Below are 144,179 nucleotides of genomic sequence, written 5' to 3' on the forward strand. Positions count from 1 at the left end.
CAAGCAGAATGAGTTAACTCTGACCTGAAAATGTCTGTTTTTATTTACAGCATTTGAAAGCAGACAATTCAGTCAATATTCTCTGATTTCAGAGAACTGCCTATACAATTCCTGTTAATGAGATATTGACTAAGGGAGACAAATTTAATGTAATCAGGGAAAGTACACTGAAAGGTCATTTGCACCAAACAGAGAAGTGAGAAAGAGCACAATTTGAAATAGAGGTTGATGAAAAATATAGCAGTTTTAGAGTGAAAACTGATAGTAATAATAAAATGTATATGTGTAATGAACTCTTGAGTGACCAAAATAATGGAGAAAGAACCACAGATTACCCAATTTAATCATAACAGATTAATGCAATATATACTTAAATTCTGCACAAAATTTAACTCAAAGGATCATTGAGCTAAACATGAAACAAAAACATAAAATACAAGAAAATACATGAAATAACTAGGTGAAACATGATTGGAAATATGCATTTTTTTGGCTTTTTGTTAATTTAAATTTTTAATTAGATAAGTAGGTTGTCAGAAAAATCATGTAACAAATACAGTCTTCCCTTATACCCCCTCTATTATTAGCACATTGCATTAGTGTGGTGCTTTGTTACAATTGATAGAAGATTATTATAACTGTAGTATTAACAATAGTCCATATTTTATATTAGAGTGTATTTTTTTTCCAGTATATCACCCTCTTATTAACACCTTGCATTTGGGTGTATATGTATATGCCACATTTTGTTTATCCATACATTGGTTGATAAACAGTTGATTGATAGCATCTTCTGGCAATTGTGAACACACTAGTGTGAACATATCGGTAAGAGTTACTGCTTTCAATACTGTTGCATATATGCCTATTGGAGGGATTGCTGAGTCATATTGTAATTCTGTACTTAAAAACTGATAAGCACCAGACACTAAGAGATTCATTTGTTTCCCTCCCCCCCCCCAACACCCTCCACTGGGCTCAGTGAAAGTGGTTGCTTTTTGTGAGCAATCTCAGTAAGTATTCTATTGATTGGTGAACTCTGTTTTAAAGGATATAAATTGTAGGTCATTTGTAAATGGCATGTCTAGGTAACAATTACAGTGTCCATTTATCCACTATAATCTTAGGTAGTATAGCAGTTTGATATTGTTTATGAATTCCAAAAATAGATATTGGATTATATTTGTGAACTTGTCTGTTTCTCTGGGCATATTAGATTGGATTGGATTCAGAGGTTTTACTGTTACTTAAGTAATAATTAAGGCTTTGATTGTCAGTACAACATTGATTCCCACCCTCTTGGTGGGTAGGGACTCACAGAGAAAATGACATGGCAGAAGAGAAAGTTGGAGTTTTGAGCTGGACCCTGGGAAGTAAGCACACAGAGGAATAGAGCAGCTGAGCCCAGAGAGAAATAAGCCCAGGAAGAGAGGAACCCAGGAAGCCTGAACCCTGGCAGATGTCAGCAGCCTTCTTGCTCCAACATGTGGGAATAGACTTTGGTGAGAGAAGTAACTTATGCTGACAATTCCTAAAATGCTCAGTCAGTACCACCTATATTCTCCCATTGAGGAAGCTGACACAACAGGATGAAGAGGTTTCAAAATCAGTGGAACTAACATCTGAATCCTAAAATTATCTCCTAGTATTTGGTTTAATGTTGTAGAAATTCCTGAACAAATGCAATGTCAGAAGGTCCGGGAAGGCATGCAAGGACAGAATCTTAAGCACCAGGGCTCCCTGAAGGACCCTTTCCAATTTGAAATACTGATTCTTCTCCCGGCATTAATTTTTAGGCCAGTAAAAAGAATTTATTGGGAGATTGGGGGAAAGAACAGAACTTGCTGAGAAATGGGAGAGAAGGACTGAAACACATCAAGCTTTGGTGTGGGCTCCTCTAGGAAGAGAGCCTCCTGGACTTTTGAGGAAGCCTGCCCTCTCCTTCTCCATGGGGCTGAGTAGCTGCACACTGAGGAGCACCACACACCCATGAAGAAATGGAAGCCCTTGTAATCCTGTCACCTCAGCATATGAAAACTCACCCATATGTGCACCTGGCTGCCTGCCCAGAGAGCACAGAAACATCCTTGGGCTCAGGGTCTCCTGTACCACTATGAGGAGCAACTCAAAGTGATGCATTCAGGAGGCACTGAGGAGCAAACTGAAACCTGACTGCCTGCATTCAAGTCCCAGCTCCTACACCCACTAGCCATGTGACCTTGAATGACTTACAACTCCTGTGCCTCAATTTCCTCATCCACAAAGTGACAAGAGTAGAGTAAGCACACAGTAAATGATGGATAGCTACTATTGTTGTTGCTGTTGTTCAGAAAGTTTTGTCCAATCCAGGGCACTTCTCCTTCTCACAATGTCCTTACATTACAGTGTGTATGAGAGTATTCTCCTCCTTTACTCCAATTATAAAACTATGCTTTCAACCAAGCTCATAAAAATAAAAATAAGAAACTAGACTTCTCAACCAAAGGACTTATATTAACTATTTCCTAACATGACGATAGGAGCAAAAACCAATAAGCTCTCACAGAATTAACTCATGAATAGGAGGAAGCTAATTTAAATAAGAAGTTTAAATGAACTCATTTCCACAAAAAAAAAAGTATTCTTATTGTTTGACATAAGCATGGTAAACATTCTCCCAACTATAAGATAGGCATGGGTTTCACTTTTTAAAGATATAATTTATGCATTTCCACTGATTAGTTTCATAATATTTCAGATTAGTTTTACTGTCAAAAAACATCCCATTTAAAATATCAATTCAACTTTTAAATCATTAGGGAGCAAAGTATCATTGATTTAAATATACATTCATGATTTAGGAATAACATTTTCACCAAATTTTTTAGAGACAGAGAATATTAGCAATAGGGATAGCTAATATTTATTACACACCAATTAAGTATTTAAGAAGCTAGATGCTATTTTTATATGCTAGCTCATCCATTTAATCCTTTGATGGAGGTTGTTAGAGAAAAAATGGAGCTCACTGAGACATGGAGACTGACAGGATTGCCGGAAGGAAGTTGATTGGGAAGCTCTCCCAATGGAGGGGACTGGAGAGAGACTTCAGTCCACATTTGGCAGAGGGTGTCATGAATCTATGCAGTCCATCTATAGGCAGGAACATGCTTAGCCAACGGCAGGGGTGGGGCTTGGGTAAGACCAAGGGCCAATAGGGATGGCCAGGGGGGTGGTCTGCTAGTGGTAGTGAATTCTAGGAGTGTGGGAGGGGTTGGTGGTGTCACGTGGCTCCTTTGTCTATTCTGGTGGGTAAATTAACTGTATCTGAACACGTAGGCTCTGGATGGGGGCTGTTCTAGGTCAAAGGAATTCAAGTCACTGTTAACCATTGTAAACAGTGTGATCAGTTCATTATTAAACACCTTGAAAGGGAGAAACTTCTAACAGGTTCAGGCCCCTTTTATACAAAAATCTCAGCCTTGAGGTGGATTATTAAATGCTTCTGAGTGCTGATGGATAGCACCCATGTGAGGTTTTTAGCTCAAAAACATAGAGGACTGTACTTCTCAAACTTTAGTATGCATGTGAATCATGTAGGGGTCCCTGAAGTAATGTGTGGGGCTCAAGCCACGTTGTGAGGGAGGATCAATGTGTGCAGAGAGGTGGGAGTGTGGTCAAACATGTCTGTACCTGCAAGTAAGCAGAAAGGAACTGATATTTAGGATTAGAATTAGAAATATTCCTATTTCTTGTTGGGATTCTGAAATATATAACACCATAGAACTATTTTATAGCACCCTCTTGTTTCCTTTATCAGTTCAAATTTAGAATCCAATTTCTTGCTGTTTTCCTGGGGTGGGGTGTGTCCCCTAAAGCCCCTGATTTTTATCAAGGCTGAAAGGCCAAGTACATGCTGCCATACCCTCATACAGGGCCCTTCTCTTCTCTCACGCATGCATAACAGCTCACTTTTAAAGTTCTAGAGATTAGACAACTGGCAGAGTCAGGCTGTATCTAAGGAGCTGGGCCTAGAAGTTCTCCCAGATGAAAGGCAAGCTCTACAACAAAACAGTACCTTCCCAAAAGGCAAGAATAAAACCACTGGCTTCCATCCCTGACCTTAGGTGACACACTCCCAGCAATAAGATGATAACATTTGTTTGTACAATATTTTGCATGATAGTTTAGTTCAACTTTGCCAGTGCCAGGTTCAATTTACTTTAAAAGGCCACTGGCTAAACAAAGCAAGTTTACTGAAGGACCTGTGGTCCACCTGGGCCCCTCACCCCCATTCTTTTTGCTAACAGCAACACCTAACTACCAAAGGAATGCATAGTTGAGAGCATTCCAACTTATTGTAAAGGGTCAGTTAAAAATTTACACCTGCCCTTTTGTCTTTCCTCAGAGTCTTTCAAAGCTACTCTCCAGTCACCAGCAGAACAAGCCTTTCACCCAGGAAAGAGATAAAACAGTCTCTGATTCTGCAAGCTACAAATTCTGAGACCTTTATTTAAAAGATGTTGGTGCATTACATTATTCCCAAGGATTGTTCATTTGTGCACTCACATCAGCTGTTGATGGCCTACCTGTGAGTTGGAACATAGGGGCACTTTTTTTTTTAAGGTTAAGGTAGGTATTCATCACAATTCATTTGAAGATTCCTCTTTAGATGTGGCAAAATGGAGTCAGGCTGGCCCTTAAGCCACAAGACTGGAGTCCTTACAAGCAAAGGAAACTCAGACACAGAAAATCAGTAGAAGCCCCAAATCAGGGAAGCCAGAAGTCACAAAAGAGAAAAGGTGGAACCATGTGATAGAGGCAGAGATTCCAGATAAGGAACCCCACGTACTGCAGCAAGCAGCAGCAGAATATTGCAATGTCAGGGACAAGGTGTGTTCTGTTGAGATCTTTATTTTGGAATTCTAGCTTCCAAACCTGAGGCAATAAGTTTCCAATCCTTAAAACAACCAGCTTTGAAGTATTTATAGTATCAGCCTTGGCGTATTTGATACCAGCAAGTGCTGTGCCTTTGTTACAGATACCTATAACTGTGGAAGTTATTAGGAATTCAGTAATTGATAGATCCTGAATTTTTCACAAGTTGTGGGTTTATAGAACCATCATGAATAAAAGAAAGGATTCCCCATTCTGTGTTCCCTTATTCTAATTATTTCATATTAGTGAGATCATATAAGAGTTGTCCACCTGTTTCTGGCTTAATTCTCTCAACATGCTGTCTTCAAGTTTCTCTCTACTGTCACATGAATCAGGACTTCTTTTTCTTTTTATGATGGAATAAATATCCATTTGATGTTTTCTTTTTTTTTAAATTTGTTTCTCTCTCCTTCCCTCCCCCCCCCCAGTTGTCTGTTCTCTGTGTCTATTTGCTGCATGTTCTTCATCTGCTTCTGTTGTTGTCAGTGGCATGGGAATCTGTGTCTCTTTTTGTTGTGTCATCTTGCTGCATCAGTTCTCCATGTGTGTGCAGTGCCATTTCTGAGCAGGCTGCACTTTCTTTCATGCTGGGCAGCTCTCCTTACAAGGCACACTCCTTGCACATGGGGTGCACTCCTTGTGCATGGGGCTCCCCTACATGGGGGGGGCACCCCTGCATGGCAGGGCACTGCATGTGGGCCAGCTCCACATGGGTCAAGAAGGCCCAGGGTTTGAACTGCTGACCTCCCATGTGGTAGTCGGACACCCTATCCATTGGGCCAAGTCTGCTTCCCTATATTCAACTTCTTTAGGAACTGCCAAGCAGTCCTCCACAGTGACTGTACCACTCTGTATTCCCACTGATGAATAAGTGTTCCTATCTCCACATCCTCTCCATGACATTAGTTCTCTGTCTTTTTAATACTGGCCATTCTGATAGGTGTGAAATGATACCTTATTGTAGGTTTGAGTTGCATTTTCCTAATTATTAGTGGTGTTGAGCATTTTTTCATGTGTTTTTTTTTTTTACCATTTGTATTTCTTCTTTGGACACATGTCAATTCAAATCTTTTGCCCATTTTTTAATTGGGTCATTTGTCTTTTAATTGTTGAGTTGTAACCTCTCTTTATATATCCTGGAGATTAAATGCTTATCAGACATAAGATTTCCAAATATTTTCTCCCATTAAGTCAGATGCCTTTTCACCCTTTTGACAAAGTTCTTTGAGGTGCAAAAGTGTTTAATGTTGAGGAGGTCCTACTTATCTATGATTTCTTTTGTTGTGTGTGCTTTGGATGTAAGGTCCAAGAAACTACCACTGATCACTAGGTCTTGAAGATGTTTCCTTACATTTTCTTCTAGTAGTTTTATTGCCTGTCTTTTATATTTAGGTCATTAATCCATTTTGAGTTGATTCTTGTATAGGGGAGTGAGATAGGGTTCCTCTTTCATTCTTTTGATTATAGATTTCCAGTTCTCCCAACACCATTTGTTGCTGAGATTTTTTTGTTTCATTAACATGGATTTGGTAGGTTTGTCAAAAACCATTTGGCCATAGAGACGATGGTTTATTTCTGGACTTTCAATTCTCTTCCACTGATTGATATGTCTACCTGTATGCCAGTATCATGCTGTTTGACAACTGTAGCTTTGTAATGTTTCAAGGTCAGGCAGAGTAATTCCTCCCTGTCTCTCTTCTTTTTTAGAATGCTTTTGGTTTCTCACATATACTTTCCCTTCCAATTGAATTAGGTAATTGCCTTTTCTAGTTCTGTAAAGTAGGCTGTTGGAATGTTGATTGGTATTGAATGAACAATGGACTAAAATAGACTCATTATTATTCTACTAAGACTTATTATTCTCACAATTGAAGAGCTCTTTTCATTGATGTAAAGGCAGTAGCCACCAAAGGTTCTGGAGATGAGAGAGGGAAAAATAGGTGGAATTTGGGGGCATTTTTGGGAGATTGATATTGTCCTACATAGCATTGCAGTGATGAATACAGGCCATTGTATATTTTGTCATAACCTACAAAATTATGCAGGACAAAGTGTAAGCTATATTGTAAACTTTAGTACATGGTTAGCAGCAATTCTTCAGTATGAGTTCATCAACTTTAACAAATGTACCACACTAGTGAAGGATGCTGTTAATGTGGGAAAATATGGGAGGTGAACAGAGTGAGGCATATTGGAATTCCTTATATTTTTATGTAACATTCATGTAATCTAAAGCTTCTTTAAAAATTAAAAAAAAAATTATAAAAAAAATAGTCCCTGTGCATAAAAAATGTTTCAGATTTCTGTGGAATTAGGGACATCTCACTAACAGAATAATTGAATAATGTTGACGATGACCTGAACTGAGTCTGAAAACACCGCTAAGATATACTGAAAACCGCTGTGTTTTGTCACGTGACAATGAATATGGGGAAGTAGGTCAAAACTTTTTCTCCTTTCTTCTCTGTTCACATAGTCATTTTACCATGTAACACTCTTTATCCAAAATCTATGCTAATCAGCACTGCTTCTGAAACACAATTGGTTCCATCTGAGTTAGGGCTTCAGTATGGCTTATGGCTCCTTGGTTTTATGGCTGCACATGTGACAATCTGAGGCAGTGTAGTAAAACAGGGAATTGATAGTGGATCTGGAACCTGGAAGAAAGCCGTTACCATTAAACACGTGTCCTTCGGTGCCCCCAAAATGACTGCTGGAAGACCCTTGCTAGAAACTCCCATTCAGAATGAGATTTCCTCTGGAAGCCAGGAGAAGCCCCAGATATTCACCTCTTTGGCTGACTAATACAGCGGGTATGTGCATGCTTAAAGAAAGTACCAAGAAGGACCGTGGGCAATGGTGTGAACATACATCTGCACACTTATATTCATAGAGGCATTATCCAAACTTGCCAGAAGGTGGAAACAAACCCAGTATCTATCTACCTATGAATGGATAAAGAAACTGTGGTATATACACACGATGGAATATTATGCAGCTGCAAGGAGAAACGAAGTTATAAAATATTTGACAACATGGAGGAACCTGGAGGACATGTTGAGTGTAGCATGCCAGACACAAAAGGACAAATACTGTATGATTGCATTACTATGAACCAAATACATTGTGTAACATATTATATGATAAGAAAAAAATTTATATGTATTCAGTACATTTGAGAAATGTATGCTTTTATTCAAATGTACTTTCTTTTAATTATTTATTGTTTATATTTTCAATTATTAAATGTACAAAATAAAGGTAAAAAGATATTTCATGATTCCATTGATATAAAATGTAAATATAAATCAATTTATAAAGGTGACTTTTGATTAGTGGTTATGGATGGCTAGGGAAGGTATGCTAAGGGGTGTGGAGTAATGAAATAATTCTAAAAGTTTTTGTGATGATGAATGCACAACATTGGGATTATACTAAAAGCCACTTACTCTACACTTAAGATAGATGTTATGGTATGTGAGTATGTCTGAATAAAACGACTAAATAAATAAATAATTGTGCTAGAATGGCCAGAAATAGCAGCTCTGTAAGGCAGGGGAACAGAGAGAGTGAGGGGTGAAGAAGTCTGTTTCTTTTTAGCTTATTCTTATTATTGATATAATGATAATGCACTCCCAATGATGAAATGATGCCCGCACAACTCTGATATACCAAATACCGTTGCTTGTATTCTTTGGATGTATTGTATGATTTATTAACATGTACGAATAAAATAAACGTGGGAAATAAATTCTCCCCAGAACGCAGGCCAGGGGCCAGCACTCCTCAGGCTCCTCAGAGGAGCCAGCCCCCAGCTCCAGGAGAAAGGAGCAGGGACGACAGCCTCGCTCGGGGCCGGGCTCGGCTGCGCCGGGCCAGAGGCCCCTCACACCGCGCTTCCAGCAGCTCCAAGCAGCCGGCCTCGGTGACCTACGCCCGGGCCCAGGCCGCCTCTGGTGCACTGTGGGTGGGGACACCCCCACTTGCGGGGAACCCCTGCCCACCAGTCAGGAGCCGCCCTCACCGCGTAGGGGGAGCTCGCCCTCCTTAGCGCCAGCCCGACCGCGCGTCCACTGGCTGCTGGGCGCTGTCCGCCAGGCAGATGGCCACGCCCCCTCGGGGCGGAGTCGGGGAACCGGTCCAGACCTGATTGGCCCTTGGGCTCTCCGGCCCTCAAGTCCCGCCGGCCCCCGCGCGGCGGCCCCTTTAACAGCTGGCGGCGGTTGGGCGCGCGCCCCGCGGACCTGCTGCGCGCTCCCGCGGCACCCCTGCGAGCCCGAGGGCAGGAGGGACGCGGTGTCGGGGCGCACGGGGCGCTGCGGGGAGCGCTCGCCCGCCCTTGGGAACCCCGTGTCCCGCCTGTGCAGCAGTAAGTCTGGGCCCCACGTGGCGTCGGGCGGGCGCAGGCGGGCCCGTAGGCGCAGACGAGGGCGAGCGAGCCCCCTTGCAGCGTGAGGGGCGCCCGTCCCGCGCCCACGGAGGTCCTGCTGCCTCGCCTGCGGGGGGCGGGGTCCTTCGGGGCCGGGGGGGACCAGGCAGGGCGGGCCCTGTGGGGGCTGCTTCCGCGGGCGGCGCGGGCCGGGCGGGGGCCTTTCGGGGGTCCAGGCCCAGCGCGGTGGGCCTGGGGGGGGGGTCCCGAGTCAGAATAAGGGAGGGCGGCCCACACTCCCCACGGTCGCTCCTTCCCCATTTTCCCTACCCCCCCTACTTTCCCTACCCCCATGGTCCCTCCACCCCACCATTCCTCCCCAGGGGCCCTCTGCCCCCATGGTCCTTCCCCCCCACTGTTCCTCCCCTCAGGGGCCCTCTGCCCTCCACAGTCCCTTCCTGCCACCGTCCCTCCTCCGCATGGTCCCTCCTTCCCCGCATGGCCCCTCCTCCCCCAGTACCCCTACCTCCACGGTTCCTCCTCCCCCCAAACTGACCTGTCCCCAGTCTTGGTCCCTTCCCACCCCCCACAATCCCCCAACACGTTTCCTCCTCCTCTTTACAATTTACGCCCCCACTGTCCCTCCTCCCCCATCCTTTGCCCCAGGGTCCCTCCCCCCACAGACCCTCCTTCCCTCCTTGGTCCCTCCCCCATGGCCCCTCCCCCTCCTCCGTCTCTCTCCTCCCCCTCCTCAGTCCCTTTCTTCCCCATCCCTCTTCCCCCCATGGCCCCTCCTCTGCCCACAGCCCCCCTCCCTCCCCACATGCCCCCTGTTTGCCCATGGTCCAACCTGCAGCCCTGCCCCCTGCCCTCCCTGCCTACCCTCCCAGGTTCCTGGGGGCCTCCCCTTTCAGCGCTCCCTTCCCAGGCCCTCCACTTCACATTTGCCTCCAGGCCCAGGCTGCTTCTCTTTCTTCTCCTCCCCTGGATAGGGCCTGCTGGTGCCTCCCCACAGCGTGGCTTTTACAGGGGAACTGATCTGCTCCCTGGGGAGGGGCCCTGGGAAGGCCCGGGGGGAGCAGGGCTGACACCCGGTGTGTGCCCTCAGGGAGCACAAGGAATGGGGCCCTCTCCTGGGAGGGGCCTGGAGGCAGGTTTCTGCCCAGCCCAGGAGTTTTGCAGGAACCTCAACAGTTTACAACTAAAAATGTGTATCCAACCCAGAGGTCTGCGGGTGGCGCTCTTCCTCATCGTGGGCATTTGCATTCTTTGGATCCAAGCCCTGGTGAGCCACTTGAGACTTTCATTTTCTCTCTTCCTCCCGTTTTACTCCTTTCTGCTTTCCGGGAGTACACGCGGCAGGCGAGGTCTGTGGTCTAGGAGCCGGCTCCCATCGCACCCCTCCTGGCTGTGCTGCCCTGGACGCCCTGAGACAGCCTGAGCCAGGGCCTTCCTCAGAGCTCCCCATGGCCCCAGGGAGGCTTTTCCTTTTGGTAGTGGTTAAAGCTTTTCTTAAAACTTTGATTTGTTGGAGTAATGCTGGGTGGAAATGGTTTGTGTGTCTTGCTAAGATGCTAGCTTGTGAGGGCCGGAGGAGGTTGGCTGGCCAACAGGGGCCACCGGATTTGGGTGCCTGCTAGGGTGCACTGCACAGAGTGGGAAAGGGCACCTACTAGGGGCTGCTGAGGGAGCCCAGGGCTGTGCTGAGCATTTCAGGAGCTCCAGGGCACCTCTGCTTGGCAGAGGGAGTGACCCAGGTGCCTTGGGGACACCGTTCTAGCCCTGCTGTGTCTGCCAAGGGCCATCACCCAGCTGACCTTAAAGGAGCCGGCTGCAGAGGAAGCCTCTGCGCTTACTGTTCTCAGCCTCTTAGAAGAGTTGGTCCCATTCCAGGGAAGCAGTTCAGAGCTGGGGAGCAGCTGCTCTAGTTAAGACAGATGTGCTGGACCTCCTCACCCCCACCCCCTTCTTTTGATCCCTGCGCTTCCCCCTGAGCTTCTGGAGGTGGTTTTCACACGATTGCCACCCCGGAACGGGGAAAGCCAGGCAGAGCTGCTGGGGCCCCTGTCACTTCCACACAGATGACTGCCATTCTCCTAATACACCATCACTCAGCTGATCCTAAGTGTGACAGGAGGAATACAATGTTGCTCAGTGGAAAAATCTGGGGAGGTTTATACCAAAACCTTAACAATGAAATCTTTGGATGAGGATTAGAAGTGTTTTTCTTTTTAAAAAAAAATAATAATGTTATTGATACATGCTTATATGTTTTTAACAAATCAACTTTATTGGTATACATTAATAAAACAGCAATTCATTTAAAGTGTAAAACCAAAAAAAAGTGCACAACCAGTGGTGTTTGGTATAATTACATAGTTGTGTATTCATTACCTCAACCAGCATTAGAACATTTTCATTATTTGAATAATAATAAATAAAAATAAATTAATAAGGAAATTCATCACCCCTTGATCTTTGTTTCCCCTGCTGAACCACTGCTCTTCTTTTGTGCTGTTCTTACACAATTATCTACTTATTAAGTTTTACTGAGATATATTCATATACCATACAATCTATCTGAAGTGTATAATCAGTGACTTTTAATATTATCACAGTATTATGCATTCCTCACCATCAAAAATTTTAGAACATTTTCAGTACTCTAGAAAAAACGCACACCCCTTAGCAGTCCTCCCTAGCCCTATATAACTACTAATTGAACTTCAATTTTATAAATTGACTTGCATTTACCTTTTATATAAATGGGATCACACAATATGTAGTACTTTGTGTCAGGCTTCTTCACTTAGCATAAGTGATATTATGTTACCATCTTTTGTTCAATTTCAAAGAAAACAGGTATATATGCAACTTTATCCATATTCATATATTTTACACATGGTTTAATATGCTAAAAAAAGCTTGTTTTCTTTATCTCTTTTTTTGGTACTTATTTTTCTTGAGTAAAGGATCACATTTTAAAGTCTCTGATTTTCAACTCTTCAGTGTAACCTCACTTTTTAAAAAACATTTTGTACATTTAATAATTGAATATGTAAACAATAATTTAAAAAGAAAAAGAAAACACTGTTGGATAAAGATACCATTTCTCAAATAAATGTACTGGATACATATAAATTTTTTTGAATCAAACAATATGTTACACAATATATTTGGTTCATAGTCACACAATCATACAGTATTTGTCCTTTTGTGTCTGGCTTGCTTCACTCAACATAATGTCCTCTAGATTCTTGCTTGTCATATGCTTTATGATTTCACTTCTTACAGCTATGTAATATTCCATTATGTGAATACACCACAATTTATTTACCCATTCATCAGTTGATGGACGCTTGGGTTTTTTCCAACTTTTGGAATCGTGAATACTGCTGTAGTGAACTTTGGTGTGCAGATGTCTGTTGGTGTTAGTGCTCTTAGTTTTTCTGGATATATACCTAGTAGTGATATTGCAGGGTCATGTAGAAAGTTTATATTCAACTTCTTTAGGAACTGCCAAATGGTCCTCCATAGGGGCTGTACCATTCTGCACTCCCACCAACAGTGAATAACTAACTGTTCATTTCTCTCTACATCCCGTCCACATCCTGTCCAGCAGTTGTGGTTTTCTATCTGTGGCAGGGGGTGATCATTTGTATGGGGTGTCAGTGATGGGGAATAAATAGGAGGAAGCTCACGTGGGCATATGTAAAAGGCATATAAATGTGTTCAGATGTTCATGGGGCATTGCCATGGTGGGTGGAGACTCATAACTGAAGGAATACCCAATTCCCATCCTGGGGAGCACTGCCACATTCTCTAGTAGGACAGCAAGAATCCCCCAAATACAGGGGCAATGACTAGTGAAGGAGGATGGTCTACTTATGGGTCTTTGATATTGATGACTATAAGAACCTTTATTCTTTTTCTTTTTTTTAAAGATTTATTTATTTATTTTTCTCCCCTCCCCTCCCCCCCCACCCCACCCCAGTTGTCTCTTTTCTGTGTCTGTTTACTGCGTCTTGTTTCTCTGTCCACTTCTGTTGTTGTCAGTGGCACGGGAATCGTGTCTCTTTTTGTTGTGTCATCTTGTTGTGTCAGCTCTCTGTGAAGGTGGTGCCATTCTTAGGCAGACTGCACTTTCTTTCGTGCTGGGTGGCTCTCACTACGTGGGGGGACACCCTTGTGTGGCACAGCGCTCCTTGCTCACATCAGCACTGCTCATGGGCCAGCTCCACGTGGGTTAAGGAGGCCTGGGGTTTGAACCGTGAACCTCCCTTGTGGTAGATGGATGCCCTAACCACTGGGCCAAGTCTGTTTCCCAGAACCTTTACTCTTGAAATTGAAACCTAGCCTAGTATTATAGGGCGCTAAGAGTTGCCTTCTCAGAGGTTCCTTTTTCCTTAAATGTGGTCTCTCTCTAAGCCAAACTCAGTGTATAAATACATTATTTTCCCCCAGTGAAGGACATAAATCCTTCACTGTCTGGCACCAAGGGGGATGAGTCTGTCTGGCACCAAGGGATTATAACCAAGCACCAACTAGCAATGCAGCTGGAAAAAGCCCTTGACCAAAAGGGGGGAAAGGTCAAGACAAATGAGTTTATAAAGCTAAGAAACTTCAAAGTGAGTTTCTGCACATCTCAGCAGGATCTTACTGACTGCCAAAGTAGGTACTATCCCAAATATCAGGGCTCCTGAGCATTCTGGAGATATCCAGACACTATAGTCATCACTAGAGCATTTTCATTATCTCAGTGATAATAATAAAAAACAAACAAAAAATTCCACCACCCCTCAATCTTTCTGTGCTTTCTTTATTGTCCACAGCTCCCCTTTCTGACTTATTTTGCACAAATACTTTTTTCTTTCATCTATAAATTGATTTCTATTTACATTTTATATAAATGGAATCATACATTATATTACACAATGCATTTGGTTCATTGTAATGCAATTTTCCTGTATTTGTCCTTTTCTGTCTGGCTTGCTTCACTCAACGTACTGTCCTCCAGGTTCATCAATGTTGTCAATGTTATGACTTCATTTCTTCTTACAGATGCATAATGTTCCATTGTGTGAATATACCACAGTTCTATTATCCATTTTTCAGTTGATGGACACCTTGGTTGTTTCCAGCTTCTGGCAATTGTGTATAATGCCACTATGAACATAGATGTGCAGATGCCTCTTCATGTCACTGCTCTCACAGCTCTCAGTTCTTCTGGATATATACCCCATAGTGGTATTGCAATGTCATGTGGGAAATCTATATTCAACTTCTTTAGGAGCTGCTGAACTCCACAGTGGCTCTACATTCTGCATTACCAACCACAGTGAATAAGTGTTCCTATCCACATTCTTTCCAACATTTAGTTCTCTAACATTGAATACTTTTTCATATGTTTTTTGCCATTTGTATTTCTTCTTTGGGCAAATGTCTATTCATGTCTTTGGCCCATTTTTAATTGGGTCTTTTGTCTTTATATTGTTGAATTGTAATATCTCTTTATATATCATAGATATTAAACGCTTATCGGATATGTGATTTCTGATTATTTTCTCCCATTGAGTTGGCTGCCTTTTGACAAAGTCTTGTGAGAAGCAAAAGTATTTAATTTTGAGGAGTTCCAAATTATCTGTTTTTTCTTTTGTTGTGTGTACTTTGCATGTAAGGTCCAAGAAATCACATGAACCATGAAGTCTTTAAGATATTTCCCTACATTTTCTTCTAGTAGTTTTATGGTCCTGCCTTTTATATTTAGGTCTTTGATCCATTTTGAGTTGATTCTTGTATAGGGAATGAGATAGGGGTCCCCTTTCATTCTTTTGGTTATAGATATGCAGCTCTCCCTGTACAATTTGTTGAAGAAACTGTTTTTTCCTGTTAACATGGACTTGGTTGATATGTCAAAAACTAGTTGATCATAGAGGTAAGGGTTTATTTCTAGGCTTTCAATTCTATTCCACTGTTCAATGTGTCTCTCTTTATGCCAGTACCATGTTGTTTTGACCCCTGAAGCTTTGTAATATGTTTGAAGATCAGACAGTGAAATTCCTCCTATATTATGCTATAGTATAGCATACTATGCTTTTTTAGAATACTTTTGGCTATTCAGGGGTACTTTCCCTTCTAAGTGAATTTGGTAATTGCCTTTTCTATTAATGTGAATTAATTTTGATTGGTATTGTGTTGGATCTTTAAATCAGTTGGGTTAGGATTGACATCTTCACAATAGTCTTCCAGTTCATGAACATGGAATATCTTTCCATTTGTTTAAATCTTTCTAACATTTCTTTTAGTGTTGTTTTGTAGTTTTCTGCTTATAGGTTCTGTACTTCTTTGGTTAAATTGATTCCTAGGTGTTTTAGTCATTTTGTTGCTATTGTTAGTGGAATTCCCCCCCCTGATTTCCTCTTCAGATTATGCAGTACTAATGTACAAAAACATTATGGATTTCTGCATATTGATCTTGTATCCTGCCACTTTGCTGAATCATTTATTAGCTCAAGTAGCTTTGTTTTGTAGACATTTCTGAATTTTCTAAAAATAGGATCATGTTATCCACAAATAGAGTTTTCCTTCCTATTTATCCTATTTGGATGCCTTTGCTGTTTTCTTTTTCTTGCTCTAAATAGAGCTAGTACAATGTTAAATAAAAAGGTTGCTAGTGAGCATCCTTGTCTTGTTCCTGATCTTATAGGGAAAGCTTTCAACCCTTCCCCACTAACTAAGATAGCTGTGTGATTTTCATATATACTTTTTATCATATTGAGGAATTTTACTCCTATTCATATCTTTTGAAATGTTTTTATCAAGAAAGGATGCTGGATTTTGTCAGATGCTTTTTCTGATTTTTTTCTGATTTTTTTGATTGAGATGATGTGTTTTGTTTTGTTTTGTTTTTCAGTTTGGTAATGTTGTTCATTTTCTTATGTTGAATGAGCCTTGCCTACCAGGAATAAATCCCACTTGGTCATAATGTACAAGTCTATTGAGATGCTCCTGCATTTAATTTACAAATACTTTGTTGAGAATTCTTGCATCTATGTTTAATAGAGAAATTGGTCTATAATTTTCTTTCCTGGTGGTGTCTTTATATGGCTTTGATTTTACAGTGGTATTGGTTTCATAAAAAGTGTTGGGTAATTTTCCCTCTTCAATTTTTTGAAAGAATGAACAGGATGGGTGTTAATTCTTTTTTAAATGTTTGGTAGAATTCACCTGTAAAGCCATTTGGTTCTAGACTTTTTTTTTTTTTTTGATGGGAAGTTTTTGATGATGGATTCAATGTCTTTAAGTGTGAGTGGTTTGTTAAGTTCTTGCATTTCTTATAGTGTCAGTGTAAGTTGTTTGTGCATTTCTAGGAATTTGCCCATTTCATCTAGGTTGTCTAGTTTGTTGACATACAGTTTCTCATAATATCCTCTCAGGATCCTTTTTATTTCTGCGGGATCAGTCATAGTTCTTCCCTTTTTTTCAGATTATATTTATTTGCCCCTTTTTTTTCTCTGTTAATCTTAGTAGGGGTTTGTAAATTTTACCTATCTTCTCAAAGAATCAGCTTTTGATTTTGATTTTCTCTAAAGTTCTTTTTTCTTTTCAATTTCATTTATTACTATTTCAATCTTTGTTATTTCTTCTGCTTGCTTTGAAGATTGGTTTGTTGTTCTTTTTCTAGTTTCTCTTGTCGCTCAGTTAAATCTTTGCATTTAGCTCTTTTTTCTCTTTTAATATAAGTGTTTAGGGTTATAAATTTCCCTCTCAAGACTGCCTTTGCTGTATCTCATAAGTTTTTTTTGTGTGTGACATGGATCACAATGCTTATTGCAGACTTATTGGCAGTGATCAGAAACAGAAACAAGGCAAATGTCCAACAGAAGACTTGATACACAAAGTATGCTATAATTGTACAGCAGAATGTATGAAAGCAAAATAAACAAAATACAGCTCTAGCAACAACTCAGATTTAAAGTTCCAAAATAGGCAAAACTACATTACACAGTGCTGTATATTTTAATTATTTTAAGTCAACCTAGTTATTATTGATATTGGAGAGGGATTATTAGACACAAGAGTCATTGGATGTGAGGGTACTCTTTGGAAAATCGCTATTTCTTTTTTATTTTTCTTTTGGTGAAGCATATGGCTGACTTTAGTTTATTTTTTTAATATTAACTTAATTTTGTCTCTTTTTTTTAATGTTACATTCAAAAAATATGAGGTCCCCATATACCCTCATCCCCCTCACCCCACTCCTTGCCCCATAACAACAACCTCCTCCATCATCATGAGACATTCATTGCACTTGGTGAATACATCTCTGAACAACACTGCACCTCATGGTCAGTGGTCCACCCCATAGCCCACACTCTCCCACAGTCCACCCAGGGGGCCACAGGAGGACATACAATGTCCAGTAACTGCCCCACTGCACCTCATGGTCAGTGGTCCACACCATAGCCCATGCTATCCCACAGTCCATCCAGTGGGCCACAGGAGGACATACAATGTCCAGTAACTGTCCCAGCAGCACCACCCAGGACAACTCCAAGTCCCCAAAATGCCCCATATCACATCTCTTCCTCACACTCCCTACTCCCAGCAGGCACCATGGCCACTTTCTCCACACCAATGCCACATTTTCTTTGATTATTAGTCACAATAGTTCATGAGTAGAATATCGGTAAATCCACTCTAATCCATACTCTATTCCTCCATCCTGTGGGCCCTGGAATGGTTATGTCCTCTCCCCCTCTATATTGAGAAAGGGCTTAAATTCCACATGAATGATGGATGCAATTCTCCTGCATGTAGTTGTAGGCACTCTTGGCTTCCTGGTGTGGTTGTTGACCTTCTTCACCTCCTTGTTAGCTGAGTGGGGTAAGTCCAATAAACCAGATTGTAGAAATTGCAAGTCTTTTGTGGCTCAGGGCCTGGCTGTCACATAAGCAGTCCAGAGATTCAGGTACCCTGAGTACAACTGAACCCCAATGCCAACCACAGGTCCAGTAAAAGTAATAGGAGAGCCTTTTGAACCAAGACCACACCTCAGTCCAGCTCCATCACACAGAAACACAAATTCCAAAGTAGGGCCAACTGACATGGCACTGAGCTCCATCTGCCATGACCATAGAACCTGTGGGTCTCTGTTGCCCTCTGAAGAACCAATACCTGGGGTTGTAGCCACTTTATCTGTCTCTGGGACTCTGCTGAGGTGTGCATAAGAGTGACTCCTCTGATAACCTCCTGGCTCTTTTTTGGAGACTCATAGCCATATAAACTCATTTATCCTTTCCATTTCCCCCTTGATTCAGGTCAAAAAGCATTTTTAACTCCTGGTATTATATGTAGACTGAGATATTCTGCTGGTCCAAGTTGACCCGTGTATTCAGGGTCATTTTCTAGTTACATCATCAGCTGGTAGTTGGTAGTAATCCCTCGGTACCAGGGAGGCTCATCCCCAGGAGTCATGTCCCACACTGAGGGGAAGGCAATGTATTTACATGCTGAGTTTGGCTTCGAGACTGGCCATCTTTGAACAACACAGAGGCTCTCAGGAGGTAGCCCTTAGGCACCCTGCAGCTCTAGACCTTGTTCTTATTTCAGGTGCACATGCTCATAAGCATATTCATTAGTATCAAGGGCTAATTGTTGGACCTTCCTTCTTTTTTGGTCTTTGCCGTTCACTTGGGGGATTGTTGCTGTTCCTTTAGGGACTGTGATAGAGTTCCCCTGGCTAGGAACTCAGCACTCCCTCAGTTGTTTTTAATTGTATCCACTATGAAAATATCCAGACATTTTTGTGTACCCTGGCTATATGCCCTCTAGAACTCCCTGCCAGCTATGTGTCCCTTGTCAATAACATCGCACACCAGTATTCCTCCACTGCCAATGTTGAACCTCTCTGTGATCCAAAAATTCCTGAAAAATGAAGCCCAATATATTGCCAGGTTCCCTTATAAGTAAAATGGAATATAGCGATGAGTTTAAAGGTTAGATATAGAATACATATTAATTTAGAAAAATTAAGGTAAAAATAAATTGGGGTATCAAAAAATTTAAAAATGCAAAAGCTTTGTTTTTGATGTTTTGCCTTCCATCACTGCAATAAGTGTTGCCCTGTATGCAACTTGGCAAGGCAAATACTTCTGTCTTTTCCTCAGTGTCTATGTCCTATCTTTTCTTTTCTGTTTTCTAATTATTAAGCTTATCATCACAAGAGTTTTAGATCACAGTAATTCATATATACCATATACAGTATTCCCACATATCCAACATAAAACCTTTTCCCTTCCACAGCAATAATCTTTTTACATATTCATACTATATATACTTAACCTGATGTACAGATATTGAGATAATAGCTTTCAAAGAAGGTAACATTTGTGCTGACATTGTGGTTTATATTTTATTCTATACAATTCTCTAAATTTTAAGTTATCTTATGTTTTACATTATTGTTTACATTTTAGCCTATCAGCCCCTATACATTTTTGGTGTAATTTTACATGTCTTATATCCATCCTTGGGTACTGTTGTGAAACACTTCTATTGCCCTCACCATTACATTGGTTCCATCTATTCAATACATCTTTCCCCATCCCCTTAAGGCCCACGGTGACAGACAATCTTCATTGCTTGAAGGGCCATGTTCAGAGATACTTGCAACACTGCTGAGGGCTTGACATGCTCAACTGTCCTAAGCCCTGGGAGCCACCATTTCTCTTGAGAGATACAGTTCCTTCTATTTGATGGCATCAGTCCTCTCCAGGATGTGAGTATACCTTCACTCTCATTATATGGGACTCTATCCAATGATATAACCCACTATAGCAAAATGAGCATTCACATATTCCCTAGGAGCCTGTCCTGCATCAGATTATCCCCTTTAAGCAACTTAAACAGATAACTTTCCTTATTATATTTTTGAAAAGTTTTTCTTAGCATTATACTCTCAACCAAATACCTGACAATCTCCTATGTTCGTATGTTGCTAGACCCTCCCCCCAATTCCTTGGGCAATATTACCCATCCTCCAATCCCTAGCCCCCCTTAAACCTGCAAAGCCCCACCCAAAGGTAACCCTATGCCCCCATTTTATCCCTTCCTAGTACAAATACTTACCTCCAGCTTATCATAGAGTTCACCCATATAGGTGTCAGCTTACATCCTTCCTCTACCCCCCGATTTCCTGTAAGCCTATCATCCAGTCTCTACTTCTCTGAGGCAGCTTGCTTTACTTATTTCATATCATTGAGGTCATGTAGTATTTGTCCTTTGATGCCTGGTTTGCTTCACTCAACATAAGGTTCTCAAGATTCATCCATGTTATCACGTGTGTTTGTAGTGTATTTGTTCATAAAGCCGAGTAGTATTCCATTGTATATACCACATTTTATTTATCCATTCATCTCTTGATGTACATTTGGGTTGATTCCAACTGTGGCAATGGTGAACAATGCTACTATGAACATTGGTGTGCATATATCAGTTTGTGTCCTTGTTTTCAGTTCTACTGGATATATACCCAGCAGTGGAATTGCTGGGTTATATGGCAAATCTATGGTTAATTTTTTGAGAAAACACCAAACTGTCCTCCAGAATGGTTGGATCCTTCTGCATTCCCACCAGCAATGGATGAGTGTTCCCATTCCTCCACATCCTCTCCAGCATTTGTAGTCTTCTGTTTTATTCATAGCTGCCAATCTTATGGGAGTAAGATGGCATCTCATTGTAGTTTTGATTTGCATTTCCTGATAGCTAGACATTTGGAGCATTTTTTCATGTGCTTTTTAGCCATTTATATTTCTTCTTTGGAAAAGTATCTGTTTAAATCTTTTTCACATTTTTAAAATGTGTTGTTTATCTTTATCTTTTCAAGATATAGGAGTTCTTTATATATACAAGTTAGGGATGTACTAATTGAGATAAACACCTGAAAATAAGTCATAAACCAGAAATATATCATCTCCCCTCATGACCTACAGTCAAGAAATTCTGTAGACATTAACCTGGGGTATCCATCCCCTAGCCCTCCATATCTAAATGGTGCAAAACAGCCAAATGTGTCTCCAAGAGGAAGCCACTCACATGAGAAAGCAGGAAAGAGCTTCGGCATCAGGACTTAGGTGAATGTGCCTCCGGGTCAGGGACTTGAAGCACTGCCAACATCGGAAGTTCTGGTAAACACTCTTGGGCTTACAGGAGTCATCCTTGGACTGGGTGGAGGGAGGACCTCTCTCCATGGAGGCCCCCTGTGGCCTGAAGAAAGCATTCCCTGGAGGAATCCTGGGGGCCAACTGGGCAGCTGGTAGTGGAGCCTGAGGAGGAAGGCCTGGGGTCCAACCTCCCTCAGCAGACTGGGTGCACCCCACAGCTGAGGCTGGGATCAAGGGCTCCAGAGCAGAGGCCCTCAAGATCCCAGGAGGGGCATGCTGAGCAGCCCCACAGAGGATCCTTGGGTCACTTGAAATGTGGGGCATCTGAAGAAGGACAAAAGACTGAGTAGGAGGGGGCTCTGCTGGTCCCCCTAGTTTTATGATTTGAAGAATGATCTTCTCACCTCCAGTCCCACTGGGGACAAGGCCCCCCTTTCCTGTCACCAACTGTGGCCTGGGGAATGCAGGCAGCAGCAGAGAGCTGCCAGTAAGAAAAGATTAGGGTAGGTGCTGCCCCCAGGGAGGTGGGGGCGGTGGGCCAGGAATGGGTGAAGGGATTAGCAGGGCAGTGCCAGGATACAGGGAGACTCCAGAGTTCATGGTCTTGTCTGGTCCCAGCACTGGAGATGCTGTAGAGACAAGGAAATGGGTGGATTTAGAGGCCACAAAGGCAACACTCTTGAGGCTCTCAGGAACTGTCCTTTACTCATTAGGAAATTGAGAGCTGGAAAAAGTGATTATTAAAAATTTCTTCACCTACACAGCTCTGGATCTACCCAGGCATAACTAAGATGGTTTTCTCTTAATCCAATCTTAATAGTTACTCTTTGTTCTTAGCTCCCAAAAGGACATCAACCAGACCTTCCCAGTTCTGCTTACAGGAATAAGAATAATAAAATATCAACTGAAGGCAAAACCAGAGAATAGCATCAGAAGCACCAATATCAGAATCTAAACTGTCACTGATAAATCACTGAAACTGGAACAACAGTTATGAGTTTAACATGCTTGAGACAACACAGGACTGGGAAATTGCAGGTACCCTCCTCACAAGACCCCTGGAAGGTCTAAAGTCATCACTTGTTTCTTGTTTTGGACTTGCTTTTCTTTTCATCTCTCCCCTGGGTTTTCCCTGTACAAATTCAAGTTCCCATTCTCATTTTGAACTGATTTGGGAAGATTCTCCCAGTTCCTTGCTTGTGCATTTGCAATAAATCGCCTCTTCACTGAGAGATGTGTTTCTCCTTTGTGGTGCTGGAACAGGCATGCCATTCAGTTGGAATTGCCATACATACATCAAGAGAATCAGAGCTATGAATTTCAAAAAGTGAGCAGGCACCTAGGTGGAGGAAATTCAGAATAGCACCTGTCCCTCTAGTGATTTTAGTTCTAGAACTCCAGATCAGGATTTTCCCATAAGAGAACTTGATCCCACTCAGTGAGGGTCCCAGACCTCTGAGTGCTAAGGAGAAAAAAGCACGTGCTATCAGGACAGCCCCTCTCTGAGAAAATCACTACCAGAAATTCAGCCAGACTCAATATTTGGTGAAGGCTTTCAGTCAGCCTCTTGACCAAAGAGCTGGTGTCAAGGAATTCTTTGGAAAAAATACCCCTCAGCATGCTCACGAGCAGACAAGGAATGTTCTTTTGGGTAAGTTCTAGGGAGCACAAGGGCGTCATGAAGGTGGTAAATTCTTAAGATTATGTTCTGCATCATCTCTTCAGACTGTTACCAATACTACTATTAATGCTAGTACTATTAGTGATAGAGTAACATATACCTAATTGTATATCTTCTCCTTCCCCTCTTCAGAAAGAAGCTACCCTTCATTGAGTGTTTTACTGAAAACAAATAGCAGCCACTATCTATTCCATGACCGTAAAGTATTCATGGACTATGAGCAACATCTTCACCTCAACTTTAAAATGAAGAGCTGAGGGTTCACCATGAGGAATTAGAAAAGATGAATTGGTTGAACATCTGAGTTTACACAGTTTAAGAAAAAGTCATAAAATCCAGGTAAACCCAATCTCTAAAACTAGCTGAAGTTACCACAAGTGCCCTGGAAACATTGAATCAAAGAAAACATTTGCCAGGAGTGAAAGTGAAAGGCCTCTGGGCTCGAAAGAGCTTAGAGATTCTGGGCTGGGACCGTTAGAGTAACTTCCAGGCTGCCTCACAAACAGGATATTTCAGTGCTGATGTGACCATGATGAACTCTACCGAAAAGTGTTTTTACGTGAGACCATTGATTCTAACTGCCCCCATAGAATCTCATTTACTCCAGGTCATATTCTTCCAGTAAAACCATAAGTTCCCAGGTGCCTGAAATAATGACAAAGGGTGGAGACTACACTACCACACAACATAAACCCTCTACCATTTAATACACTTGCTATGTGGCTTTTTTCTAGAGAGAAACTCTTCCTGCATCCAAACTTTCTCATACCTATTGTAGCCCTCTTACATATCTAAGGAGACCCCTTCCTCAACTCTAAGTCTTAGCTTTCCAACCTACCCCACCAATTTCCAGGGAAGAGGTTCTTGGTGGAGTCCAGTGATTTCTCCTTCCTCGAGATTCATCTCAAATCTTGTTCCAAGAAGTTGGGTCAACTGTGAATTTCTATGGATTTGAAGGATATCAGGGACCCTGATAACACAACACCTTATCCTAAGTGCTTACCTTTTGAAGTCACCTCAGTACACTTGGACACTGACCACCACTCCCTGACAACCTCTAGCAAAGATTCAATTCTACGCCCTGAGAGTGAACTGCTGCCAACAGATCCTCAGGAATCCACGGAAAGGGTGGAGAAGTTTGAATCTCAACAGGACTAGAATGGAGCACTCAGACATTCTACAGGGGGGAGGGGCAGAGGGCAGGTTGGCTTGAAGTGGGGGAGGGTAGAACTTCATCCAGGACTCTGACAGGGGAAGTTGCAGATGGTCCCTTCAAAGTATAATGGGACAGCACAAGTATTAGGGACTTTGTTAGAGCAATTTATTGATTCTTCCTAATTCATAGCACAAAGACTTCTTCCTAGGTTCTATACTTAAATTATTTATAAATAAACATTGGTTTGTGCTGGAAAGCCCCTCCACATCAAAGAACTCCAGGCTTATAGGCTTACAGGAAAAATCGATGCTTTTTTCTCATTAATTGGTTGTTAAGTATTTAAAATTTACATTTCAATGATTTTGATTGCTTTTAACAGGTAAACTTTGCATGGTGTGAAAGTCAAATTTTGCACAATGAAAAATGTAGTGAGATGTCTTCCACCCACCCACTTCCCCTGGCATCCCAGTCCACATCAGCAGAGGACACTAATGTTTTTGCTCCTTTTGCATCTTTCCAGGAAAGATATCATGCAACTAAAAGCAAACATGATATAAATTCATTATAAACATTTTATGTTTATTTCTGATTATAAACAGTTTATACAAGAGTATATATTTGTTATCTACTGTCAGTTTTACTGCAATTACTGTCTTTCGGCTGGTAGCTTGTTTTCAACTCTTCTTTCCTTAGCATACGCTACAAGGAGAAGTTCTTCAATTAATAAAACCTTTAAAATATCCCTAAGAATAATATTCCCAGTTTTAGCAAATAAAAAAATAATCCCCAAAATATTGAAGTTCAGTAAACAATTATATTCTAGCATAAGTATGTCTCAAATTGTATATGACATATATGCTCATACACATTGTTTTCATGAGATTTAAGTTTACTTTAGGTGTCCTCTATTTCATCTGGCAATGCTACATAAGAAGTGTAACCCATTATGTTTTTAATGGTTACCCTATAAAGAAAAAGAAAGCACTGAACCTACAGTAAAGACAACTGAATTTGTATCTATGCTCCACCCAAACACGTGATTTTTACATTTCTACTGAATCAGAAAACAGTCACAGGAAGTATTACAAAGTCTGGATTTTTGTTCTACTTCATTGCTAAGAAGCCTGCTAAGAATTTTGCCTCAAGTTTAAGGACACAAGAAAGTCATGAACTAGTTTCTGGACTCAGATCATCAAATGTCCTGATGAAAGGTATAAAAAAAATAACATTCAAACAAAATCTTACTGAGTCCACATTTACTGTACATGATAAGTAAACTCACTAAAAAAATATTCTAATATGAGGAAAGTCCTAGGATTCAACCAGCAATGGAGTTCAGAGAAAGCATACCTTGAAGGAGTTTCCAGATCCCAAATACTTTGCCAGGATGGTTCTATAAGGAACCCTGCCTCTGAATAGGAAATAAGGCATATTCTTTGAAAGGCCATGAGCTAGAAGAAAACAAATGCAGACAAGGCATGCATAAAAAATCCTTCCAATCTGAGGACACGACCCTAGGTTAGACCTCTTCTAAAACACTTCACAGAGGACCCTATCTCAGTGCACGGGACTGTCCTCCACATCTGTGAGTCTAAAAATCATGAGTGGTCCTTTCCCACATGCCTTCTCCTAGAACTAGGGATGGCTGCTCAGATTCCTGGAGAGGAGGCATGGCCTGAACACACCTCACAGAGCCTTATAAGGCTCCACCTCCTGCCTCTCCTCCATGCCCCTCCCAGGACCTGGTCCCTGCAGGACCTGGAAGCTTGGGGCTTGCACAATTGGCTGTGGGGTTGGGGCTCTGTCACGTGTTCTCTGGTCCTCCAACCACTTCTGATGTCAGTTGGGAACCGGTTCCAGAAGGGAAATGCATGTGCACAGGGAGGAGGGCAAGTCCATAACTGTGAACCCCAGGGTCTTGGGGGGAGGGGTTGTCCCATCACCCTAGTCCCATCACTTCCACCTGCTTTTCTATGTCAGTTGTAAAAAAAATTAAGGTGAAGAGTACATCAACTCATGACTTCCTAGTGGTGTCTCTGGGCTCAGGACTGTGTTTGCTCCTGTGAATCAGGAGCTGCTCCCTAAGGCTGTGGCTCTGCCCTCACTTGTCCCTTCCCCTGTGGGGGGAGCATCTGTACTGCAAGAGGGAGGAGCACTGCAGGCCAGACCGGTTGCATTTGTTCAACTAGATGGTAAAGAGTTAAATTAAATTGTTAATAATGTGATCTAAGTCTATATCTGTTACATTGTGATAATACAAAAAATGAGGGAAAATATTTCAGTATATAAAATACCTTCTATTGGGGAAAGAGGGAACACTAAACATGAAGTGCAAATTCAGCATATCTTGGAAATTTTGCTATATTACTTTTTAAGGAAGAAATATTAACCAGTGTTCATGATGAAACCATTATTTTATCACAAATGGGAGAGTCTTTGCTTCATGGAATAATAAACAGTTTTTCAAGGTCTGGTGTCAATTGTGATGGATTTTCAAGCACAGGTTATATATAAAAGATATAAGATTTGTGCAAAAATGGACAAAAGTATGTCCGAGTCAATTGACCAAATGCAATTTACAAAAGATAATGTATATTTTCTAACTATTTGTAAAATTTGTGCTGCACATGCCGTATGCTATGCAATGACTGAAATGTATTCTCTATGTTTACATATATACACACACAGAATTATTTTGGAAAGAGTTGGTTCACAGTGTTAAACCTGGCTACATACCACTACGTTCATAACTGGGGCTTTAACTACTTTTATGATTGTATCCAGGAGCTGAGTTCCTCTGGGTGGAAGTGTGTTTTGTGGGGTTGTTAGCAGGTCAGTTAGTGTATCTGAGGATAGATGGATGTTTTGTACCTGATTGTGGGTATGCAGAGAAGAGGTTGATTGTGTATCTGAAAATGTGATATTCTATACATGTATTGGTTGGCCTCTTATGGACTGTAGAAATTCAGGGTGTGTGAGCTCTATTGTGCATGTCTTTTGGAACTGTGTTCACATGAATTGAAAGTTTGACACTCATATTTGCATTTCATAGGTTGGTTGGAATATGATGGATACCTTGAAATCTGTGAATCAGTGGTGTCTGTGTGGATATTTGGGGTTAAGTGAAGGACCTGACTATTTTTTCAGTGAGCCTGAGGCTTTGGATTCTCAGATCCTGTGAGATGCAGTGCATGTATATCAAGGAATTGGTGTTATGTATTTGCAGTTTGAGGCTATGGAAACATTATATGCTGTGTGTGCTTTCCCCATGATTCTCTGGGAATTTTGTGTGTTTAAGTTTGGAAAAGCCTCTGCATATGCATATGGGCAATGCTAGGGAACATGTCAGTATATTAGTCAGTAGGGACTGTATATCTTCTGTATATTGGTTGGATGTGTGGGATCATTGAAATGTACTCAGGGTACATTGAGTGGTGATGTATGTTTGGGTGGTGTTCAGGAGTTGTGCATAGGTATTTTGGTGTTGAAGGGAAACTGTATAATAATGTATGAAGCTGACAGATGTATATGTTCAGATGGAAGGATTGTGTTTCATGTGCCTATTCTGGAAAATGCTGGAGATGTATGTTGATGATCATTAGCAAGTGTAGGGACTAAGTAAATGTGGGAGCTGTATTTGTATTTGGTGATACAGGGTGGTATTTTTTCATATTTGTATTGTATAGGGGAATTGTGTGTAAAATTGAGGCATGTGGTACATTTTATGTGTAATGAGTGTGTACTCTGGGTCACAGTGATTTGGATGTACATTTCCTAGTAGTATGTTATTGAAGCTTTCAGTAGAGAGTTATTAATATGTCTTGTGGGCTCTTAGTATGTGTATATATATCTCATTGAATGGTGGGGTTGTGTGTTTATACATGGAAGTGAACATCTTAGTGTGCTTGAGCTGATCTCACAAATCCCACACCATGGTTTTGCTTAAACAGCATATGTTGGTGTCTCATTTGAGACTGGAAGTCCAGGTCAAAGTGTGGGGAAAACTTGCTTCCTCTGAAAGCCTGTAACATTCTGGTGCATCTTCTGGGAATCCTTGTAGTTCCTTGGATTGTTTCTCAGCCTCTGGTCAGTTGGTGATATCCTTTCCTTCCTAGCTTCTGTGACTTCTTGCTTCTCTTCCTCAGGCCTACAGCCATGTGGAGCAGGACCCACCCACAACTTTAGAGGGCCATGCATGACCTGAAAATGAAAACCAGAGGAAATCCTGTTAACACTGGGTTGACAGCCACAGGAAAGTGGATTAAGGTTAAACACAGGTCTAAATTGCAGGACCTAATTCAATCTACCACAGTGGGATGATTGTATTGGAAGTATGTCTACAAGTTCGAGTTGTGGGAGTGGGGGTATCTAAAACCCCACATAAAAACCACAAAGACACAATGTGGGGAGAGACAGAGGGTGTGCCTTGACCTGGGAGGATGGAGCGTGGTCTGAGGGCTGCAGACCCCAGGCTGGCATTGCTGCCCCCATATTGGATGTGAAGATTGAGACCTGGAGGCAACAGCCCTCAACCTGGGGGCAGGACATGTCTTACCCTCCTCTTCCCATCTCAGGTCTTCACTGAGTGGCCTTTATGGCCAGGCTCCCTGATGCCCCAGACTCTTCTACTCTCCAAAGGGTTACAGGCCCTTTTCCCTTCAAATTCTGCACCAGGGCATGGGGTCACATGGGCCCTGCCGTAACACACTGGTAAGGTTTGAGGAGACTCTGAAGGTTATTCTGCCACCACTGGCAAACTGCTCCTAAAAGGAAGTCTTTCTGATTTCTGCTGCAGGAATGTGGGACTGAAGGTGGAGGGTGTGTTACAAGAGCCAAGGAAGGAGGCCGAGGACCTGCAGATGTGGAAAGCAGAGCACACTGCATGGAGCCCAGACAAGGCCTGACAGAGGCCAGGCATCAGGGGTGAGGTCAGAACAAGGTTTGGCTCTGCAGCAGCAGGTGGAGAGAGCATGTGAGGGATAAGACCCCCAACCCCAACCCTAACCTTAACACCCACACCTCCCCTTTTCCCAGACTCACCTTCTGGCTGCTGCTTCCTCAAGCAGGAAGCCCTGTGGTATCATCAGCCCAGAGCTTACCAGTCTAGGTTCTGGCTGTGGGCCAAGTTCCCTGCTTACCCATCCTTCCATCAGTAAATATGTCTTAATAGGATGGCCCCAGATGAGAAATGGGTATTAAAGCAAACCCAGTATCTCATCATTGGGCATCTAGAAACCATAAAGTTGAGAAACCTGCTGAAACATTGGGACAGATGTGGCTGGAGGCAGCCCTAGCATGAGCTAGCCATGGCAGCAGGGGAAGCAGCAGTGGGAGAAGAGAGTATCCTCTGGGTGAGGAAACTGCTGCCCCTGTTGAGAGGGGTCACCTGGAAAAGGCCTTGATGGAGAGGTCCTGACCTTGGAGGGCCAGCATTGTTGGAGGTAGCTCCATCCCAGGGAGGTACCTGAGCTGTCCTTCCTGTAGTGGGTGCCTTCCCTGCATTCTGCCCTTCCCCAGCTTCAGGGAACACAATCAAGAGGGAGCCTGGGGTCAGGGCTAGAGCAGAACCTCTGCTTTTAGAAAGCCTGGCTCAAATTTGGTTCACCCATGTTGATTCCATGCCCTTTGTGACTGTTTCAATAGTCTTCCCCCTCTGAGCCAGGTCTCACTTATTTGTGAAATGAGGATAACACTGCTAGCTCTGTAGAGCTGTAAATATTGTAGTTAGTACATTCGATTTATAGGAGCTGTGATTGGCATATTCTGAGTTCTCATAAAAATGTTCCTTCTTATTTTTACTAGGTAGAACACATCTGCCAAGTCCCCTAATGCACTCCACTCTGATTCCAAACAAAATCAATTACAAAACTCTCTATGTGATTTCGATCCTCTAGCACTGGGACCTGATCCATTCAGCTCTGAATTCTGCACGGCAGCCTTCACAGTGCTTGCACAAAGGACACCACAAAGAAATGTTTGCTGAATAAGGATTAGATGACCTGAGCATGTGTTTTTAGCTGCCTCCCAGGGTCAGAGTGCAGTAACATGCAGTAACAGTCTCTTCTAAACTTGGTGAGTTAGAAGTCACAGCTACCTGTGGCAGAAGGCAAAATGACAGAGTGCTTCCCTCCAGGTCTCCTTGCCCTTCCCCTTGTCACACCACAGTGCCTCCCGCTCTGCCTCTGGGACCTGGTTCTGGGCCTTCCCCTTGCACATCAGCCAGTGACAGGTGCATGTGCTCATGCTCTCCTTCTGAGACTGAGATGTGGGCCAGACTGCTTTTCGTTAGTCTACCCTGACATGTGAAGGAGACTAGATCATAGGAGAACTTCCAGAAGAGCCAAGCTGCAAACCCCCACCCTCAGACACCTGAGGGAAATCTACACCTATGGCTGTAATCAGCTGAGCTTTGCAGTAGATTGTTTATCTGCACTATTGTGGCAATGGATTAATGGTGTACCTGGAAAATATCTTGAATCTCATTGCCCAGATACAGATATCCCAGGAAGAGGATTCCAGTGTAAGGTAACTATTTTTATGTGAGGAAATTGACTCTCCCCTTGAGCATTCAATTCTTCTCTTACATTTTCAATCACGGTTTTTTGTTAACACTCAACCTTATTTTCATTCCCCAGTTTCTATCTGCGGAGTCCACTAGGATTATAGCACTAAATCTCATTGCTGAGTGTACATTTCAGAAATTCAGTTTGCATGTGAGTCCAGGCTAGAGATATTTGTTTATAGCTGGGTTCCTTCACTATAATGTAAGACCTGCATGAGGCACCTTTACCATGACATTGATGCTCCATAAATAATTGTCGAATGAAGAAATGGGTTATATCTGTTTGAATCTCTAAAATGCAATCTGGATTTCAGAGGTTATTGAGCAAGATGGTTAGTAAAGAATCTCTATAAAAAGATAGGTAAATGGGTATGGGCAGAGGGAGCAGTCGAGTTGTCACATAGACCCCAAAACTCTCAGCTGGCCAGGTGGACGGTGGCTCTAGAAAGTCTGTCATTTCCTCAGTTGAACTGAGTTATCCAGACGTTTCTCACATGCTTCCATCAGGCAATGGATTATGAGCCTCCTGGGAAAGGGCGAGGCCTGCAGAAAGGGGCTCCCTGTCCTGACAATCTCTGCAGGTGCTGCCATCTAGGCTGTCTCCCACCTACATTCCCATCTACTAGAGACTGGAGGCCTTCGTGCAGATGCAGAGAGATCTGTGGCCCTTGAAACTCTCCACAAAACTCATCCCGTTTTAGGCTTGGAGCCATTGCTTTATAGGCATTATTTTTTTTATTGTATTTTCTTAAAGATACATATATTATGAATAATATCACATTAAAAAATATAAGAGGTTCTCATTTACACCAGCCCACCCCTCCATGCATTCTGAATGTGTGTGTGTGCTCCAGCTTGTGTGAGATGTCAGTGTGTTTATGGAGATGGGAGTTTCTGTGTATATAACTGCAGTAGTATATGTGAATTCAAAAGGTGGGGACCATGGGTGTGTCACAGTGAAGTTTAGATGGTAAATACATGGGTGGGGTGGTGTTGGAGGTTTCTATATATACATGAAGACTTGTGGGCTGGGTGTCCTAGGGCTGTGGACAATTTATGTGAAAATTCAGGGAGTTTGTAGGTAGATTCTACAGGTTTGGAGAGTGTAGGGAGCTCAGGCGAACTCTGGAGTGTGTGTTAATTCACAAGGCTATGTTTACTCTTCTAATGCATGCATTGGAGGATGGGCCATTAGTAATTTGTGGGTATTCATGGAACAAAGCAAGTCAAGTGGCCACCTCTGGGTTCAACAGGGAGGAGATTGTAGTATTTTCTCATCAAAAACACTGCAGAAAGGAACAGCAAATATTCTGCCTAGCAACACAGTGGACCACTTTGGAAACTTTTGCATATGTGTGTTTTGGGGTGGCTCTGTTTGTTTTGAGGGAGTAAAGTGAGATATCGTATGTGTCTCTTTGTGAGGTGTGAATTGGGTGTGTGTCTACTCAATGCATTGGCATTAAATACGTGCTCACACTGCCTGGGTGGGAGTTCAGGGCATTTGTTTTTGGTGTGGACCAAATTTGGAGAGGAGTGACTGGATTTTGTGGGGGGCTGGGTTTGTGAAGGTGAACATATTATCGGGGCCTATGGGCACATTCTGTTCATAGTTTCTCAAGATGGAGGCTTGTGTGAGTTTGTATTTGGGGTGTGAGGTGATTGTGTCCATTTGGGTGAAAGAGGGGGTGTCATGTGTGCGATTTAGGAGAATGTGGAAAAGTTGCTCTTTGTCTTCAGGTTCTTCGGCATCGTACCTAGGTGTGTGTTCACAGGGTTTGGGGGATTGACTGTTCCTTAAGTACTTGGTAATATCTGAGTTTATCTTGAATGCCTTTGGTTGTTGTCAGAGTCTATGGGATTGATTTGGGGGTTTTGTGAATTTTGGTGTATTTTTTATGGAATGCGAGGATATGTTTACTACTAAGTGCTTGTTTGTCCATGGATGTTTAGAGATTGTGTTTTTGTACTAAAGGTTAATTTTTACTGGGAATTGTGGGATTTACATAAATATATTTTTAAAGTTACATTAAAAAAATATGGGGTCTCCATATAGTGCCCACCCCCTCACCCCATTCCTCCCACATCAACAACCTCTTTCATCATCATGGCACATTCACTGCACTTGGTGAATACATTGTGGAGCACTGCTGCACCACATGGACAGTGGTTTACATAGTAGTTTACACTCTAACCCAGTCCATCCAGTGGGCCATGGCAGGACCTACAGTGTCCAGCAACTGTCCCTGCAGTACCACCAAGCACAACTCCAAGTTGTGAACCTGTCCACACAGCATACCTCTTCTTCCCTCTCCCTACCCTCAGCAGCTACCAGGGCCACATCCTCCACATTAATGCTACATTTTCCTCCATTACTAATCACAACAGTTCCAGAATAGAATATCAGTAAGTCCAGTCTAATGCATACTCTATTCCTCCATCCTGTGGACCCTGGGATGGTTATGCCCACTCCACCTCTATATCGAGAGGGGGCTTAGATTCCACATGGATGATGGATGCAATTCTCCTGCTTGCAGTTGTAGGCCCTCTTGGCTCCCTGGTGTGGTGCTTCACCTTCTTCATGTCCCTGTTTACTGGCTGGAGCAAGTTCATTAAAATAGAGGGTGGGAGCTGCCAGTCTGTTGAGGCTCAGGGCCTGGCTATCACATGGACAGTCCAGAGATTCAGGGCCTCTGAGCATACTCCAAACCCCAGTGCCAACCACAGATCCAGTAAAAGTAACAGGATTGGCTTCTGAAAAAAGATCACATCTGAGTTCGACTCCATCCCACTCAGGAACACCAACTCCAAAGTAGGGCCAAGAGACCTGGCACTGAACTCCATCTGCCATGACCCTAGAACCTTGAGGTCTCTGGAGCCCTCAGAAGAACCAATACCTGGGGTTGTATCTACTTTGGCTGTCTCTGGGACCCTGCTGAGGCATGCATAAGAGTGACCCCTCTGGGGAAACAGACTTTGGCCCAGTGGTTAGGGCATCCATCTACCATATGGGAGGTCCGCGGTTCAAACCCCGGGTCTCCTTGACCCATGTGGAGCTGGCCCATGTGCAGTGCTGATGCGCGCAAGGAGTGCCGTGCCACGCAAGGGTGTCCCCCGCGTGAGGGAGCCCCACACGCAAGGAGTGCACCCGTGAGGAAAGCTGCCCAGCATGAAAAGAGGGAGCAGCCTGCCCAGGAATGGCACCGCCCACACTTCCCGTGCCACTGACGACAACAGAAGCGGACAAAGAAACAAGACGCAGCAAATAGACACCAAGAACAGACAACCAGGGGAGGGGGGGAAATTAAATAAATAATAAATAAATCTTTAAAAAAAAAAAAAAAAGAGTGACCCCTCTGATGGTCTCCTGACTCTGCTTTGGAGACTCATAACCATATAGTTCAGATTTTTGGTACAAGGGACTCTGAGTGTACAGTGGAAAGTCTGGCAAATATATAATTAGTGTCAGAGGTTCTTCAGTCTTCCGTGCATTTGTGTGATTGTTACCATGTATATCCATTAGCCAAGGGAATGTCTTGCATGTGTCTGGTTGTTGTGGGACTGTGGTTTGTGTGTCAGCAGATTGTGGGTAGACGGTTGCTATGTACTTGTTGGCTCAGGGTGTCTTTTTTGTTTAATATTTTTACTATGGAAATAATGGAAATGCTCTAATAATGATCGAAGTGATGAATGTACAATACCAAATATCACTGATTGTAAGTTTTGGATTAATTTAATGATTTGTTAATATGTATTAATACAATTGACTCATTTTAAAAATAAGTATTATCCATGTACGATTCCCTGCTATATAAATAGAAGTGAAATACATTTTTCTGAAAACTGCTTTAATATGAGTTGAGTGCATGTGGAGGAAAGGGATCCCTCATTAGCTGATGGTGTGAGTGGAGAATGGTGGAGCCCTTGTGGAGGACAGTTTGGCATTTCCTCAGCAAGCTAATGACAGAACTGCCATTTGATCCAGCAATCCCACTTCTGGATATATAACAGGAAGAATTGAAAGCAGGGACATGAACAGATCTGTGAACACCAATATTCATAGCAGCATTATTTGCTATTGTCAAAAGATGGAAGCAACCCAAGTGCACATGAATAGAAGGATGGATAAGCAAACAGTGGTGTATACATACCATGGAACATTACTGAGGTGTAAGAAGCAAATCAGTATTAACACACAGGATAACCTGGATGAATCTTGAAGACCTCATGTGAAGTGAATGAAGTGGGCCAGGCACTGAAGGGCAAATATTGCATCACCTCACTGATATGAATTAAGCAGTTTGAGCAGTCTCATGGAGCTAGTGTCTCCAGGGGACACAGAGGGAACAGGGGTTGTGAGCCTATGCCCATATGGGCAGTAACTAGGATAAGGTGGAAGGGTGTCGTTGTGCAGTTCATGAGGATGACAGTGGTGTGGTGATGATATTGAGATCAGCAGTGCTGGTCTGTGATTGGGTAGAGTGGGGGTTTGGACTATCCATGGGTTGGGAGGAGGGTCGAGGGAAGGAACAGATGAACTCTGGGGATTTGCAGATCTGTGCTTAAAACTACAAGGTTGGGAATATTCTTTTAGCAAATATGGCAGGGGAAGATTATTGGTGTAGGTATTGAATGGGAGTGGCATACAGGAGAGGTTGTACCTGGGGCTGGTTTCTCTAGAATATGTAAGTGCTCATCTTGTCATTATGTGTTATCTCAGTGGGTGGAGACCCACACAATAAGCAAGAAAATATTAAATCCCAATCCGTGGGAGTCATGCTATCTTCTCAAATAGAGGGGCAAGAGTCTTTTGAGAGCATAGGCAGTGTCTAATGAAAGAAAAGAGACAATTATGCCAAGTACTCAATATTATTGCAAGTAATTATGAGTCATACTCTTCAGAGAGTGAAACAGTGGGTACCATAGATGCTGGGCGTGGGGGAACACAGGACAGTTTTAGGGCATTAGAATTGCTCTGCCTGATCTTTTGTAAGGGGAAACTCTGGAAATTTAGGGTACTACATAGTAGAAGATATTAGAAAAAAAAAAAAAACCTTATTATTGTGCTTTGAATTTTGATTCACGATACGAAGAACATTGAATGAATTTGAGTACATTTTGGTCAAAATATGCCAAAACCCAGAGGCTAAATCACAGAAATATCCCATACACTGAAATATCCTCATACTAAATTACTTTTTGTGCATGCAAAGGATTTTGGTTGATTGATGTTTTTAGAGACAGACTTACCCCCTCATTGATTCTCATAATTCAGTGGGAGATTCGGGTTTCTTTAGCTATGTGATGATTGTGCACATGATTTCCAAGCTTTAAAACACATTTCTTTTTTTAACTTTTTAATTGCACTTGTAAAGACCTGTATTGCACTGTCGAATAGAAATGGTAATGACTGCTCTTCTTTGTCTTTTTCCTAATGTTAGGGATATGGTGCTAGCATGCCACTGGTACTTGTAATGTTTGCTGTAATTTCTGTTGGATGTATTTCTTTTAGGTTGTGGAAGGTCTATTGATAATAAGTGGAAACTGTTACCACAGGCTATTTTCATCTGTTTATGTTTTCATAAACATTTTGTGTTTGATAAGTGTTCTGTAGGGATATTTTTAAACTTAAAAGTATAAGGGATTTGCATATAACCCACCCCTCCCTCTCCCACAAGTTTCCCTCTAAGTAGCATCTTACAATTGTGTGGTACATTTATTAAAATTGATGAATAAAACATTAAAGCATTACTACTAACTAAGGTCAATAGTTTACACTGCAGTTTACACTTAATTCCAATGCCTTAAAAATGCCCTATTTTCTACATAGTATTCTCAGCCCCTCCCCTCAGAACCTCTGCTAAGCACTATCTTTGCATCAATGTTACATGTTCTTCCATTGTTAAAATATTAACATTTACTTTGTCCATGGTTGCTGACCACCTTAAGTTGGTTCTTTCCTAAACCATACATTTTTTTGGGTTTTGATGCCCACTCTGTCTCAGATTCAGAGGTGGTTTAGATCTTATGGGGCAGATGAAAAGGGCTGTTTTGCTTGCAGTTGTAAATACTCTGTTTCAGATGACAGTTGTCCGTCATCATCATTTTGTCCGGTGTCTTTGGCAGACCCCTATAGGTGAATCACAACACTGACCTTAGGATTTTGGAGCAAAACTCTGCCATCCTCTGTAGATAATGACTCCCCTTTTGAGAAACAGCTTTTGTCCTGCTGCTGGGCCTTAGTAGAGACTGAATGGTTAACTATGGGCTTAACTAGTTACCATGAGGCCTGACTTGCCTAAGATGAGCTGGGTATTTGACCCACCAAGCCATAAATTCGGGAGGGCATAGTAGCTCTCCATAATAAAGTGGAAGTGGTATATATGAGAAGGGCTTGAGTGCATTGTGAAGGCATGAGAAAGTTACATGGAGAAGTAGCCCAAATGGCCATGATCACCACCACTGCCACATGACTTTCTCCTTCCCAGCCCACAGCTTTGGGCTCTTGGGGAGTCCCTTACCATCATTTGATTGAGGAAGAGAAAACTCAGGCCAGGTTTACAGATGGTCCTGCACGATATGCAGGTACCACCCAAAAGTGGACAGCTCTAGCATTGCAGCCCCTTTCTGGGACATCGCTGAAGGACAGAGGTGAGACAGATCCTCTCAGTGGGCAGAACTTTGAGCAGTGCACCTGGTTGTTCATTTTGCTTGGAAGCAGAAATGGCCAGAGGTGCATTTGTACACTGATTCATGAACTGTTGCCAATGGCTTGGCTAGATGGTGAGGGACTTGGAAGAAACATGATTGGAAAATTGATGAGATGGAGGTCTGGGGAAGAGTTATGTGAATTGACCTTTTTCAGTGGGCAAAGCACATGAAAATTTTTTGTCCCATGTAAATGCTCACCAGAGGGTAACTTCAGCAGAGGAAGATTTTAATAATCAAGTGGAAAAAATGAACCATGAAAAAGGTGGCCATGGAGTTAGGGATGGAGGTTATGCACGGGCTCAGCAACACACACTTCCTCTTACCAAGGCTGACTTGGCTACATCCACTGCTGAGTGCCCAATCTGCCAGCAGCAGAGACCCACACTCAGCCCCCAATAGGACAACATTCCTTGAGGTGACCAGCCTGACACCTGGTGGCAGGTTGACTCTATTAGACTACTTCTACCATGCAAGGGGCAGCAATTTGTTTTAACTGGAAAAGACACATACTCTGTATATGAGTTTGCATTTCCTACATGCAATGGCTCTTCCCAAACTAGCATCCGTGGACTTACCGAATGTCTTATCTACCGCCATGGCATTCCACACAGCATTGCTTCTGCTCAAGGAACTAATTTCCCAGCAAATGGTGTGCGGGAATGGGCACATGCCTATGGAATTCCCTGGTCTTACCATGTTCCCCATCAGCCGAAGCAACTGGATTGATAGAATGGTGGAATGGCCTGTCAAAGACTCATTAAGAGTGCCAACTAGCTGGCAGTACCTTGCATGGCTGGGGCAATGTTCTCCAGGAGGCTGTGTATGCTTTAAATCAGCATCCACTTTATGCTGCTCTTTCTCCCACAACCAGAATCCATGGGTCCAGGAGTCAAGGGGTGGAAATGGGAGTGGCACCACTCGCTCTTACCCCTAGTGACCCACTAGGACAATTTTTGCTTCTAATCTTTTTGCTTCCATAGTCTTAGTAGTGATGTTCCCATCCTTACTCCTGGTTTTGGTAATTTAGTCCTCTTTTACTTCTGTTGAGCTCAAGATTTGAATATTTTATTGATCTTTCAACATAATATTGATTTTTATTGGTTTTCTGGTATTTCATTGGTTTCCTTTCTGATGTTTATTATTTCCTTCTCTTTGCTTTGGACTTAGTTTGCTTTTTCTACTATCTTAAGATGAAATTTAACTTACCAATTTGTGGTGCTTATTTTCTGACTTGAGCATTTAAGCAATAATGTTCACTCTGAGCATTCCTATAATGTGTTACATGTGTTACTCTCAACCCCATTCATTTCCACTCTATTACAATTTACCAAATGATATCACTACATACATCAGTCATCAGCTCCCATTCTCAACACTCATTCCATTTCTTAGTAACCCATACTCCAGAGTTTATTTCCATGAGTTTACTCATCCCCGGGAGATGTAAAGCATGTTGTGGGGAAGTTATTGCATTTATATGCTGAATTTGGCTTGGAGAGAGGCCACCTTTGAGCACAGGGTGGTTCCCACTAGCTAACTCTTAGGCACCCTACAATAGTAGGCTAAGTTTCAATTTCAAGAATGAAGGGTCACAAGCACAGTCATCAATATCAAGGGCGCATCAATGGACCATCCTCCTTCACTAGTCATTGCCTCTGTACTTGGGGGATTCTTGCTGTTCCATTAGAGAAAGTGGCAGAGCTCCCCACAATAGGAATTTGATATTCTTATTTATTGTGTAAATCTCCACTCACTGTAAAAATGCTCCATGAACACTAAAATATATTTTATGCCTTATGTGTATGCCCAGGTGAGCTTCCTCCCATATAGCCCCCACACTGACACCCCACACCAATGCTCCTCCCCTACCATAGTTGAAACCCTTCTCTGACCCAAAACTTCCTTAAAAATGAAACCAAGGATATCACCAAGTATAATTAACAGGAAAATGAAATAAGGATAGGTTTAAATGTAAGAAATAAAATACATAATAATTTAGAGAAACTAAAATTAAAATTTTAATATATGGATATTAAAAATGCAATGAAAAATATTTTTAAAAAACTTTTGTACGTTTTCCCTTTCATCACTGTAATATATATCATCCTGCATATACAGTGATCTTATTTTCTTTCATTCCTCCAGTGTCTTTCTTTTTTTATTTTGTCTTCCAAGAAGTTTTAGGTCACAGTAAAGTCACATTCAGAATACAGGTGTATTAGTCAGCGAAAGGGGTGCTGATGCACAATACCGGAAATCTGCTGGGAATTATAATGGGTATTTATTTGGGGTAGGAGCTTACAGATACCAGACCATAAAGCATAAGTTACTTCCCTCACTAAAGTCTATTGGAGCAAGATGTCTCACAATGTCTGCGAGGGTTTTGGCTTCCAGGTTTCCTATGTTCCTGGGGCTTGCTTTTCTCTGGGTTCAAGGTCCCCTCCTGGTGCTGGCTTCCCTTTCCTCTGGGTGCTGACTTCCCAGGTCTTCAGCATCAAATTCTAACATCAGAAATCCCGAACTCTGTTCTTCACCATGCCTTTTATCTGAGAGTCCCCACCACCAAGGGGTAGGGACTCAATGCCCTAATCATAATTCAATCATGCCCATGTACAGATCAGATTCCAAGCATAATCCAATATTTTCTTTTTGGAATCCATCAATTATATCAAACTACTATAACAGGGGACTCCTATATAACTATCATCTTTCCCCCTTTACCCCTTCCCATATCAATAACATATGTGGATGGTACATTTTTTACACCTGATGTACCCATATTGAAATATAGCCACTAAGGGTGGTCCATGGTTTACATTATGGTTTACATTTTGGACCATACATTTTATAAATATTTGATGAAATTAAACATGGCCTGTATCCATCATTGCATTATCATGTAGAACACTTCCATTGCTCTCAAAATGACCCCAGTTTCTTCCATTCTTCCCTCCCCCTCCCCTTGGGTCCCATGGTGAACACCAGGCTTTATTTCATGGAGGACAAGATTCATAGTTACTTGCAATAACACTGAGGGTTTGACACACTGGTCTGTCCTTCCCTATAAGGCACCACCCATACTCTCAAGGGACTCCCACCCTTCTGTTTGAGAACATAGCAGGCCTCCCCGGGATGGAAATCCAACAACATCCTGTGGATCTTTTCCCATTGATAGAACACACTATGGCAAAATGACCTCTTGAACACTCCTGAAAAGCCTGTCCAAGGTATGCCTTACCCCAAATGCCCTTCCATCCAACACACTAAATTAGTAACTCTTCCTTGTAAAATTGACAAAAGAGCATTCCTAACTTTGTACTTTTAATCACATCACTGCCAGTCCCCAGTGTTTACCTGCTCCCTTCTTCAGCCATGCCCCAGTTCCAAGGCCTGTCTACCTCTCCCTCCCCATCCTACCCCCTGTCAGATCTGCACCAAACCCAATAGTATCACTACACCCCTGCCGTGTCGTTTCACTGCACAGCTACACATTTCCACCTCATCATAGATTTCACCCATATAGGTTTTGGTTGACAATCTTCTTATCCATTTCTATTTCCTGTACACCTATCTTCCAGATGCTTGCTCTGTGAGTCAGCTCAAATTGCTTAATTTGATTCATCCATGTTGTATTATCTGTTGTGTTAATGCTATATTGTTTTTTCCAGCTGAGCAATATTCCAATGTATGTATGCACCACATTGTTTTTATCCATTTATCTCTTGATGGGCATTTGGGTTGATTTTAACCTTTGGTAATAGCAAATAATGCCACAATGAACATTGCTGTGTATGTATCTGATGTGTCCTTGCTTTCAATTTTTCTGGGTATGTATTCAGTAGTGGATTTGCTGTATCATGGGGCAGACCTCTAGTTAGTTTTTTGAGAAACTGTTGAACTATCATCCAAATGACTGCACCATTCTACATTCCCACCAGGAGTGGATGAGGGTTCCCATTCCCCCACATCCTCCCCAATACTTGTAGTCTTCTGCTTTTTTATATGGTTGCAAGTCTAATCGGTGTAAGATGATATCTTGTGGTAGTTTTGATATTGATTTCCCTAATAACGAGTGATGTTGAACATCTTTTCATGTGCTTTTCAGTCATTTGTATTTGTTTTTTGGAGAAGTATCTATCCAAAGCACTTGCCCATTTTTGGAGTGGGTTTTTTGCCTTTTCATTTTCGAAGTGTAGGATTTCTTGATCTATGCTGGATATTAGGCTCCTATCAGATATATGGTTTCTGAATTTTATTCTCCCAATAGGTAGGTTGCCTTTTCACTTTCTTGACAAACTCCTTTGAGGTGTAAAAGTTTTTAATTTTGAAGAGGTCCCATTTATCTATTTTTTCTTCCTTGCTTGTCTTTGGGTGTGAAGGTCATAAAAGCATTTCCTACTACAAGATCCTTTAGAGGCTTCCCTACATTATCTTCCAAGGTCTTTATGGTGATGGCTCTTATATTTGGATCTGATCGATCTTGTCTTGATTTTTGTATAATATGTGAGATGGTGTTCCTGTCTCATTCTTTTGAATATGGAAACCCAGTTCTCCAAGTACCATTTGTGGAAGAGGCCATTCTCTCCCAGTTGAGTGGGCTTGGTGGCCTTGTTGAATATCAGATGAGTGTGTATGGAAGGATCTATATTAGAACTCTCAATACAGTTACATTGTTCATTGTGTCTTTATGCTAATACCATGCAGTTTTGGCCACTGTAGATTTGTATGTTTTAAAGCCAGGTAGTATGAGTCTTCATATTTCATTTCTCTTTTCCATGCATCGTTGGTTATTCAGGGCCTTTTGCACATTGAAATAAATTTTTGTAGTTTTTCCAATTCAGCAAAAAAAAAAAAAAATGCTGTGGTGATGTTTATTGGGATTCTGGTAATTCTGGAGATCAGTGTGGGTAGGATAGACATCTTAATGATGTTTACTCTTCCTATCCATGAACAGGGAATATTCTTCCATTAATTTAAGCATTCTTTGATTTCCTTAACAGTGTTGTGTAGTTTTCTGCATAAAGGTCGTTTACATCTTTAGTTAAATCTATCCCTAGGTGATTCTTTTAGTTGCTTTTTTAAATGATATTTTTTTCTAGATTTTCTCCTTAGATTGCTCATTTTGGTGTGCAGAAATGTTACTGATTTTTGCACATGGATCTTCTAACCTGTGGCATTATGGAACTTATTTATAAGCTTAGGGGCTTTGTTGTCAATTTCTCAGGGTTTTCTCTATGTAGGATCATGTCATCTGCAAATAGTGAAATTTTTACTTCTTCCTTTCAAATTTGGATGTCTTTTATAGGTTTTTCTTGTCTAAGTGCTTGAGCAGGTACTTGTAAAACAGTCTTAAATAGGAACAGTGATTGTGGGCATCCTAGTCTTGTTCCTGATCTTAGAGGAAAAACTTTTAGAATTTCACCATTTTATGTAAGGTTAGTTGTAGGTTTTTCATATATACCCGTTATCATATTGAGATAGTTTCTTTCTATTTCTATCTTTTATAGTGTTTTTATCAGGGAAGGGTGCTGTATCTTGTCAAATGTTTTTATGCATCTATAGAGATGATGATGTTACTTTTTCCTTTTGATCTGTTTATATGGTGTAAAACATTGGTTGATTTTCTTATGTTGAGCCAACCTTGCATACCAGGGATGAAGCTCACCTGGTCATGGTGTCTAATTCATTTGATGTGTTGTTGAATATGATAAGCATGTATTTTGTTAAGGATTTTAGCATGTAGGTTCATTAGAGTGATTGGTGTGTAGTTTTCCTTTCTTGTGGCATCTTTGTTTGGCTTTGGTATTTGGGTGATGTTGGCATTACTGAATAAGTTAGGCTGTATTCCTTTCACTTCTATTTTTATTTTTTTGGAGGTAGGATTAGTGTTCTTTCCAGCATGTTTGGTAGAATGCAACTATGAAGCCATCTATTCCTGGGCTCTTCTTACTTAAGATTTTGATGAGTGATGCTTTATCATTGCTTGTGATTTGTCTGTTGAGTTCATCAATTTCTTTATATATCAGTGTAGGCTGCTTGTGTGTTTCTAAGAATTTGTCCATTTCCTCAAATTATCCACCTTGTTGGCATATAATTTTTCAAATTTTCCTTTTATAGTACTCTATGTCTGTGGGGTCAGTGATGATATCCCCTTCCTTATTTCTTGTTTTGTATATTTGCATCTTCCCTTTTATTTCTCCTAGTCTATTTAAGGGCTTGGTCTTCTTGAAGAACCAGATTTTGTTTTGGTTTGTTTTTATCTAGTGCTTTTTAAATTTTGATTTTTTTTTTAGAGCTGCTCTAATCTTTGTTATTTTCTTCTTTACATTTTCTTTGGAGTTTGTTGTTCTTTTCCTAATTCCTTCTAGTGTTCAGGTAGGTCTTTCATTTTAGCCCTTTCTTCTTTTTCAAAATATGCATTTATGGCTCCGAATTTCCCTCTCAGCACAGCTATTGCTGCATCCCATAGGTTTTGATATGTAGGCTTGTCATTTTCATTCATTCCTAGGTAGTTCCTGATTTCTTTTGAGATTCCCTCCCTGATCCACTGTTTGTCTAAGAGTGCATTGTTTAACTTCCAAATCTTTGTGCCTAATCTGGTTCTCCATTCCTTACTGATTTCCAGCTTCATTTCACTGTGGTCTGAGAGATTATTTTGTGAAGCACTGTCCTGGTCTGCTGTACCCCAGTGCAGGTCAGCAAGGTAACCTTGACTCCCTCTCAGTTGTTCTAGTGAGAGCTAAGATTTATCTGTCTAGCTCATTAGCCATGTTCACATAATCCTCATGCTCTTTTTAAATATTTATTTTTGATCTATTCATGGCCTCTTACCCTTCCAGATAGCTAGATGTTCTAGCACAATATTGAATAACAGTGGTGACAAGGGGCATTCCTGTCTTGCTCCTGATCTCAGCAGGGAAGGTCTCAGTATTTCCCTGTTCAGTACAGTGCTGGCTTTGAGTTTCTCATGTTGGAACTTTACCGTATCGAGAAAGCTTCCTTCTATTCCTATCTTCTGAAGATTTTTTTTAATCAAGAAGGGGTGCTGTTCTATGTCCAATGATTTTTTACAGCAATCAAGAGGATCACATCATTTTTCTTCTTCAAATTGTCAATGTGGTGTATAACATGAATTGATTTTCTTGTGTTCAAACACCCTGTTATCCCTGGGATAAAACCCACTTGATTGTCATGTAGAGTTCTTTTTTTTTTTTTTTTTTACTTTTTGTATTGAAGTTCATCATTCATGTACGAAAATCCATAAACAAAAAGTGTATAGTATAAGTTGTGAACTACAAAAAATATGCATATCATCATACAGGGCTCTCATACATTACCAATGCCTTGCATTTTTGTAAAACAATTATTACACACTATGAAAGAGCATCATCAAAACATTGCTAGTAACTGTAGCCAATATCTTACATTTGGTGTATTTTTCTCCAACCTATCTGGTAAATTCCAGCCTATATTAGTATTATATACTTGTCATAGATCATGAGAGAATGTTCTTCTATGTGTTCTGTTACGCACAGTCCACCTTCCACCAGAGGAGTTGTGATTTATGTCTCATGTATTGTACAATGTTTTTTGTTTGTTTGTTTCCATTATTATCTTTTTTAAAGAAGCATAGATTACACAAAATGTTACATTCATAAATATAAGTTTCCCATTTACCCCACTCACCACAACCCCTCCCATTCCTCGCATGTCAAAAACCTCTTTCATCAGTGTGGCACATTCATTGCATTTGATTAATACATTTTGGAGCATTGCTACACAGCATAAATTATAGTTTACATTGTATATTACACTCTCTACCAGTCCATTCAGTGGATTATCGCAGGATATTTAATGTCCTGCATCTACCCTTGCAGTATCATTCAGGACAACTTCAAGTTCAAAAAAATACCCCTATTTCAGGTGCATAGGCTCACAAGCATAGTCATTAGTATCAGGGGCTCACTGTTGGACCCTCATTCCTTCCTGGTCCTTGCCGTTGCACCTGGAGGACTGCCGCTGCTCCCCTAGGGACCACAACAGAGCCCCCCCAGCCAGGAACTCAGTACTCCCCCCAGCTGTTGTTTTTAATTGTTTCCACTATGAGTATATCCAAACATTTCCATGCACCCTGGACACATGCCCTGTATACCTCCCTGTCAACCATATGTCTCCTGTCAATAACATCCCATATCAGTATTCCTCCACTGCCATTGTTGAACCACTCTGTGATCCAAAACTTCCTGAAAAGTGAAGCCCAATATAATGCCAGTTTCCCTTTTTTTTTCCCCTAAAGATTTATTTATTTATTTAATTCCCCCCCCTCCCCTGGTTGTCTGTTCTTGGTGTCTATTTGCTGCGTCTTGTTTCTTTGTCCACTTCTGTTGTTGTCAGCGTAATGCCAGTTTCCCTTAATAGTAAAATGGAATATAGCAATGGGTTTAAAGGTTAGATATAGAATACATATTAATTTGGAAAAATTCCACATCCTTTTTCTTTTCTTTTTTCCTAATTATTGAGCTTCTCTTCACAAGAGCCATAGATCACAGTAATTCATATATACAATATACAGTACTCCCACATATCCATTATAAAACCTTTTCCCTTCCACAGTGATAATCTTTTAACTTATTCATATTGTATTTACTGAAACTGATGTACAGATATTGAGACATTAGCTTTCAAACAAGATAACATTTGTGTTTACATTGTGGTTTATACATTAGGCTATACAGTTTTCTAAATTTTTTAGTTATCCTATGTTTTACATTATGGTTTACATTATTAGTCTGTCATCCCCTACATGTTTTTAGTGTAATATTATATGTTTTATATCCATCCTTGTGTACTCTTGTGAAACACTTCTTTTGCCCTCACAGTTACTTTGGTTCCATCTATTCAATATCTATTTCCCCCTCCCCTTGGGGCCCACAGTGACAGTCAATCTTCATTTCTTGAGGAGCCATGTTCAGAGATACTTGCAACAGTGTTGAGGGCTTGACTTGCTGAACTGCCTTAATGCCCTGGGAACCACCATTTCTCTTGAGAGATACAGTTCCCTCTATTTGATGGCATTAGTCCTCCCCAGGATGTGGGTCTACCTTCACTCTCATTATGTGGGTCTCTACCCAATGGTATAACCCTTTCTGGCAAAATGAGCATTCAGATATTCCCTAGGAGTCTGTCCTGCATCAGATTATCCCCTTTAAGTATCTTAAACAGGTAACTTTCCTAATTATATTTTGAAAAGGTTTTCTCAGCATTATACTCTCAACCAACACCTGACAATCTCCTATGTTCGTGTGTTGCCCCACCCTTCCCCCAATTTCTTGGGCAATATTACCCATGCGCCCATCCCTAGCCCCCCTCAAACCTGCAAAGTCCCACCCAAAGGTAACCCTATGCCCCCATTTTATCCTTTCTTTGTACACATACTTACCTCCAGCTTATAAGAACAAGGCCTAGAGCAGCACTGTGCCTAAGAGTTCCCTCCTGACAGCCTCCGTGTTACTCAAATGTGGCCAGTCTTGAAGCCAAACTCAGTATGTAAATGCAATGCCTTCCCCCCAGCATGGGGCATGACACATAGGGTTGAGCCTCCCTGGCACCGAGGGATCACTACCAAGTACCAGCTGATGACATAACTAGAAAATGACCTTGAATTAAAGGTTCAACGTGAACCAGCAGAATATCCCTGTCTACATATAATAACAGGAGTTAAAAATGCTGTTTGACCTAAATTAAGGGGGAAATGGAAAGGACAAATGAGTTTATATGGCTATGAGTCTCTAAAAAGTCTGGATGTTGTCAGAAGGATTGCCCTTATGCACACCTGAGCAGAGTCTCAGAGATAGTAAAGTAGATACAACCCCAGGTATTGGTTCTTTTGAGGACTAAAGAGACCCACAGGTTCTATGGTCATGGCAGATGGAGGTCACTGCCATGTCAGTTGGCCCTTCTTTGGAGCAGGTGTTTCTGCGTGATGGAGCTGGACTCAGATGGGATCTCTTTTCACAAGCCTTTCATGCTACCTTACTGGTATTGTAGTTGGTGCTGGGGTTTAAGATATATCTAGGGGATTTGAATCTTTGGACTGACAATATGATAGCTAGGCCATGAGTCTCAACAGACTTCAGCTCCTACACTCTGATTTATTGGACTTACCCCACTCAGCTAACATGGAGTTGAAGAATGTCAACCACCACACCATGGAGCCTAGAGTGCCTACAACTGAAAGCAGGAGGATTGCATCCAATATCCATGTGGAATCTAAGCCCCCTCTTGACATAGAGGTGGAATGGACACAACCAAGCCAAGGTCCACAGGAAGGAGGAATAAGTAAGGATTAGAGTGGACTTAATGATATTCTATTCATGAACTATTGTGGTTAATAATTGAGAAAATGTGGCATTGGTGTGGAAAAAGTGGCCATGGTGGCTGCTGGGTGTGGGGAATGGGAGGAAGAGATGAGATGTGGAGGCATTTTCGGGACTTGGAGTTGTCCTGGGTGGTGCTGCAGGGACAATTGCCGGACATTGTATGTCCTCCCATGGCCCATTGCTTGGAACGTAGGGGAGTGTGGGCTATGGTGTGTTCCACTGACCATGGGGTGCAGCGATGCCCAGAGATGTACCCACCAGATGCATTGGATGTGTCATGATGATGGGGGAGAGTGTTACTGTGGGGGTAGTGGTGATGTGGGGGTGGTGGGGGTGAATGGGGACCTCATATTTTTTTAATGTAATATTTTTTAAAAAATGAATAAATACAATAAAATTTTTTAAAAAATACCCCTATATCACTCCTCTTCTTCTTCCTTCTCCCTTCCCTCAGCAACTCCCGTGACCACTGTCTCCACTTCAGTGATACAGTTTCTTCCATTCCTAGGGTCACAACAATTGTATACTAGAATACTAGTAAGTCCACTGTAATCCATAATTTATTCCTCCATCCTGAAGATCCTGGGATGGTGATGTCCACTCCACCTCAAAATCGAGGAGGGTTTCGATCTCACATGGCTGAAAGATGGGATTCTCCCACTTGCCATTGTAGACTCGCTCGTTGACCATCCTTACCTCTCTGTTGGCAGACTGGTTTAAGTCCAACAAACTGGAGAGTAGGTGTTGAAACTCTGCTGAAGCTCAGGTCCCAGCTGGCACATGGACAGTCCCAAGATTCAAGTCTCCTGAGCATACACCAACCCCAGCACCAACCTCAGGTTCAGGAAAGGTGACATAAGAAGCATGTGTAGAGAAGTCACATCTGAGTCCAACTCCATTACACTCAGGAGCACAAACTCCAGAGTAGGGCCCACTGACAAAGCACTGAACTCCAGAGTCATCTGTCATGACTGCAGGACCTGGGTGCCTCCATAGTTGGGCCCTTTATAAAATTGGGTTCCTTGTCTTTACATCTTTGAATTGTATGATCTCTTTATATGACATGGATATCAATCCCTTGTTGGATATGGGATTTTCAATATTTTTCAATATTTTCTCCCATTGAGTAGGCTGCCTGTGTATAATTTTGTGTGTGTGGGTATAATTGTTAATGTGCTTTTGGATTCTGTTTGGAAGTGTTTTTTGGAACGATGCTACATATATATTCATTATAAGTATTGGTCTGTAATTCTAATTTTTGTAGCATCTTTATCTGGTTTTGATATTAGAGTGACGTTGGCTTCATAGAATGTGTTTATTTGTGTTCTCTCCTGTTTGACTTTTTGGAACATCTTGAGGAAGATTAGTATTAGATCATCTTTGAATGATTGCTTATTCTATCACAATACCTCTTTTAGTTTTGGTTCACCTCATTCTGAGGCTTTGAAATTGCCAACCTTATGTAACCAAAACCAGGCAAGGGATTCACTAATGGGTTACAGATATTTTTTCCCCAGGGTTTTGGGAAAAAAGTGACCTAAAAGCAGTTTTTCTCATTGCTGTTTCCCAGCTGGCTAGCAGATGGCACTCACTGGCAAACACTTCCAAGGAAGTGCCACAACCCCCGGCTTAGCCTTGCTTCTGATCTGGCTCTGCTGGTCAGTTTCACAGAAGAGAAACCACTCTGTCCTCTGTCACACCCTCCCTCTTCCCAGGGAGGGACATGGCTGTTCCCCTCTCAGTTAACTGCACTTAGATGTGGGTTTTATCAGGTTTCATGCCTTGAGAATGGTTGCTGGGAGCACTTTCCTCCTGCCAGGGGTGTTTAGTACTTCACAGTTGACATTTTGGGCTCTTCAGCTCTCTGTCCCTTGCCCTCCTGGGCCTTGGGCAGTACTGTCCAGGTTATTTAACCCCTGACACAAGTCCCTCAGACGTCTCCTTGCTCTTCTCCATTGCTTTTGTGAGAGTTGAGCCCTGTTTGTGTACTCTGATGCAATCTTCCCCAAAGTCTGTAAGCTTTGCTCTTTGATGCATCCCATAGGTTGTGATATGGTGTGTTATTTTTTAGATCAGATTAAGATATTTAGCAATTTCCCTGTAATGTCTTCATTGACCCATGGGTTATTCCAATGGTCATTAATGAACTTCCAAATACCGGGAGGTTTTCTGGACTCCTTTCAATTGTTGATTCTAATTTGATTCCATTGCAGTTGGAGAAAAGACTTTGCATAATTTTAAAGTTATACAGACCTTAGGTTTTTGCTTTGTTGTTTTTTCCATTTGAACAGCAGAGTTTCTATTCTGGAGAACATTTCCTGTGAACTTGAAGAGTGTGTATACTGCTGCCAATGGATGGAATGTTTTGTTCACATCAGTTAGGTAGAGTTGGTTGATAATGTTGCACAAATCTTCTATACCTTGCTGAATTCATGTCTAGTAGTTCTATCAATTATTGGGAGTGGGTATGGAAAACTTAGACTATGACTGTTCAATGATCTCTTTCTCCTTTCAAATCTCTCAGGTTATTTCTTCAGGCATTTGAAGTGTCTGTTGTTAGGCATGAACATATTTTACAATTGCCATGTCTTTAAGATGTAATAACATTTTAATCATTATGGAATATTTCTCTTTGTCTTTATAACATTTATTGCCTTAAAGCATGCTGTCTTAGTTTGCTAAATCTGCCAATGCAAAGTTACCAGGAATGGGTTAGTTTTTACAAAGGGACTTGAAATGTCCCAATTAAGGCACAAGCAGAGATGTTTTCTCAACAAATGTCATCTGCTGGCAAATCCTGGAGTCTTGCCATGTGGCAAGGCAAGATGGCAGCTAATCACTGCCATTCCTGAAGTCTTCTCTCTCAGATGGCATGGTCAAAGTGGAGACTCTCTTTCTGAGTAACTCTTCTTTCAGTTCTCAGTTTAAATAAAACCCAACAAATGGGTAGAGACCCAACCTGTGTCACGGTGCACTGATGTAGCCCAATCAAATGGCCCCACACTCATGGGAATGGATGAGTTCAAGAACATAACCTTTCGTAGCCTTCACAATACTTAAACTTTTGCAATTAGTATATTGGAAAGAAGAGACATTCCACCCCTTTTATGATTGCTGTCACATGATAATCCTTTTTAATCCTTTTATTTTCCAACTATTTCTTCCTTTGAATCTAAGGCATGCCTTTGCAGATTACACTTTTAGGGATCTGGCCACTTTATCAAATGTATCAATCAGACCAATGCCTATTCAAATAGGCACAGTTCCCCATTTATTCTGAATATGAATTTTTCTTCCCTGAAAACATCAACCATGACAAAACTACCATCTGTGGACTTATGGAACATCTTACCCTTCATCTTGATATTCCACACAGCTTTGCTTCTCATCATGGAACCTGCTTCATGGTTAATGAAATGCAGTACTGGGCATATGCTAATGGAATTCCCTCACCTTTCATTTTCATACTGGAGCGGCTGAATTGACACATCAGTGGAATGACCTTTGGAAGATTCAATTATGGGGTTAGTTGGGTGGCCATACCTTGCAGGTCTAGATAAATGTCCTCCAGGAAGCTGTATGTACACTCAATTACAATCTAATATATGGTTCTGCTTCTCCCAAAGCCATGATTTGTGAGTCCAGAAATCAAGGGATGACAATGGAGATAACTCCCTAAGGATCCTCTGCCAAGTGTTTTGCTTCTTATCACCAAAACTTATGCTTTTCCTCCAGAAAAGAGAAAAAATGATTTCATTGAACTGGAAGTCAAAATTGCTGTGAACCCCTTTGGTTTCCTCATGCTTCTGAATCAAGTAAAGACAGAATTGAATGTACTAGCTGAGGTTATTGATCCCGATTACCTAGGGGAAATTAGGCTGCTACTTCAAAATGGAAGTAAGGAAGAGAATTCCAGAATACAGGATATTCCTTAGGGTATCTACTTGTATTTCCATTCCCTGTGATTAAAGTCAAAGGAGAACTCTAACAATCAATTTGCACAGGACTACTAATAGCCCATACCATTCATTAAAAAGGTATGGGTACTGCATTAGGGAAAGAACCATAAACAGCTACTTAGTTTGCTGAGGGGAAATGAATTATGCATGTTTAATAGAAGTAGGTGGTTGTAATTACCAGTTAGGATCATGTGACCATTTGCCACAACAAGGACTATAATTGCTATTAATATTCATTTTGTTAGAAGCATTTTTGCATATACATATGTTTGTGTGTATAAACAAACATCTTTCTTTTCATCCCTCTCATCCCCACATAAGATAAGTTGTATTAACTTTGTGTCAGAGTATTTAGGTTACAGGATAGAAAGGGTAAGAGTGAATATTGGTCACCCAAGTGCTTGCATCCTATTTTGAGGAAACATTAGTGAACATTCAGTAGTACACAGGATAGCTGTATCATGTCAGATGGAAATGTGGTTTTGTTATTGTCTTTATTTGGAGATAAAGTATAATTTATCTGAGATGTTAGTGGATGTCCAATTGGCAATGGATAGACTGTTATGATTAGTTTTATGTGTCAACATGTCTAATTTATGTGTTCAGTTGTTTGTCAAAAGCTGCCCTAGTTGTTTCTGCAAAGTTACTTCGTAGATGGGATTCGTGCCTAAAATGATTTGACTCTAAGTGAAGAAAGTTACAACAAACAATGTGATTGGGACTAATGCAAACAGTGAGAGGTCTCAGAAGGGAGAAGTGGGTATTCCAGGTATCATAAGTACTTCCACAAGACTACACCTTCCACTGCCTCCTCTAGTTCCAGCGTAAGGAATACAGACAGAAGATTTCAACTACCCTCACACTGGAATTTCCAGGCTCTGTGCCTTCCTGCAATCAAATGAATCAATTCCTTAAAAGGAATCTCTTCCTGTATATATATTTCTGTCACTGGTGACCCCTGATTGATCCTGATTCTCTATAGAGCTTCTAAAGAAGAGGATGGGACTGTGGAACTCTCTTTGTTTTTCCATTTTTAAAACAATTATTGAAGTATATCATTCATACATGAACATACATAAACAATAAGTGTATAGTAAATTTGCAGACTTTTAAAAAACAAATATGCATAACATGACACAGGACTCCCTTAGGTCATGTATCACAAACACCTTGCAGTGTTGTGAAATGTAATAAATTATGTAAGAGTGTGGTCTAAGTAAAATTATACTAAGTATAAATTAAGTACAATTATAGTAAGTATAATTTGGAAGACTTTTCAGTGGTATAATAACTGAAGGAAGAGAAGAGATTTGAATACGGTTGAAACAGTTTTGGGAGGAGATCCAAGTTGTGGTCACATATTTGAAAAATACTGCAATTTTAGTTTCCCAGCTACTGAAAAAATGTCATTCAGTGGAATGGCTTCAACATTGGAAACTTACTGGATCATGGATCTCAGGCTGGAAGTCAAAAATGGAGGAGTTAGCAAGGTGATGCTTTCCCATAAAGACCTTTGCCTTCTGAGGCTGGCTGCCAGGGACCATTGGGCATTGGCTTATCTGTCACATGACAATGCAAAGCACATCATCTTCCCTTTAGTTTTCTGAGTTCACCTGACTTGCAGCTTCTGGCTGTTGACCATGGCTACTTCTGTGTCCATTTTCCTTTGCTTATACGGACTTGAGCTATTTAGGAATAAGGCCCATCCACATTCACTTTGTATTCCATTTGGGCATACCGTTACTCATACCATCTTCAAATATCTTAATTACAAATGGATCCGCACCCATGGTACCAGGGATTTGACCTTAAGTTGCCATTTGTGGGGCACATGATTCAGTTCCCAATACCTGCCTTGAGAAGGAAGTGTCCATCCCATATGGACAAGAATTCTATGGGAACCTGTGATAAGCAGAATTTTAGGATATCCCCAGGACTTCCCACCCTGTCATGTCTAGTGTGTGCATAAGTCCAAGCTCTGTGGATGAAATGAACTTCACTCCCTTAATTATGCAGTAGATCAGGACAAGAACCAGGGACTCAAGTCTCCTGGAGGAATTGCTACGCCCCTATGCGGTCAGCTTGTAGCTATATATCTGCTCCAAAATGACACACATAATGCAAACTCTCTTTGGAAAGGAATGCCACCTGCTATAAAATCTGCCCATTCTGAACTTGTGGTAGTTTGGTCAATAGGACAGAGAATCTTGTGGAGGTATTTTCCTGGGATCCTATGACCATCAATACCTACCTGTGTTCTGAGATGGTTCAGCTAATCATGGAGATGTGAAGAGATACAATGAGAACACTTGTATCATTGCCAATGACTTTGCCTATCCTTTTGTAATTGCCAGTGGCTTTGCAGTTATTGTCAGCCTTCATGGCAAAGAGGCTGTGAAAGGGATATTGTAACACCGATTGCAAGCTGACTCCACCACGGAAGAGTTATACTCAAAAAGCCAGTGGCAGGGACTTGGAATGTTTCCTTTAACAGGTTTATTCTCTTACCAGAGCTGCCCCAGGCCCACCAATCCCCAATGCACAGCAGGTCTTTAGAGTAACCACCACCATGGCTTTCCTTGAAAACTGATGGGACATTCTGACTTCAAGATCCACCTTCAGAGTCCTGAATACTAACAAATAAAAAAATGTAAATCTTTTATTTTCAATTTACTGGGTGCATTATGCACTTCAGCATTCCTTCCTAAATATGTAATAAAGTACATATATAACACGAAGTATATTATATATATATGTTCATGAAAAGTATGCTGAATTTTTTGAAACAATTCCTTCTTTGTATTATTTAATCATTTGGGTGGGCCACATTGGTGTTATGTGGTTAGTTTGTATTTCCTGTTTACCTAAAATATAGCTCTCCTGTTTAATGTAGACCATTGGTGGTCAGCTGTGTTTTCCTTGCTCTTTCCCCAAAACACACATGTCAATCCCATCTATATCATTGATTGATAATTGTAGTGATTCATTTAGAAATTGAGGACATCCTCCCACAGAAGGAAATGCACAGTTGCTGGGTATTCAACTCATCCTTTTTGGAGAATATGCTCTCTATGTCTTCCCACCTCCTGAGATTTATTGATGTCAAATACTAAAACATAGCCGAGGAAACAATGTTTCAGTCTGCTAAGCTACCACAGTGCGACATACCAGAATTGGACTGGATCTTACAATGGAAATTTTTTATCTTACAAGCTGGGAGATTTGAGACTGAGAAAAATGTCCAAATCAAGGTGCCGTCAGCTGAGAGAATATCCCTAAAGACCAGCTGCCAATGATCTTTGCTTCCTTTGTCACATAGCATGGCAATGTTGGTATCTGCTGGGCTTTCCTTTTTCTCTGGTTTTCATTGCTTCAGCTGCTTGCTTCTGGCTTTCTCTCTTAGCTTCTTGGACTTTCTCTTTATTTCTCTCAGTGTATTGACCCCATTTATAAAGGACTCCATTAAGAGGATTAGGAACCAGCCTGGGTCACACATTAACTGAAGTAACCTAATCAAAAGGGCCCACCCTCTCTAAATTCACACCCAGAGGAAAGGACAGCTTTAAGAACATGATTTTCTGGGGTACATGCAGTCTCAAATGACCACAAACAGTTTGTTAGCTTTAGACTTTTTTCTGATGCTGTGAATGCATTCTCTGTTGGAAGTGGATGACTTGGATGTAAAAGAAAAGAGTTTTTAAGATTTATTTTATTTATTTCTCTCCCCTTCCCCCCCACCCCAGGTGTCTGTTCCCTGTTTTCTCTGTCCATTTGCTGCGTGTTCTTTATCTCCCCTTTTGTTGTTGTCAGCGGCACAGGAATCTGTGTTTCTTATTTGTTGTTGTTGTTGTGTCATCTTGCTGCATCAACTCTCCGTGTCTGCGGCACCATTCCTGGGCAGGCTGAATTTGCTTTCACACTTGGCCGCTCTACTAATGGGACACACTCCTTGCACATGGGACTCCACTCTGCGGGGGACAATTCTGCGTGACAAGGCACTCCTTGCGGGCATCAGCACTCTGCATGGGCCAGCATGCAGATGTCTAGGAGAAGTTTTAAGTTACTCCTTCCTTCAGCAGAAGGGAAAAGTAAGTGCAAAGTGTATGATATTGGAAAAGAAACTCTTAGATCATTGATATGCTTGTACAACTATCCTGCCTCCAGTTGTTTGCTAATATTTATTCCTTAAAGTCTGCCTTTTGAAAACATACTGAACAGCCAAACTTTCACTTTTTTTATATGACAATCTTCAGAATATTTGAACATCCTCATTTATCTTAAGTTTAAACATTCTCCCCTTCATTTATTCTGCATGCGCTCAATAAGTATTGTTTCTTTTTTAAAGTTTTTGAAGATACATAGATCACACGAAATGTTACATTACAAAATAGGTTCCCATATACCCCATTCCACAAAACCCCCACTCGTCCCACACTGACAACTTCTTTCATTAATGTGGTACACTCATTGCAGTTGATGAGTACATTTTGGAGCACAGCTACACAGCATGTATTATAGATTATATTGTAGTTTACAGTCTCTACCAGTCCATTCATTGGGTTTTCACAGAATATATAATTTCCTGCATCTGTCCCTGCAAAGGCATCAAGGACAACTCGAAGTCCACAAAATGCCCCAATATCACACCACTTTTTCCCTCTCCCTGCCTTCAGCAACTCCCATGGCCACTGTCTCCACATCATTGATATAATTTCCATTGCTAGAGTCACAATTATTCTGTAGTAGAATATAGTAGAATACCTCTCTGTTATGAATTAAGCAAATCAAACTGTCTCAGAGAGTTAGAGAGTGGAAGATAGGCTTACAGGGAATAGTTGGTGAGAGAAAGTTTGTGAGTTGACACTAACATGGGGGAAACCTATGATAAATTAGAGGTAAGTAGTTGTGCGTGAAGGGATACAACAGGGGCATAGGGACACTGCTGGGTTCAGTTTTGAATGCTTGAGGTGAGGATGGGTCAGATGGTCCAAGGAACTGGGGAGACTGTTGGGTGGAGCAGGAGAACAGAAGATATTGTCAGGTAGTGGTTGAAACTGTAATCATGAGAAACCTCTTTAGAAAATATAATAAGGAAGGCTTACTGGTTTAAGGTGTTTGATGTGTCTTCTGGCACAGGTGCACTGGGTCAGGCTTCTAGGGCGTTTGTAGGTGCTCATCATGTCATAGTGTGTTATATGAGTGAGTGTAGGCCCATACAATGAGTGGGAAGGTGTTATGACACCATCCTGGGGAGGCCTGATATTCTCCAACAGAGGGGAAGATGTCTCTCAAGGAGCATAGTTGGCTCCCAGTGGGGGAGGACAGAGTAGTGTGTCGAGCCCTCAGCATTCTTGCAAGTATCTACAAATCTTGTCCTCCCAGAAGTGAAGCTTCTGTTTCAGTGTGGGCCCTGAGTGCAGGGGGAGAGAGGAATAGAATAATTGGGAGAGGGTATCACTTGGGGTCAAGGGAAGTGTTCTGTATGATCTTGAAATGATGGATACAGGACATGTTAGATATCACCAAAAATTTATAAAGATTTATAGCCTAAACTGTAAACCATAATGGAACCACGGCTGGTACCTAATCTTTCAACATATGTAATTGGATTCTTAAATAAAAAAAAAAAAGGAGCACACTATTGATATATGCAATAGTTTGGATGTAACTTAAGGGCTTTATCTTGAGTGAAAAAAAAATTGAGTTCTATACCTGTATATTTACATACAATTCTGGAGTAAACAATTGGAAGTGTTGTTTACTATGAAATATAAACCCTGGGGAGGACATTGATAGTATACAGTGAGGTGGCGGTGGACAGTGGAATGTGTGTGTGGGAAGATTTGTGGTTGGGATGTGTGTGAATTTGTAAACGTCAAGCAACCGTGAGGGCAGCAAATTGGACTTCTCCAAAGGCTTCCTCCATTCCTGACCATCTTGGGAGAATATTCAACACTTCAAGTCACAAAATCTGCCCTTCTGTATGTTCCCAAAGAAGAGATAGAAATCAGGAGAAGAAGTAGCAATTCAGTGGAATGAATGCCTAGTATGTGCCAACACTTCTGGTGGGCTTTGGCACATGGTTGTCAGATGGTGGTCAATGAGGAAGTTCAGGCAGAATGGCCCTTCAGGCAGTTCTCACTCTGCAGGTTCACAGACATATTTTAGGGAATAGGCACGGAACAGTGTTTGGACAACACCAGAATCTCCCACCTGCTGTCAAATGTTCAACCAAGACAAGGATGGGAGATGGAGATGACACCTGGTATGTGAAAACATGAGAGCAAAGCCAAAAAGCCCTGGTCTAAAAGTGATGATGAATTCTGTCCCTGACTGAGAAGAGAGACCACAGGAGAGTTGCACTAGTTTCTTACAAGCAGGATTCATTTACTCTTTCAAACATCCTGAGCTGAACTTTATTGCATCCAATTTGCAATAAAGAACTTGGAGTGAAAAGGACTTGGTGACTTTCCCAAAGTCATACAGCAGTGAATGGTGGAGCAAGAGCTCTTTTGTTCCCTCAATATATTATCAATTAATGACTGATGTGGTCACTGATTTAAACACCAGGAAGAAGCAGTATGGGAACACATGATGAGGATGCTCTACCCAAGTGGAGCCTGCATGATGACCTGGTGCTTAGGAATCTTCTAGATATTTGTTGCTTGGTGCCCAACCCTTGTCATCCTGCCTCTGTGACATACAGCCTATGAGTCCCACATCACTTTGGTGAGGTCCAGCTTGGAACAGAGAGAAGGCATCAGCTGCGGAAGCATGGCCAAGTAACCATTACAGAAAGGGCAGACAGCCCCTGAATGCTGCTCGCTTTGGAAAAAGAAGTAGAGGTGAAGGAGAAATTGTGGACAGAATTGTGGGTAATATGTGAAGATGACAAGAGGAGAGGGTCCTGATATGTGACTGTTTCTATCCCAAGCTCTTTGCAGGCAGCAAGCATGGGTTGCCAGGAAACCTTGGTAAAAGGGCAGCCTTATCACCATTTTGCCTATGTGATGGCACACCACCCTGCAATGCAACCCCAGTTGTGTGTGCTGAGCTGTCCCAGAGGACACACTCTGGGAGTCATGGATTGCCTGAACCACAAAGTCAATGGGGAAGGAATCAGAACTTAGCACTTAGAGAAGGCAGCACTGGCCAAGAACAAGGGTGTGTGTCAGGGAATCTCAGAGTCTTTCAGGGCTGACAGGACGAGTCAAGAGACTGGACCATGGACACCTCAATTTGAGAGGTTAATTAGAGATTGGAGGGTGACAAGAAAACTTTCAGTACAAAGAGGGTGTGCACCGTATCTCCTTATCTCAGGTTTTTTCCTCAATTGTAACCTCATAGGACACTTACCGCTTAACTCAGGTCCAGAACATGTCCACCCAGTGCTCATCTAAACTCTCCACACCCCCCAGAATCAAATCCTAGTCACTAAACCCCACATCCCCAGCCTGTCTAACTGCTCTAACCATGGGCCCAGACAAGAGCCCAGGTAGGGGGTGTTTGAGTGCCTCAGCCCTTCACCTTCCTCCCAGCTTAAATATACCCTGCACATGCAGGGCAGCCCACAGCATGCTAAACAAATCAAACCATTTATTTTTCTCTTTGTTTTATTTTACAATGAAGTTGATTTGGCATTCATTGTAAAGGAACAATTTTAGACATGAATATAATTTTCCACCTGTGCTCCGTATAAAAATTTTAGTCAATTTTTGGTGAGGAGAGGGAGCAGTGCTTGTTGAGCGATCCTCAGAAGAGTCCAAGGTTTCCTAATATCAGTCCCCTTGGCCACAAAAAATGAATCCCTCCCCAGCTACTTGGACAAGACACAATCCTGCACTGAAATACACAAAGTGACTTAATATCCTCCGTCCCTATATCATATTGCATACAAATACATTTTGATGGACTTGTGAATCTTCTTTTACCCCACATTCTTTTTCTGTCCTTATTAGCATTAAGAAATAGGCCAACTCTAATAACACATTTAGTATTCTTGAGTCTTAATGTGCTATCTCCCCTATAGAGGAGGAAATACACAGACTCATGCCCCTGGGAAGCAGGCTTGGGGGTGTCTACTCAAACCAACCACACAACACATGGCCTGCATGTGCTGAGGACCATGGGAGCTCCAATGTCTACATCCTTTAGGTAAGGAAAGCACAAGAATGCTCGGGGAGGGTGTTGACTCACATATCAATTATAGAAAATTAGCTGATATTACAGAAACCAAAAAGGTAGAAGAGCAACTTTCCATGAGGAAAGTATTAGGAGATACAGGTAATATGCTGATGGCCATCCACTGATGGCCACCCACAATGGAGCCAGGGCTTGTGGGAAGGCATAAGGAAAGACCAATGGGGGCTTGTCACTAAACAGGAAGACCATGAAATTTCTCTTTTCCCAGGAGCAGGCTGAAGAATATAGACTGAAGCAGGAGGGCAGAACTAGGTCTGTCACCTGTGGATCCACCAAGACTGCAGCCATCCGTATTCCTCCACCTTCAACATCCCACCATCCCTGAAGCAGCAATGTTGGGCATATACAATATTGCAGAACTGAGAGCATTTTAAATCAAAACTAACTTTATATAAAATTTCTGTAAAACTCCAAAACTACCACTCCTCATCCCCTACCTAGGGTATCATAGTCATATTGGAAAGCCTTTGAAGGCCCTCAATGTCCTCCCCACAGTCTCTAGAAATGCCAAGGAATAACAGTAGGACTGGGAAGCAGCATGTAGAGTCATTTGGTTAAAGCAAGAGGAAATCTACTGTGGAGATCCACAATGGAAGGTCTGTTATGTGGAGAGTTTGGCCACTGCTCCCTATTTTCCGCATCGGGGCTTCTTCTTTCTAGGATCCAAAAGTTGATCACACCTTCTTTTTTGCGAGTGAGAGGATTGATTGGCACCCAGCACCAACATTTGCCTCCCAGAAGCCCCAAAGGCAGCTATGAGGTGGGATTTTCTTCCAGCAGAAGATGGACCTTCAGCTAATGCTGTGTTTGGAGACTTGGCATCAGGATGAGGAGTTTGATTGTGACCTCTTTTCAGAGATGATACAGACAGGGATTCTCCATGTGCTCTCTTGATTCCAGAGGTGTGATGGCCTGAGTGAGGGAACTCTTGACAAGTCTCCATGGCAGCAGTTGATGTGGCAGTTTCAAGAAGAATGCAAGTCTGGGGAGCTCCTCATACCCCTCTTCATTGGACACATCTGTGGGCTTGGATTTGGTACTTCTAGAAAAGGTTTCTTGCAGAGCCACCTCATCTCTGCTTCCGAATCTAAGGGAAGAGTGTCTTTGGTGTTGGTGATGATAAGAGGTTTGTTTCTTTCTGATTTGTGGATCGTCTTGACTTCTTGGAGAGATAGCAATGTCTTTAGGGAGGTCCAGGCTGTTGTCTGCTCTGCCATCCCAATGTAGTGCATCAGTACTGACTTGAATCCCTAGAAGTTGGCCATGGTCAGCTTTACTCTCTGCACCATTGCTGGACTTGCATGTGGAAGGAACTGTGTCCAATTCAGGTATATCATACTTTGCAGGTGCTTCCATACCCTCTACATCTTTCAAGGACAGCAGACACTTCTCAACCAGCTGTTGTCAAGGAAATAGACAATTAATGACTGCAGATGTTTCTCACATGAGGTGGCTGAATGTGTGGTGAAGATGACTGCACTCGGGCAGAAGGCAGGTAGGTTTTGTAGACATATATTATAGCTTATTCTACCCATCTTCCTATGCAGGATTCCCAAACTTTCAGTCCTAACCACACCCAGCCCGTACCTCTCCATAATTTCCTCCCAGTATACTGGTTCTCCATTTGCCCCCACACCTTCCGCTATTTTTCTGGAGAAGCCATGCCACCCAAGACAAAGTAGGTTAGACAAGGTCATGTAGATTACATGTTGTGAGGCCTTCCCACCCTTGGTTTACCTGGGTGGGCGTGAGTCCTTCCTCTTGCTGCAGCTCTTCTGTTAGGGACAAGAAGTCTACATGTGCTCCTGGGGAAAGCAATTCTGCTAGGAATCGAGGGAGAATGATAGCCTCCACCTGGGAACAGTAATAAAAGGGGACTGAGTACCCTTGAGAAAGAGCCACCTGTCGGTTTTGGAAGCAGGAGGGAAAGCATTGACACTGCACCTCAATCTGCAATCTGGATGTTTGGGATCATGACCTCCACCATCTACACATATAGACACTCACACATGCACACACACACAAAGACTCAAAAACACATACATGTACCCACTGCACACTGCTCAGGAGATAAGGAATAGACCCAAGTTTCAACAGACTGGGAAAGAAGCACAGACATGAACATGCTGACAGTGCTAAAACTAAGAACTCTGCTAGACACCTCACCAAAAATCCACCCACCTTGGTGATGAAGTCTTCCTCTGCACACAGTTGGTGGATGTAGTTGAAGAGATCTGGGTCTGCATAGATTCCATCCCATTCCTGCTGTCCATGTTCTTCCTCTCCCCATTTTCCATCTTCCCCCTCAGAGGCTGAGTGCAAAGACCCCACCAGCCCACCCATGAGGTCAGTGTACTCTTTTACAGCTTCGGGTGAGATCTCCTTGGGGGCCTTTGTCTTCAGAGCCGCTGCTGTCTGTGTTGCCTCTGGCTAGAAGCCTTGGCCTTGGGCCCTGACTTTTTTTGGATTGGACACTAAAGGTAGGGACAGAGGTCAAGAAGTAAAAGTGGAATGAATCTCCAGCTTTTACTTTCCAACCATATATTGGTTAGAGTAATATTTGAGGGATAGGAAATGCTTCCACTTGGTTCAGGCTAATCTGAAACTACATGAACATTTATAGGATAAAATTTAAAAGATGAATGATCTTAGAGAAAGTTTCTCTTCAAGAAAAAGAGGAACTTGTGATATTGAAAGCTATCCCTTCATCCATCCCCTCATCATCAGGAATATTATATAAATGTGTCCCTTTTGACAGTGAAGATGGGAGTGCCGTTAGGACAGCTGACAAAATTGACCTAGCCCATGACAAAGGGTAACTGAGAAACTGGGTTCTCGATGGGTTTCTCCTTTGGAAATACAGAAGGCAAATCTTGAAAGGCATGTAGCTCATGAGTCCTATTGCCTTCTCTCAGTCCCCTTTGCACCTAGTCTTCTGTTGGAATGTGATGAGCCATACCTGGCTTCTGGCCTTCCATAGTGCCTGGGGGCACCTGTGGATGAAGATTTGGAGGGGCTGGAGGTGGAGGGCACTGGAAACCATTCCTCTCCTCCAACATCTGAATCTGCCTCTCTTCTTCAATTTCAAACTCCTTGAACCTAGCATGGGAGGAAGACACAAGCAGTGTTGGCAAGATGGCCTGGCCCACTGTGATGCCTACAAAAAGAGATCAGCACCAACAATAGGGGAAACTAAGTGTCTTGGGAGGATATCAAGGTCTTGGATAAGTGCTTTCCCAAGAGGGATTTTACTCCTGGCAGTACAACCACAGTTTGGGGGTACTTCATGAGGCCCCTGCATCATTCATTCACCTATAGCAAAACTCATCATCACTTGAGGGGAATGTGAAAGAAATGAATCAATTTGGTACTTGGCAGATTTTCAAAACTGAGTCTACAAGTTGTAATTGTTTGACTATACACTCTTTTAACTAGGATCTAGTGAGCTTCAACAATCTTGATATAGGTTGTTGAATTAAATTAGTCAGTGTGATACATGACAGGATCACAAAGGTGGCCATCATCCCCAAGTCAAGGATGTCATAGCAAAAACTATACTGATGAGCCGACAGTAATCACATGCTGGGGTCTGGGATGCTAATATTATAAATAAAGTAGGGATCAGTGCCCAGATCTAAGAATCCTAGAGCTTTGGAGCAGTAAACTGAATGAAGACATGGGGTGAAGAAATGCTTGGAAAGAAAGAAATGCTTGGAAAGACACATTATGGAGGGGATTCAATTTCCAATGCTGTACTTTTTATTTTATTTTTTGTCATTGCTTTGTGTTTTAGCCAAGAGTCTAACATGCAGTTGAACAAATTGTTCACAGGGTATCTGAGATCCTGGCTTCCCCTAACCAACCTCATTGAACTCTAACTCATCTGGAATGACAGGGAGCCATTTGGACATTATCTCATGAGGAGAGGTGGGCCCAAAGTTCTATGCCAATAGGCTCCAGCTGCCCAGACACCCAGACAGGCAGAAACATGCCTTCTAAAGCATGTCACCCCTGCAAAGTACCTACAACCTAGAGGCTTAACACCATCAGGATCTGTAGGAATTACCCTCAACCCCATCCTAAGACCTTCAATTTTGTGACATCTGCAGACCCAGTATCAGAGAAGGGTTGAGCATCCTATGAAAAAAAGGTGAAAAACCGTCCAGTACTAAAGGTGAAAGTGACTGCACAGAGGAGTTGGTCCTTCCATATCCAGGGAATAGTGACCTAGTTGACACCCCCTCTCTAAGTAGCCCTTCTATTGACCAGCAACAAAGCTAGTCCCCTGCCTGGCTTCATCCTCCCCAATCACACCCAACCACAAACCCTTGCAAATTAACAAGGATCCCTGGACTCACTTTGCTGCCATCTCGTAGTAGATCATCCAATTGAAGTTGCTTGTGTGCCGCCACTCCTGCACGGCCCTCTGCAGTCCCTCGTTCAGGGTCATGGTAGGCTTCCAACGGGCCAGTGATCAAAGCACTGGGCTAAAATTCCCCGTGTCAGTAATATTCTATATGCACCTTCTCCTACCCCTTCCTGATACTACCCAGCCAACATCACCTGAGCCCCATCACATCTATCCACCATCTGTCCCTTCATGATCTCCTTTCTATGTGTACCCTGTGATTTTAAGTGCATCTGCCTTGTACAATCCCTGACTGGCTATTGAATATCAATATAAGAATTCATTTCTGAAAGTCCAGCTCAATGAAATAATTGTTTTGGAATCTCTGACTTCCCTCTGTATCTTCAATGGCAGTGTGTAATGAATGAACTGGGAGAGCACTTTACAAGGAGATCCCGGGCCTATTCTCAGGGGTCCAAAGCTAAGTAAACAACTTCCTAGGTGACTATTAGGTGATTAGTGCTTTGGAAAACAGAGCATCAGAATATGAAGAGGAGTTAATATGCAAAGCCAAGGGTTGCTAAAGCCCATGCCCAGGGACAGCCACGGGCTGCCTCAAGATACAGAAGATCATGCTGCTGCCTGCATTGGAGAGTTTGCTCCAAGAGTGTTCAAGAATGTGGGAGAATCATTAAGACTCTTAAGGTGGAAATTTGGGGGACTTCCTTGAATTCTTCCCTGGGGCAGGAGATATTTTGGGGATGTCAAAAATTGAAAAGCATTGTGTAAATAAAAAATAAGTGTCTTGTTATTTGATATAGGCTCTACTGCACTTGACACATAATTTTACTGGGGGCAGTGCAGAGCAGAGACAGATGGCAGTTCAGGGTGTGAAAAGAGGAAAATATTATCACCACGGTTTCTGTCTCACAGTCACAACAGCCCATGGTCTTGAGTCACATTGCTAATCATTCATTCACACTCTTCAGTTAGGGTAATTTTGCCTTTTTTGAGCTCTTTTGCACTCCTTGTCCTTTCAAAATCTTAAAATGATAATATAACAATTAAAAAAACAAAGAATTACAATAAAAAGGAAAAAGACTAGTTATCATGTAATGTAGGAAAGCATGAGAAATTGTGCCTATGAAGTACTTTGTCTATTAGATCAGGTAAGCATCTCAGCAATACTCTGAAATAAATGGAATAAACCCTTACAGGTAAGGTTACCAAGTGAGGTAACCTCTCCAGGGTTACAAATCGAATTGGAGCCAAGTACTTCACAACTCTACAGTTTTTACCACCTCCCAGTTCTAACTGGAATTCTCCAGAACAATGTGTATGGGGGCAAAACTAGAGTTATTTGCCTGATCTCTATGGATTTTGCTTTCTCTGGACAACACATGCTCAAATCTTGTGCTGGAAGGTAGAGTGCAAGGGGAAGAGTGTGGTGTCTGTAGTCACACCTCAATTCAAATCATGGCTCCTCACTCAATCACAGGACACCTCTCTGATTGTTAGTTTTTATGTCAATGGTTACTAGGATAATGATACCAAAGTAGAGAATGGGTGGGCCCCCAGTAGAGGGAGGTATCAATTGAGATAAGACACCTGAAACTCAGTCATAAACCAGAAATAGATCTTCTCTCCTCATGACCTACTGTCAAGAAATTCTGGAGACATTAACCTGGGGTATCCATCCCCTAGCCCTCTGTATCTGAATGGTGCAGAACAGTCAAATCGTGCCTCCCAGACGAAGCCACTCACATGAGAAAGCAGGAAAGAGCTTCAGCATCAGGACTTAGGTGAATGTGCCTCTGGGCCAGGGACTTGAAACACTGCCAACATCGGAAGTCCTGGTAAACACTCTTGGGCTTACAGGAGTCATCCTTGGACTGGGTGGAGGGAGGACCTCTCTCCATGGAGGCCCCCTGTGGCCTGAAGAAAGCATTCCCTGGAGGAATCCTGGGGGCCAACTGGGCAGCTGGTGGTGGAGCCTGAGGAGGAAGGCCTGAGGCCCAGCCTACCTCAGCAAACTGGGTGCACCCCACAGCTGATCAAGGGCTCCAGAGCAGAGGCCCTCAAGATCCCAGGAGGGGCATGCTGAGCAGCCCCACAGAGGATCCTTGGGTCACTTGAAATGTGGGGCATCTGAGGAAGGACAAAGGGCTGAGTAGGAGGGGGCTCTGCTGGTCCCCCTAGTTTTATGATTTGAAGAATGATCTTCTCACCTCCAGTCCCACTGGGGACAAGGCCCCCCTTTCCTGCCACCAACTGTGGTCTGGGGAATGCAGGCAGCGGCAGAGAGCTGCCAGGAAGGAAAGATGGGGATAGGTGTTGCCACAGGGAGGTGGGGGCGGTGGGCCAGGAATGGGTGAAGGGATTAGCAGGGCAGTGCCAGGATACAGGGAGACTCCAGAGTTCATGGTCTTGTCTGGTCCCAGCACTGGAGATGCTGTAGAGACAAGGAAATGGTTGGATTTAGAGGCCACAAAGGCAACACTCTTGAGGCTCTCAGGAACTGTCCTTTACTCATTAGGAAATTGAGAGCTTATTAAAAATTTCTTCACCTACGCAGCTCTGGATCTACCCAGGCATAACTAAGATAGTTTTCTCTTCATCCAAACTTAATAGTTACTCTTTGTTCTTAGCTCCCAAAAGGACATCAATCAGACCTTCCCAGTTCTGCTTACAGGAATAAGAAGAATAAAATATCAACTGAAGGCAAAACCAGAGAATAGCATCAGAAGCACCAATATCTCAATCTAAACTGTCACTGATAAATCACTGAAACTGGAACAATAGTTATGAGTTTAACATGCTTGAGATGGCACAGGACTGGAAAATTGCAGGTACCCTCCTCACAAGACCCCTGGAAGGTCTAAAGTCATCACTTGTTTCTTGTTTTGGACTTGCTTTTCTTTTCATCTCTCCCCTGTTTTTTTCCCTATAATAATTCAAGTTCCCATTCTCACTTTGAACTGGTTTTGGGAAGATTCTCCCAGTTCTTTGCTTGTGCATTTGCAATAAATCACCTTCTCACTGAGAGACGTGTTTCTCCTTTGTGGTGCTGGAACAGGCATGCCGTTCTGTTGGAATGGCCATGCATACGTCAAGAGAATCAGAGCTATGAATTTCAAAAAGCAGAGATACCCAGAGATGTACTTACCAAATGCAATGGATGTGTCATGATGATGGGAGTGAGTGTTGCTGGAGGGGGGGGAGGGGTGCAGTGGGGTTGGTGGGGTTGAATGGGACCTCATATTTTTTAATGTAATATTTTTACAAAATCAATAAAAAAACAAAAAGAAACAAAGTAAGTGTTCCTTTTCGTTAAAACTCATTGGCTCTGGAGTTTGGTGCTTTGCCAAACTATTTTGGAGTTTGTACTCCCAAATGTGACAGAGTTGGACTCAGATGTGACTTCTCTACACATGCCTCTTCTGTCCCTTTTATTGGACCATTGGCTGGCCCTGGGGTCATTGAGTGTATGTCCAGGAGACTTGACTCTCTGGGATGTCCAAGCACCAGCTGGGCCCTGAGCCACAGCAGAGTTGCAACACCTACTCTCCAGTTCATTGGACTCCCCCCCGAACAGCTAACAAGGAGGTGAGGATGGACAACCCCCACACCAAGGAACTGAGAGAGTCTTACAACTGCAAGCAAGAGGGTCTCATCCATCAGCCATGTGGGATTGAAGCCCCCTCTCAATTAAGAGGTGGACTGGGCATCACCATCCCAGAGTCCTTAGGATTGGGGAATAAAATTTGGACTAGAGTGGACTTACTGGTATTCTACTATCAACTTATTGTGAGTCTAGCAATTGAAGAGATTATATCATTGATGTGGAGACAGTGGTCACTGGGGTTGCTGAAGGCAGAGAGAGGAAAAAGAGGTGTAATATGGGGGCATTTTCAGGACTTGGAGTTGTCCTGAATGATATTGCAGGGACAAATGCAGGACAATATATATCCTGCCATAACCTATGGAATGGAGTGGAAGACAGTATAAACTACAATGTAAACTATGATTCATGCTGAATGTACCACACTAATGAAAGAAGTTGTTGATGTGGGAAATGGGGGGGTGTGTGTGGGGAGTGGGGCATATGGGAATCCCCTATATTTTTTAATGTAACATTTTGTGTGATCTATGTATCATTTAAAAATAAACAAAAGATATATTAAAAACAAACACACACACACAAAAGTGAGCAGGCACCTAGGTGGAGGAAATTCAGAATAGCACCTGTCCCTCTAGTGATTTTAGGTTCTAGAACTCCAGATCAGGGTTTTCCCATAAGAGAACTTGCTCCCACTCAGTGAGGCTCCCAGACCTCTGAGTGCTAAGGAGAAGGAAGCACGTGCTATCCGGACAGCCCCTCTCTGAGGAAATCACTACCAGAAATTCAGCCAGACTCAATATTTAGTGAAGGCATTTGGTCAGCCTCTTTTTTTATATATATATAAAGATTTATTTATTTTATTCAATCCCCCCCCCCCCCGGTTGTCTGTTCTCGGTGTCTATTTACTGCATCTTGTTTCTTTGTCTGTTTCTGTTGTCGTCAGTGGCACGGGAAGTGTGGGCGGTGCCATTCCTGGGCAGGGTGCACTCTCTTTCATGCTGGGTGGCTCTCCTTATGGGTGCACTCCTTGCACGTAGGGCTCCCCTATGCGGGGGACACCCCTGCATGGCAGGGCACTCCTGGTGCACATCAGGACTGCCCATAGGCCAGCTCCACACAGGTCAAGGAGGTCCGGGATTTGAACCGTGGACGTCCCATGTGGTAGACGGATGCCCTAACCACTTGGCCAAGTCTGTTTCCCATCGGTCAGCCTCTTGACCAAAGAGCTGGTGTCAAGGAATTCTTTGGAAGAAATACCCCTCAGCATGCTCACAAGCAGATAAGGGATGTTCTTTTGGGTAAGTTCTAGGCAGCACAAGGGCGTTATGAAGGTCATAAATTCTTAAGGGTATGTTCTGCATCGTCTCTTCAGACTGTTACCAATACTACTATTACTTCTAGTACTAATAGTGGTAGAGTAACATATACCTAATTGTATCTCTTCTCCTTCCCCTCTTCAGAAAGAAACCACCCTTCATTGAGTGTTTTACTGAAAACAAATAGCAGCCACTATCTATTCCATGACCATGAAGTATTCATGGACTATGAGTAACATCTTCACCTCAACTTTAAAATGAAGAGCTGAGGGTTCACCGTGAGGAATTATAGAAGATGAATTGGTTGAACACCTGAGTTTACACAGTTTAAGAAAAAGTTATAAAGTCCAGGTAAACTCAATCTCTAAAACAGGCTGAAGTTACCACAAGTGCCCTGGAAATATTGAATCAAAGGAATCATTTGCCAGGAGTGAAAGCAAAAGGCCTCTGGGCTGGTAGGAGCTTAGAGGCTCTGGGCTGGGACCGTTAGAGTAACTTCCAGGCTGCCTCACAGACAGGCTATTTCACTGCTGACTTGGCCATGATGAACTCTACCAAAAAGTTTTTTTACGTTAGACCATTGATTCTAACTGTCCCCATAGGATCTCATTTACTCCAGGTCATATTCTTCCAGTAAAACCATAAGTTCCCAGGTGCCTGAAGTAATGACAAAGGGTGGAGACAAGCCTCTCTAACTACCACACAATGTAAACCTGCTATCATTTAATACACTTGTTATGTGGCTTTTTTCTAGAGAGAAACTCTTCCTGCATCCAAACTTTCTCATACCTATTGTAGCCCTCTCACATATCTAGATGTACCTCTAAGGAGACCCCTTACTGAACTCTAAGTCTTGGCTTTCCAACCTACCCCACCAGTTTCTAGGGGAGAAGTTCTTGGTGGAGTCCAGTGATTTCTCCTTCCTCGAGATTCATCTCAACTCTTGTTCCAAGAAGATGGGTCAACTGTGAATTTCTATGGATTTGAAGGATATCAGGGACCCTGATAACACACCACCTTATCCTAAGTGCTTACCTTTTGAAGTCACCTCGGTACACTTGGACACTGACCACCGCTCTCTGACAACCTTTAGCAAAGATTCAATTCTACGCCCTGAGAGTGAACTGCTGCCACCAGATTCCCAGGAATCCACGGAAAGGGTGGAGAAGTTTGAATCTCAACAGGACTAGAACGGAGCACTCAGACATTCTACAGGGGGGAGGGGCAGAGGGCAGGTTGGCTTGAAGTGGGGAGGGTAGAACTTCATCCAGGACTCTGACAGGGGAAATTGCAGGTGCTCCCTTCAAAGTATAATGGGACAGCACAGTTATTAGGGACTTTGTTAGAGCAATTTATTGATTCTTCCTAATTCATAGCACAAAGACTTCTTCCTAGGTTCTATACTTAAATTATTTATAAATAAACATTGGTTTGTGCTGGAAAGCCCCTCCACATCAAAGAACTCCAGGCTTGTAGGCTTACAGGAAAAATTGATGCTTTTTTCTCATTAATTGGTTGTGAAGATTTTAAAATTTACATTTCAATGATTTTGACTGCTTTTAACAGGTGAACATTGCATGGTGTGAAAGTCAAATTTTGCACAATGGAAAATGTAGTGAGAAGTCTTCTACCCACCCACTTCCCCTGGCATCCCAGTCCACATCAGCAGAGGACACTAATGTTTTTGCTCCTTTTGCATCTTTTCAGGAAAATATCATGCAACTAAAAGCAAACACGATGTAAATTCATTATAAACATTTTATGTTTATTTCTGATTATAAACAGGTTATACAAGAGTATATATATATGTTATCTAGTGTCAATTTTACTGCAATTACTGTCTTTTGGCTGGTAGCTTGTTTTCAACTCTTCTTTCCTTAGCATACGCTACAAGGAGAAGTTCTTCAATTAATAAAGCCTTTAAAATGTCCCTAAGAATAATGTTCCCAGTTTTAGCAAATAAAAAATAAACCTCAGTAAATTTTGAAATTCAGTAAGCAATGAATTATATTCTAGCATAAGTATGTCTAAAATTGTATATGACATATATGCTAATACACATTGTTTTTATGAGATTTAAGTTTAAGTTAGGTGTCCTCTATTTCATCTGGCAATGCTACATAAGTTGTGTAACCCATTACGTTTTTAATGGTTACCCCATAAAGAAAAAGAAAGCCTTTGCCATTCATGACATGGCTCTCCTGAAAACTAACAGAAGGGGGAGCCTCTATGCCCACCTCTGCAGGACTTGCTGCAGGAACACCATATTTTCTGATCCCTAAAAAGGGCTGTATGAAAACAACTATGACAGTTTGAAGCTATCTGGGGATCTCAGAACAGGTCATGTGCATGCAGGTAATCCCTTCCTGTGCATTGGAGGTGGCAACTCTATTAAATTACTCCTGTTCAGGTCCTTTAATTAGATGGCAAGAGACAGGGTGGGCCTTAATCCTCCTATTTGAGTCCTTTTTATTTTATTTTTTTTTTTTTTACTCTGCATAAAGTTTATTCTTAAGAAAGGTTTCCAATTTTACTCTTATTTTACAATAATTTTCATATCTATCACCTGTACTACCATTTATACATTTCTTCAACACACAGTCTATTCTTTTTTTTTTCTTTTTTTTTTTCTTTTCTTTTTTTTAATTTTTTTATTTTTTATTGACTTTGTAATAATATTACATTAAAAATATATATGTGAGGTCCCATTCAACCCCACCCCCCCACCCCCCCCTCTCCCCCCCCCCCAACAACACTCGTTCCCATCATCATGACACATCCATTGGATTTGGTAAGTACATCTTTGGGCACCTCTGCACCTCATATACATTGGTTCACATCATGGCCCATACTCTCCTCTATTCCATCATGTAGGCCCTGTGAGGATTTACAATGTCCGGTGATTACCTCTGAAGCACCATCCAGGGCAGCTCCATGTCCCGAAGATGCCTCCACCTCTCATCTCTTCCTGCCTTTCCCCATACCCTTTGTCCATTATGTCCACTTTTCCCAATCCAATGCCACCTCTTCTATGTGGACACTGGATTGGTTGTGTCCATTGCACCTTTATGTCAAGAGGAGGCTCAGATTCCACCTGGATGCTGGATGCAATCCTCCCATTTTCAGTTGTAATCACTCTAGGCTCCATGGTGTGGTGGTTGTCCTTCTTCACCTCCATCTTAGCTGAGTGTGGTAAGTCCAATAAATCAGATTGTAGGTGCTGGAGTCTGTTGAGGCTCAGGATCTGGCTATCACATTGTCAGTCCAGAGATTCAAATCCCCTAAATATATCTTAAACCCCAACATTAACTGCACCTCCAGCACATTAGCATGGAAGTCTTATGAAGGGAGATCCCATCTGAGTCCAGATTCATCACACATAAACACCATTTCCAAAGAGGGGCAATCTGCCCTGGTAGTTAACCCCATCGGCCATGACCATAACTCCCATGGGTCTATTTGAGTCCTTTTTAAATGGTGGAATAAAAGCAGCGGAAATGCAGAAAAAAGTTGCAGCATCAGACAAGCCCCAAGAACCTGGATGAGAGAGGTCCCAGTGGCTGGAGGGTGAGATCAGCAGTGCACACACAACTACCAAAAGAGGACACTGAGAAGTCCGAGGAGAGGGAGGAAATATGCCATTGACCTGACTGCCCACATGTGCTAGAAAGAGAGCCTGGAGGAGAAGCCAGTGACTCGAATCGGCAGAGATGTCACTGTGTCTTGTCATGTATCAGGTGTCCAGGATCACTAGCAGCCACACTTCAGGAAGACAACATCTCAGGTGATGCCTTGATTTGGACATTTTCATAGCTTCTGAAGTAAGCTTTTAGCCTGACACCTTCCCGTAAGAAAAACCAACCCATTACTGGTAGAGTGCTCCCACCAGTTTTCAGAGAACTAAAAAATACACTTCCACTACAAATGACATCTCTAACCGGCATTGCCCCCTGAACAGATGGATTCAGGGAAGTACACACTCAGCACAGCTGTCAGCATGGGTTCTCCTGCTACTCTGGCTCCCATGGTGACCACAGGATTTCTAGTCCCGCCGAGTTATTACCTCTGAGGAGGCAGTGAGGATTGACCCATTCCAAAGCGGTGAGCCTGGAAAAACATTTACAACCTTGAACTCTCTACATGAGGGATGAATGGCTTAATACTAATAATAAGTCTAGCATTAAATTTCTTCTCAGGATTCCCTTAAGCACTCTCAGGCTAAGTTCCAGGCAGGCCCTAGGAATCCATTCTGATTGGATGGGCTGAGAAATTCTAGCTTAAGCATTTTATTTTAAAGATTTATTTATTTATTTAATCCCCCCCCCTCCGGTTGTCTGTTCTCTGTGTCTATTTGCTGTGTCTTGTTTCTTTGTCTGCTTCTGCTGTCAGCGGCCCAGGAAGTGTGGGCAGCACCATTCCTGGGCAGGCTGCACTTTCTTTCACACTGGGTGGCTCTCCTTATGGGTGCACTCCTTGCGCGTGGGGCTCCCCTATGTGGGGGACACCCCTGCGTGGCACGGCACTCCTTGTGCGCATCAGCACTGCACATGGGCCAGCTCCACATGGGTCAAGAAGGCCCAGGGTTTGAACCACGGACCTCCCATGTGGTAGACGGATGCCCTAACTACTGGGCCAAGTCCATTTCCCTAGCTTAAGTATTTTGAGCCCCTGGCTTGGAGACTGTGTTGGAATAAAAAGGTATTCAATATGAAATAGGGTTAAAATTCTTGGAATGACTTTCAGAAGCATGAGGACTTGGCAGGTACCTCAGAAGTGAGGAGCACTTTCTCATGAAGTCAGAACTCCAGAAGTAAAAGTCCATTCCCAGGCAGAGATAGTATCCAGGTAATACCTTTGTTGGCATGAACTTTTATTAGCCAAAGGGCAAGAACTGCCCCACCTTCTTATACCATGAATATGTGGGAGGCTCAGACCAATTCCCTAGCTCTCTTCTTGGCTTCATGACTACCTAAGCTGTTACTGCCCATGGTAGGGACAGTGACTGGTAATGTTGTGGAATTTAAGAGAAGTTCAATTATTCGAGTATAGAGAGGCCAGGACTCAGGAATGATTTTGAGAAGGAAAAATGGTTTATTGACGGCCGGCCGGACTCGGGAGCTTTCTGTTTGAATCCCGAGCCCGGAACAAGATTTTCAAACGTCTTTTATACAGAGAGGAAAGGCCAAATGGTCCCTTTGTTTCAGTTCTCAATAGGCTTCAATTAGCATATATCTCTTTCACATCTTAGGTAAGCTTTTAGCAAGGACTCCAGACATTTTAGATAAGCCTTGGTTTTTGCATTTCCCCTAAATACTTAAAGTTTATAGCCCTTGCTTTGTTAAACATTTCCTGGGACTGGAGCCTGCTGGTCCCTAAGAGCAGGACTGCAGCCTCTTACCGTTTCACACCCACAAGTCAAACAACTTAGTTATCTCTGAAGAGACAAAGAGCCTTCCACCCATAGCCCACATCATTCCCCCCCTTTGTCAAAGTTTACTTGTTAAGCTTTGGCATAATTATTGTTGTAGCTATGAGGTGGATGACTGTTTGTTGTCTTGACTGATTATTTATCAGTCTTTAGTACAGCATCAAGGACCATTTTTAGAAGTTTAGAACTTTTCATTCTGGACAGCAGAATCTTGGGCAGGGGCCTCCCGCAGTTATTCTGTTGCCACTGGCACTCACGTGGATTTCCAGTCAGGTTCCAGATCCATCTATTACTTTTATTTTACTCTTAAAGAGTTTACACCTTTAATTTAAAAGGGGTGCTGAAGGGAGACGATCTCTTTTCTGTAACTGCTTCCTGCTGGCCATGGGCTGTAGTCATTGCCTAATAAGGTGTAAAAACTCTTTAATTTATTCTAACTGGAGGAAGATGGATCTGGCATTCTGTACGAAGTTGGATGAAGTTTTCATATGGTTAATAAGATGTTCACTCTGAAAGAAACAAACTTAATTAAAAATTTGGAATAACCGTTTTTAAAAGAGGACACATTGGAGACAAGATTAGATGCCTATAAAGATGGCATTCCTTAAAAGCTGGTGGGAACAGCATATATATTCTTTTTTAAGTTATCCATCTTTAGAGAGAAATTGCAACAGACACTTAGCTTTGTCTGAAGACACATTCCAAGCTGTTCAATGATTGACACTCATTCGCTTTGTCAGATGCTCCTGGTGAACTGGTACTCCTTGGGCAACTGGCTTCACTCAGGATTAGAACACTAATTTGGAAATACTCTTAGTTTTCACCTGTGGGAGTGATCAGAACTACAGAATAAAGATTTTATACACCTTGGTTTTCATTGTACAATTTCTAGCAATTTTGACTTGTTCAATAGGTGACTCACCATCAGCAAGCAAGCCTCACTTTTGCTAACTGAGACTGGCTGAGACTGCCACCTTATTCTATAGACATGTTATTAACTGTTTAGAAAATGATTTTACCAGGAATTTAACATGTCTAATATACTTCTGCACTTGATCCAAAATAGAAAAGATAACATTACAATTATTAGGCATATATTTAGTACAGGATAAAAGTACAGCACTTAATATTAACTAATGTATTACTTAATGCATAAGGATTCAGAGTTGCCATTATTAGTTTTGAGTTTCAGGTTTGTAATACTTTACATGTTATCTCTCCATGAAAGCAGGCCATAATGCCAATTGTGTTTAAGTTTTACTTACAGTCTCCTGGTATCATGGCTCCACTTAGCATGTTCTTCAACGCAGTGAGCAAGTTGCAGCATCCTTCCAGTATTCCAGAGATTTTCCAGTATTCTACTAGCCTGGTGCATAGTGCTCTCTGGCACCATGGAACAGTGCCAGTCTGGAGGCGATATCCATTGTACACTTGGCTGTACCGAGTCATTATTGGCTGCAGGAGCTTGAAACTGCAATATAGTTTCCATCAACTTCAGGAGCAGAACCAGAGACTGATATAGCACATATTTTTAATTGAGGGGTCAGTGACCAGCCTAGCCAATAACTCACATGGAGAGGCCACCTGTAATGTATACAAGGCCTGGTTCGAATGCACAAGAGTTTGACAATGTTAAAGTTTATTCCTTGTTTTATATATATTTTAAACAACTTAATGCAATACATATATCAAATGACTATTTACTTACACAATTTTACTATGAAGATAACAGTAGGTGCTTTACTTTAGTAATAGAGGAAAAATATTATTTTTCATTGTTAGAATGAAAACAATTTTTCCAATAGAATCAAGACAACTTTTTATTACCATTTACTTAAATGTGTATTTTGCAGTGGCCTTCAGACAGGTTTATTATTATGAAGTTATTTCTGCTACCAATACCAATCTAAGTTTCTTTAGTTAACAATAACTTCTACAACTAGAACTATTTAAACATTTTCAGTTTGGAAGATGTTTTACAAATTCTTTATAATTGACTATAACCACATTGACTAGACACCTCATGTTTAAATAAACTTACTAAATTACAATTACCAATGAAAGAAATTTACTCTTTATTTAAGAGAGCATATCTACAATCTTTTCCCTTTAGCCTAATTTCACCAATGTGAACTTACAATTTTCACTTACAATTTTCATTACTGTAAAGATTTTGTACATATGTTAATTTAGTTTATAAATTAACTATGGGAGATTACACTCAAGTTAAATAAAATTGAAACCATTATAGTTTATGCAAGGAATGTTCTCTTTTTCCCTTACAGGAAGCTAAAAACTTCTTTTCTTTAAGTTATGAAAATTATTAATTTAAAAGCATAACTGACTACCAGGTTTTAAAACACATGCATACTGACTTCCAGGTTTCAAAACACATTACACAATTACTTAATTTTTTAAAATCATAACCCAGGAAAGATCTCTCCATAGTTTTTATGGACTTTCCTTTACTTACTGAAATTTGTTAATAGAGCCACTAATTACCTTATTTTGTTGGAAAGAAATCTTCTGGAAGAAAATAAGGCTCACCAGATTGTGGAGAAGAAAATACTTTATTCTCAATCTTGCAAGAAGGGGCGCAGAGCCAGATATGGCTGGTGCCCCGAACAAAGAAAAATGACACAATTTATACCCCTAAGCCTGGCATGCAAGCTCTTCCTGTTTTTCCATAGATTGGATACTTCAGAAGTTACAGCTTATCTGAGATTTAACTTTCCCACGCAAAAGTTTGATTTAACTGCTTCTTCTATCACATTCCAACCATTTTAGTTTTTACCTGCTCCCCCCTTTGTCAAATAAGGAATAGAATTTAGTGCTGAAATGGCACCGACTTAGTTAGCTCCTTCTTGGGCATCCTTCCACTGCCCATAGGACTGGCCTAAACTGGTCTCCTCCACTGCTGTCCAACCCGGGAGTGGGAGACTGAGGCAGCAGGCCGCCGGGTTACATCAACATTTTTCTTCTGTGAAAATTAACCTAATCTTTGTTTTGTTTTTTTTTTTTTTTCAATTTATGGCTGACAAAGGTTTAAACTGGGAAATTACCAGGCAAACTGATTCTTAATTCCCTAGCCTAGTAGATAGGTTTAATCTGCCACACCTAGTCTTGCCTTAAAAGCTCTTGCAAAGAGGAGGCCCTTTCCCAATTGTTTCCATAATCAGATTTCTATGACTTTTTCATCCTGCTTAGTTCAATTTGGGCTTTAAGAATATTTATAAATATAACTGCATATTTTTTAACAATTTGAGCAAATAGGCAGACATGAATAGTTTGACACAACAACATGACTTTAGTTACTTTAAACTTTTCAAAGACTTTTGAAACTCTTCTTAATTTGCACTATGACCATGCAGTTTACCACAAGAATTTTCTTTCTTACTTAATGGATTGTAATAACCAAAATGTTCTCAATGCCTTAGCACCATTTTGTTTTAGAACTTTATATTTTACCTTGAAATTAGCAGAATTTTGGATAAGCAACAAGATTAGTTTTATATATATTTACTGAGGCTATTTGAAGCCTCAGGGAGACAGACTGCTTTCTCTCATGAATTGCCACTCTTAGGAACACTGACCGTCAAGGCAGGAGACTTCTCCCCCTCCACCCCCCTTTTTGATTTTGGAGATAATAAAACTCCAGTGGCCATTTAACCTTATTCTATCAGGCAGCAATTTATTTAGTTTACACTTGAATTCATGAGAGAAAGGGTTACTAATACCAGAAGAGGAGACAGTGATGTCCCAGCTCTTCTCAATTATGAAATAACCACAGGCAAAGGCAAAGGGCGAGGTTAGGCCTGAAGCAACCATAAACAAAAGAAAGGTTAGTGTAGAATTTACACTTAAATAATAGTTTCAGGCTAAATTCACCCAGCTATAATCTCAGTTATTGTCTTTCCACTGTTTTACAATATAAATGCATTTATAAATGATTTTAACTCTTAGTTACAGTTTTTATTAATTTTTTAAAACCTATTAATTTTATAACACCTTTAAATACCTTTCATTCAACTTATAACATATTAAATGAACTTAACCATTACTTTAATTTTTCCTTTAAAGTGAAAGAATAAATCTCTTGCAGTTAGTTTGAAATAAAAGGCTACTTTTCAGGATTTGATTTCTAGAACATAAAATGTTCTTTTAAAAGAGGTAAGACTCTTCTTCAAACATTGAGGATATGATGAGGTTAAAGTACAAGAAGCTATTGATAAAATATTTTCTTTGTATATTGATCTTACTCAATTTAATCATAAAAATTTCCCTTCCACAAACCTTCTACACTTTCAGTATTCATTCAGGTTCTGTCCCACACTCTACTCTTTCCAATAATCAATCATTTTATCTTAGGACAAAATCACCTTCTGTTACCTTAACAATAAAAACACACTCCATATATCCCACATACTAAGTTACCAGGCAAACTTCTTGCAACATATAATTGCCATTAATACTAAACAAGTTTGTTAAAATAATGAACTTTTCTTCACTTTAAATACTTAGTAGCATGTAATACCAGAAACAGTTTTTTTGGAAGCAAGTTGGCAGGGGAGATTGGCTGCCGAATAAGTTTGTTATAAAATTGCCTTTTATTATTATTATTATCAATTCAGTTTTGTTAAATAATGACTTTCTGCAATTAGCCACTTAAATACCTTAAACAATGCTTTGTAAAACTTTTATATTTATACCCTTAACACAAAGTTTACCTTCACAGAACATTCTCTTACTTAAGGTTACTACAATACCTTCTAAGAACCTGAGCAGAATGCAAACGTATTTTGGCTTTGACACCCTAAGGAGGGAACTTTACTGCATTTATTCTGATTCTGCTTTTCACCTCCTTCACTTCCCCCCCTTCCAGGCAGTCGGGTGCACAACAAACAGGAATGCGGCTTATGAATAGAAGGGTGGACTCACTGGAAAGGGGCAAGCCGCTCCCCCCTTTCCAGCTTTCAGCCAAAATGGGCAGACAGAACCTACTCAAATTTGGCAACTCTCCCAGGAACCCAGCCGCCCTGACTGGGACATTCCCAACAGACTTGGGTGCTTGGCGCGGACACAGATGGCCTCCAAGCCAGGGCAAAGGGCCAGACCAGAGACAAGACACCAGAACATGCACAAACATCTAGACTCCTCAGCTTTTGCCCCAGAATCATTTCACCCCCTTGCCAATGGCAAGGGAGGGCTCCAGCTCAGCTGTAATTCTACTTCATGTAAGGACACAACTCCAACACTAACATTGAGCTGACACAGACAGAAGCACAAAGGTCACTAATCTGACTCACAAGTTTATATATTTATTTTCACCACGGCTGCCCCCACAGCCATCACAAACCTCAGAACACTTAACATTTGGTATAAAGCAAATTCATTCACAAATTAGCACCATAACAAAAGATTTCAGCTAGACTTTTCCACTGTTTAAACTTTACACCCAGACCAAGCTCCACCAGAAAAGCCGATCCATTTTCCTGTAACCAAGTTTTGTTTTCCTTAATCTAGACCAATTTCCAGGATATTAGGACTCGAACCTATAAATACCCTTCCTATTAAAATCGCGACTCCACTCCTTTAGTGGATATAAGACCAGTACCAGATTCTAACATGCAGTTAGACAAACTCAAAACACCAGGGCTTTTCCCCGGTTTTCCTCCTTTTCCCAAGCCTAGAGAGAACGGCTTCCCCCCAGCCTTCTGGGGCTACTAGGGTTCTCTCGGGAGGTGATCAGCCTCCCCTTCCTAGCAATTAAAGCTAGGGCCTTCCAGACTCTGCTCACCCGGGGAGTCTTACCTTCTTCCCTGTTCGGAGCTCTTTTTCGTTCCCAGAATCTTTCTCTTCAGACCTTCCATTGCCCTCGATTTTTGTCGGGAAGATTCCAGTGGAGCCCACATCTTTTCTGGATTAAATTTAATCCAGGGGCGCCCAGATTTGGGGTTCACCCGAGTCCTCCTGGCTTCCTCGGGGATTTGGAAGGGGCAGCAAAATGCTACCGTCTCTGGCCTTCATTTATTATCCCTTCGTGGTCGCCATTAATGTTGTGGAATTTAAGAGAAGTTCAATTATTCGAGTATAGAGAGGCCAGGACTCAGGAATGATTTTGAGAAGGAAAAATGGTTTATTGACGGCCGGCCGGACTCGGGAGCTTTCTGTTTGAATCCCGAGCCCGGAACAAGATTTTCAAACGTCTTTTATACAGAGAGGAAAGGCCAAATGGTCCCTTTGTTTCTGTTCTCAATAGGCTTCAATTAGCATATATCTCTTTCACATCTTAGGTAAGCTTTTAGCAAGGACTCCAGACATTTTAGATAAGCCTTGGTTTTTGCATTTCCCCTAAATACTTAAAGTTTATAGCCCTTGCTTTGTTAAACATTTCCTGGGACTGGAGCCTGCTGGTCCCTAAGAGCAGGACTGCAGCCTCTTACCGTTTCACACCCACAAGTCAAACAACTTAGTTATCTCTGAAGAGACAAAGAGCCTTCCACCCATAGCCCACATCAGTAAGGGATTCTGCAAAATCCAAGCTGTTACCTGGGATAACAGGCTGGGGCAGTCCACTGGTGAGGCACCTTGTGACGTTGATGACAGGGAATGCCCAGCAGGGATCTGGCCATAAGGAGATCCACCAGTTTACACTTTGGAATCTTCCTATAACTTGGAAAACTTCTCTGTTCAACTCTCAGCTCTCACTGATGATCCATTAACTTTACCACTGCACATGTGATCACCTCGCTGTGTCTAATTGGCTGCTCTGATACTGAGCACTTGTTATTTGCAATGTGATGACTAAGGAGACTATGAAAACTCCCCCCTCATAAATGATCTCAGTCCAATATCCCAAAGATATGTTCCTCTGCCAGCCACCCCTGTTTTTGGAGGATGCCACACTCATGCAGATGTTCAGCTCAAACTCTCAATGGTAACCTCCTATCTCCTATTGTTCTTGCACCCAGTCATCAAGACTCATGTCCTGGATCTGACCTTGTCACTGTGTCTCCATCTACATGGTTCCTGCTAGGGTCTCGCCCTCACAATGCTCAGCGTAAAGTCGTGGTCAGAGTCCCAAACAACCTGTCTCTGTTTTACCTTTTCCTCTACATTGCAGTCATTGTGAATTAAAATTCTTTCCTCTACCATAGTGACAGTGTCCTCAGTCCTCTGGCCCATGTCAATTTTAGCCCCCTCACCCTGCATGTGACTCAGTGTGTTCCAGCTCCTCTGGACCCTGGCTGGTCCTCACAACCCTCATGCTCACCACACCTACTGAGTGCTCTCACCTGCTCTGGCCCCTAATCCTTCAGTGCTTGTGCCAGGAACCTGCACTGCTCAGATAGAGCTTGCCTCATGCCTATTTCCATGGGCCCCCTTTTTTGTCCCAAAATCTATACTCCTACTTTCCCTGCTTATGCTTCTCCATCACCCTTCACATCTCCTTACATGCCATGGATTCTCTTTAGTTTCCTTTAAAATTTTCCATTCCTAAATTATCAGCTCCACAGTGGCAGTGACTTTATTAACTTCACTGATCTAACCCCACAACCTAGCCCAGTTTTCTTTCTCCATTTTGGGGAGAAGCCATGGTGCTGTATTGGTTCATTTATGTCATGTGGATGCCTCAAATGCTCAGGTCACTTGCTGCTTTCCTCAGTAGTCATTAGAAACCTCCAGTTTTTCCTCACAGTCTGTCATAGCATCATTATATGTGACTAGAATTATTATCTTAAGGATGCCAACTTCTTCCCTGGGAAAGGAGCTCCTTGCTGTACCCTCAGCTTTCCTTTGAGTGTGGGTTAGGGAGTGTAGATTTTCTGATGTTGTCCAGGAGGGATTTCTTCTTGCTCAGAGAACCCACACTGCATCACTCTTGAATGGGAATAAAAATATCTCCATGTTAAGATACCACTTTTAAATTTTTATTCTTTATTATTTTTTAATATTCCATTGAATTATATAATGTTCTTTGTAAGTATGCTCTTTATCTCTCCCCCCCTCCAAGAGAAAACTTCCTCTATTTTTATTTTTTACCTATTACATATTTAGGTAAATTTTTCCTTTAATTATAACTTTGTTTTCTTGGGAACAAACATTTGCAAGTTGATATTACTTTTGTATTTTAAAAATCTCATTAATGAACTGCCTGGGTTTAATATATTAAATAGATATAATGTAAATGAGAACAAATAAAAGAAAGTTTACATTTATAAAAGCAACAATTTAAATTATAAATATGATAAGGTTAATAAACATACAAATGGGAACTGGGGCAGGGCAAGATGGTGTCTGAGTGAGTGCACCTTATAGACTCTCCTGAGAAGAAGTGGCTGGGCAGTGTTGGAAATTTTTCAGGACCAGGTTGTTTCAGGGTTTTGCAGGGCAGAAAGTGTCTGGACATCAATTTGGTGGGACGGTGACAGAGAAGATATGTGTAAAAGGTAGAATTTAGGCTCTCTTTCACTGAGATAGGGGCTGCACACAGGATGCTTCCCCCTGGGGCGGGTGGCACAGCAGCAGCGATTCCTGGAGGCTCTGCTGTGCTGGGGAATTCATAAGCCCTGAGCAGGCTATTTGGGGGCTTGCAGGGCAGGAGGTGTTTGGAAACTGATTTGGTGAGACAGAGATGGAGGAGTTTTTTGCGAGACATGGAATTTTGGGTTTCTGACACAGAGCTCAGTGCTTCTGGCTAGAGCCCCACCCCCTAGGGCTGGCTGCTGAACTGCAGCATCCTTAAATTGATTGTAATATAGAGGCGCCCCCAGCAGGCTGTTTTGGGGGATTGCAGGGTGGGAGATATCCTGAAGTTGACTTGGTGAGACAGCGACAGAAGAGACTACTGTGAGAGGGGGAATTTTGGGTTCCTGACACAGAAGTCAGAGTTTGTGGATGTGACACCCCCCCCATAGGGCTGGCACCCAGTTTTGGGGATCCCTGAAGGCTGTGTTGCACTGTGGTGCTCCCAGTCTCCCTGTTAACTGGATTCGAGGTAGCCAGGTCTGTGTCACCTAAACCCTGGTGGCCCACACCCCAGAGACTCACACCTCTTGAGTCTGCAATATCACAGACTTCCCATCCCTGAATCCACCATGCCCTGAGGGCCATCTGAGGTCCTTGATTGTCCTAGCCCTTGGCATTTGTGTTTTTTTTCTTTCCTTTTTCTCTTTCTACTTTTTTTTATTGTCTTGGTTACTAATATTGCATTATCTCCTAGTCTTTTCTCCCATTGTATCCCCCAAGGTCTTTCTTCCTTTATTTAGGGTTTTTTTTTTTCTCTTTCTTCTTTTCTTTTTCTTGCTTGTTTCCCTCCCTTTCCTTTGCCCAACACCCCCTTTTTTCCTTCTCTTTTTTTTTCTTTTCCCTCTTTTTCTTATTTTATCTTAATTACACAATAGGTGCTGCAGGGAACACCTCACATTTGCTGGGTATCCTCATCCTCCATTTCCTCGTTTCTGTGTGAATTGATTTTGGTCACCTATACTATCCCCTTTCCCCCACATCTTGATATCCTCCATCATCTACTGACTCTCCTATATTCCACCTCCCTTTCTTTGGTCCCCAAATTACCTAACTTTTAATTTGTAATACCTTTGTTTTGTTTTCTGTTTTTTATCCACTCTTGATACTATTGTCTTTCTTTTCTCTTTCCCTCTCTCATGAAAACACTGACTTTTTAATTCATACTATATTCCTCCCATATTCAGTAGACTGTCTCATTATAGGTACTCTACTTACTCCTATAACTTTACACAACTTACATGAATCTAATATCCATCCTCCCAGATCTCATATTCTTGCTCTGTTAACATTTATTACCAATACTACTTTACACATTTTCCTTTTTTACATAATTGCCTTTCTCTGGCCCTAATATTTTCTCCAAAGCATACTCAGCCAGCAACAAGAAATTAGAATAAGAAGAACAAAGTGACAAAGAGAAGATATAACACTTACACAAGAACAACAGCTAATTAATCCCAAGACTAGACAAAGAAGCTAAGGAACTGATTAAACACATCAAGATAAAATGATGACCAGACAGCAACAAAAAACTACAAACCAAACCAGTAATCAGGAAAACATGGCTGAATCCAGTGAACAAACTAAAAACTAGGAAGGGGAGCAGAACTTTGGACAAGTAATTAAAGATCTCAGAACATATATCAGAGACAAACTTAAAGAAGGTAGGAAGAATTTAGCAATATGAAGAAAACACATGGATAGGAAATTGCAGACATGCGCAAACAGATAACAGATATGATGGGAAAGAACACCACAATTAAAGAAATAAAAAAATACACTCACAGCAAATAGCAGCAGATTAGAAGAGACAGAGGAGAGAATTACCAATCTGGAAGACATTACATCAGAAATCAAACAGATAGTAGAATTGATCGATAAAAACATAGAAAAAATCCAGCTAGGACTTAGGGACCTGAATGACAATGCAAAATGCACAAACATACGTATTATAGGCATCCCAGAAGAAGAAGAGAAGGGAAAGGGGTCAGAAGGGGTGTTGCAGGAAATAATGGCTGAAAACTTCCCAAATCTACTGAAAGAGACAGATGTACATATCCAAGAAGCACAATGTACCCCAAACATCATAAACCCCAACAGGCCCACCACAAGACATATACTTGTCAAATTATCCAATGCTCAAGACAAAGAGAAAATTCTAAAAGCAGCAAGGGAAAAGAAAACCATCATATACAAGGGAGGCTTCATAAGATTAAGTGCTGACTTCTCATGTGAAACCATGGAGGCAAGAAGGCCGTAGTATGATACAGTCAAGGTACTAAAAAGAAAAATTTCCAACCAAGAATACTCTATCCAGCTAAACTAGATTTCAAAAATGATGGAGAGTTCAAAATATTCACAGATAAACAGAAATTGAAAGAGTATGCCAACAAGAAACCTCCCCTTCAAGAAATTCTTAAGGGAGTTCTGCAGGAAGAAAGGAAAACACAGGACAGGCAGAGTTGGAGGAGAGTGTAAGAGCAACAAAAAAGACAAAAAGAAAAGAAAAAAAAAACAAAATATGACAAACACAAGCCCAATCAAAATATGGCTAAAATAAATAATTCCTTGAAAGTAATAACACTGAATGTCAATGGGTTAAACTCACCTATCAAAAGGTTCAGACTGGGACACTGGATAAGGAAATATGACCCATTTATATGCTGTCTACAAGAGACACATCTTAGACCCAGAGATTCATGGAGGCTGAAAGTGAATGGTTGGAAAACAATCTTACAAGCAAACAACCAAAAAAAGGCAGGAGTAGCTATATTAATATCAGACAAAATAGACTTTAAATGCGAAACAATTGTGAGAGATCAAGAAGGGACAATCTGTCAAGAAGAACAAACAATCATATTTATGCTCCTAACAAGGGTGCCTCCAAATATGTGAGGCAAACACTGGAAAAACTAAGTGAAAGAATAGATGCATCTACAATTATAGTGGGAGATTTTAATACACCACTATCAACTCTGGACAGAACATCTCAAAAGAGAATCACTAAAGAAACAAAATATTTCAACAGTATATTAGAGGAGCTGGATCTAATAGACATATACAGATCATTACACCCAAATACAGCAGGATATACATTTTTCTCAAGTGCATATGGATCATTCTCCAAGCTAGACCATATGCTAGGCCACAAAGAAAGGCTTAATGAATTCAGAAAGATGAAAATCATACAAAACAATATCTCTGACCACAGTGGAGTGAAGCTGGAAATCTGCAAGGACCAGAGGCCCAGATTACACACCAAGATATGGAAATTAAACAGCACACTCTTAGAAAAACAGTGGGTCAAAGAAGAAATCTCAAAAGAAATCAAACTACCTTGAAACAAATGATAATGATAACACAACATACCAAAACTTATGGGATGCAGCAAAAGCAGTACTGAAAGGAAAATTTATAGCCATAAATTCATACATCAAAAAAGAAGAAAGAGCAAAAATTGAAGAACTAACTGCACACTTGGATGAATTAGTAAAAAACAACAAAGTAATCCCACAGGAAGAAGAAAGAAAAAAGATAAGAGCAGAACTCAATGAAATAGAAAATAAGAAAGCATTTGAAAAGATAAGCAAGACCCAGAGCTGTTTTTTTGAGAAGATCAATAAAATTGACAAACCCTTAGCGAGACTAACAAAGAAAAAAAGAGAGATGCAAATACACAAAATAAAAAAATAAGAAAAGAGATATCCCCACGGACCCCACAGAAATAAAGACTATCATAAAAGGATACTTTGAAAAACTATATTCCAACAAAAATGACAATTCAGAGGAAATGGACAAATTCCTAGAAACACATAAGCAGCCAATATTGACAAAAGAAGAAATTGATGATCTCAACAAACCAATCACAAGTAAAGACATAGAATCAGTCATTAAAAACCTCCCAACTAAGAAGAGCCCAGGGCCAAACGACTTCACAGGTGATTTCTACAAAACATTCCAGAAAGAATTAACACCAATCCTGCTGAAACTCTTCCAAAAAATCAAAACAGAAGGAACATTGCTGAACTTCTTCTATGATGCCAACGTTACCCTAGTACCAAAGCCAAAGACACCACAAGAAAGGAAAATTACAGACCAATTTCTCTAATGAAACTAGACGCAAAAGTACTTAACAAAATACTTGCTAATCATACTCAACAACACATTAAACGAATTATACACCACAACCAAGTGGGATTCATTCCAGGTATACAAGGATGGTTCAACATAAGAAAATCAATCAATGTAATACACCATATAAACAGATTGAAGGGGAAAAAATCACATGATTTTATCTACAGATGCAGAGAAAGCATTTGACAAAATACAGCACCCTTTCTTGATAAAAACACTCCAAAAGATCAGAATACAAGGAAATTTTTTGAACATGATAAAGAGTATATATGAAAAACCCACAGCCAACATCATTTACAATGGAGAAATCCTAAAATCTTTCCCTCTAAATTCAGGAACAAGACAAGGATGCCCACCATCTCCCCTTCTATTTAACATTGTCTTAGAAGTACTTGCTTGAGCACTGAGGCAAGAACCAGATATAAAAGGAATTCAAATTGGAAAGGAAGAAGTCAAAATTTCATTATTTTCAGATTACATGATCCTATACATAGATAACCCCGAGAGACCTACAACAACACTTCTAGAACTCATAAATGAGTTTAGTAAAGTCACAGGTTATAAGATCAATGCACAAAAATCAGTAGCATTTCTGTACACCAATAATGAGCAAGATCAGGAGGAAATCAAGAAACAAATAACATTTACAATGGTAAATAAAAATTATCAAATGTTTAGGAATAAATTTAACTAAAGAGGTAAAGAACTTATACACAGAGAACTACACAAGACTGTTCAAGGAAATCAAAGAAGACCTAAATAAATGGAAGAATATTCCTTGTTCATGGATAGGAAGACTAAATATTATCAAGATGTCTATCCTACCAAAACTGATCTACACATTCAATGTAATCCCAATAAAAATCAACACAGCCTTCTTTAAGGAACTAGAAAAACTATGAAATTTATTTGGAAAGGAAAGAGGCCCTAAATAGCCAAGGACATACTGAAAAAGAAAAACAAAATTGGAGGAATCACACTACCTGACTTCAAAACATAATACAAATCTACAGTAGTGAAAACAGCATGGTATTGGTATAAGGAGAGACACACAGACCAATGGAATTGAATTGAAAGTTCTGATATAGAACCTCATATACATAACCATACAATATTTGATAAAGCCACCAAATCCTCTCAAGTGGGAGAGAGTGGCCTATTCAACAAATGGCGCCTGGAGAACTGGATATCCATATGTAGAAGAATGAAAGAGGATTACCATCTCACACCTTATACAAAGATCAACTCAAGATGGATCAAAGATCTAAATATTAGAGCCAAGACCATAAAGACTTTGGAAAGCAGTGTAGGGAAACATCTACAGGACCCTGTAATAGGAAATGGCTTCATGAACATCACAGCAAAAGCACGAGCAGCAAAAGAACTAATAGATAAATGGGACTTCCTCAAAATTAAAGACTTCTGCACCTCAAAGGAGTTTGTCAAGAAAGTCAAAAGAGAGCCTACACAATGGTAGAAAATATTTGGCAACCTTATATCGGATAAAAGACTTATAACTTGCATATATAAAGAACCCCTATATCTTGAAAATAAAAAGATAAACAACCCATTTAAAAAATGGGAAAGACTTAACAGACACTTCTCCAAAGAAGAAATACAAATGGCTAAAAAACACATGAAAAAATGCTCCAAATCTTTAGCTATCAGGGAAATGCACATCAAAACTACAATTAGATACCATCTTACTCCCATAAGATTGGCAGCTATGAAAAAAACAAGAATACAAATGCTGGAGAGGATGTGGAGAAATGAGAGCACTCATCCACTGCTGGTGGGAATGCAGAAGGATCCAACCATTCTGGAGGACAGTTTGGTGGTTTCTGAAAAAATTAACCATAGATTTGCCATATGACCCAGCAATTCCACTGAACTGAAAACAACGACACAAACTGATATATGCACACCAATGTTCATAGCAGCATTGTTCACTATCGTGAAAAGTTGGAATCAACCCAAATGCCCATCAAAAGATTAATGTATAAATAAAATGTGGTGTGTACATACAATGGAATACTACTCGGCTTTAAGAACAAATACACTACCAACACGTGATAACATGGATGAATCTTGAGAACCTTACATTGAGTGAAGCAACCCAGGCATTGAAGGACAAATACTACATGACCTCAATGATGTGAAATAAGTAAACCAAGCTGCTTCAGAGAGCTAGAGACTAGATGATAGGCTTACAGGAAATCGGGGGGTAGAGGAAGGATGTAAGCTGACCTCTACATGGGTGAAATCTATGAAAAGCTGGAGGTAAGTATGTGTACAAGGAAGAGATAAAATGGGGGCATAGGGTTACCTTTGGGTGGGGCTTTGAGGGCTTAAGGGGGTTAGGGATGGGCCGATGGGTAATATTGCCCAAGAATTTGGGGGGAGGGTGGGGAAACATACGATCATAGGAGATTGTCAGGTGTTGGTTGAGAGTATAATGCTGAGAAAACCTTTTCAAAATATAATTAGAAAAGTTACTTGTTTAAGATACTTAAAGGGGATAATCTGATGTAGGACAGACTCTTAGGGAATATGTGAATGCTCATTTTGCCAGAGTGGGTTATATCATTGGGTAGAGACCCATATAATAAGCGTGAAGATATACCCACATCCTGGGGAGGACTGAGGCCATCAAATAGAGGGAACTGTATCTCTCAAGAGAAAGGGTGGCTCCCAGGGCATTAAGGCAGTTCAGCATGTCAAGCCCTCAACACTGTTGCAAGTATTTCTGAACATGGCTCTTCAAGAAATGAAGATTGACTGACATTGTGGGCCCTAAGGGAAGGGGGAAATAGGTATTGAATAGATGGAACCAATGTAACTGTGAGGGCAATAGAAGTGTTTCACAAGAGTATGCAAGGATGGATATAAGACATGTAAAATTACACCAAAAATACATAGGGCCTGATAGGCTGAAAAGTAAAATCATAATGTAAAACATAAGATAACTGAAAATTTAGAAAATTGTACAGTGTAAAATATAAACCACAATGTAAATACAAATGTTACCTTGTTTGAAAGCTATTGTCTCAATATATGTACATCAGTTTCTGTAAATATGATATGAATATGTTAAAAGATTATTGCTGTGGAAGGGAAAAGGGTTTTATGTTGGATATATGGGAGTACTGTATATTGTATATATGAATTACTGTGATCTATAACTCTTGTGAAGAGAAGCTTAATAATTAGAAAAAAGAAAAGAAAAAGATAGGATGTAGAATTTTTCCAAATCAATATGTATTCTATATCTAACCTTTAAACTCATCGCTTTATTCCATTTTACTATTAAGGGAACCTGGCATTATATTGGGCTTCACTTTTCAGGAAGTTTTGGATCACAGAGTGGTTCAACAATGGCAGCGGAGGAATACTGGTGTGGGATGTTATTGACAGGGGACATATGGTTGACAGGGAGTTATACAGGGCATGTGTCCAGGGTGCATGGAAATGTTTGGATACATTCATAGTGGAAACAATTAAAAACGACAGCTGGGGGGGTGCTGGGTTCCTGGCCGGGGGGGCTCTGTCATGGTCCCTAGGGGAGAAGCGGCAGTTCCCCAGGTGCAAAGGCAAGGACTAGGAAGGAATGAGTGTACAACAGTGAGCCCCTGATACTAATGACTATGCTTTCTTCATCTCTTCTTGTCTGGAACATCTGGATCTCTCTTCCTGTAGTTCTAGGACCACTGAAGTTAATTCCTCCATCAACACTGCTGTTGTTCCCTTAGCCTTTCTGTAGGTGTCAATGAGGCTGGGCATTTTCAAAGTCACTTTCTCTAGCCTAGCTTCCCCTAAAGATGACTTAGTCTCTGCATACGTCCTGTTAGCAGCACTCATCTTATCAAGAAGTTGACATTTCTTGACAGTGTAGCTAGTGTGTCCGCAAGCTGTTTTTCATGTTTTATATAATGTCAGCTTCTAACAGACTGCTCAAGTCTAACAAGAAGAGACACACCAGAATGCTGAAGAAGGATTGGAATGCCCCCGAGTTACCCTGGAGGCTGTGGAATGTGAGGTGTGGGGTAGTGCCATTGCACTCCATCACCACCTCTCAAAGCTTCCCTGGGATCATCCAAAAGACAATCTCCACAGAGCACTACAGGCCCTCTGTGGCACTGATGCCACCACAGGACTCTACCCAGTAACCCTGTATCCACAACAAACCCCAGAGTACTCCCCAACATTCTGCCTGGAACCCACAAGCAATAGACAGCCCAGCTGCTCATCAGTGAGGTGGTCATTGGGGGAAAGATACTGAAAATAAAATGTGCTTATCTCCATTGTACTCTTATGGGCAGTCTCCTCTCTCTATCTCTCTTATTGCTTGTTTCAAAATGATGTAAAATTTAAATATATTTAAATGTTTTGTTCTTAACTGAATGATGTCAAATTTTTCAAACCTTTCATCTCCTTCACCTACAGTACCTGCTTGCCATATATGAACCATTTCCAAGAATCTGGAAAATAATCCCTATACATGTCAATCAATAACCACCTCCCAACATATTCACTCTCATTCTTATTTTCTATCTGCATACATTCATTTTGCTACATCTTGAAATTCATAAAAATGAAATAAATTGGAATTTACATTTTGGTGCCTGCATTGTTTGCTCAAAATAACTGTTCTGAGGTTCATTCTTCTTGTTTCGTGGATCAATAGTTCCCTGTTTGTTTTTTATCATTGAATCCTTTGAAATTGAATGACTATTACAAAATTCTCATTCTTTTGGTGTGGATATTTGGACCCTTAAAGTTTAGGTATTATGACCTAAAGGTTTTGCAGGTATCCTTCATATAAGGACATGTTTTCCTTTTTTCTGGGTGATAGAAAAGGAGAGCTTACTCCCCAAAAGATCCTTCTCATCCCACTAATTCTGGCATCAGCTGCATTTGGCACAGTTGGTTCCTCTGACCTTCTTCAAGTCCTCCCATCACTTATTTCTGTTTCACCACATTCTCCTTTTTCTTTTTGTCATCTGGACTCTCTAGTCTTTCCATGTCTGTCTCCTCTGCTGGTTTGTGTTTTCTTCCAAAAATTCCTCAGCTTTAGTTCCTTTTTCCCCCAGGGCTCCATACTTGGACCTCTTTCCTCCTTCAGAAATCAGTTCACTTGCTGGTCATGTGATGTTGGCTTCAAGTTCCATCTATCCTGGCATGAGTACTAACCCTGTTTATCTAACCCAATTTTTCCACACAGTCCAGATTTATACAGAGTTGTATCCAAGACATCCCACTTCTGTGTGTAATATGCCAAAGCCAAACTCTAGATTCCTTCTCCAAACTCCTCCTTCTTGGTCTCTCCCTTTTCCATAGTCGGCATTTCCCTCCTGATAAGTGTTCAGGCCAAACTTGTGGCCTTTTTTCACTTCTCTCTTTCCATGTTACTTCCATCCTTCACTTCCTGTGTTCATCTGGCCACTTCTACTTTGCCTCCTCTTTCTCTTCTTAAAGCCTGCTTCATTGCTGACAGGATGACCATGGTTGCCTCCTACATATCATTCTCCTGCCTCACCCCTTCAGTTCCTTAAGTTCATGAAAAAGAAGTGTATTTTTCTCTTTGCCATGTTTTATATAGATGGCTTAAGGAAAGGTGTGCATTAAGTAAAATATATTATTCATGATAATGAAGTAGTCTCTTATCCTTGTTGATAATTTTTCTTATATTCCATCCCTTGCTGAAAGAGTCATCCCAAAATCTCCTATTGGGATTTGGGTTTGGCTCTTACATGTTGTTATTCTGTCAAATTGCAAAAGCTTGCAAATAGGTGCACTTCAATTTTAATGTGCTATTTTTTCTTGGAATTTAAACCTTTTAATGATATGATAATACATTTCTGCTACAATTCTGCTACTTTTTCCTTAATGTTTGTGTATTTGCTGTTGCCATACTGACACAAGATTTACTTATATTTGTGTTTATCTGTGATCATGTAAAATACATATTTTCCTGCCAAACATGCTGTCTATCTTTGATTTTTTTCAGAAGGTACCTGGGATTGAACGTGGGAAGAAGGCACTCAACAACTTGTATTACATTTGCTCTCCCTTAGATGGGTTTTGTTTTTTTTATATAGAATTATTTTTTTATTTATTTCTCTCCCCTTCCTGTCCCCCCACCCCCAGTTGTCTATTCTCTGTGTCCATTCATTGTGTATTCTTCTGTGTCTGCTCATATTCTTGTTGGCAGGACAGGTAATCTGTATCTCTCTTTTTATTTATTTATTTATTTTATTTATTTCTCTTCTCTCCCCCACCCCCTATTTGTCTGTTCTCTGTGTCCATTTGGTGCGTGTTCTTGTTTTTTCTGCTTCCGTTGTTGTCAGTGGCACCGGAATCTGTGTTTCTTTTTGTTGTGTCATCTTGCTGCATCAACTCTCCGTGTGTGTGGTGCCATTTCTGGACAGGTTGCACTTTCTTTCTCAATGGGTGGCTCTCCTTGTGGGTTGCACACCTTGTGCGTGGGGCTCTTCTACATGGGGGACACCCCTGCTTGGCAGGGCACTCCTTGCATGCATCAGCACTGTACATGGGCCAGCTCCACACAGGTCAAGGAGGCCCAGGGTTTGAACCCCAGACCTCCCATGTGGTAGATGGATGCCCTATCCACTGGGCCAAGTCTGCTTCCCTGTATCTCTTTTTGTTGTGTCATCTTGCTGCTTCAGCTCTCTGTGTGTGTGGTGCCATTCTTGAGCAGGCTGTGCTTTTCTCTTCTCTCACGGGGTGGCTCTCTTATGGGGCACACTCCATGTGCATGGGGCTCCCCTATTGGGGATACCCCTGCATGGCAAGGCACTCCTTGTGCATATCAGCACTGCACGTGGGCCAGCTCACCACATGGGTCAGGAGGGCCTGGATTTTAAAATGAAACACATATAGTTCTTAAAATATCCTTTTGAAAATTTTGATTAGGTGGAACACTTTTTTGACTAATTACTTTTCAAGATTAAATTTAATCTTCTTTCCTTAATTATAATTTTTCTTTATTCTCACTATTCAATAATATTATTTTTCTCCTGAATATCTTCTTTGGAATCATAGTCTTTATTCAATCTTATCTTTTCTATTTCTTTAGAAGATATACACTATTTTTGCATTCTTTCAGTAGTTACATATGAAAGATGTTTTTCTTTGCCTTCTCAGATTGAAAGTTAACACAATTTGCTATCAATTTCCAGATAACTCATTTAACTAGAAAAGTTTTAAGGTTTACTGAAAAATCATTCAGGAAATAGAAGACTCTAACATAACCACCCACTTCCACTGCTTCCCTATTATCAACACTGTGCATGTGTGTGGAAACTTTGATCATTTATTCAAACAACTCTGTTGCTCATTTTTTAATTGTGTCATTTGTTATTTAAGTGTTAAGTTGTAGAAACTCTTTATAGATCATGGATATTAAGCCCTGTTCAGATCTGTGATTTCCAAGTATTTCCTTCCAATAACCAGCAGCCTTTCCACCGTTTTAGGCCTTACACCTACCTCATACCTTAAACAAAAATTAACCAAAAATGATCAACAATATAAAGATAAGAACCAGGACCATAAAACTCATAGAAAAAAAATGTGGGGAAGAATCTTCAGACATTGCACGTTTTTTAGACTTTACACTCAAACACTTACAATGAAAGAAAAAGAGATAATCAAAACCATAATGAGATTTCATATCATGCCTACTAGAATGGGCAGTATAAAAAACAACCAGGAACCTTGCAATTGTTGGAAAGGATGTGGAGGAAGACAAACAGTCATACATTGCTTGTGCAATGTAAAATGGGGTAGCCACTATGGAAGACACTTTAGCAGTTCCTCGGGAAGCTAAGGATAGACTTGTTATATGATCGAGCAATCATGCTACCAGGTTCATAATCAGAGGAACTGTAAGATGGGACTTGAGCAGACATTTGCTCCGATGTTCATAGTGGCTTTATTCACAGTTACCAAAGGATGAAGACAAGTGTCCATCAACTGATGAATGGATAAACAAAAGGTGATATACATATATGTATATAGGAATGCAATTTGGATGTAAGAAAGAATGAAGACCATGTTCATGTCACATTATGAAGTTTCTTTTGTGTAAGCCAGGCACAAAAAGATATGATTGCACTCATATCAACTAATTACAACACACTAGCTCATAAGGTTATAATCTACCCTTTTATATAGGTTACCTGGAGATGGAGTGTTAAAATGGGGAACTAACACTTAATTGTGCACAATTTTTCATCAGGTTGATTGGAAATCTTTGGAAATGGACAGAGGATGGGAGCACATTTTCGTGAGTGTTATTGACAGCACTGAATTACATGTGTACATGTGTTTAAAGGGGAAGTTTTTGGTCATGTGTATCACTGGAAGGAAAGCTAGAGGGTAGAACATGGGTATAACACAGTGAACCATGTGTGGAGGATGACTGTGGTTAAAAGTACAAATATAAGAATGTTTTTTAGGAGATATAGCGAATGCACATCACTATTACAGGTACTAACAATAGGGTGGAATAAGGGGAAATATAACTAATGAAAACTACAGGCTTTACTTTGCAGTAATATTTTAATATTGTTCCTCCATCGCACTAGAGGTAGCACACCAATGCAAAGTGTCAACAAGAGGGGATGATATGGGAATATTGTATTTTTCATGAATTTATATAAACCTACAACACCTCTAATTAGAAAATCACCACAATAAAAATGGTTTTCCTATATGAAGAAAACCAGACAAAAAGTACTACAAATGGTAGAGGTCTTTTATGATTAAAATGTAATTATAAATAAACATGTAGACACAGAATGGTTATTAGTGGTTATGTAGGGTGGGGGAAGGACAGAGGAATTGAGAGGTAGCTGCTGTTGGTTATGGGGTTTTCCACTTGGAATGATGAAAATGTCCTAAAATTGCTTGTGGTGATGGTTCCAAAACCCTAGTTATATTGAGAGCCATTGATTGCACACTTTGGATGGACTCTATGTATGATAATATCTTACTAAAATTGCTATAAAAAAACTACTCCATCAACCCACATAAAATACACTAAAAGACACAGGCCCCACCTAAACACACAGAGTTTCTTTGGCAAGTGTATACCCCCAGAAGCTAAGTGTGAGTAAGCAACCAGGAACACTAGATATTTGAGATTTGAAGTAGGAAACATAGAGATCAAACATGCATACTAAAAAAGGGAGTGATGAAAAGTAAAATTTATAGAGGACTTTGGGAAAAAAATATTATTGCCATCTGTGAGATAAGGGAATATGGTATATAAATGAAAGGGTATGCATATATAACTTTATATATGTATATTTGTGTGTACATATATACATCCATGTCCATATGCATGTAGTGGTTACTGCATGCACCATTACACAGACAACCTCACAGCCTTTGCCATTCATGACATGGCTCTTCTGAAAACTAGCAGAAGGGGGAAGCCTATACCCACCTCTGCAGGACTTGCTACAGGAACAGCATATTTTCTGATCCCTGGAAAAGGCAGCGTGAACCCAACTGTGACAGTTTGAAGCTATCTGTGAATCTCAGAACAGGTCATGTCCACAGAGGCAATCCCTAATATAATGTAAATGAGAACAAATAAAAGAAAATTTACACTTATAAAAGCAACAAAATTTAAATTATAAATATAAGGTTAATAAACATGCAAATAATCATATATAAAAAAAGAGCTAAGTCTCGAATAGTTTCTTAATTATATTAACCATCTCATCAGTCGTACTAGGTCCTTTCATGTTGAGATTCTATAATGAGAAAGTCACATATTTATGGTGTGTTCCTCAAGTTCAAACTGTGTGCTTAAAGGAGGAATTGACCAAGGAGGAAATCCCGTGTGTGTCCAGGAGGTGAAGGTAGAGGATCTCCAGCCCATGGAAGAAGTTCTGTTGAACCACTGGCCTCAAAGACTCTCAGATGGAATTGGAGAGGGTCATTCCTGCCTGTTGGCTCTGCAGGCCTGAGTGGAGAAAAGTTCAGTGCTGCTTTAAGACTGACCCAGGCCCACTGCTGGAGGAAGGAACATCAGGGAGTGGGAGGAATTCCAAACAAATTTAATTTGGAAAAGTGCCTGGTGCTCTGGTGGTTCTTATTTCCTCTTCTTGAGACTTCAGAGTTTTCAGATTCTTCTTTATCTCTTCTTCTTGTTTGAGTCATTTGGATCCTCTTCCTGTAATTCTAGGACCACCAAAGTTAATTCCTCCAACAATATTGCTCTTGTCTTTGCCTTTCTGTAGGTGTCAATAAGGCTGGCCATTTTTAAAGTCATTTTCTTGGGAAGGAAAAGTGGCTCAACTGATAGAGTGTCCACCTACCAAATGGAAGGTCCAGGGTTCAATACCCAGCACCTCCTGGCCCGTGTGGTGAGCTAGTCCATGTGCAGTGCTGCTGTGCACTAGAAGTGCCCTGCCACACAGGGGTTCCCCCGCTTAGTGGTGCCCCACATGCAAGGAATGTGCCCCACAAGAAGAGCTGCCCCACATGAAAAAAGCACGGACCACCCAGGAGTGGCACCACCCACATGCAGAGCTGACACAGCAAGATGATGCAAAAAAAGAGACATAGTTTCCCAGTGCTGCCTGTCAAGAATGCAAGTGGACACAGAAGAACATGCAGCAAATGGACACAGAAAGTAGGGATGGGGTGGGGGGAAGGGGAGAGAAATAAATAAAATAAATCTTTTAAAAAATAAGTAAAATTGCTTTCTCTAGCCTAGCATCCCCTAAAGATCACTTACTGTCTTCTTACCTCTTGTGAGCAGCACTCATCTTATCAAGAAGTTGACATTGCCTGTCAATCAGTGTAGCTAGTGTGCCTGTCTGCAAGCTGCTCTTCATGTCTTATAAAAAGTTGGCTTATAACAGACTGCACAAGTCTGAACAAAAATATGAAACACAACAGAATACTGGTGAATACTGACATATGCCTCAGTCCCCCTGGAGGCTGTGGAATGTGAGGTCTGGACTAGTGTCATTGGGCTCCTTCCCCACCTCTCACAGATTCCCAAGGAACATTCAAAAGACACTTTCTGTTCATTGGGATAGACATTATCCATCATCATCTCCTGGTTAGTTTTCCTGGGTGAGTCCAATGAATTGGAGAGTAGGTATTGCAATGCTTCTGTAATTCGAGGCTCAACTGACATGTAGATGGACCAAAGGTTTAAGTCTCTTGGACATATATTTATCAAGTATAGTGCTAAATATAGGTTCAAATAAAGGGGCAGAAGAGTCACATGTAGAGATACTATAAATGAGTGTAACTCTGTATATTCTTAGGAATACTTTTCTCTCTGTTTTTATAAAATTGATGTGAAAATTTTAAATTTTATAAAAATTTAAGTTTTTATAAAATTGATGTGAAATGCACAGATCTTAACTGCATGCTTTGTCATATTTTTAAAAGTTTCATCCCCTACAGTACTAATGACCCTATCAAGATATGAATCATTTCCATTAATCTAGAAAATATAATCCCTATACCCTTCACTCATTACATACCCCCCAACATATTCACCCATGTTCTGATTTTCTATTATCATAAATCAGTTTTGCCGTATCTTCAAAGTCATAAAAATGAAATAAATTGGAATTTACATTTGGTGCATGCATCTTTTGCCCACAACATTGTTTCAGAATCATTCATGTTTAGTAAATCAGCAGTTCTCTCATTTTTTATGATTGTGTCCTTTGACTTTGAATGACTATATTACAAAATGTTTATTCTTGTTCCTCTTGCTGGATATTTTGGTCCTTCGAGTTTGAGATATTATGACAATCCATGTATATGTCCTTAATATAAGGACATGTTTTTCTTTCTCCTAGGTGATAGAAAGGAAAGCTTAATCCCAAGAGAGCCTTCACATCTTAACTAATTGCTTCCCTATTATCAACACTTTGTATGTGTGTAGGATCTTTACTAAGTCTTTTCCCCATGTATAACTTGGGCAATTTGCCATTTTAGTGTTGAGCTGTAGAATCTCTTTATATATCATGGATATGAAACCATTATTGGATATGTGATTTCCAAATTTTTTTTCCATTCAGTCGGTTTCTTTTTCACCTTCTTACACCTTACTCCTATCTAGCACCTTAAACAAAAATGAACTGAAAAAGAACAAAGACCTGAAGATATGAACCAGGACCATAAAACTCACAGAAGAAAATGTGGGGAAGGATCTTCAGATATTGTGCTGGGCAACTGTTTCTTAGACTTACACTCAAAGCACGGCAATGAAAGAAAAAATAGATAAAGGGAACCTCCTCATAATCAAGTCATTTGTGCTTAAGAGGGCCTGGTCAATAAAGCAGCCTACACAATGGAAGAAAATATTTGGAAGCTGAATGCAAATGAGAACAAAACATATCAAAACCTGTGGGACATCACAAAGACACTGGTAAGAGAGAAATTTACATCCTGCAATGCTTATATTAAAAAAGAAGAAATAAGGAAACAGTTGTAGCTCAAGTGGTTGTGCACCTGCTTCCCACATACAAGGTACAGGGGCCAATCTCCAGCTCTGGTACCTGAAAATAAACAAAAAATCAGAGCTAAAATTGAACTAACTGCACATCTGGAGTTACTAGAAAAAGAACAACAAACTAATCCTAAACCAAGCTGAAGAAAAGGAATAGTAAAGATCAGAGCAAAAATAAATGAAATCAAAAACAAAAAAAAAAAACCATAGGGAATGTGAAGCAGCTGTGGTTCAATCAGTTGGGCTCCCATCTACCATATGGGGGGTCCTGAGTTTGCATCCTGGGACCTCCTTATGAAGGCAGGATCGCCCGTACATTGTGGTGAGCTGCCAGCTCCAGCACTGCAGAGTGCTGCCCAGTCTGCAAGCATCTGTGAAGTGCTGCTACTTGCAAGTGCCATGGAGACCTGACACAGCAAGGTGATGCAACATAAAAGGGAGAGAAGAAAAAACAAAAACACAGAACAGCATGCAGTGAATGGACACAGATACAAGAAAACAAGCAAGCCACAAAGGGGGTGGGGGAGGAAATAAATAAAAAATACAGACACAGAAGACAACACAGTGAATGGATACAGAGAGCCGACAGCAAGCAACTTGCAAGGGGGGGATATGAAATGAATGAAGGAATGAATGAAAATAAATAAATAAATGCAATAGGGAAAATCAACTAAATGAATAATGAAAAATGAAAAGTTGGTTCTTTGAGAAGCTCAACAAATTTGACAAATCCTTAGGGAGAGTAATAATAAAAAAAGATGCAAATATATAAAATCAGAAATGAGAGGGACACATTACCACTGACCCTGCAGAAATGAGAGGTCCAAAAAGGATGCTATGAACTACCGTGTGCAAAAAACTAGACAATGTAGATGAGATGGACAAATACCTAGAAAACACACAAACTTATACTAGGGGTTCTGAAGAAGGGTTCAACACCAGGGTCCATGGGAATATTACAGGAGGTCTATAAGCTTGAAGGAATTTTGAATAATCCTAAATTTTAATTTAAAGACATGCCAATGTTAAGTGTCAAAAACTCTGCTGCTACATTCTGAGAAAGCTTTCATGGTTTTCACCTGACTGGCAAAGGGGTCCGTGGAACAAAAAAGGATAAGAACCCCTGACCTCCACTGACTCAACAGGAAATAGGAGATCTCAAAAAATCAATCACAAGTAAAAAGACTGAAACAGTCATCAAAAACCTCCCAAAGGGAAGCAGATTTGGCTCAACTGGATACAGCATCTGCCTACCTGGGTTCAAACCCAGGGCCTCCTGACCCATGTGGTGAGCTGGCCCACATGCAGTGCTGATGTGCACAAGGAGTGCTGTGCCATGCAGGGGTGTCCCCAGCATAGGGGAGCTCCACACACAAGGAGTGCATATCATAAGGAGAGCCACCTGTACAGAAAAATACAGCCTGCCCAGGAGTGGTATCACACACATGGAGAGCTGACGCAACAAGATGGTGTAACAAAAAGAGACTCATATTCCTGGTGCTGCTGACAAGACTACAAGCAGACATAGAAGAATACACAGTGAATGGGCACAGAGAGCAGACAACTGGGGGGAGGGGTGGGAAATAAAGAATAGATCTTTAAAAAACCCCAAAACTTCCCAAAGATGAAAAGTTCAGGTTCAGATGGCTTCATAGGTGAATTCTTCCAGTCATTCAAAGATGATCTAATACCAAACTTGCTCAAGATTTTCCAAAAGAATTGAACAGGAAAGAATGCTACCAAACTGATTCTATGAAGCCAACATCACCCGAATATCAAAAACAGATAAAGATACTACAAAAACGAAAATTACAGTCCAATATCTCTAATGAATATAAATGCAAAAAGTCTTCAACAAAATACTTGCAAACCAAATAAAAAATCACAATCAAGTCAGTTTTATCCCAGGTATGCCAGGGTGATTCAAGACAAGAAAATCAATTAGTGTAATAAACCACATTGATAAATTGAAGAGGAAAAATCACATGATCTTCTTGACTGATGCAGTAAAGGCATTTGTCAAAATACAGCACCTTTTCTTGATAAAAACACCCAAAAGATAAGAATACAAGGAAGCTTTCCCAAAATGGTAAAATGCGTATAAGAAAACCCTACAGCTAGCATGGTACTCAATGGTGAAAGGTAGAATGTTGTGGGAAACTGGCTTACCTATTTGTTGCTTCCTGTTATTACAGATGATGTTGCAATTTCTTCCTGTTATTGTAAATGTTACCTTATTGTAGATGTTGCAGATGCTTCCTATTGTGAGCTGATCACAGGAGTAGAAAGCTTTCCTGCTGAGATCAGGAACAAGACAAGGATGCCCACTGTCACTATTGTTATTCAATATTGTACTAGAAAGTCAAGCTAGAACAATTAGGCTAGACAAAGAAATAAAAGGCATCCAAATAAGAAAGGAAGAAGTAAAACTTCCACTCTTCACTGAGGATATGATTGTATACCTAGAATCTCCTGAAGAAACCATAACAAAGATACTAGACCTAATAGACAAGTTCAGCAAAGTGGCAGGATACAAGATTAATGTGCAAAAATGAATAGTGCTTCTATACATTACTGGTGTGTAATCTGAGAAGGAAATCAGGAAAAAAATCCATTTATAATAGTAACTAAAATAAAATATTTAGGAGTAAAATTAAGCAAAGATATAAAGGGCCCATATTCAGAAAACTCCAACACATTGCAAAAAGCAACCAAAGAAGGCTTAAATAAATGGACAACCTTTGTTCCTGGACTGGAAGGCTAAATATCATAAAGATGTCAATTCTACCCAAAGAGATTTACATATTCAATGCAATCCCAATGAAAGTCTGTCAGAGTCGGTGACCCGAAGGTATCGGGAATGAAAGACAAAGAAAGATTGGGTTCAGGGGATCTGAGAGCATTGATTTCTCAAGCTCATCAGACAACTTTATTGAGTCGAGGGGCTAGTATATATCCCTAACATACATGACATTCAGCACAAAATCAAGTTACCTATTACCCTTACCTCATTCTATATTAACTAGTGATTGATGAACACCAACAAACTTTACTGGAACTATTATTATAAAAATCAGTAACTATACTCGTAAATCTTGTTACTCAGGTTGTTCTGTTCTATATGTTATTGTTCTGCCTGCAGGTGTGCTTTCCCAGCCAAGATTGTGATCCGCACCAATAATCATAAGGGACAGTTTGACTCAGTGGTCATGGAAGCAACCTGCCTCCATGGAAACAACATGCGTTTGCTTCCCACATTTACCCCTTTTTGTTTTAGTCAGGGTGACTATGCCTGTCTTAGGTTGCCCCCCAGGGGGTCTTACCCATCATTGACTACCAGCCAAGCTCACTGACTATGGGGTACTATTGTAGTACTAAGTTATTAGCTTGTCCCATGGTGTCCACACGGTGCAATCTCTGGCAAACACCTTTACCCAGGCAAGTGACAACCATGAGCAACAGGATTAATACACATATCCCTATTCCTAAGGCAGATAAGAAATGCTGAGATTTCCACCAATCAACAGGATTAAACTTATTTAAATGTGAAATCAAATCATTAAAGATGTCCTTATCATTATCTACGTATATCTGATTATGAGACATTTCTAAAATCTTTTTCTGCAATTCCTCAATTTTTAATGAAATATTTCCTTTGTGTCCTAACAAATGATTTCTGATCTTATTCCATTGAAACATAGAAATGTTATAATCCAAAGGAGTAATACAAAAATTACTTTCATTGCAATCACATTTCAATCCTCTTAACAAATTCAAATTATAAACATGGTCTCCTAAGTGTAAAACAGCAGATTCCAAGTCACTAACTCTGTCATTAAGTCCTTCATCAATGTGCTCCTGACTATGCCATAAGTCACTTGCATTCTTGTGCCAATCATGCACGTATTGCTGTATTTGCACTGTCTCATGCAATGCAACAGCAGCAGTGGCAGCAGCAGTGATGACACCAGTGAGGCCAAGAATGCCAGCTATGAGAAGTCCCAAAAATCTCTTAGATCATTTCAATAGTCCTTGAGCCAGATGGAAAAGAAGATGACTCTCAGGTGATGACTGCCACATCCGATTCATTTTCACCGGGATCCACACTCCTCGTCTTCGGCGAGCCATGGTGATAATATCTCCATTCTGTAAAATATTCTCAGACAAGCAAGTATACAAAGTGCCATCCTTATAGAACAAAGCATTTTCAGTTATGGTAGCCTTCTCTACCACAAACATATATGGATCTCCGACACATGATTGAAAATGATGAATTTGATCCAAATGTAAATATTGTCCACCCATACTTTTATTACCTTTCCATTCAGAAGTAGATGCCACTCCTAAGAAGACTTTCCATATTTGTTTTTGATCATGAACTCCATTGCTCTTGCACCATGGAAAAGGAACCCATTTCCCTATATTTTTCCAATTACTATTATTTTTAGTAAAAATTATTTTCTCATCCAAATCAAGGGATTCATGAAAGGGATGTGGCATATTACTAATTTGTTGTCCCATGCTATTTATACCATACCAAATAAATCTGCCCTTATATTTGTTGGGATTCCCCATAGGGGCACTTTCCCAAACTATTCCATAGGAATCATTAAAAACAACAGATCCTCTTCCCATATGGCATTCATACCATCTTTGCATATCACCAGCATTCCTCTTAGGACAACTATAACTTGGATACTTATATTCCTGGTATTGATAGGATGGGAATAAAGTTACCAAAGTTTTAGTATTATTATAGCTAAAATTGATCATAGTTCTATTTTTCACAGCCATACATGGTAGGTGATTGCCAATGCAAAGAAGTCAGAAATCAAATGGAAGAAGGAGATTATAAATCCTTTGTCCTTCTTCTCATGGCTTAAGTGGTAGTCTATCATCCACGGGTCCAGGAAATATATGAGTTTTATTTAAATAGACAGGAAAAGAAGGATCTTTCCAGGTTAACACTCGAAGTAATGGGGGATTAGGGATATAAACCCAATATGTGTAATTACCAATACCATTGCCGGTTTCACTCACTATCAGTAGGATCCATATGTGTAGAAGACTCCACTTCTTCAGTCCTAGGTTTAATCCCTTTTGCCAGAAGCCAGATTTCTTCTCCATTTTCTGAAATGATGAGCATAACCTCGCCCCCATACTTTAACCCTGCCTTTCTTCCATTCATTACTCAAAATGTCTTTCCAAAATATTGGTTGATTCTCAGATTTTGCTATTTCTGTGGATTTTTGAGAATGTTCAAAATGACATTCAGCCGGTGTCATAGAATCATAAATGTTAAGAAAATTTAAGGTAAATAAAGCTTTAGCCAATTGATCTTTAGGTGATAGCATACCATCATCTCCCCCTTTGTTTTAAAAGCATAGTTTTGAGAGTATGATGGCATCTTTCAACAATAGGATTATGGGGAATGCCGGTAACATGTTCAATAGCATATTTCCCACAAAAGGAAGCAAAGGATTTACTAACATAAGAGGGTCCATTATCAGTCTTAATCTTTAGAGGGTGTCCCATTACAGCAAAAGCAGACCAGAGATGTGAATGAACATGATGAAACCGTTCCCCACTTTGAGCAGTAGCCCACATGAAATGAGAGTAAGTGTCAATACAAACATGAACATATTGTAGTTTACCAAAGGATGGAATGTGAGTAACATCCATCTGCCATAATTGATTAGGAGTCAGGCCTCTGGGATTAGTTCCAGCCTGAAAAGGCACTGCTGTTAGTGGTCCACAGGTAGGACAAGTACAAACAATTTCCTGCACTTGTAGTCTTGTTAACTTTTGATATTTATTTTGCAGGCCTTTAGCATTAATGTGAGTTAAAGCATGGTAATCATGAGCACTTTGTAAACACCCCACTAATAAATCAGCTTGAGCATTACTTGCTGTCATAGGACCAGGCAAAGAGGTATGAGAACGTATATGTGTAATGTAAATAGGATGTTGTCTTAATCTAATGAGATGTTGCAAATCAGCAAAAAGTTGAGATACTTCATCAGTAACAAAGATATGAGCCATTTCAATATGTTTAACAGTAAGGCATACATATTCAGAATCAGAGACAATATTCAAAGGTTTCTTAAATATTGTTAACACCTTAATGATGGCAGCAAGTTCAGTATGCTGAGCAGACATGAATGGAGTCTGCCAAGCTTGCTCTTTTTGAGAAGTAACGTATGCTGCTTTTTTATTATTATTACTATAGTAAATACTGTACAAGATAGTTGGGCTAGCACATAGCCCTGAAAAGCACTGCAAAAGTTTATTGTTGGGTTTTTTACAGATAGAGGAATGCAGCTGGCTTGATTTGTCTAAGAAGACACTAAAGAAAGTCTTAGCAAGTTTTAAAACAAAGTGATAGCAACACAGTTGGACATTAACTTTTGCAACTAGCAGTGTTTGGGATTGCTGCATACTATAGTGTTGTTACTTTAATCTATGATAAAAGGTTGTTTCTGTGACACACACTCTTTTATAATAATTAAAGCCATAATTAATCACATTGTACTTTTCTTTTTAATATTATGCTGAAATATTGGTAACTTTATACACTTTTAAGCATTTATAGAAATCTTTTACTCATACAACTTTAATTAACAGAGGATTAAAGGAAAGAAAAAACTTGTTAATTTTATAACACTTTAAAACACCTTTTACTCAACTTATAATTTTTCTTTCAAGGTAAAAGAACAAATCTTTTATAATTAGTTTGGAATAAAAGTCTACTTTTCAGGATTTGATTTTGAGAAAGCAGTTTTGAACATTATGTTCCTTTAAAAGAGATAAAACTTTTCCTTCTTGGAACACTGAGGAAATGATGAGGTTAAAGCACATGAAGTTATTTTGATAAAACAGACTTTCTTTGTATACTGATTATTGAGGATAAAAACTTTTACCAAAACAGATTAATGATTTGAGAAGCTTTGAGAAAGAACAAAATTTTAACTTTGAATTAGTATACTACTTGATATTAAAGCTTTTAAAATTTTATAGATAGACCCATCAAATTTTAACTTTAATTATAAAAATTTCTTTTTTACAAACCTTCTGCACTTTCAGTATTCACTCAGGTTTTATTCCATATTTTACTCTTTCTTAATAACCAATCATTTTATCTTAGGACAAAATCATTTCCTGTTTCCTTAATAATAAAAACACATTTCATATAGCCCATATACGAAGTTATCAAGCAAATTTCTTGTAACATAATACCGTCAACACTTAACAAGCTTGTTAAAATAATAAACTTTTCTTTACTTTAAATACTTAGTAGCATGCAATATCAGAAACAGTTTCCTAGAAGCAAGTTGTCAAAGGAGGCTGGCTGCAGCCAAGCTTTTCTGTTATAAAATTACCTTTTATTATTATTATTAATTCAGGTTTGTTTAATAATAACCTTTTGGAATTAGCCACTTAAACACTTTAAACAATGCTTCATAGACTTTTTATAATTATTTATAACCATATAGACTATAATTATATTATTTTAAGACAAATTTTACTTTTACAGAACACTTTTTTTTTTTTTTTACTTAAAGTTACCACAATACTTTCTATAACTTGCCACATGCATTTAAGTTCCAAGAGTTTATGAAAATTAGCTATTCTACTTTAGGGCAAAACACACTTTTTTGCAAAAACTTATTAAATTTCAATTAGCATTCTCACAAACTTTTAACCTTTTTAATATTCATTTAAGTTTTACATCCTTCATATTATCCTGTGAAGAAAAATAAGCTATTCATTTCAATCTAGGCAAGAACAACTTTTTATAAAAAGACTTATAGTAATTTTGTTAATCAAGACTCACAATTTTTATCATTGTAGGGATCTTATTAGCATTTAAACTTATGTATTAATGTAAGTGCTTATTTAATTTTTGGCCATTTGAATAGAGCTCTTTTATAAATTTTTATTAATTTATATTACCATCTGGAGGTATCAAAATATACACTGACATTGAATGAACAAACACAGAACAATCACAACACAGTAACAGAAACATACAGTTTACAATTAACTCATAATTCTTACTTCCTTGGTATAGCTGCTTTTAAGCTCTCCATTATATCACATTTGAAATAACACTCTTAAGATTTCTTCTGGAATCCATGTTGCCTGTAACATGCAAGCTTGTGCTTGGAAACATTTTTATTCATTATCAGCAATCAGTTAAGATAATTTGAGCAGCATAAATGTAGTTAAAACTCTAATTTAGCAGTTTAGACAGCCCGTTAACACACATTTTTTTAAATTATTACTCTGTAAGACTATACTGAGACTTGAAGTTCAGGAGTAAACTATTGATTTAAAACTGAAAATTCCTTTTTAAACCTTGATAAAAATTTTGTACTAATTTTATTATCTTGGTTAAATAAGCCAATTAGAATTAGCATGGAAATAAAACAGAACACCAATGTTGTCATGTTTTTCTCTTTTTTCAGTGGCTTAACTCTATTAACCCCCACTAGCCCACAGCTACATTGTCATGTAGACAGCAGGGGGGTTGCACAGTTTTTGCCAGAATAGTTTCCTTATTTTAGTTAAAACTTTAACAGAGAGTTTTCTTACAAGCCTGATTTCACTAACAAGGACATTATTTAGTATCTTTGCCCATTTTAAATCTTTCAATAGTTTAAAAGTTTTTGGCTCAGGATGAAACTTGATACCCCCTTGTGGGTGTTGTGCATCAGGAGGAATTTGTTGAATACTTACAGGAAAAGCTGCTACAGCTTGCAGAGCCAGAGGCTTACCTTGACTAGATCCCAGTAAAAGACATCTCATTAATGGAGTAACAGGCACAGGATTTGGCTTAAAGCTGCTACGAACGTAAGGCAGGTCTGTAGACAAAAGTCCACTAGGTACTTTTCCAGGTTCTGGAGGTGCAGAAGGACCCTCATGAGTCAAATTAGGATATATGTTTGCCTTAGAAATATTTAGTTCCGACATGGATTTAGTTAAGAATGGATTAATGTCTTTAACTTCAAATAACTTCTCTTCTTCCTGATCCTCCTCCAAATTCCTGTCTTTACCTGTATCATTCATAGCCATTTCCTCCCTTAAGAAAAGAACAATCTCTTCTTCTTCATCAGACTGCAAAGGATCTAATGCAGCAGCAATATGCTGTCCTAAGGCCCAGACTGATACAGGTATATGCTCTCTGCAATGCTTTCATTACTTGCCTCCACTGCTTAACATTCATCAAATTCTTTCCTGGTGGTTGAAACCAATAACAATGCTTTTGAACCAAAGCAAACAATTCTAACAAATCTGCAGTCTTAACTGTGATGCCTATACTGTGTAACAGTGTTTTCAAAACCTGTGAATATACTTCCAAGCATCCTGGTTGATTACCCATACCCTGATGCTAGCAGAAAGCAAAACTTAATAATAAGAAGCAGCAATCTACCCGGGTTAATTAATTTTGATGCTCCTTACCTTAAAAAAGGCTTTTCAGCTTTCTGTGTTCCCAATCCAGAGGTGGAAGATTCTACTCTGCTGTGTCTTGATGAATCCTCTGCCTCAGGCCCCACGTTTGGGTGCCACCTGTCAGAGTCAGTGACCCGAGGGTATTGGGAATGAAAGACAAAGAAAGATTGGGTTCAGGGGATCTGAGAGCATTGATTTCTCAAGCTAATCAGACAACTTTATTGAGTCGAGGGGCTAGTATATATACCCCTAACATATGTGACATTCAGCACAAAATCAAGTTACCTATTACCCTTACCTCATTCTATATTAACTAGTGATTGATGAACACCAACAAACTTTACTGGAACTATTATTATAAAAATCAGTAAATATACTCATAAATCTTGTTACTCAGGTCGTTCTGTTCTATATGTTATTGTTCTGCCTGCATGTGTGCTTTACCCAGCCATGATGGTGATCTGCACCAATAATCATAAGGGACAGTTTGACTCAGTGGTCATGGAAGCAATCTGCCTCCATGGAAACAACATGCATTTGTTTCACACAAAAGTCCTGTCACTCTTTTTTTTTTTGCAGAGATGAAAAAACAATCAATTATCACATTTGTTTGGAAGGGAAAGGATCCCTGAATAGATAAAAAATGGCTTGAAAAAGGAACAAAGTTGGAGGACTCTCACTTCTGGACTTTAAAGGAACCAAGGGAAGCAGATTTGGCTCAACTGATAGGGTGTTCACCTACCATATGGGTGCTCCAGTGTTCAAATCCAGGGCATCCTGACCCATGTGGTGAGCTGGCCCACACACAGTGCTGCCACATTCAAGGAGTGCTGTGCCATGCAGGGGTATTCCCCATGTAGGGAAGTGCCATGTGCAAGGAGTGCACCCCCTAAGGAAAGCTTCCCCACATGAAAAAAAAGCACAGCCTGCCCAGGAGTGACACAGCACACACGGAGAGCTGATGCAGCAAGATGACACAACAAAAAGAGACACAGATTCCCAGTGCCAATCACAAGAATGCAAGTGGACACAGAAGAACACACAGCAAATGGGATTACAGCTTTGAAGCAAAGCTGATTTCCTCATTTGGGATGTTCTAGTAGAGTGTCCTTGTTTTGCATTTGTGAAATGTTTATTAGTGGGCAAATGTGATAAAATTAAAATCACTGGGGAAACAGCTGTTTTTACCACTAGCTTGGTAATATCCTTTATTTTTCTATTTTTAAAAGGAAGACATGAAATTATTCCAAAAGATATAAGGGAAGAAGCAGAGAAATATGTCAAGGAATCTTTAAAGGAAGAAGATGAATCTGATGATGATAATATGTAACATTTACATCTGCTTCTGTTTTAAATTTCTATATAATCCCATGTAAACTATTTAGACCAATGGATTATTATATACCCAGTAACAAATTGTCATTAAATTTTTGTCTTATAATCATTGACGTTTGATTAATATCTGCTTAACAAAATTAGTTTGGGCAATTGAAAGCTCAGTACTCAATTAAAATGTCTGCTTAAACATTCCTTAGAGGCTGTTGGATCATATGAATTTAAAACCCCAGTCCACTAATGTAGAAGCAAAAAATAACCTGCTGGGCTGTTGTTGCCCAGTTTTGTATTTAAAAGGTCGTTGGTTATCCTCCTCTCTTAAACTTTAGGAGTAATTTAGAAAAACAGATCCTACAACGTGTGAGTCAAGAATGTTTCTCTTTTCCTTTATTGCCATAAGGAAGAGTGGATTTAAGAATTAAAGATCCTAATCTGTCACTTTAAAAACAAATCACATATCCAGTAAGGGTTTAATAGCCAAGATATACAAAGAAATTATACAACTCAAGAGTAAAAAGACAAACTTCCCAATTAAAAAGTGGGCAAAAAACTTGAAAAGAAAATTGTCCAAAGAAGAAATACAAATGGTGGAGAAACACATGAAAAAAATGTTTTTCATTAGCAATTAGGGAAATGCAAATCAGAACTACATGAGATATTATTTCACACCTATTACACCAGCTACTCTTAAAGTTGGAAAACTAAATATTGGAAAGGGTATGGAGAGATGGAAATGCGAGGTGCGGAAGGCGGGGAGTGGGGAGACAGTCGACAGTCATGAGGAGGGGGCGTTTTCTCCACTGGGGAGTTGCCCCCCGTGGCAGTGCCAGGCCAGATGCGGCCATTATGCGTCCTGCTGAAACCCACCGAGTGCACTTCCGGGAGTGTGTCGACTGCCGGGAAAACTCATGCGCTGTGGGGGGGCAGGGGTTCCAAAACGTACCCACCGAAAGCCACAAGAGGCCACGGGGTGGAAAGGGGTCGCTGACGTGGGGGGAGCCTGCTGGGTGGGGGCGGGGCCAGAAGACAACCTCTGCTATTGTGTCCTGGACATTTGCTTTCTCGCCTATGGATGATGAAAAGGAAAGAGACGGGGGAACAGCTCCGGGAACGGGAAAACGGCTGGGTGGCCGCAAGTCAGAGCCAAAACTACCACCACTAGGGGCCACTGTTGGATAAGAAATGTTCCTCCCTCACCCTTGCTGGAGGGCAGCGGGCCAGCTGGGAAGGCAGGGGGAGGGGCAGGGCCCCTTGCGGAAGGGGCTGTGGGGGAGGGGACCCCTGGGCCAGATCTGGGGCTGATGGGAGACCCTCTCTCCCTCCAAGAGCTCCCCTGGTCCAGGCCGAGAGGCTGGCTTGGGCCAGGCTGCCAGCTCCCTCTTCAGAGGGGGTTTCTTCGCCCACCAAAGTCCCCTCCCACAGGCCTCGTCCAGCGGGGGCCTACCTAGGGCCGGCGTTGCCCTGCAGGTCTCCCCCCCACCCCCTGGCAATGGTCACAGACATGCTGTCTGCCATCGCTGTCACCTCCACCTTTCACCACAGGACACCCGGCCTTGCCTTTCCCACCCAGGGCCTGAGGGCTTCTGTCTTGGCCCCCTTCCAGGCCTGGAGAGGCCTGTCTCCCAGAGAGGAGAGGCTCAGAGTCTTCTCTCTTCCTGGCCAATGACCTCTCTGTCTCTGAGTGTCCTCTCTGGGACGAGAGGGGCCCCTGATGGCCCGTAGGACTATCAGCAATGAGCCAGCCCTTTCTCCTCTTGCCCTCCTTTCCGTTACCCTATGAATGAGCATTTTTCTTTTCTCCAGGTTCAGGGGACCCAAAACGAAGTTGCTTACATATTGGTTTGTGAGACTTGTCCGTGGACATCATTCCTGCTCACCTGCTTTGCGGTCAAGGGGGCTTACAGGCCCATGTGTTCCGGGCACAAGGTACACCAGAAGCAGCCATCGTGACCATCCAAAACGGTCATATGGGTTGTTTCGGGTTTGACGCGAGTCATAAAGATTGGCGTCTCGAAAAAAAAAAAAAAAGGAAAAAAAGGAACTCATCCTCTTCAGCACATTTTGCTCTGCCAGGGCACACCATGCAACCAGGTGATTTCCCTATTGATTGTCATTACAAGCTACCATAGCAGGCAATTCAACAGGTGTAGTGTCAAGATTTCCAAACTGAAGCAGATACACCTGCTCCCCGAGGTGCAGCTGCCTAGTTGATCCAGCCCCCGGCGCTGGTGCTCCTGAGGACTGCGGGGTCGCCCAGGACTATGCTGATGGCAGATGTCTCTGGGCTTCGGTGCCCGGCCAGTGGGCCCTACTTTGGAATACGTGCTCCTGCATGGGGTGGAGTCAGATTCAGGTGGGTCCTCCCTACACATGCCTCTTCTGTCCCTTTGGCCAAAGCTGAGTCTGGCACTGGGGTTTTGTGCATGCTTAGGAGATTTGAATCTCTGGACAGGCCCCGTGCCAGCTGGGACCTGAGCCTCAGCACGGTTGCCACACCCACGCTCTGGTCCGCTGTCCTTGCCCAGGTCAGCTAAGAGGGTGGAGAAGATGGTCCTCCCCATAGCAGGAAATCAATAGTGGCAACACATGCAAGCAGGAGAATCCTCCATCAGCCATGTGGGTTCTAAGCCCCGTCTTGATTGAGAGCTGGAGTGGACATAAACACCCCAGGGTCCACGGTATGCATGCCTAAAATATGCCTTTGGTTCGTGTCTTCATGGAATTCTACTATATATTGACAGCAATTGCAGTCTGCAAGGGTTTTGCTTCTTGGGTTTTGGCCTCTTGAAGGATGTGTACTAGTTTGTGCTTTTCCCTGCTTCATTGACACCCGGCATGGTACAGCAGGAATTCAAAATAGGCAGAAGAGGTTTCCAAGCTGGAGCATCTGGTGCTTGCCACGGTCATCAAGAAGGGCAGAACTTCCGGAGACTCGTTGTGGTTATCCGACCAGTCAGGTTTGCATGCATGCACCAGTGTGGACTTGGCACTGGCCAAGTGACCCACAATGCCCTCTTTTGAGTCTGGGACAGACCGCCTTACTGTCTTCTCCTGGCTGTTGACAATGGCATCATCAATGGCCCTCACCTGTTGGTGGATCTCTGCAGCAGTGGCTCGTGCATGGGCTCCAGCACCTCACCTACGGAGTAGATGCTGGGCTGGACCAAGCCGAAACACAGGATGGGGCCCGCCCAAAAGCCAAGGGTGGCCAGCTGCTGCTGGTCGTTCACGGTGCTGGCACCATGCCCAGAGTCCCATGTCTCCCACTGCCCTTCACCGCCGCTGTCTCCTCCACCACTCCAGCCCCATGACCCCGTGCCTGCGGACCACCAAGCCTGGTGCTCCACTGCCCATGGGGACCCAGGCCCTTGGGCAGTGGGCATGCCAGGAACCAGAAGGAAAGCATGGGCTGAGCAGGAATTGGCCAGGCCTGCAGGCTCACTTCCTGGACAGGCCATGCGCCCAGCGATTGCTCAGTCCCGGGCCTGAGGATAGCATGCCACCCTGGAGCACGGCCTTCCTGGTGGAGGCTCGCGGTGCTCCTTCCCCTGCTTTGGCCACCTTCAGGCCTCAGTACTGCTAGACTGATTAGTCAGGACCACCCTGGTGACTGCAGGCCCAACACCCTCTTTCTTATCCAGCACTTTTGCTCTGCTCCCTCTGCTCCATTGGCTCCCTCTACTCTCTCAGCTCCCTGTCTTTGGGCACCTGGCAGCGCATGTGTCTGCTCCTTCTTTGCTTATCCCCCTACCGCACCATGTCCGCCCCCCCACCAAGCCTTCATGCTCCACCTGCCAATCCCTGGACCGAGTCTCTTGGGCCAGCCACGTGGTGAGTCCTAGCCTTCCTCCTCCCTTGGTCACAGTCCCCCACACATCTAGGACCTGAACTCATTCTATTCCCACCCCACCGCAGGGTTTAATCATTGTTGTGGAGACAGTGGCCATGTCAATTACTGAGGGCAGGAGTGAGAAGAAAAGTGTTACGTGGGAGCAGTTTCTGGTCTTGGTGTCATCCTGACATATATTGAAGGGACAGATGCAGGACATTTTTTATCCTATAATAAACCACTGGATGGCCTGGGGGAGAGTAGGAACCACAGTGTAAGTTATGGACCGTGGGGCCTGGCAGTGCTCCAGGGTGTATACCCCAAATGCAATGAATGTGCCTTTCTGAGGAAAGGGGATACTGATGAGGAAGGAGTGGGGGTGGGGTGGGAAGGGAATGGGGATAGGGTATCTGTTAACTTATGTTTTTTAATATTTTGTGTGATTTCTTTATGTTTTAAGGAAATGATAATTAAAAATTGAAAAAAAAATAGAGGGAAAAAATGGAAAGCCTCAGAGAATGCATCCTGGAACCGGCTCCCAACAGCGCAGCCACCACTGCACAGGACTGGGTCTACAGGGGCCTGCCTGTCTTCTCTTGATCCCTGGAGAGACTCCATGAAATGAGCAAATGTATCCAATCATTCCTCACTCCATCGCCTGCAAGAACCTGCACCTCTGTCTTCAGGGTGTTATCCTGCCCTGTGGGCTGAAACTTGTCTCCTGGGTCCTCAGACTGAACAACAGTTATGAGCTCCCTGGGCACCAGAGACAATGGCATAATGCAGCAGAGGGGCTGTGGACTGACATTGGGGTCTCTCTCTGTCCCATTTCCCTCCCAATCACGAGAAGGCTTGACCTTGGGGAGGGCCCCTGTAATGCCCCTGCCCCTCCAGGACACCTCTGGATAGCAGTGAACACCCAGGCAGAGCACACAATGTCCATTCCAAGCCCACATGACTGAGAGGAGGCTGGATGACACCCTATGGCCCAGCAGGATGCCCTGGACTCCAGGATGTATGGTCAGCAGGGCCTATAGTACAGCAGGGGTTTACTACAAGTGCCCAGGTGCAGACAAGGCTTAGGTCAATGGTCAATCAGTAACAGCTTAATACAAGCACCACAGTTCCTGGCCACAGGAAGAGTGCAGCCCAGGCAGCTGTGCACCGTGGAAGCCCTGCAGCCTCTCTGCTGTGGGGCAGGGCTGGTCCCATCTTCACATCCATCCAGGTTCTGGGCCTTGCTCATGCCTTCACAGACAGCATCCTGGGGCAGAGCCCATTCTCCCCTCTGGATCATGGCAGTGGTCCCTCCCTGGCTGTTGTCTCCATGCATCAGCTCAATGTCCACCTTGATGACAAAGTCTTCTATTGTACCAGCTCTGCTCTGGCCCTCCAGAGGCCCCATCTCCCTTCTAAGAAAGTCAAGCTTCATCCAGCAGCTACAGATGGGACCCAGCTCCCAACATCTCTCTGACCTACCTGACCCCTGACTACCACTGTTTCAGCTCTGGCTTCCTGTCCTCTCCTTGATATGCCAAGCACATGCCTCCTGGATCCTGGCTCTGGCCACCATCCTGAGCCCTTACAGACATCAAACACATGCTCTTCCTGCCTCTGAATGTAGCTATCTGACCTTTCTAACCACTGGGAAACCTGCTCCAGCATGGCAGGGATGGTTCATGGCATTGCTCAGGTGTTTATTGCCTGAATCACCAATAGACCCTGGAGTGGCTGCATGCCTTGCTCACCAGGATGCTCATGACCTTGTTGCCACTGTCCTTGGCCAGGATGACCCAGACAATGCAGCAGTCATCCATGCTCTGTGTGAGGTGCAGTCAAGAGTTGTGGCACTTGTGGCTGATCCGCTTGGCACTGGTTTTGATGGAGAAGGAAAAGGAATTTCCCCCCAATGGTGATGTGACTTTTAAAAAGCTCTGAGATAATGAAGAGGTCAACTGCCCCAATGGTGGGGGACAGAAGATCAGCCCAAGGCCTGGATCCTCAGGGCACCCTGTGCTGCTCTATGAGTTCCATTTCACTCTACAGGGACTGTAAGAGTCAACAGTTCTTGACCTCTTGTGGACATGGAGAGCACCCAACAAGCACAGGATGTAGGTGAGGAGAGCAAGGGCTGACAGGGAGCAGAGGGGGGCTCTTCATTTCCTGGACTTCTTGGGGCACTGGGACATGGTTCTAGTGGATTTCCAGCTATGAGCTTGAGGAGATGGCCACATGCATGTGAGGAGAATGAGCTGCATTCCCGCTGCTGAGCTCAGGGCCACACTGGTGCAGGACACTGGAATGGGAGGGATACAAAATTAGGGGCAAGAGAGCTGGACAGGTGGTCAGCTTTGATTGGAGGCCTCCTGTGGGATGCATCCAAAACCCTGCCTACTAACACTGCACACTGCTAAGTTCTTGGCCCATCATAGTACCCAGTTGACCCTGACTGCCTTAGAGATCATATAGCATCACCCCATTTCACAGAGGAGGAAAAAGGTCCAGGGACGGGGTGACTCTCCCAACCATATGGCTTGTTGGGAGTGGAGCTTGGATCACAGCACTAAACTGCCGAGCTCCCCAAGCCCATGATGAGCCTGAGACTTCCCTGAGCCCCGACAGCCTGCCCTTGCTGGCCCTGGATGGGGAACTGACTCTCTGCTGAGAGGAAGTTAGGTGGAGCCCTGATGTCCTGTCAGGAGGATCTCTGCTTTCCATCCCCCACCTCCCAGTCATGCCCCTGAACTGATGATGATACCTGTTCACCACCCTCTTTTGGCAAAATTGATCATCATTCCCTGGAAGACATAGAGTGTACCTCCATTAAAAGGGGGCCCATAGCCATTGCTTTGTACATTGCCCCTGAGTCCTTTTTGTGTGGCATCACTGAAGGTCAGACCAGGAATAGACTCAGGCAGGCTTGTGGGAGCAAGAAGTGGCAACCACGAGTGAAGCCCCAAAGCACACCCAGCCCAGCCATGGATGACAGTGGAGAGATGCCCCATGGACCACCCTGCACTTACACTTCTGTGAGAAAGCCATGGTTTCCCAGCTCTCGTGAGACACAGTGAGTGTACCCACTGCTGAGCACTCAAGACATGGGGCAGCCTCTCCTCTCCAAGCCTCAGGGTCCCTTTCCCAGGCTGCCACGGACCCCAGGCTCACTTACATCCAGAAACTCCTGCATAGCAGAGTCCACCATCAAAAATTGAGTGAGGAATGTCATCAGCCATGGAATAGTGCTTTGGATGCCCTATGGCATTGGGTGGGTGGAGCTGAGCACAGGTACACAGGTGCCCCCAAGACCCTGCCCTGAATACCCCACCATCTCAAACACCTATGACCACCCAGTGCAACCTGGGACACACACAGGCACTCAGCACTCACTCCTAAGTAAACCTCACAGCCTCAAAATCCCCTAAACTCCCTTGCAGTCACCTCCCAGCACCAGCTTTTCTTCAATCTTAAGTTTGTCCTCCACCCCACCCAACCCATCCTGCCTCATCTCTTCCAGGCCCTTGCACTGACTTGTTGCCACTAGTCACTGAGGATTCCCAGACTTCATGTCCCTAAAGGTTCCAGGAGTGGACATTTAAGGTAGGCTCCCTAGGGTGAGGCCCAGGAAGGATGAGTTTGAGGATGGCCCCATCCTGAATTGGACCCTCCCTGTCCCTGAGCATTAGCCACATTCAACCTTCCCTGCCATTGCTGCTGCTTCTGGGATCTTTTGGGGTTCATATCCAAGTGGAAAACTCAGGAGCCCCCTCCTGCCAGGATTGAGCAGATTGAGATCACTGAGGACCTCCACCCTTCCCATTGTCCCTGGGCTCTTGGACACCTGGACAAGTGGAAATCTGCTGCCATGAGGACAAAGATCTGGCCCCTTATTGGGAGTCCAGAGTCCACAGTGGTGTAGGCTAGTTGCACAGATGCTCTGGCCATCCTGCTTTCCCACTTGGAGTCAATGGAATGCTCAACCACATTCCTTTTCTCCCTTCTACCCCACCACCTTGCCAAAATTGTGGCAACACTGGATAGTCATGCTACCATTCTGTGGGAAGACACACAGGCCAAAGTAAGGATTCAATCGGGGTGTCAGAGGACAGGCTGCACCCTCTGGGTAGAGGCCTCATCTTCATTGACACCTCCCCAGAGCCCACCACCACTAACCGGAAACTTGTTCTCCCTACCTCTGAGTGTGCATGTGTGGGGTCTCATGTCATCCCAGCAATGGAGCTTGAGGATGGGGGTGTCCTTGGAAGTCTAATTGAGTAGATTCTGCATGCTCAGCCTACAGGAGTGGACAACCCCCAAAGGCTGCCAAAGTCCATATCAAAGATGTCCCTTCCCTGGGGTCTACTCAGGATATTCTGTATGCAGATACACCCCAACCTGAGATGTCATGGCTGTGACCACATGTCCCTGAAGGACTGGGCATTCAATTTTTCTTCACCTTTTATGTGGAAGCTTCTACTTTCAGTCAGGAGGGACCTACTGTGGTTTCCTGTCTCCCAAACACTTCCCATAGCTCTCTTTGACACATATCATTGGTAATGAGGTACAGTTCTGAGATGGCCATGTGGATGGAGACTTCTCATCCTGCCAGTTCATCATCTTCTGGAACATTCCAGCCACCTCTATCACATCTGAGAACAATGGCCTTTGACCCTACAACTGCCCTCTCACTTTCCCATGAATGAAACAAGTCCCTCTTCACCTTCATCTATAATAGACCAGACAGGATGTTTGCAAAGAAACTCCCAGGCAAAAACTAACAAGCCCACCTCCTAATCCCTGAACCTCACCAGCTTCCTCTTTGCCTGGATGATCAGTTCACTGCCCTGTGAGGAGATATTCTCATTTCAGAAATTCTCAGATGGCATCTGAAATAGGTAGAAACTGTCTCTGGGGGAGGGCAAGAAAGGAGGAGAAAGGTGGGGTGTGTGTGAGGTTCTAGGAGCCCACCCACTTTGCTGTGCTGCCTGGGACCAGGACTGCCTGGTGGGTGTTGCTGAAAATGGGCAGCTCTGAGCACTGCAGTGCATCATGGGCTTGGGTGCTGAGCTCTCACATGGGAACAGCGGAGACCTCTACTCCTATTTCATGAGCAGCTGGTATTAACACATGTAGATTTCAACTGGACAGGGTGTGTTGCTGAAAAACACATTGGACATGCTCCCATTATCTCAACTCTGTGACTGAGCAGGCATCAGTATTGAGGAAGAACAGCTGACCTCAAGTCATGTGGAGAACCTGGAGCCCCAGCCCACCCACCCCCTCCTCTGGAGCCACTGCCTCCCAGGCTCCCTGTGGGGCAGTGCCCAGCCTTCCACGGCATCACTGGTACTGCCTGGCATTCTATACAGAGAGGCCTGTCCACATAGAAACATCCTCCCATGTCTCCTGGCCAGTCGTGATTTTCAGCAGAGAGGATGACATAGAATGAGAAGTTCTTGAAGACTAAGCCCTCCTGGAGAGGGAGGAAGAATGAACCATGAGGTATGGTCTGAGTGCCCCCTGCATCATCTTCAGCCCCCTCAGCTGACATCTCCCCCCTTGGATGAGAGACTCCCAGGGAGTCCCTGTGGTCACTCCATGTCCCAGGAGAGGGACCCCATACAATCTGAGGAGCCTGGATGGGATGTGAGGATATGAAGGGCTGTGCTACAGGTCAGGCAGGGCCTGGAGGTTGAGAGATAACAAGAGCACAGAAGGTCTCTAGTACTCTAGAGGGCCCCTGAGTGCACCCTGGGCATGTCGGTCTAGTGCATCACCACCCTGGCCCTGGCTGTGGCCTTTATTCTGCGGTTCCCAGGGCAGGTGGCAATGACATCCTTTGTTACTAGGTAGATCTTGGTGACGATGGCATGGATGGTGGGTGCCATTTGTTCCTTGCCCTTCTTGTCATGGTAGGACCAGATGGAGCCCAGAGAGTGACAGAGCACCAACTTCTCAAATAGCCCCTGGGGATGAGTGGAGTGCAGCCAGCCACACTCATCTATCTCAGATCCCACAGTCCCTCATATCAGGGTTATCATTACAGCAGGGCATGTGGCAGGTACAGCCAGTGTCCTAAATCTACTCTCTAGAGGGGCAAGTGTGTGCTTGGGTTCAATAAACTCACCCAGGTTACAATGCTGGCAGTGGACCAGGGACTTGGCCCAGATCATAAGGTTCTGAATCATGGATGGAAAGGCTTGGGTGGCAGATCCTGGAAGGAAAGTCATCCGAGCTCCACCCTGCTGAGCCTGGGCTCACCACATCCATCAGTGTCAACTGCTCTGCCACCAGCTCAGGAGAGAAAGCAAGGAGGTCAGCCATTCCTCAAACAGATCATTCCTGAAATCTCTTGCCAAGGCAGCCTGCCCTGGTGCTAATCTGAGTTCTGTCTGAGGCTATGGTGCTGGTGCCACACTTCCCTCCCTCTTGAGGGCCGTTGCACCTGAAGGTGACATACCTGACTAGCTCCAGAATTGGCACTGCAGTGACCTTTGCAGATGGCACTGAATGTAGCGATGGAACCACCTCCTGCACAGTAAGTGCTGACACCGATGGTGATGTGGCTGTCACCAGGCTCACAGCAGGTGTTAAACCTAAGGATGGACCCGGGTTTTCCTCCAGAGGGGGCACAGGCACTACCTCCATAGGTAGCAATGGAGGTGGTACTAAGGCATCTTCAAGCTCTAAAGCCAGTGTTTTTGCTGCTGAGGGAGCAGGCTGAACCTCTAGTGGGAGGTAGAGTTACGTGTACCAGCAGCAAGGTAGGTGGAGCTGGACTTGCTTCCAGCCCTGGAATTCGTGCTCCTGATTGTGATGTAGCTGCCTCCAACTCTTGAACAGTTGCTCCTGCTGATGAGGTAGGATGGTCAAACCTGGGATAGAGGCTGGGCCCTATATCTGTGGCTGGCATTTGTGGTGGCATTAGAGCCACCTTCAGCTCAGGAGCTAGCTCCAGAGCACATAATGTGTGAGACTCTATTTCCAGTGCAGGCTCTAGTGCAACCTGGCAGCTGGCAGTTCAGGTGGTGATGGCATTAACTCAGGCCATGGAGCTGCCCCTGTTTCTGCCACACACGGTGGAACAGGTGCTATAAGTCACACTGGAGGCATTTACTGCCATGGTGATGAAAAATGAGCTGGACAAATGGCAGTTTCCCCACCATGAATGACTCCAAGTGTCTTCCCAATACAGAGAAATTCCATTACCTCTAGTGGAAGATTCAGCTTATAAACATGTTCCCAGACTATAGGCACCCAGGTCGCATGTCTGGGGCTCTTCTTTGATCCCAGCCCGAGGGCAACCTCTGCTAGTTCTGGCTTTAGTGGTGTAATCCCGACACCTACACACAAGCTTATGTGCCCCCACTCCAAGGCCCCCTCACCCTCTGGGTCTGCCTCAGTGCCCCATCTGTCCAAGCAGAACCATGGCACCATGTTCCAGAGCAGAGCCAGGCAGATACCTGTGTATGGGCATCAGCAGACATCAGCAGTTTGATTCAGGGAAAGTATGGAAGCTGCAGGAAATCCTCAGAGTACTAGTTCATCAAGGTGCACAGCTGGGAGCAGAGGGTGCTCAAAGCAGGTGGGAATCACACAGACTGCGGTCACCCCTCCGGCTGAAGTGTGGTTTGCTGGCCTGGCAGGGGAGCTGCCGCGGTAGGCCTAATTCCGCTGCCCCCATAATAGGGTGGTTGGTCGGGCCCACCGCCACCCCTGAAGGAAGCTCGGCATGGGTGCAGAGTGCCCTCGGGTCTCCCCTTCTCGGCAGCCATGCTTCCGCGGCCGCCCCTCCTCCCAGATGGCTCCACCTGATGCCTTGTGGGGCGGCACCCTTCTTCTTCCTTCTCCCTGCGCAGGCGCAGGGCAGAAAATTCCAGTCTTCCCTTTTCCCCTCCCCCGACAGCAGCAACAGCCAGTTGTGGGCGGAAAAATCCAGCCCGCCCTTTTCCCCTCCCCCGACAGCAGCAACAGCCAGGTGTGGGCGGAAAAATCCAGCCCGCCCTTTTCCCCTCCCCCGACAGCAGCAACAGCCAGGTGTGGGCGGAAAAATCCAGCCCGCCCTTTTCCCTTCCCCCGACAGCAGCAACAGCCAGGCGTGGGCGGGAAACTCAAGTCTGCCCTCCACCCCAGCAACAGCAGCCACCAATCCCGAAACCCTGCCCCTTCCCCCAGCAACAGCGACAGCCAATCCCTAACCACCACCCCTCCCCCGCCCAGTACCGCCCACTGACCTTTCGCCGGCAACCAATCAGAACAGGGCGTGGCTTCGACCAATCAGCCTTCCCCAGCCCCTATAAAACTGTTGCCTCTCCCTCAGTAAAGTGGACTTGCGTGTTTACCTTGTCTCCGCGGTAGTTCTTCTGCCGTGCGCCCTCCAGTCCTGAGAGCCCCCGACAAGGGCCTGGCCTCCCTTGTCCCCAGTTCGTCGCCTGCTTCTCCGGGCGACCCCTTCGTCGCCGGCTTCTCCGGGCGACCCCTTCGTCGCCGGCTTCGCCGGGCGACCCCGTCAGCCGAACCGCGCAACCCCTTGTGAGACCGATCCCTCGTCTGCTGCCGGACCGACCCCTCGTCCCAAGTGGGACTGACCCCTCGTCCCAAGCGGGACCGACCCCTCGTCCAGAGCTGGACCAACCCCTCATCCGCAGCCAGACCCCACCTCTACCGACTGAGCAAGCCGCCGCAACAGACCCTATTCTTTCCCTCCACAATGCACCCTGGGGCCCTCCCACTGAACAAAAAGTCCATAATACTCACAAAGTTCTGACCGGTTTGTTCATAACCTTGTATGGCACATAGTAGAAGCTTCATCACTGTGGGAATAATGAGGTGTCAGGGCCCATCCTTCTGCCCCAGGCCCTCACAGCTCCCACCCAGTAGCCTTGGCTGATGAGCTGCCTGATCATCTGCAGTGTGTCATATGTATCTCCCCTTCCCTGACACTGGCCTCCCCATGACAGGGATGCAGCCATCCCTGCCGAGGCACACAGGACTGACATCCATGGCAGATTTGAAGTAGGCTGCTCACTACTTCCTTTTGGGGGTCTGCATGAGTACTGTTTGTGGTCCTGGGGCCTTTGAGGGGGCAGAGGTGTGGGAGGGATCTTTCACAAACTGAGCCCCCTGCTGTCCTCTGCAGACAGTGACACAGGACCCTGTACTCAGCTTATTACTCCTTTCCAAGGGGAGGGGGAAATCCTCTGGTTCAGCCTTCCAGGAGTCATAGGATGTGTGGGCCCAGAACCTTCCCAGCCATACCCTGCCACCCACCACCCAATTCCCCACACTGGGGTATGGAGAGGAGAGACCCCCACCCTCACCTGAAGTGTAGTCACCTTTTCATTTCAAGGCATCTGCCAGGCCCACCCCTGCCACAGAAGTCACAGTCATATCTTGGGGAGATTGTGAGGTTGTCGCACCTGCTTGCTGAGTGTACCCCCTGCTGAAAATGCTTTGTCCCATTGCCTGTGGCCCCCACTCCAAAGCAACCCAGAAGGCAAGGACTGTTGTCTGCTTTGTTAGTGTATGAAGCTACATACCTAAGGAAGTGCATACACCAAGTAGACACTTCTTGTCTACCAGGTGAAGAAGGAGCACTAAGCAGCACCTTCTCAGACATGGTGTGGGACTGGACCCCTCAGGTGGGCAATGCTGATCCTTGCTCTGACCACACCAAGATCAGAGTTCTGGAAAGGTCTTGCAGACCTCCTTAATAAATGAGAAAACTGGGTCAGTATGGGTAACACAAAGAGCCTCTTCATGGGAAAAGGAAAATCCTGCCCAGGAGCAGCCCTGCCCCTTCAGCTGCCCTGTCCATGAGCCAGGCTTAGGGCAGCCCTTTGATGGATATTCCCAGTGATTCCAATAATCAAACTTGTGGGTTGGTTTTCATTGCTGTCTCAATCACATGACAATCTCTCTCTTTCTCTGTCTCTCTGTCTCAAGTTTCTCCTGTTTTGTGGTCTGAGATCCTTTGCCTATAAGGCCCATCTCATTTCAATTGAACTCATCTAAATAGGATTTTTAAAGACCTTACTCACAAATGAGTCCAAACCTTAAGTATTCAGTAAACCTTCCAAAGGTCCTATTAGTAAATGCAGTCACACCATAGGAATGGTGATTCTTTTGTAGCATTCATGCTCCAATCCAAAACAAACCCTTGCCCCAGGAAAATCCAGTCACAGCAAATGGCTCTCTGGGTGATCATGAAGCCAACACTCTCACACCTGTCTCTTCCAATTTCCTATCCCCGTGTTAAAAACACAGATTCCCAGGTTCCACCTCATACTTCTCAAAGCAGGGCTTGAGCCCTGACACCTATCATTTTAAACTTGGGGCATGTTCTATGTGCAACAGGGACTCTTCAGGAAACCCTGCACAAGGACATACAAGTACTTGTGCCCCTCCAGCCCCAGCTCTATCCTCCAGCCCTGCCAAGGCAGACGGTTGGAAATAACTTACATGTGGTTGTGGGGAAGATGCAGAGGGAGTGATGAAGAGGGAGAGGTGCTCAAGCCACTGAACAGGAGTGAGAAAGAGCTGGATATGGAGAACTTTGAGTCCATTAACTCAAGGCTGGGGCAATCCCAACCAGAAGAGCTTGTGTCCATGGCTAGTGAAGAACTGAGGGCAAGCACTGCCACCCTAGTGTCAGTTCAGGAGCCAGAAAGACCTGGCATAGCATTCTCTGAGAGCTTGAATCACAGCATTGGGAGTAGCTGTGTCCGGCCTTGGTTGTGACATACATGATCTTTGATGCTTCCCTCCATCCATGGGTCTACGGACATTCCTTGAAGGAAGGATGTCCTGGTTTAGTGCATCCATAATCCAGGCCATGGTCCAGCAGGGAGAGCCTGTTGTCACCTTCACTCTGTGACTGAGACTACAAAAGTTCAAGTTGAAGATGCTGCAGCTAGAAAGGGGCTGGTCTTAGTTTGGGTTTCCTTATGCATGGGCATGGACACCATGAGGATCCTGGTCCATGATTGTCGATGGACAAAGACTGACTGATCTTTGTTTGCATAACTTCTAATTGGGGTTTCTTTGGCAAAGACCAGTGCTCAGCTGGAATTGTCCTCCTTTAGTCAATTTTGCCAAATAGAATTGATGCCACAGTGGGGGAGTTGGAGCCAGAGAAGAGTTTCCTGTTGCCTTGGGGAATGGAGATATTGTGATACCATCATTTCATTGTCCATACATTGATTTAGTGCTCATCACTGGAAATGCAGGGATGGTGTGAGCAGCCTGATGCACTCGCCTTCAGTTGAGTGGCTGAGAGTACCAATTTACTCAAAGCGGTGAACCCAATGAGATTGCAGCCCTGGAGTGTTGCTGCATCCCTTCCCCCAGCTTTTGTTATCTCCTTCCTCCAGCCGTTGCTGTCCTTCCCGCCAGTCCCGCCCACGTTGCCAATATATAATCTGCCTTCTTCCCTGGCTACTGCCTACCTCATAGCCACCTGCACAACTCCGCCTATCCACTACCGCCCCGTAGTTAACCCGCCCCAGCTCCTGCCCCTCCCTCTACCCAACCCTATATAACCAAGTGTATTTCCACAATAAAGCAGACTTGTTCCTGCGCTCAGGCTGTCTCCGTGGTTTTTACCGTGCATCCCCCACGCCTGGAGAACCTAGGCCTACGCGCTGGCCTAAGGGCTTCCCGCCGAGCTGTGGAAAGCTGCCCGGACCTCGTGGGCCGCTAATCACTGCCAGCGAGCCCACACTTGGGGGCTCGTCCGGGATCCTTTCCTTCCACCGCCTTACGGCCCCTGTTGTCTGCTGTTGCTGTTGTCTACTGGCGACCATTTCAGCTCTCCAGGTAGGGACCCCGTCGCCGTCTTTTCTTCTCCCACTATGGGCACCTCCCTCTCTTCACACCATACCCCTCAGGTTCGGCTTTTAGCCGCCCTGCTTGATACCAATGGGGTTCGCATTTCCCTGAAACAGCTCCAAAAATATTGGGACTTACTACTCCCCTTCAATCCGTGGCTCGCCACCTGCCAGCTCTGGAGCCCGGACACGTACTCACGGCTAATAGATCGAGTTACCTCTGCCATAGAGCATGAAAGGCGGTCTTTTCCGCCCGGCCTGCTGCCTACTCTTGTGGCCGTTCGTGCCTGCCTCCTTGGTGCACCATCCGAAGTCATCCGGGACAAATCGATCAAACAACCCAATGATTGATTATGAGCCCAATGATCTTAGAGACACGAATTCTCTGTCTGACCAGCTCACCGCAGCTCTCGAGCACGAGCCTCCCCACTCGCGCTCCCCGCCGCCTACAGAAACCGTTTCTGTGGCTCCTCAGAATAGCGGACCTCCTCCTCCTTCCTCCACCCCTGCCCAAGATGGCGTGCTTCCTGCTTCTTCTTCACCCAGATTAGAGCCCGCCGGCGGGAACAAAGGCGCTTCCTCTCGCCTTTACCCGCCCCTTCCTGTCTCGTCATCCCCCGGGCCGGCCCCCGGAAATGATGTAGCTTCGCCGCCATCTTGGCCGGCCCCCGGAAATGATGTAGCTTCGCCGCCATCTTGGCCGGCCCCCGGAAATGATGTAGCTTCGCCGCCATCTTGGCCAGCCCCCGGAAATGATGTAACTCCGCGCCATCTTGGCCGGCCCCCAGAAGTGATGTAACTTCGCCGCCATCTTGGCCGGCTCCCGGAAATGACGTGGCTTCACCGCCATCTTGTCCGACGCTCAAAAGGGTCCCGCCACCAGCTTGTTGCCGCCTTGACGCTGCTAAGCTGCCACTCCCTCACTTGTTTCCCGCTACCGCTCATCCCTCGCCACCACCATATAACGGCGACTCCGGAAGAGCGCACCCTTCCGCCCCTCAGCTTTACCCGCTCAACCCACTGCCTACGCCACAGCGCCCTCAGACCTGGCTTCCCTTTACGGCCGAAGAGATCAAGACACTGCGAAAGGCCGTGAAGGAAGATGGTATAGGTAGCCCATATGTCCAACAATTGTTAGAAGAACTGGGAGTTCAACTTGCGCTCCCCTATAACTGGATTTCCTTAGCCCGCGCCATCCTTCAGCCCGGTCAGTTTCTTGAATGGCGTGCCTATTATCAGCATGCTGTTGAGCAGCAAGTAGCAGAGAACGCCCGCATCAGTGTCAGAGATCCACCGGACGCCTACACCAGAATCAACGGCTTTGCTAATCCTCAGTCTTATGTCAATATAGATCCAGGGTTTTGGCAATGAGCAAAGAACCTTGTCCAGCGGTCATTTTCGCTAGTCTCCTCCAAGCAATCTACCAAATTTGCGCAAATGCTTCAAGACCCACAAGAGACCTTTCCTGCATTTGTCGCACGCATTCTAGAAGCCTGTCAGTGGAAAATCACCAATGAAGACGCCCAATTTATGTTAGCAAAAGAGCTTATTCTCGACGGATGCCTCGCACCCTTCCGGACTGTCATCCTCCCTCTTCGCGACAAGCAGATACACGAGTGGGTCTTAGCCTGCCGAGATATTGACCCTCAAACTAAAGCGCTTACTACTGCCTTCGCCTCCGCCATGGCTGTGTCCTCTGCCTCTGCTTCTGCCTGCTTTCGATGCGGTCAACCTGGTCATTTCATCCGCGAGTGCCCTCAACAAGCGGCTCCCCGCCCTGCCGAGGCACTGCGCCGACCGAGAGGCCCCCCCACACCATGCCCGCGCTGTGGAAAAGGGTACCATTGGGCTCGCGATTGCCATTCCTCGCAACAGCCTTTAAACTTCCAACGGGGCAGGCCTCAGCCCCTCTCCCAAGAGGCCTTCAAGAGAGCTCCAAAGCCCTAATGTGGACAATGCCTATCACACGTCACCAGAAACCTTCCCTCGAGCTCAAAATCAACGGGCAGTGGCTTGAAGGGCTCTTAGACTCTGGTGCTGAAATCTCTTGTATTCCCTTTGAAATCGCTGCCTTCAACCACTGGCCCCTCAAAACCGGCCCTCAAGTCATTGGCGCCACGGGAGCTGCTACCTCCTGGAAGACATCACAGCCTTTGCATTGGAACGATCGAGAAGGTCACGAAGGCCAAATTCGTCCACTCGTCCTTTCTTCAGTTCAAACCATCCTGTGGGGACGAGATGTCCTCAGCCAGCTAAAAGCTCGAATCACCACAGAAGCCTTCTCAGCCGCGCTGCTCCCCCCCTCTAGGGGCCACTGCTCCTGTCTCAAGACCTGACCCTATCCCTCTAGAATGGGACACAGAGGAGCCCATCTGGGTCGAGCAGTGGCCCTTGCCCGTGCACAAGTTACAGGCTCTCTCTGCCCTCGTCGAGGAACAACTACAAGCGGGGCACATTGAGCCGTCCACCAGTCCCTACAACTCACCAATCTTTGTCATTAACAAAAAAAACACTAGCAAGTTCCGCCTTCTCCACGACCTTCGAGAAATCAACAAGCACATCAAGCCGATGGGGTCACCCCAGCCAGGCTGCCCCCATCCTACTGCAGTCCCCCAGCATTTTCATGCGGCGACCATCGACATCAAGGACTGTTTTTTCTCCATTCCTCTTCACCCGCGGGACTGCCCACGATTTGCATTTACAGTCCCACGCACTAACAACCAGGGTGCAGCACGCCGATTCCAGTGGAGAGTGCTACCACAAGGTATGCAGAATAGCCCCACCATGTGCCAGCTTTATGTCAACTGTGCCCTCGAGCCGCTGCGCTCTCATTTCCAGCCTGAAGAAACATACATCATCCATTATATGGACGATCTTCTCTTAGCAGCGAGTTCTAGCACCCTTCTCAATGACCTGCTTTCTGCAGTGATGACCAACCTCTCGAGTCTCGGGCTTACCGTACAGTCAGACAAAATAAACCTCAAACCTCCTTTTCAATTCTTGGGCTTTCATTTCCATCACTTCATACAACCGTCAAGCCCTCAGCTGCACATCTCTCCCACTATGACACTGACTGAACTTCAGCAACTTTGTGGGCAAATCAATTGGCTTCGATCAGCTCTTCCCATCACGACAGCACAAATGCAGCCTCTCTTCGAGCTTCTGCAAACCAAAGATAGCCCACCTGCTGCAGTCCGGCAAAAGATCACCATCACCCGCGCTGCGCAAGAAGCCGTCCAACAAGTCAGTGATGCGCTTCAGCAATGCCGCCTCGAGCGATTCTCTCCAGATCTTCCAATCTTTGCCCTGGTTCTACTGACGCCGGTCACCCCGACAGGTCTCCTGTGGCAAGATGGTCCTCTTCTTTTTCTGCACACGTCAAAGAGCAAACTCCCAAAAATCTGCCCTTTCCTAAGGGCCTGGATTGCGTTGGCCACTGACTTAGTCTTCCTTTCCATACAAACGTATGGTATCCCACCGCACACTATTATTTGGCCTCTTGATGCCAAAGAAGTTTCTTCCCTTATTATGAACAATACCCAGATGCAGAGCTTAGTAGAGCTCTTTCGCGGCTCCTTTGATAATCACTACCCTCATCACCGTTTGCTGCAAGGGGTGTCTCAGTTAGCATTCTCTAACCCGTTCCGCCCGTTGCCTGCGCGGAACCCCATTCCATCAGCCATCACTGCCTTCACAGATGCCTCAATAACAGCGTTTGCAGCCGTTATCTACACTCCTGGAAAACCTGAGCCCCAGCACTTAGTATTCGCCAATGACTTTTCTGTTCAAGTAGGCGAGCTCCTAGCGGTTGCAGTGGTCCTCAATCTCCACCCAAGCCAGCCTCTCAATATCTTTACAGACAGCCTATACACACTACAAGTTTGTCGCAGCCTGCCACTTGCCACCTTTTTGCCAGGCGATTCAAACATTGACCGAGCGCTTGCCTTCATGCAGCGCTTACTTGAAACGAGACAGCAGCCCTGGTTCATCACACATTTGCGAAGTCATTCCAACCTTCCGGGGCCCCTTGCCCACGGCAACAACCTTGCCGATGCGGCGGTGTCAAGCTTTAGAGTATTTCCTTTAGCCTGCAAAGATTATGTTGTGGATGAAAATCTGCTTGGAGACCCCATCAACCACGCTAAGTTGCTGCACTCGCGGTTTCATTACTCAGCGCGGACAATTCGCAAGCTCTATCCAGAATTACCCGCTGAAACCTGCAAGCACCTAGTGCGCTCGTGCCGCGTGTGCGCCCCTCTCCTCCCTCTGGGGCCCCTGCAACCCCGAGGTGTCAACCCTCGCGGCCTCCGACCTAACTCGCGGTGGCAACTAGATGTCACTCATGTCAGCGCCTTCGGCCGCTTCAAGTATCTTCACGTAGCCATTGACACCTTTTCCCATCTGTGGAACGCGGTGCCCCTCGCAGGGGAGAGTGCCAAACATTGCATCAAGGCTCTTCGCCAAGCCATTCTGTTCATGGGAGTCCCGTGGGACCTCAAAACAGATAACGGGCCAGCATACCGCAGTGCTTCCTTTGCCAACTTTGTGCAAATGTATCACATCACACATCACTTCGGCATTCCGTATAACCCACAAGGACAAGGAATTGTCGAACGCACTCATCAACAGCTCAAGCTACTCATTCAAAAAGAGAAAGCCTCTTCCCCCCACAAAGCTCCAGCAGATGTTGTAACAGCTTGTCTCATCCATCACAATCTCCTAACTTTTGATAGTCAAGGACTCTCTCCCACGCGTAAGCATTGGGGACCTATGTGGCCGCCTTCCCAAACTCCTGTGGTCTACTGGAAAGACCCAGCTTCCAATCGCTGGCAAGAAGAACCTGCCCCTCTGCTAGCACAAGGAAGAGGGTTCGCCTGTATTTTCCCAGAAACAGAATGACAGCCTCTTTGGGTCCCAGGAAGGTACATCCGGCCTGCAACACAGCAGCTTGACCTAGATGATATCCCGCGCCCACTAGCGCCAGACCCCGAAGACATCCCACGTCCTTTGATACCAGAACACAATGCTAATGGCAATGATTGAGACATCGGCCAAGCCCCCTCCTAAAAATGTTTCTATTCCAATAAGTGCTCTCTCTAAGTTTCTTTCTGCTGATTGCCCCTCCTCTATGGGGGCTCTTTTTTCCTTTTTGTCATTCCAGATCTTTCCAAAGACCCAACTCTGCACAAGAGAAGCCTCTGCTACCTCCGCAACCCGCCGTTGACAAGTGCCTGACCTTCACCAAAACGTGCCTTATAACCTATCAATAAAGGGAACTCACCGTGCAAATGCTCCTCAAGCTCCCCTCCCACCCACTCTTACTTTGCTTTTTTCTTGCAATTTTCATTTTTCTAACAATCTTTTCAGCTGTCTGTCTCACAGCCACAGCCCCAACAGACTGGAACCTTCGTCAACGTCTTCTCCTCGCTATTGCCTGGTTGCTTCTAATTGCTATCCTCATCTCTCTTGTAGTCCTTCTCCCATGACCACTATGCGCCCCCAAGTACATTCATCTGAGCCTACTACCCCAACACCGTCGCCCATGGGGACCACACCAGCTCTCTCGCCGCGAACGACGTCGACAACGCTTCTTTGCCCGCCGCCTAAGCCGACTTTCTCTTGAAAATGATGACCCCATCGAACGCCAAATTCTTCAACTCCTCAGACAAGCCCGCTCTATCCAGACCCCCGCCTCCTGCCCCTCCACCCTCCCCCGTCTCATTCATCTCCTTATCCTCATGCTGTCTCTAGCCTCCTCTGCTACCGCCAACCTGAATCACCAGCCCTTCAATTGTACCCTCAGCCTCTGGCAGTTTGAAAAACTTCTCGCCTTCAACGTGACTGCTGGAGCCCCCTCCTTCACGCTGCACGTTTGCCGGCTAGCTGGATACGATCACACAGATACTAAAATCTCAAGCTCTGTTATAAATACATTTAACATGGGATACATCAGTAATAAGTTGCCACCCCGACCCAAGTGCTCAGGCACCCCTAGCAGTGGCCTTACTGGCCCCTACGGGAAAACTCTTTCCGGTTACTATATATGCCCCCCTTCAGTGAGAGGCTGTCATGATCCGACACATTACTACTGCCCATCCTGGGGCTGTGAAACCATAGCCTATGGCCTGTCTACAACCCCAAAAGACAAAGACCCATATCTCACTCTCAAGTATGGAAATCGATGGGACCGCGTCACACTTTCTGTCAAAGACCCTAATTCAGATCAGTGGTTCACAGGCCGCACTTGGGGGATCCGTCTGTATATGACCGAGTATGACCCTGGTGCCTTTTTTATTATAATGAAAAGACCTGTCTCCGCCCCACTCTCTGCTATTGGTCCCAACCACATCCTTAACCCTCCTCCCCCACCCACTGTTCACCTTCTTCCGTCCTCATCTACTCCCCTCAAAATCTCTTCCACCTCCAACGCCTTCGTTCCTTCTACTGGCCCACTTCCCCCCCTGCTTCAGATTTACAACCACATCCTCTCATCTCCTCTAGTCCCTACTTCAAACTCCTAAACGCCTCCTATTTCTCTCTCAACGCCTCCCACCCCAACCTCACTCGCTCTTGCTGGTTGTGTCTTTCCCCCAGCCTCCCCCTCTATGATCCACTTGCTATTCCTTCACCACTCTTTACTTCCTCCACCAACGATTCCCCCTCTTCCTGCAATTGGAATCAATCTACTCATGTCCCACTCACTTTTACGCACATCTCTTCCAAAAGTTTATGCATTCACCCCCGTTCTTCTCGCACTCCCAGCCTTACAGCCTGTGCCAACTATACCTCCCCAAATATCTCTACCAAATACTTAATTCCTCTAAACACTACCCTATGGCTTTGCTCTTCCACCGGACTTACTCCATGCTTATCTGTTGCTACACTTAACAAGACCAAAGAAACATGTGCTCTTATCCTCCTCACACCTCGAGTCATTTATCACACTCCTCTACATTTCTTTGAAGCCTTTGATCACACACAAGAAGCTATTTACCTCCACAAACGTGAACCTATTACTGCTTTACTCACTGTCACTTCCCTCCTAGCTGCAGCTGGAGCTGCCACTGGTGTTGCAGCTCTAGCCACACAAGCATCTGCCCTCCAAAACCTCAGACAACCAGTAGACTCTGATATCATCTACCTCCGTGATGCAGTCAAATACCTTAAAGACTCTCTTAATTCTCTCTCTAAAGTTGTCCTGCAAAACCGCCGAGGCCTTGACCTCCTCCTCCTTAAAGAAGGTGGCCTATGTGCTGCTCTAAGAGAAGAATGCTGCGTTTATGCTAACTATACCGGCTTAGTAGACTCCAGTTTAAAGGAACTTGAAAAAGGTCTCAACCAACGCCGACTTGAACGAGCCCAAACTGCTGGTTCCTGGGGCTTCCTGCAGCCCCTCCTCCCCTATCTCCTCCCGTTACTAACCCCAGTTCTGCTCATTGTCCTGGGCCTCACCGTCGGTCCCTGGGCCATTCGACGAATCATCCGCCTTGCCAAAGATCATGCTGACAGTGTATTCTCCTCATTTGTCCAAATTCATTACCAACGTCTTGTTGCTTCTGATTCCATTCCTCAATCTCGACCATGTCCTCACCCCCCTTCCCACCGTACTTCCTGCCTGTAAGCTGCTTACTGTAAAACTCCCTGACCGTAGCCGCCGGCACGGGTTTGTTTCCCTCGGCGTAAAGGGCTTGGGTGCACCCCCCGCCCCCCTTTATTGCTATACGTCAGAGAAATTTTGCAGTTAAGTTAGCCACAGTGCTATCCACCCCAAAAAAGCAACATCAGGTTAGATATTTCATTTAGCACTAGCACGTACCGACTCTAAGGGCTATACATGCATCCTGATCAAATGCTATGTCATTTGCCCTTAGCCAGTCAATTCTGCCCCCTCACCCCTCGTCCTCCCCAGAGATACTCTGTTTTCATCTACTCTCCCTTAAAAAACAGAAGGAGCAATTGTTGCTGCATCCCTTCCCCCAGCCTTTGTTATCTCCTTCCTCCAGCCGTTGCTGTCCTTCCCGCCAGTCCCGCCCACGTTGCCAATATATAATCTGCCTTCTTCCCTGGCTACTGCCTACCTCATAGCTGCCTGCACAACTCCACCTATCCACTACCGCCCCGTAGTTAACCCGCCCCAGCTCCTGCCCCTCCCTCTACCCAACCCTATATAACCAAGTGTATTTCTGCAATAAAGCAGACTTGTTCCTGCGCTCAGGCTGTCTCCGTGGTTTTTACCGCGCGTCCCCCACGCCTGGAGAACCTAGGCCTATGCACTGGCCTAAGGGCTTCCCGCCGAGCCGTGGAAAGCTGCCCGGACCTCGTGGGCCGCTAATCACTGCCAGTGAGCCCACACTGGAGTTCATCCTTTCTTTTCAAATAGAGAAGTTTCTGAAGTTCCCTGTTAACTGGAACAGGAGAAAAAGGAAAAAATCCACCTGCCTCTAAGAGAAGCCCTGGCCCAGGAATCTTCCCAGGCTGCACTCCACCAGGGAAGGGAATGAAGCTGCCTTTGGCTCAGTACCCTAGGAGAACACCTGGAAGTTTCTGCCTGTGTAGGAAACCCTATGGGAGTGTGTTGAGCCCTCGCTTGGAGGCCACAATCCTGCCTTACCCTCAGGACTCTCCACCCTGGAACCCTGGGCCAATCCCTCCCTCTCTCCTGGCCCAGTTTCCCAGCACTACACTAGGTGGACATAAAGTGTGTAAATGTGCTCTCAGAGAACACATGCCAGGTTGCCTTAGCTGGATGGGGTGTGGCATATGGCTGGGAGAGTACAGGACAGAGCACTCCTCTAGGACGCTGCCCACAGCCTCAGGCTTGGCCACTCTTTCCCTGCCCAGGGCTCTCTTCACAGCTCCCACGTGATGACCTGGTGGTGGGCTCCAGGCATGCCCCTCCTCTTGCAACCACCCTGGATCAGGGCTCATTTCACCAACCCCTACATGGCAGCCTCACCCACAGATGTATCTCCATTGTCACTGCAGTGCCATGCTGCTGAATGCTCCCACCTTGCTGCCAGGTTCAACTTCTGTTCTGAAGCTTAGGTAGGAGTGGGTGGGGATAGTCTCTAGCAAGACCAAGTCCCACTCAGGTACCTAAAGGTGTGAACGTTGTGTTCCAGGTCTCTGCTCCTATGTCAGAAACAGAGAGCCCATGTACTCACAGACCCTCAGTAACTAGGTTGACAAGGGGATTCTGTGAGCAGGAAGTTATGTGCACTGGCCAAAGCAGAGCACACATGGGTGAAGCATCCATGACTCTGCTCACAGGAACAGGCAACCACCACAAGCCACCAGCCTTCCTGTGCCTCCCACCCTCCAAGGATATTGAGGGCACCTAGAACCCTGCCAGGTGGGGCCACACTGCTGCTGGACTTGGTGGGTTTGGAGAGCCTGAAGAAGCTGGGGGTGAAGACATAGGGAGGGGGTTACTGGATGTCTTATAACATCTCCACTGCCAAGGTCCCAGATGTCTCCCACAGAGGACAACCAGGAGCAGGGGACCCGGGGGCAGGCAGGAGAGTGTGGGCAGATGGAAAGGCAGGAGCCCCTCCTCTTTCTCCTCTGCCCCCTGTCCCTGTGTTTACAGACAGGGTCCCTAACTGGGCTGAAAATGCTCCTCATAGCTGGTGTGTGAGAGGCCGTGAGGGAGTCCAGGAAAGTGGGCCACCACCAGGGCTGAGGGAGTGCTGGGGACAATCACTGCTGCTGAGTGGCCCCCGGCAGTAAGTGATGCTTGTCATTTTATAGATGAGCATCCAGCACCAACAGCTCAGAGAGACCAGGAGAGCTAGCAACTATGTTATTTACAGAGAAAATGCATTCAAGACCAGTGTTTCCTTTTAAAATGTTAGACTAGAGTTTTACTTCCCTGATCCCCTAGACTGAAGTGGCCCCTCAGCCCCCAGCTGGGGCAGGCAGGCTGGTGGAGGGTCCTGGGCTCTGTGCTGACCCAGGGGTCCTAAGGGCCTCCATGACCACACAGTGTCTGAGCCCAGCAAGTATTCACACCTTGGCCCGATTTTCCTCCCATCTTCCTGGCCTACAGCCGGCTACAAGGAATCACTGGCTGCAATTCCTGCTTCAGCCTCAGGGGGGTGAGGACCCAGCTCAGCTTCTCCTGTCCTCAGGAGATCCTTCTGCCCTATTTCACCCCTCACAGGTCCCAGTTCCAGTTTGACAGAGGAGGGCTCCGAACCCATTTCTAGAAATGGTGGGGTAAGTATCACTTGCCAGGGCTCAGGGCCTGGAGAGGGGAGCAGTCTACTGACAAGAACACAGCTCCCCTTATTGTGCCCCTTATTGTGCCCCTTATTGTGTACCATGTGTGCACATGTGGGTAATTTTCTCTCCTTTGTGATCAGAAGTAGGCCAGGTGCTCAAGACCCTGGACTTAGGGCTGTGGGCCAAGAAACCAGTCTCAGGGTTTGTGCTGCTCTTCTGGATTCTTTTCCTTTCCCACTTTCTAGAATACTGTGTTGGCCCCAGAGTCTCCAAAGGAGATAAGGAGGTTTTCTGTATAGTTCACTGTCATAAGGCAGTGTGTGCAGCATATTTGGTGCTGGTGTCCACCAGACATGGTGCTTCTGGAGGGGCAGTCACCCCCTAATGGTGAGAGGATGTCCTTCATGGTGACTCCTCTGCTTGGACTATGCCCATGGACTGAGGTGAAAATCTCTTTCAATGTTACCTCAATGCTGTTAGCTCTGAGCTTGGTCTCCCAATGCGTGGGTCATGCCCAAGGAAGGGTACACAGGGAGATGGAGCAGACAGGGAGAAGGAGCTGTGGGCACTGAGGCCTACCTTGGGCAACATGGTTGGTGGACAGGGTGTCAGGCCCCCTTGGGCCAGTGGCTTCAGACCTTCATGCTGGGAATACGGTGACCATGCCTAGCCCTCCACCCACCCACTCCCACAATCCTGAGATGATTTGTACCAGCTGGCAGTCCATAGGCTGGTCTAAACACAGGTTATGCTCTTTCAGGGCCTTATGTATCATGGACAGAGCCCAATCTTGGTCGGTCACATGTGGTGGGGCAACAACAACCCTTATCTTGTGGACCCTGGGGTGGCAATGTACACTCCACCTCTACATGTAGCAGAGCTCCAAAATGTATTCACCAAATACAATAAGTGCGCCATAATGATGAAAGAGGTTATTGATGTGGGAGGACTGAGGAGTTGTGTGGGTTATATGGGACCCTTATATATTTTTCAATGTAACATTTTTTATTATCTATGTACCTTTAAGAAAAAGACAAAAATTTAAAAATTTAAAAAAAATAATTACAAGGTGAAAAATAAGAGCAAAATGATGGCACCAGGTGGCACTGCTGGACAAGAATGGTTCCAATCTCATAATTCCTGAAGTACAGGCAACTGGGAGGTGCTGAGGTCAGAGAGAGAGAGGAAGAGGTGTGATAGGGGCTTTTTTAGGATGTCGAGTTGACCTGAAAGATATTGCAGGGACAGATGCAGGACATTGTTTATCCTGCCATAAGCCACTGAATGGACTGGGGGACAGTGTGAACTACAATGGAAACTAAGGTCCATGGGGGCTGGCAGTGCTCCAGGGTGTATTTCCCAAATGCAAAGAATTTGTCTTACTGAGGAAAGGGGATGTTGATGTGGGAGGAGTGGGAGTGGGATGGGTAGGTGGGTGGAGATTGGGGTATCTGGGAACCTCATGTTTTTTATCATAAAGTTTTGTGAGATCTATTTATCTTTTAAAGAAAAGAGAAGAAAAATTAAAGAAATAAATAAATAGAGGAAAATGGAAATGGACAGGCTTCAGGGTATGGGTCCTGGAATCTGCTCCAAACAGCACAGCCACCAGATTCTATGTGGAGACTCCTCAGCTCTAGGCTGCATCTACAGGGGTCTCCCTGTCTTCTCTTGCAACCCTGAGAGACTCCATGAAATGAGGGCACTTTTCCAATCATCCCTAACCCCATTTCCTACAAGAACTTGCACCTCTGTCTTGAGGGCGTTTCCAAGTGAGGGTCCAATCCCCTGCCCTGCAGGCTGAACCATGCCCCTGGGTCCTCAGCCTGGGCAACTGTTATGGGATCCCAGGGCCCTGGGGACAATAGTTGACAATGCAGCAATGGGTGGGGATTGTGGACTGACTTTGGGGCCTTTCTCTTTCCCTCTTGTCTCCCAATCACCAAAGATGGTTTGCTCTTGGGAGGGCCCTTGCCCTGCCCCTGCCCCTCCAGGACACCTCTAGGTAACAATGAACACCCAGGCAGAGCCCACAACCTCCAGTCCAATCCCAGATATCTGAGAGGAGGCTAGATGACTATGGCCCTGGACTTCAGGATGTAGCTGTGGTCAGCAAGGTGTAAACCACAACAGCCTTGACCATGAGGGCACAAGTGTGGGCAGGGCTCAGATCAAGGGCCAATCAGTGACAGCTTAGTACAAGCATCCCAGATCCTGCCAACAAGAGAATTGCAGCACAGACAGCTGTGCATCCTGGCAGCTCTGCAGCCTCTGTGCTGTGGGACAGTTTTGGCTCCAACTGCATATCCACTCAGGATCTGGGCCCTACTCATGCCTTCATGGCCACCATCCTGGGGCAGACCCCACCCTCCCCTCTGGGTCATGGCAGCAGCCCTTACTGTCCATGGTTCATAGTGGGTCCAGGGTTCAATCCCCAGGGTCTCCTGACCCATGTCATAAACTTGCTGCATGCAAGGAGTGCCGTGCCATGCAGGGGCACCCTCAAATAAGGGAGACCCACACACAAGGTGTGCACCCTGCAAGGAGAGCCACCACACATGAAAAAAAGTGCAGCCTGCACAGGAGTGACACTGCACACACTGAGAGCTGATGCAGCAAGATGACATAACAAAAAAGAGACTCAGATTCCCAGTGCTGCCTGATAATGCAAGCAGATGCAGAAGAACACACATTGAATGGACGCAGAGAGTAGACAACAGAGGGGAAGGGGAGAGAAATAAATAAAACAAATCTTTAAAAAAGCCAAAAAGCAAAACTGAGTGAGGAACGTCCCCAGCTTTGGTGGGGTTGAGCACAGGTACTTAGGTGTCCCCAAGAACCCACCTTGAATACCCAACCATCTCAGACACCTAAGACCTCCCAGCATTGCCCTGGGACAAAATTGGACACTCAGCTATCATCCCTCTGTAAACTTTCCAGCCTCCAAGTCCCCTAAACTTCCTTGCATTCACCTCACATCACCAGCTTTTCTTCAATCACAAGATTACCCCCCCACCAAACCCAATCCACCCTGCATCATCTCTTCCAGGCTCTTGCTGCCACTAGATCCCAAGGATTCCCAGGGCTCAAGACCCTAAATGTTCCAGGGGAGGGGAGTTTGAAGGGAGGCTTCCCAGGCTCAGAGGCCAAGGAAGGATGGGTTTGAGGAGGGTCTCATCCTGACTTGGAGGCCACCTGGCCTTGGCTCTGGCATTAGACATACTCAGCCACTACTACTATTGCTGCTTCTTTTTGCCTCTTTGGGGTTTGTGACCAAAGTGGAAAACTTGGGGGTCCCCTCTTGCCCAGATTGAGCAAGTGGAGGTCAACGAGGCCCTCCACCCTTCCCATTGTCCCTGGGGTCTTGGACACCTGGACCAAATGGACAGGTGGAAATCTGCTGCCACTATATATCAGAGGTGCCCTGGGGGCCTTGTGCAAGAGGCCTGGACCCCCTGAGTCTCTTTGTACATCTGTGACACGAGGACAAAGATCTGACCTCTTACTGGCAGTCCAGAGTCAGTGGTGCAGGCTAGTGGCATGGACGCCTTGGCCCTCCTGGTCTCCCACAGGAGTCAATGGAATGCTCAGCCATGTTCCTTTTCTCACATGAAACCTGCCAACTCTTCATGAGGGTGGCAAAACTGGATGTTCATGTTTCCATTCTGTGGGAGGACACACAGACCCAAGTAAGGATTCACTCAGAGCATCAGAAGACATGCAGCTCCCTCCAGGTGGAAGCCTCCTCTGCACTGACCTTGCCCCATAGCCCATCACCACTAAAGGGTGTCTGTTTCTCCCAGCCTCTGAGTGTATATGTGTGTGGAGCCTTGTGTGGTCCCAGCAATGTAACTCAGGAATGGGGTGTCCCTGGAAGCTTAGTTGAGCAGATCCTGGCTGCCCCAGCTCACATGTGTGGACAACCCAAAGACTGCCCAAGGCCATACCAAAGGTGTCCCCTCCCAGGGGTCCACTCAGGATATTCTGCTTGCAGATACACCCCACCCTGAGGTGTCATGGCTGGGACCACATGTCCCTGCAGGACAGTACATTGAATTTTTCTTCAGCTTTTATGTGAAATCTTCTACTTTTGATCAGGAGGGCCCCACCGTGGTTTTGTGTCTCCCAAATACTTCTCGTAGCTCTCTGACACATACTATTGGTAACGAGGTGCAGTTCTGAGACTCCCATATGGATGGAGACCTCAAATCCTGCCATTTCATCATCTCCTGGAAGATCCCAGCCACCTTCACTGCATTTAAGAACCATGGCCTATGGAGCTACATCTGCCCACCAACTGCCAATGAATGAAACAGGTCCCTCTTCATCTTCATCCCAAATAGGCCAAACAGAATGTTTGCAATTAAACCGCCAGGGAAAAACAAAAAAACTCATTTCCTGAGTCCTAACTACCCAAGCTTGCTCTTTAACTGGATGATCAGTTTGCTGCCCTGTGAGACGTTGTTCCCTTTTGAGGAAATCTCAGATGGCATCTGAAAGAAGTGGAAGATGTCCCTGGGGGAGGGCAAGAAGGAAGGGGAAAGGTAGGGGTGTTTGGAAGTGACTAGGAGCACATCCAATTTCCTTTTGTGGCTTGGGACCAGGATTGCCTGGGTGGGTGGAGGTGAAACTGGGCAGCTCTGAGCCCTGCTGGACATCGTGGACTTGGGAGCTGACCTCTAAGCTCAGCACAACAGAGATCCCCACTCCTATTTCATGAGCTGCTGGTGTTAATAGTGCAGATTTCAACTAGACAGAGTGTGTTGCTGAAAAGCACACAATGGACATGTTCCCATTTTACTCAACTCTGTGGCTGAATGAGCAGGGACCCGTGTTGAGGCAGAAGAGCTGACCTGAGGACTTGTGGAGCCCCAGCCTACACAGTCCCTCCTGAGGAGACCCTGCCTCCCAGGCTCCCTATGGAGTGATGTCCAGCCTCACAAGGGGGCCCTTGGTCCTGACTGACTTTCTGTGGAGGGAGACCGGTCAACCTGGAAGCTTCCTCCCACATCTCCTACAGACGGCCAATCATGAGGCTTTCAGAGCAGAGAGCATGTCATAGAATGAGAAGTTCTTGAAGATTACATCCTCCTGGAGAGGGAGAAAGAATGAGAAATGAGGTGTGGTCTGAGTGTCCCCTCTTCCAGCTTTAGCACCCTCAGCTGGCATCTCCCCCCTTGGATGAGAGGCCCCCAGGGAGTCCCTGAGGGCACACCTTGCACCAAGAGAGGGACCTACACTCAATCTTAGGGAGGAGCCTGTTTGGGATGTGAGGAGATGGAGGGCTGTGATACAGGCTGTGGCAGGGCCTGGAGACTGAGAAAAGACAAGAGCACAGAGGGTCCCTAGGACTCCAGAGAGGGCCCCTGAGTTCACCCTAGGCAGGTCAATCCAGTGCACCACCACCCTGGCCCTGGCCATGGCCTTCATGGTGTGGTCCTTGAGGTAGCTGACAATGATGCATTTGGTCACAAGTTTGAACTTGGTGATGATGGCGTAGATGGTGGGAGCCATGTTTTCCTTGCCCTTCTTGTCTCACTGGGACCAGATGGAGTCCAGACAGTGATAGAGTACCACTTTCTTGAACAGTTCCTGGGAAGGAGGGGAACATGGCCAGCCATGCCCAGCTAACTCAGATCCTGCAGTCTCTCAGGATGCTGGCCAGGGTCATTGTCACAATGGTGCATGGGACAGGTACAGCTACTGCCCTATATCTACTCACTAGAAGGGGAATTGTGGGCTTGGGGTTAATAAACTCGCCCAGGTTACAATGCTCGCAATGGAGCAGGGTCTTGACCCAGATCATAGGATTCTGGATCAAGGATGGAAAGTCTGGGGAAGCAGAACATGGGAGAAAGATTCTCCCAGCTCCACGCTCCTGAGCTGAGTTGCTCACTGCATCCATCCTTGTTAACTACTCAGACACCAGCTCAGGAGAGAAAGCCAGGTCAGCCTCTCCTCACAAAGACCATTCTGAGAGATCTCAGAAGGGCATTAAGGATCTGTGGGGCAGCCCACCCTGGTACTGATCTGAGCTCTTTCCTGGCTTTGGTGCTGGTGCCACACTTGCCTCCCTCTCCAGAGCCATTGCTCTAAAGGTGACTTAACTGATTGTAGTTCCAGAATGAGCACTCCAGTGACCTATAAAGATGGCAGTGAAAGTAGCAGTGGGACCACCTCCTACTCTGGAAGTGCTGACCAGTGTCTCCAAGCTGGCAGCAGGTGTTATACCTGAGGATGGAGCCAGGTCTACCTCCAGAAGGGGCATTGTTGCTACCTCCATAGGTGGCAAGGGAGGTTGTACCAAGGCACCTTCAAGTTCTAAAACCAGTGCTTCTGCTGCTGAAGGAGCAGGCTCTACCTCTAGAGAGGGCAGTGCTGTTAAGTGTAGAGGCAGCAAGGCAGGTGAAGGTGGACTTGCTTCCAGCTCTGGAACTTGTTCTCCTGATTGTGATGTAGCTGCCTTCAGCTCCTTAAGAGATGCTCCAGCTGATGACATAGGACAATCTAGCTCCAGGGAGGGCATGGGCCTTATCTCTGTGGGTGGCTGTTGTGGTGGTGTTAGAGACACCTTCAACTCAGGAGCTGGCTCCAGAGCACACAGTGTGTCAAACTCTATTTTCAGAAAAGGCACTGGTACAACATGGAAATGGGCAGTAAAGGCAGTGATGGAACTGACTCAGGCCCTGGTACTGCTCTGGTGTCTGCCACACACCTTGGAACTTGTGCTATAGGTTGCCCTGGAGGTATTTGCTGCCCTGGGGGATGGGGATGACAAAAGAGCTGGACAAGAGGCAGTTTCCCCACCATGAATGGCTCTCAGTGTCTTTCCAATACAGAGAAGATCCCAATACCTCTAGCAGAAGATCCAGCCCATAAAAGTGTTCCCAGCCTACAGGCACCCAAGTCATATGTCGGGCTCTTCTATGATCCCAGTCCAAGGGCAACCTCTGCTAGTTCCAGCCTCTGTGGTGCAATCCTGGCCCCCACCCCACAAGCTCATGTGCCCTACCCTGAGACCTCCTCACCCTCTGGGTGTGCCTCAGTGGGCTCTGGGTGGCTCATCTATGAAAGAAGAACCATGGCACAGTGCTCCAGAGCAGAGCCAGTCAGTTACATGGGCATTGGCCACCAGCAACTTGAGGCACAAAATTCTGAAGGCTGCAGGAAATCTTCAGAGTACTGGTCCATCCAGGTGCCCTGCTGGGAGCAGATGGTGCTGAGGGCAGGTGGGGGCTACATAATCAGACTCTGACCTTTCCCTCCACAACACACACAGGGACCCTCCCAGTGAACATAAAGTCCATAAGGACTGGCAAAAATTCCAACTGTTCTGTTCATTGCCTGGTGTTGACACACAGTAGAAGCTTGTGTGTGAGTAATGAGGGGTCAGGGCCTCCTGTGCCAGTCCCTCATGGCCCCCTGCCAGTACACTTGGCCCAAAGAGCTGCCTCATCTTTTGCCATGTGTTGTTTGTGTCTCCCCTTCCCACTGGCACCGGTCTTGCCATGACTTGGATGCATCCATC

General features: G+C 43.6%; 3 long non-coding RNA genes across 8 annotated transcripts; 2 read left to right on the top strand and 1 right to left on the bottom strand.

Moving 5' to 3' along the window:
- Positions 1 to 9,143: 9,143 nt before the first annotated feature.
- On the top strand, positions 9,144 to 76,862 carry LOC131277847 (uncharacterized). Of its 2 annotated transcripts, none has more exons than XR_011648083.1 (4): positions 9,144 to 9,286; positions 55,639 to 55,983; positions 61,444 to 61,592; positions 69,528 to 76,862. It is a non-coding gene; the product is annotated as an uncharacterized lncRNA (long non-coding RNA). The 2 variants fall into 2 exon arrangements; XR_011648082.1 differs by lacking the exon at positions 69,528 to 76,862 and adding an exon at positions 67,094 to 67,637.
- LOC139438409 (uncharacterized) lies at positions 10,414 to 24,900 on the top strand. Of its 4 annotated transcripts, none has more exons than XR_011648080.1 (3): positions 10,414 to 10,571; positions 22,288 to 22,488; positions 23,264 to 24,900. It is a non-coding gene; the product is annotated as an uncharacterized lncRNA (long non-coding RNA). The 4 variants fall into 4 exon arrangements; XR_011648079.1 differs by lacking the exon at positions 10,414 to 10,571 and adding an exon at positions 10,724 to 10,779; XR_011648081.1 differs by lacking the exon at positions 10,414 to 10,571 and adding an exon at positions 21,387 to 21,474.
- A 26,643-nt stretch (positions 76,863 to 103,505) lies between the features above and the next one.
- Positions 103,506 to 105,399, bottom strand: LOC139438408 (uncharacterized). 2 transcript variants are annotated; one of them, XR_011648077.1, is made up of 2 exons: positions 105,007 to 105,399; positions 103,506 to 104,131 (listed from the first exon to the last, which is right to left on the bottom strand). It is a non-coding gene; the product is annotated as an uncharacterized lncRNA (long non-coding RNA). The 2 variants fall into 2 exon arrangements; XR_011648076.1 differs by having other exon boundaries at positions 103,506 to 104,143.
- Between the last annotated feature and the right edge of the window lie 38,780 nt (positions 105,400 to 144,179).

This window comes from Dasypus novemcinctus, chromosome Y (genome assembly GCF_030445035.2).
Source record: "Dasypus novemcinctus isolate mDasNov1 chromosome Y, mDasNov1.1.hap2, whole genome shotgun sequence".
NCBI lineage: Eukaryota > Metazoa > Chordata > Mammalia > Cingulata > Dasypodidae > Dasypus > Dasypus novemcinctus.